The 129,985-nt window shown below is 41.6% G+C and overlaps 4 protein-coding genes across 12 annotated transcripts in view; 2 read left to right on the forward strand and 2 right to left on the reverse strand.

Moving 5' to 3' along the window:
• Positions 1-9,095, forward strand: part of marveld3 (MARVEL domain containing 3) — an 11,843-nt gene extending 2,748 nt beyond the window's left edge. Inside the window, exons 1-4 of one of the 4 annotated variants that reach the window (XM_017700691.1) lie at positions 3,763-3,869; positions 5,953-6,182; positions 6,342-6,418; positions 7,687-9,095. In XM_017700691.1, coding sequence (XP_017556180.1) covers positions 5,965-6,182; positions 6,342-6,418; positions 7,687-8,297 — 906 coding nt within the window. In that variant the 5' untranslated portion in view covers positions 3,763-3,869; positions 5,953-5,964 and the 3' untranslated portion in view covers positions 8,298-9,095. Of the gene's footprint in view, positions 1-3,762; positions 3,870-5,949; positions 6,183-6,341; positions 6,419-7,686 lie in introns of those variants that run through there. The other 3 variants (XM_037545332.1, XM_017700692.2, XM_037545333.1) reach the window with 3 other exon arrangements.
• Positions 9,096-15,711: 6,616 nt separating this feature from the next.
• Positions 15,712-67,960, reverse strand: phlpp2 (PH domain and leucine rich repeat protein phosphatase 2). Its single transcript, XM_017700690.2, has 19 exons — positions 67,639-67,960; positions 65,379-65,656; positions 60,958-61,091; positions 43,053-43,243; positions 41,834-41,959; positions 35,930-36,084; positions 33,503-33,649; positions 32,605-32,835; positions 26,889-27,091; positions 26,699-26,759; positions 26,470-26,565; positions 25,629-25,784; positions 24,502-24,702; positions 22,976-23,138; positions 22,154-22,284; positions 21,181-21,294; positions 19,635-19,829; positions 19,092-19,323; positions 15,712-18,881 (listed from the first exon to the last, which is right to left on the reverse strand). The coding sequence occupies exons 1-19, from the start codon at positions 67,822-67,824 to the stop codon at positions 17,619-17,621; spliced, it is 4,263 nt and encodes a 1,420-aa protein (XP_017556179.1). The 5' UTR covers positions 67,825-67,960; the 3' UTR covers positions 15,712-17,618.
• A 5,443-nt stretch (positions 67,961-73,403) lies between these two features.
• Positions 73,404-101,570, reverse strand: ap1g1 (adaptor related protein complex 1 subunit gamma 1). 5 transcript variants are annotated; one of them, XM_017700686.2, is made up of 24 exons: positions 101,034-101,570; positions 91,500-91,703; positions 91,275-91,399; positions 90,794-90,935; positions 90,594-90,690; positions 87,825-87,901; positions 87,442-87,450; positions 85,131-85,226; positions 84,843-84,923; positions 84,648-84,746; positions 84,474-84,529; positions 83,184-83,297; positions 82,959-83,099; positions 81,535-81,589; positions 81,088-81,210; positions 80,907-80,996; positions 80,690-80,814; positions 80,463-80,567; positions 80,026-80,167; positions 79,637-79,763; positions 79,333-79,434; positions 79,057-79,217; positions 78,790-78,888; positions 77,486-77,587 (listed from the first exon to the last, which is right to left on the reverse strand). In XM_017700686.2, the coding sequence occupies exons 2-24, from the start codon at positions 91,698-91,700 to the stop codon at positions 77,486-77,488; spliced, it is 2,469 nt and encodes an 822-aa protein (XP_017556175.1). In that variant the 5' UTR covers positions 91,701-91,703; positions 101,034-101,570. The 5 variants fall into 5 exon arrangements, with proteins under 5 accessions (XP_017556178.1, XP_017556177.1, XP_037401126.1 ...); XM_017700687.2 differs by lacking the exon at positions 101,034-101,570 and adding an exon at positions 95,446-96,323; XM_017700689.2 differs by lacking the exon at positions 79,333-79,434 and having other exon boundaries at positions 73,404-77,587.
• A 10,035-nt stretch (positions 101,571-111,605) lies between these two features.
• LOC108429140 (zinc finger protein 821) lies at positions 111,606-128,469 on the forward strand. Of its 2 annotated transcripts, none has more exons than XM_017700685.2 (6): positions 111,606-112,208; positions 121,361-121,492; positions 121,618-121,727; positions 122,943-123,041; positions 123,381-123,547; positions 124,698-128,469. In XM_017700685.2, exons 2-6 carry the CDS (start codon positions 121,372-121,374, stop codon positions 125,518-125,520), a joined length of 1,320 nt encoding a protein of 439 aa, XP_017556174.1. In that variant the 5' UTR covers positions 111,606-112,208; positions 121,361-121,371; the 3' UTR covers positions 125,521-128,469. The 2 variants fall into 2 exon arrangements, with proteins under 2 accessions (XP_017556174.1, XP_017556173.1); XM_017700684.2 differs by having other exon boundaries at positions 112,156-112,195.
• Positions 128,470-129,985: the final 1,516 nt, after the last annotated feature.

A 129,985-nucleotide genomic window follows, 5' to 3' on the forward strand; every position in this document is an offset into this window, starting at 1 on the left:
TCTCACTTAGAAAATCAACCAACAACACATGTAATCTGACAGGGTGTGTTCAAACTCATGCATATAACTATATATCCATCACAGTCATATTATTCTACATGCAAGGAAAAATGTCTAGATAGGTGAAAATAACAGCACTGCTAATACGGAGAAACCTTGACTGTAGACCCAGCACAAGAGGCACAAAAAGAAGAATAATGCCTAACGAACTATAGAGAACTACATCTGTAGAGATGATTTATTTGTAACTGATACTTCCTTATGTGGGCTGGAGGTTAGGGAACCAGCCCTGTGACCGGCAGGTTGTCGGTTCGATCCCCTTGACTAACAGTCTATGATTGAAGAGCAAAGCACCTAACCCCCAGCTGCTCCCTGGACGCCGTGGATAGGGCTGTCCACTGCTCCGGGCAAGTGCCCTCTAGTGTGTGTGTTCACTAGTGCTCAAATGCAGAGGACTAATTTCACAGTGTGCAAACACAGTGACAAATGATTCTAAATTCTATTCAAATAATTTTTTTGTAGCTGTTCATTCTTTTCCATGAATTTCCATGAAGTAACAGAAACAGAAATTAGTGTGGCATTCCAGGATGTTGCTTTAGCTTTTACCCACAATTTCTTAATCCTAGAAACTGAAATTAAAGTAACATTTTTAAACTTTATATTCAAACATGTATCGCCAAGGCAAAAACCTGTGTATGGGAGGAGTTTGGTGAGGCCTTGGAAAGTGACTTTAAGTTGGCTCCGAAAAGATTCTGGCAAACCGTCAGGCGACTCAGAAGGGGAAAGCAGTGTGCCACTAGCACTGTATATAGTGGAGATGGTGTGCTGCTGACTTCGACTGAAGACGTCATTGGGCGGTGGAAGGAATACTTTGAGGACCTTCTCAATCCCACCGACACGTTCTCCAGTGAGGAGGGACATGGGAATAGGCTTGTCCATTACTGAGGCCGAAGTCGCTAAGGTAGTTAAGAAGCTCCTTGGTGGCAAGGCTCCAGAGGTGGATGAGATCCGCCCTGAGTTCCTCAAGGCTTTGGATGTTGTGGGGCTGTCTTGGCTGACACGCCTTTTCAACATTGCGTGGACATCGGGGGCAGTGCCACAGGATTGGCAGACTGGGGTGCCTCTTTTTTAAAAAAGGGGACCGGAGGGTGTGTTCCAACTACAGGGGAATCACACTCCTCAGCCTCCCTGGTAAGGTCTATGCAGGGGTACTGGAGAAGAGAGTCCGGACCTCGGATCCAGGAGGAGCAGTGCGGGTTCCGCCCTGGTCGTGGAACACTGGACCAACTCTTCACCCTCTCCATGGGTGAAGGGTTCATGGGAGTTTGCCCAACCAGTCCACATGTGCTTTGTGGATCTGGAGAAGGCAATTGACTGTGTTCCCTGGGGTATATCGGTTTACAGCTGAGTGTGAAGTGGCCGGGATGAGAATCAGTACCTCTAAATCCGAGACTATGGTTCTCAGGCGGAAAAGGGTGGAGAGCCCTCTCTGGGTCGGGGATATGCTCTTGCCTCAAGTGGAGGAGTTCAATATCTCGGGGTCTTGTTCACGAGTGATGGTACAAGGGAGCAGCAGATTGACAGGCAGATTGGTGCTGGGTCAGCAGTGATGCGGTCTCTTTATTGGTCTGTTGTGGTAAAGAAAGAGCTGAGCCATAAGGCAAGGCTCTCGATTTACCAGTCGATCTATGTTCCCATCCTGACCTATGGTCATGAGCTTTGGGTAATGACCGAAAGAATAAGATCGCGAATACAAGCGGCTGAAATGAGTTTCCTCCGCAGGGTTTTTGGACTCTCCCTTAGAGATAGGGTGAGAAGTTCGGTCATCCGGGAGGTACTTGGAGTACAGGCGCTGCTTCATCACGTCGAGAGGAGCCAGCTGAGGTGGTTCGGGCATCTGGTTAGGATACCTCCTGGACGCCTCCCTTGGGAGGTGTCACAGGCAAGTCCACCTGGGAGGAGACCTCGGGGAAGAACCAGGTCATGCTTGCATGACTATATCGCCCAGCTGGCCTGGGAGCGCCTCGGAATCCCCCTTGGAGAGCTAGTGGAAGTGGCTGGGGAAAGGGAGGTCTGGGCCTCGTTGCTTAGGATGCTGCCCCCGAACTCCGAAGATGATGGATGGATGGATGGATGGATTGATTGATTGATTCAAACATGTAACAATTCTGTTTCAAACACAATTTTAATTTTGACATTAATTTAATGTCATGGTTCATTTTTTACTTACACTAGTTTCTACCATTAAATCAAACTGAATGAAAAAACTCAAATTGTTCCAAATGAGAACTGTAATCATACAAGCAAAATAGTAAACAATTTTGTTTTGACATGTTAGAATTACAACCACATTAGAATTACAAGTACTTTTTTTTTTTTACTATGTAACATTGAGTTGAATTTGAACAGCAGTTGTTCAAATTTTACTTTCTTCTATCTTGAAACTGAGGATTAAGGACAAATTCCATTGATGAGATCGGAGTGGTTTGATATGACGTGGTTGGTCTAGTGTACTGGGTAACACACCTGTATTCTGTGCTGTAGACTGGGGTTCAATCCCCCACTTGGGTAACCACCCTACACTATACCAATAAGAGTCCTTGGGCAAGACTCCCAACACGACCTTCGCCTACCTGTGTATTATGATCAAATTGTAAGTCGCTCTGGATAAGGGCATATGTCAAATACTGTAAATGTGAAATGGTTCCATTGCAGAGAAATGTACAGATTCAGATTTCTCTACAGTGGTGGTGATAGGAACCTGGAGTCCTGATGTCTACAACGCAAATATAGCAATTTTATGTAATATAAAAAAATACCAGCGAACCGATGTGTGTCTTCTGAGTTTTTATGTAACACTGATGATGGCAAAATAATGGTCAATCTGAAAATAGAAAGTTTTTTGGGGGGATTATTTTGCTTTGCAACAGTCTTCATGTATCCCTCCTCAATAAATTGATTAAAATACATTTCAGACCAAAACTTTATCATAGAACTATCATTAACCTTTTCAATCCCGTGGGACCACTGGTGGTTCCAAAACACACTGCATCATATTCTTCATAACTTTCATAGTTCATTAGCTACATTGAGAAGCTGGGCGTCGTATAAGGCTGTAACTGTCTTTTTTCCAGTCAAATAGATGGTGATGTCATTTTAGACCCTTAATAAATAATAATAATTATAATTAATTAATAATAAAAGAAGCTGAACTCACAGTTCAACAGATGGCATCTCTTCAGTGATCTGCTCTGTAAAAATAACTTTTATAAAATAATACAAAGAGCATCTCAGAGTTTTGGCTATCAGCAGTAAATTGTAAGCATAAAGCAATATGTGTAGATCATAAAACATATTTTCTGTCAAACTTTACAAAAAAATAGTTAAAATGTACATTTATTTCATGCAGTTACTGAATGATTTGCCTTATGATTCGACAATCAGATGGACAAACCAATATAGACCTTGGTGAATAAGGTCTTGGACATCAGGAACTGTGTTCATAAGCACTTAATGAGTAAAACTCTTCAGACGTCTGGTTCCCATCACCACTACAGTGAACAACTGTTTTTTTTTTTTAAGTTTATTTATTTATTTATAATAAAGCATTTAACATCATGTCATTCTGAATGGCTTCTGAAAGTTTACATCTAAAACATGTACTTCTGGAGAAATTTTGAAAAGTCTGTGGAGTTCCCCTTCAAAGCTAAAGCGGTTTACCGCGCCCACCTCTGTGAGGAACCTGTGGAATGGCTGATAGAGGCGGTCACAGGTGAGCAGGAGGAGCTACAACCACCAACTGTGGACTGGAGGAGGAAGCGTTTGACGAGAGTTGATCAACAGCACCTTTTTCGCAGATCTTTTCAGAGGTAGGTGTTGGCTGGTTGTGCTAAAGTATCTTAGCCGACGGTGAAGTGGTATTACCTCGTTTTATTTAGGACATTTTATCGTTCACCAAATCAGAAAGCGTGTCCCAGTTTACAGGCCTTTAGCCTAGAGAAAAGGCCCATCAGTTTAGGCACGACCAGAGAGAACCAGACACAATACACGATAAAACCAAACTGACCTGATGACTCAAAATCGTTTTTATTACATGAATTGATCTGTGAACAAATGTCAACAGCATTATTACAGAGTTGTTGTCAACCTTTGTGTTACAAACTATACAGACATTTAAAGGGGAGTTCCACTGACTTCAAAATGCCGTGCACAATAATGCCATTAAAGGGGAATTCTGCCGATTTTCCAAAACATTTGAAAATTCCAGTCCTTGAGATATGAACACAGGCATTCAGAGTGGTTTGATGAGGAAAGGTTCACTATAGAGAAACTGACAGACTCTGATTTCTTTACAGTGGTGGTGATAGGAACCAGGAGTCACAATGTCTACAACTCAAATATAGCCATTTTATTTACTATCCAAAACCACCAGTGAACCTACATGTGTCTTCTGAGTTTTATGAGGAATGGTGATGATGGTAAAACAGTCATAAACTTTTCTCTGGGGACTATTTTGCCTTACACCCTGCATGTATGCCTCCACTGAAATAAATGAAAATAAGATGAATAAAAATAAGATTAAAATGCATTACATCACACAAACACTGTTGTTCATAGTGGAGGTGATAGGAACCAGATGTCTGAAGAGTTTTACTCTGCTGAAAGCTCCCTCACTCAGAGTTACTTCAAAAAGTGTTTATGAATACACTTCCTGATGTCTAAGACCTTGTTTACACAATTTTAATTTTTAATATACTTAGAATGTTAATGCCATGGTTCATTTTTTACTTACACAAGTAAAATTTGTTCCTCCCATTAAAACAAACTGATTGAAAAATCTCATATTGTTCCAAATGAGAACTGTAATCATACAAGCAATTTAGTCAAATTTGAGTTGTGACACGTTTAGGATTCAATTTTTACAAGTAAAACAATGTCAGACATCAGGCAGCGTATATATCTAACCATTTTATGTCGTATGTTATAACTATCTTAGAGACTCTTAGAGACGCCTGGTTCCTATCACCACCGCTGGGAACAATTCTGACTCTGCAAGTTTTTCTAGAACTGAGTTTTTAACATCAAACCAATCTAATTGACTTTGTTTACATCTCAGCCATTTAAATATGTAGAATTTTTTTTAAATCTGAGGAGGTACCCTTTGATCACAGTCATGCAGTCATGCCATGATCACAGTCATGCAGAGTGGCTTAGTGTGAAATTTTTCATTCTATGGAGTTGTTCAGAATTGTTCACAATGGTGGTGATAGGAACCAGAAGTCTGAAGGGCTTTTAATGATCCTAAAAGCTACATGACTGAAGGTTATGATGTAAAATTGTTATGAATATGCTGCTTAATGCCTGAGGCATTGTTTCATAATAGATTTGAGACATGATTTTGGCATAAAATGTATTGTTTTAAATCCGCTCATGACAGAAGGGTACATGCAGGGCATTATTAGGCAAATATTCCCCCAAAAAGTTAAGAAATTTAAAAATTATGTTTATTATGCCATTATCAACAATACATATAAAACTCAGAAGTCATGTATGGGTTCATGGTTCATTTTGGATATTAAATAAAATGGCTATATTTGCACTGCAGACATTGCATCCCCTAGTTGTTTTCACCACCACTGTAAAAAAATTCTTTACAATGGTATATTTGACATAAACCGAACTTCTTATTATTGACATTTTTAATGTTGAAGGATTAAATTTTGGAGAACATTTTAATGTCCCTTTAAGACCAGCTAATATATTTTTGCTTCACCTGTACTATCTAGAACCAGGCTAATGTAACTGACTCAGTCTATAAGGACACTCAGGGTTCGTTATTGTCAGTCTTGCAGATGCGAGTGTGTGTGCATGCATTATTTTAATGCACTCCTTCAAAAAATAGAGATGTTTTTATCAGTGATTGTTTAATTATTGAGCTCTTACTATTAGCAGTTAAGTACAACAATGCCGAATCATCATCAGTCCAGGAACCAGAACCATCATAATCATGAAAGGAGAGACTGGAACAGAGGACGAGAGTACCGGAGTGATGAGAAATACAGGGAGGAAAGGAGCACTGGGTATGATGAAGAGAGACAGAGAAACCCCAGAGATAAACAACAGAGGATGCATCCGAAACCACCTGACAGTGAGGACTCCCATCACCATTGGCATCAGGAAATGTAAGAAAATACTCTTACCGTGCCTTTATAAATGATCATGACTCATATAATTACTCCAAATCATTTATCCAAAAGGCTTATTTACAGTCATCAAATCAACCGTCAATACTTTCATTGGCTTTTCTTTATAAAATCGACATAATTTGATGATTTGTGCAGGTATTCAGACTCATCGACCTACGAGACACCCCATAGAGAGGCTCTTTACAATCTAAGATATATTCCAACATCCAGAGGTAGGTAAATATGCATATTCTCATTCTGATTGATATTTGAGGATACATTAAAGAGCCCATAGCCTTTTTTTCTTGGAAATAACATTTTCTCTTCAACATTGTGTGTTTTTTGGTTACATTTCTCTGTTTTTTTTTATACCACAAACAGTCCAAATTATTTGTTACATGTCCATTTTGCAACCACACTTTATCCCTTACAATTAAGCTGTCTGTTTTTTGTAACAACTTAATCATCTGTTTATAAGTCTTAGAAAACAGATTACTTAATTAACAGAGTTTTTCAGGGTGGTTTGAGGGAAACCCGCCATTCTATGGAAACGTAACGAGTCAGAATTGTTCACAGTGGTAGTGATAGGAACCAGACATCTGAAGTGTTTAATGATCCTAAAAGCTACATCATGGAAAGTTATGATCTAAAATTGTAATGAATATATTGTTTTACAATAGTTTTAAGACATGATTTTGGCATAAAATGTATTGTTTAAATCCAATCATGGCAGAAGGGTTAATGCAGGGCACTGTTTGGCAAGTATCCCCCCAGAAAGTTACATTTTTAAAAATTATATTTTTTCTACCATTATCAACAATACATATAAAAACTCAGAAGTCATGTGTTGCTTCACTGTTCATTTTGGATAGTAAATAAAACAGCAGCAGCACCAGTCATAATGGAGCTCAATTAAATATATAATACAATATAGATATATGTAAATGAGCTCCATTATGACTGGTACTGCTGTTTTTGCCTCAGTACAAAAGCAGTCCAAGCTGAAACACGCTGTGTAATGTAAATGTGACTGGGCGTCACATTCATGGCCTCGCAAAAGCAATTAATTCAAAACAGGCTGTTTTTTGCAGCGTACTTATCATACACTGTATGTACCGATTAGTGAACATTAAGTTTTGAAACTTTAGTAGTGCTTACACATCACATCAAACGCCTTTCTTCCAAAAAAGCAAGATTTCCATGATATGGGACCTATAAAACTTCAATGTTAGTATGTGGCTAAATGTATCTGCTGGGTTTTTTTATGAATTCAAAAATAATTAATTAAAATTAGTCTGTTTTTACAGCTTAGTTTCCACTAGTTTTTAACACTACTTAAACTGTTCATTTCTGTATATGGACTGAGGAGTGAATGGCATATTGTTTAAATACTATTAATGGTTTGTTCTTAATTCATATAATCGTTATCTTTGTAACTTAATTCAAATAATCTAATTGAAATTTAAGGCATGTCCTGTTTCCTTGTCTTAAATCCATCCAGGCATTTGCCAGATAATGGAATTCTTCTTAAACTTGTTGATCGTCATCTGCGCTGGAGTACCTTACAGTAACAAGGGACAATATAAGGACATTGCCAGCCTGGGTGGGCTTTACTACTACTATTATGGAGGTGCGCAGGCCTTCACGACACAGGAGGCAGCGAAGGTAAAGGAGCTTGATGATCTTTTCTATCAGCTCAAGCTGCCCCCCTACGTCTACAGCATGGCATGTGGCGGGGCACTGATGGCTTATGCTTTGGCTATGCTGGCACTGGGGCTGTTCCGTGTGCCCTACCGCTGGCCCCCAGTGCTGCTGGCTGAGGCTGTGGTGGATGGACTGATAGGCCTGGGCTATGTCCCTGCGGTGGCCTTCTACTTCATCAAGCTCCAGGAGACATACAGCAGTGCGGTCTGTAAGGAGAGAGAGGACATGTACAAAAGCAAAGGCCTCAAGGGTTCTGAGTGCAGTCTCAATGGGACAGACATAGCCGGAGGAATCTTCGGGGTGCTTGGCGTCCCTCTTTTCTTGCTAAGTGCCGTGCTGGCTGTGAGAGCATTCCGGGCAGTCAGGAAGCTGAAGCAACAAAGGGAAGCAGATAATGACAACTTCTAAAAGGCAGATTATTTTAATATTTCGGGCGTTTAGTGGATGAACTGTGATATGGCCAGAACACACAACCATCAAACACCAACATACAAATTTTGGCACATTTCATTTAATTTATTTAGTCCATATTTGTACAAATTGAATGGCTATTCGTTCACCTACTATGTACACCTCCTTGTTTCGACACTCATTGTACTCTATGGGGGTCGTGACCCTTGATAAACAGGGTAAAAGGGGGTTGACAGAGTATGCAAGGGGAACAGATGGACTTCGGACTAATTGTAGAGCTGTAAAATGCACATATATGGTAAGTGAATCTGATAAAATGCACAAAGAGTGTAGTCACAATAAGTTATACTTATGTCTGCAGTGGGCAAACCAATGTGGCCCCTCAGCTTTGGCCAGACTGGCCCCACTGACCTGATCAGTAATCTATCCCAAGTCTTCTCAATTGTTTGAGTGTGGTTATGTGTTTGGGTGAGTCGGTGTGTTCTGGCCTTTATGGGCCCTCATCCTATATTTTTCTTTTATGTTTTCTTTTTTAGGTCCAATTCATCAGTCATAGACTATTTCTCAACCTCTCTTTATCCCTGGCTTTACATGGTTAAACTTTAATGCAACTACTTACATGTTGGGAATGGCCATCAACATAATTTCTGTGCAACTTTACAATTACATGAAGCAGTTCAAAAACAAAGTTGCATGCAACTCATTCAGTTACTCCACTTGCCAAATTGGCAGCTCGTGTTCTCTGATACATTTTGTACTTCTTGCTATATAAAGACATCCGTGAGTTGTAATTTACATATTCACAGCCTTTTTATTATCTTCATAATTTATACAGTTACATGATGCAATTCCAAAACAAAGTTGCACACAACTCATTTGGTTACTCCACAAGCCAAATTAGCAGCTTGTGTTCTTGGATGCACTGTATGCTTATTGCTATACAGACATCTTTGAGTTGTAATCTACATATTTTAAGCATTTTTCATCTTCATATTTTACCAGCGGTCAATTTTTTTTCTCATTTGCCACTGCCCAGTGAACCATTTTCTGTTTTATTTCTTGCCCATTGATGTGGTGAAACCAGTGCCAGTTACTGGGCCTTTAAGTGTGAAACACTGAAATGACCTCTCTTCCCTGACATTTATTATGCCTCATTCAAAAAGCAGTCCTTGTAGCTTTAACACGAATTGGCAGGTAGGCTAAACAGGTGGTTGTACTGTATGTAACATGTAATGCAACAAAAACAGTTCAAAAGAGACCATATTTGTAGCTTACTTTCAATGTATGGACGAGGATGCTTTGAAAATGTAAATGTTTACATACTACACTAGTGAAAAATGTGTTTTTCCATGATGTGGGCCCTTTAAAAGGTCACCAGACAGATTGCAACTTTTTAAACGTTACAAGAACAGTTCAGCGGATCAGTGTTAGCCTGGATAGCAACAAATGAAAGGGAATAGTACCATGATAACATGCCATCTGACATAATGCAATTTTTAATCACCTGTGCAGATTGACTATTTTTTTTATTGCGAATACTTAAAGCTATAATAGCACCAAAAAGGTACAAGTATAATATAAAAAGGTACGTTTTTTTCCAGGTCTTTTTATTATTTATTATCACCCCCTAATTCTTCAGTGATGTGAAGCCGAAGTCAGTTTGTAGCACGGCATGTGTTACTCAAGGAGGACTCAAGGAGGCTCAAGGAGGACGCTGGAGGCAGGATTCAACATTGCAGCAGCCGTTATTTTTATTTTCCCACAAAATAAACGAACCAAACAAAACCAACACTATGCTGGCCACTTTTCAGTGGCTTCAGCAAGCCAGCTAGACTTTTCAGTCCTTTCTTCAACAGAGTTTTGCAGCTCTTCACTCTGTCCTCGTCCCTCCCCTACTCTACTCTACTCTCAGCTCTTTTCAAAGGCGCTCACGCTGCCCGCCAGATGAGAGCACTAGAGCCGAGAGGGAACGAGAGCTCGCTGCTCCGCCCCTTACCGCCCTCAGCGTAACAGGGGGCGGGGCCCGGGCGGCAGACCGCTGGTCTCGCTCCTTCCTCTGGTGCCTCCCGTAGCTCCACTAGCGTCGTCCTCCTCCTCCCGCCGTCACTCCCGTGACTCGCGTTCGTCCACGGAGCTCGCTCCCTCCACACTCGCGGCTCTCTCCCCGGTTCGGGGGGCGGGCGTATGCCAAACAATTATTCCCCAGATTCTTGAGAATTTTCCCGTTCCACCTTAAATGGTGCAGCAGTTACATTCTGGCGCTTTAGGCGTCAGTACTGCTGGACTATTTAAGATGGAACGGGAAAGTTAGCTACGTAGCTTCCGATATGTTAGCCTAATATTAGCAATTTGTTAGGCTTGTTATGAAGAAAAACAACCAAAATACACTGAAACAACATTAAACTAAGACAAAGCAGTGGTTATTGTAATTTTTTAACAGAGAAAATGATCACATTTGTGGGTTTCTTTGGTCTCTTGTGCTCCATCTTACCAGTTTTTCTTCTTTTCTCATATCTCTGGAGTCTCTGAAAAACCTTCGTTTGGAGGGTCATGTAGCCCCAACACTTTGCCCTACCCCTCTATCTCAACGAGAATCGGGACACCCTACCCCTAGACGAGAATGAGCAAAACATAGGGCTAAGGGCTCAGTGATAGGGACAAGGGGTGAAATGGGACTGGGCCAAAGTGAAGACTTTTTAAGGGATTAAGGCACAACTGTTTTATATATTTTAATAAATATCCTTTTATATACACTTTTCTGGCTGTACGTGCTTTCACTACTGCACACAGGCAACGCATGAGGAAAGATAATGGGTGGGTCAAATTCCAAGCCAGGATCAAAACGAGTGCATACAAAGCTTGTCGGACGAATTTCAGTTAATGATTTCACCGCTGACTGATGATGACTGACTGACAATATTTCCTCGCTGACCAAAATACAATGAAACGGCATTAAACTAACATACAACAGTAGTTATCGTAATTTTTAACAGAGGAAATTCTCACATTTATGGGTTTCTTTGGTCTTTTGCTCAGCCATCTTGTTGATTTTTCTTTTTTTCCCTCATATCTGTTACGTGTCTGGCCTGGAAATTTTCTTTTCTTTTCTCTCTAGCTTGGTCGCTTGTATGTCTCCTCCCTCGTTTGCTCCCTATCTCCGCTACAGGTTGGCTGCAGTGTCAGTCATCATTAGAAGACGTGTACCACACTGCGGCCAATCACCAACCAGAGTTCTGGGGCGGCGCCAACCCGTGTATTGTTTGGAGGGTCATGTAGCCCTAAAACTTCACCCCACCCCTCTATTTCAACAAGAATCGGGACACCTTACCCCTAGACGTCAACACTCAAAACAGAGGGCTAAGGGCTCAGTGGTGGGGGCTAGGGGTGAACTTTTTGAATGCATCCATGAATTGACTTCAGCTCTGCCATCTAGTCACTTTTTAAAAACAGCACTTTTCTGTGATATGAGGTTCGTTTATGAATAGACTGGTTTGTGGCAGCATTGTCAAAGTCATATGTGAGCGACATGTCCCTCCATCCTTTCTGAAAGAAATGACCAGAAACATGTTTCACAGTATAAATTTTTATTGCTACTTGGCTGAAAAGTTAATTAAAAATACAGCTTTTCTGCTCAAAACTAGTCATAGCAGCATCTCAAAAGAAATAATGAGCTGTCACCCACCCTCAAAATCCAAAGGAACACAGGTATGGCTGACAAACAGCAAAAGTGCTCGCGTTTAGGCCTTTTCCCAAATCAACAAAACAAAAATTGTCTAAAACTAACTGCGTTAAATATAACATAATTAAAATAGTCAGCAGATTTCTGCATGCTAAAATAAAAACATAAAAATATCATATACAGTATGCTTTGGATATTGAAAACCTCCTTAGAAACATAAATGTCTGTCATTTTGTACAAAGTAATCACACTGTATATTTTTTATTACATGTAATCTTTATATAGGGCATGCTTTTGACATTAAATACATTAATAATTAGTATCCTAACCAAAACATTTAGATGGGGTGACAGTATGCTGTAGAACCGCAAATTCTAGATTCTGTACTGAAGGACCTATAAATCTGCACAAACCAATGAAGTACAAAAATAAACCTCAGCTTCTTGGCATCGAGAGAAAATACTCAAGCATCTCTAGAAAAAAGAATGTACAGAAATGATAGCGAGATCAAACTTTGGTCACATGTCAAACTAATCAGAACACCTTCCAAACCCGTGAGTCCAGAACAAACCTTGATCGTTCAGAAAATAGTCAAAGAACATAGTCAAAGAACTGATAATGAGTGGGGAAAAAAAATTCACATTCAAAGGAATAATTTGCTTTGAAATTCAAAGAATCAAAACAAAAGCAAATGCACATGATGCATCAGCAACCTCAGCAGTCTCTGTTTGAACACTTCCAGACAGTATAATTCCTTCCATTCAAGCAAACAGAAGAAAAAGAATTTTATGACAAGAAATTAGGCTTAATGAAACGCCTCGAGTTCTAAATGAAACCTAATGAGACAAACATGACTTATACAGCCCGTCTGCTATAAATATATAGCTCTCATCTCATGGCAGACATATGCTTTCAAACAGGGGGTTTTAAAGGGAATTTCTTTATCTTTTTTCTGTTTGTGCATACAACAATAATATCTAACAACAGGCACTCACTGAATCCATTCTCCCAAATAGCTCTTTTTATGATGTGAAAATGTGAAATCTAACTGATAAGAGTACTTGCAAATCAAACTTGGCTAGGACATATTCTGAAACACTGCTCAAAAACAGACCCAACACTAATTTTGGCTGAGGGAGCACACAGCGCACTTCGCTGGTCCCAGCTTGGCAAAACAAGGCTCTGAATTCCAAACATACCACAGGCAGGCAGTCTTGAAAAGTAACTATGGAACATACAGTGGGCAAAATCATACAGCAATGAGACAGCTGAGCCCTGCAAGTAGCAGCCATTCACTCCCAAACACATACACACAAACTGCTGCTCTGAGACACTTTCCATATTCCACTTTATCCCGTATGAATCCATACGGAGTCCTGCTGGAGACATCCTGTATAAATAAAAATCATGTGTGGCCACTGCATATTAAGGGTGTGGGAATGAGATGATTAAGTCTTGGCCATGACTTAGTAAGGCATGGGAATGACATCATGGCTTACTAAGTCATGGCCATGAATTAGGACCTTGTTCCCACGCTTTACTAAGCTGTGGCCCACAACTTCTTCATTCCCATAGCTTACTAAGTCATGGCCACGACTTAATCATCTTATTCCCACAGCTTATTAAGTCGTGGCCACACATTAGGATCTCGTTCCCACCCTTTAACAAGTCGTGGCCATGATTTAATCATCTCATTCCCACAGGTTACCAAGTCATTATTTTTATTTATAAAAGAATTTATGGGGCTCTGTAAATCCAGAATAAATCTTTAGACCACACAGACATATTTACAGGTGAATCTTCAAGGCTTTGCATATATCATGTTGGAGAACGTCATGGATGATGTCACCCTGACAGTTTAATGCTATCCAGTTGACGCCCAACTGTATCTTCTTTTTCAGTAATGAATATCTTGTGCCTAATTCACTTTGGAAGTGTTGGTTGAGTGCGCCTGCAGGTGCTGTGCCTAGGTGAGAGCGGGTGACAATTTATTAAATAGCGTGGAGTCAAATGCCCTCTGCTTGGTCTATGATCACAATCACCATGAATCAACATGCGGTGCCTCATCAGTCACTGTCAGCTGAAAAGAAAAGCGAACCTCTGCTTGACTGTACAACACGCCCGACAAAGAAAACACCTTTTTGTAAATGCTTTTATCTACCATACATATTTCCATCAAGTACGTTCTCTTAGAGAAGAATATTTGGCCACAAAAAGCCACAGCAATCACAACTCAAGGCAAACGAGTGTATGTGCATTTCAACAAATAGCTAATATACAGTGTTTCCCAAATATATTAATATCTCTATAGGTTCCTTGACCTATTTACAAAGTGCTTTCGTAGTACAAGATCCTTCCTGATTGAAACACAGAACAAGCAACTCAAGCATTAAATGATAATATGATCATAATACTTCATTATATACTCTGTAATGTACCTTGATGCTCACTCTAGGCAGGGAATGATTTCAGTTTGCATCACAAAATGCCAGACAGTTTGTGAGAGAATGAGTTCAGTGTTTGGTCTCAAGAAAGTACTGAATTCAAACAGCTCTGGAAGGGTCCTTCAACCTAAAGTGGGGAGATGTTGGCCTGAAATAGTGTTCAATTTCTTCGCTTTTAACAACAAGGCTAAGAAATGGGGGGAAAGTTGAAATGAATGAAAAGCACAGAGCTGGTTTGTAGCAGCCTCCTTTTAAGGCTATGGCAGAGCTGGAAAAATACAATTCATGCCGGATTGCTTCGACCAAACCTTCTCCCGACTCAAATGCCACAGCTGTTTAAATATGACCCCTTTTGGCACAAGAACAGCAGGATTTGGTCTGCAGCAATATGCGATACAAGTGCTGTGTGAATCCACAAGCATGAGTGACTTCAGCAAATTCATTTTAAGATTAGGAAACTAATGATCTGAGTAACACAGTAACTCTTGGAACAAGCACGCTGGCACAAAGGGCAATCAGTAGCAAACCATGAGAGAAATACAGGGAAAAGAGAAATATACCACACATTCACTGTCAAAAGAAAATGAACGGATACTTGAACAAAGTGCAGATACAGGCAGGGATTATCTGGCGTTCATGTGGAATGTCTCTGTGAGCTTTAGATTCCAATCCCACTCCACTCACCCTTCTGTAGTTAGCATTTTAATGAGATTGACCCAAGGTTGCCACATCCAAAGGCTAACGCCCTTGTAAAAGTGTCGTTGCTTGTTACATTTTAATTTTAAAACTGTTACTATCTAAAAAGAATATATTAGCGTGGATGAAAGCTTTGAAAACATTTTGCTGAGCCAGAGGCTTCATATATGCCTAGGGAGCCTTGACAACCAGACGACTTGGCTCCAGTGTCTAAACGTCTGATTCGATGGAAAATGGGACAATGTCCCTTTCAGATCCAAACATTTTGGTTAGGTTGTATGTAGCAATACAACATGCACAGATCAGGCATAACATCATGACCACCTCCTTGTTTCTACGCCCATTGTCCATTTTATCAGCTCCACTTACTATATAGGTGCACTTTGTAGTTCTACAGTTACAGACTGTAGTCCATCTGTTTCTCTGATACTTTGTTAGCCCCCTTTTACCTTGTTCTTCAGTAATCAGGACCCCCATGGACCCTGTGTGTGTTGGTATGTGATGCACTGGTCTGAGTGGATCAGACATAGCAGTGCTGCTGGAGTTTTTAATGACTATGTCCACTCACTGATCACTCTATTAGACACTCCTCCTAACCGTAGAACTACAAAGTGCACCTATATAGTAAGCGGAGCTGATAAAATGGACAATGAGCGTAGAAACAAGGAGGTGGTCATGATGTTATGCCTGATCAGTGTATATCCTTAGTTCACTCAAGACCAGGTAGAGATAGTGTGCACTCACTGGAAAATCTGGTGTCTTATATACACTTTAGTAGTACTGTCCTCATTTGACCCGAAACCTTAATTCTATACTGTCTTTTTGTTACCAATATAGAAAAGAAGTCCAATTAAAGTGAGCTAGAATCAGAATAACTTGAATACTTCCTCAAACCAATGCTGTAGTTTACAGTGATCACCACCAGATGGCACGTTAATCCATGAGCACATTGGCCTATTCCAGCCAAATCCACTATTCATCTATTCAACCAAGCTCCTCGAATGCACTCACTCTAGATACCAGATAACTAACAAGACAGCATCTTAGTATTATCTTGATTTGAAAGGTATTCATTGTGTCAGTTCATTTTAATGTCTTACTCTACAAAAAAAAAAATTAAAAAGGGGACAGTGCTGAAATGAGACACACACACACACACACACACACACACACACACACACACGTATACAAACAGAACACACTCTGCACAATATATGACATGGGTATTATGTGTGTTACTTCATACACTGTTTGGTAAAAAAAAGATTTTCCATTTTGTCACGTTTCATAAACAATTAGTTGTTTGTTCAGTTTACCGGTTCAGGTATAGGATGAAAAATAACCCAGGCATTCTCAATCAGTATATACAGTATTTTTCCCCAAAGCCTTAGGGATCGGTGCTCTGAGTCAGTCTCTCATGACACACTTCAAGTACTCCTAACAAATGAAGACCATTTTGTGACTTTCATCAGTTAAAGAGAAGAGTTAAAGAGGTCTTTTCTGGTCCCCGTCAAAATGGCATTGAGCCACTGAGCTGTTATGATAGCTCCCCAGTGAACTGGATATACCAGTGATATGACATGTAGATCTCACTGTTACCAACACTACTTTGCATGTCCACTGTGGCCCTTGCTTCAATAAGCCCAGAGGGATCTTTCACACTTTGAATGTGTTGTGAGGTGCGTTGTTCTCTTCCATTGTGCAAAACTGTTCCAGAAGTTGGTACAAGGGCTGTACGCAAGCCAAACAGGCTGCACCATGTTTCCATAACTCCATGGCTTCATTTGCTTGATCGGCAGTCCAACAAGGAAACCAGAGGAAGAAGAGAACACTTGTCTGACGATTTTCCATCCAATAAAGAAATGTTTTCCTGTTTCAGGGTGGAACTGACAATGATCCATCAGATTGTTTTAGTTATCTTCACAGACTACAATAAAGCAGTTAAATCAACCACAGCCACAACAGGAAAAGAGAAAATGTTGGCAATGCTGGGTAACAATGAAAGTACACCAACCCAGTGAGGGCCCCCTTGAGCCACAACCATCTACAAAAGGCACTTTTCTTACCTTTTGGTCATGGTTAGCCCCTATAATCTTTCCATGGACGAGAAACTGTGATGATAAAAGCCTGCTTAAGCTAATGTCTTCTGACATAAAGGGCAAGGTAGCGAGTCATTTATGAGGTATTCTAGCTCACGCTCTGGATTTTAGCCTGGGACAGCCCATTTTTTTCCTCCAAGACCTCGTGTCATTGGTCCTGAAATGTGTATGCTTTACGCTTTTCCAATTGTACATGTCTGCTCCTCCTCAGATTCACCACAGACCACAGACAGTCCTGGTTGGTGGGATGTTACCACATAAGCACATGCAGGGCTTCACACACTATGACAGCTGAACAGGAACTGGAATATTCCTCAAGTAGCAGGATGTCACACACCTGCTTGCACAATATGGCACTATGTCACACAAATGCTCAAAGGCTGCAGTGCTATAGCATCCATTATAGCGCAGTGTCATAGACCTCCTGTTGAAAAGTAGCGGGAGGGAGACCAGGCTGAGGGTGGTCCCAGTTTGGATCTCTGTTTGTGGGAGGTGTTGAGGGAGGTGGTGGTCCTGGAATCACAGGACTGTGGCCCCTCAGCTGCTCGCGAACATCTTGTTCCAGGCTTGGAGGGACAACTAACTGATCCTCAGGGTCCTGCTGAGCAGGTGCTGCAAAATAACCAGATTTCTTCTTGGGGGCTTCTAGTGCCACCTCAATGATGTTGTGACTGTCCTCTGGTGCCACTACAGAGCCATTTGAGAGCTTCTTTCCAAAGAGGCTGGAAGTAGAAGGAGACTTCTTTAGATCTGAGATCTCTCTTCCACATACAGCCAAAAGGCAGCCGTTAGTAGCCGACACCACCACGCTGTTCTGCCGACGCACCTTACTGTTGTTGTAATCGGAGCCTCGGGAGTCATGGCGGAGGTCTGCCTCCTTGGGGCTGTCAGGAGGCCCAGATCGGAGCTGGAAAGCACAGCAGTGGATGTCCACCTCCACCTCTAGCTTACTCCCGTTGGAAATAACACCCTCTAGTGGAGCCTCATCATCACTGTCTAGGCCATTGTCAGACTGATTGCTGGAGAAGGTGGCAGAGGACGGTTGGCGCTGAAACAGAGCTGGGTGAGCTCCAGGTCCTAGACTGCCAGCTGGACCCCCAGTATTGCAGAGAGTGGCTGCTGGGTGCAGGCTGCAGCGGCGCTCTGGTCGTGCATTCGACCCTGAAGAGGGGTGCTCATCAGATGCTGTTGACCCAGCCTCACTGCCTACCTCTGAGGCAGACGTCTCGCTGTTGAACTCTGAGGCAATTCCACTGCTCGAGGAAGGTGTAGCTGGATCGACAGGTGGCACAGATATGGGGACAGAGATAGGTGTAGGTGTTCCTCGGATCTCACTCGTGGTGAGCGGAGGCTCACAGGTGCAGCTGTCCTCGCCTATGTGTAGCGCCACCACCACTGCCCCAACATTGTCTCGGCACCCATAACTCTGGGCCAGGGTGCAGAGCTTTTTGGCAGCAGCTCGGGGATCTCTGACAGCCAGCACAGTCTTCACTGCTTCCTGGTAGGAGAGGCGCTGAAAGAGAGCCCTGTTCCCGAGAATCAGGAACTCATCCTGTGAACACAGCGGCTCAGTGCGCACCCACGGTTTGGGCAACACCCAGGGTGACAGGTAGGAGCAGCCCAGCAGGCGAGAGCAGCATGTAACACCACTGACCTTGTTATCCTATAGCATATAAGGGTCAAAGGACACATCAGTGGTTAGAAAGTCATGTGTGAACTTCACAGTATGATTGTCAATATAAGTCTAAAAATATGACCAGAAGCCCTTTTATGAAAATGTTAAACAGTAGTCATAGTTTAAAACTATCAATCATTGACCCCCGAAGTACATGCAACAGGATGGTTAAACAGTAGGCAGTGGGAGGCGTCCTACCTCAGTGATTATAGCCTTGGCGGTTTTGACCCGTTCCATTTCCTCGGCACTCCGCTCCAGGCTGAAGACCTTGGACAGGGCCAGCGGCTGGCCATCACGGCACAGCACCGCCTGACAGGTGCCCACGTTGGCGACAGTCAAGCCGAAGTAGCTGCCCGGCTCTGAGGACTCGTGATGAACGTAGCAGAGTAGAGCTGATGCCCCCAGTTTCTGTCCGGCCATCCCCAGCTTTCTGTGAAGCACAAGAGATAGAAAAAGACACAATTAACAATTACGTATTTATTTTTAATTAACCATTGCATATATTGCTTTGGCATGGGTGATACATACTGGCTACAAGGGCTTGAAACTAATATGCCCTTCTGCAATAACTGCACAGACTGAGAAATTAACTGTATAAGATGATTTTGATTATTATTTAACCCTAACAAAAGCTTAGTTAGGGCAACAAAAAACAGATCAATATTAAAGCTGAGATATTGAACATATTCTAAGTCTTTGAAGCTGTATGTGTGTGTAATCATATGTGGCTGTTTTACACACCTGTGTGAGGTGAGGAAAGTGTTGCACATGTACACACTGTCCACACAGCTGTGCTGAATCTCTTCAGAGAGCACATCCCCCATGGTGCACTGGAGCAGACGAGGAACCTCCTCATTACGGTCGCCATCAAAGATCCCATAAGCAGCCTCCATGCTGTCCCCAAAACGGTCCACTGCTAGCACAGATACACATAACCTACAAAGAAGAGAACTTCTCAGACCAAACTCATATGAAAGCAACTCTCATGTTACATCATCACCTTACAAAAACACCTAATGTGATTTAAGTATATGCAGACATCTCCTATCTCTCTCAAACAGTAAGCACAAAAGTTCCTCCCCACAAGTAAACAAATGAGAGATAAGAAGAGACATCCGACACTAATCGTGGAGACACAGCAGAAATCCTGCCCCTCTGAGGAAGAGCCCATCGTGTGCTTTACACCCATATGTAAATCAGATTTTATATAACAAAACTGCCAAACATTGCTGACTGCCCAGAGGGAAGACAAAGCATGTTAAAGCCACATTGCCAAGAATTTCACCTGACAAGGGATGATCCTTTGGATAATTTTTATAAGCCAAATGTTTTTTTTTTTTTTTAACAAGTGTAACCAAGACAGTAACATTTATTTGCTCTTTACTCAAATCTTGAACTTGTGGCTAAAATAAATGCACTTATATAAAACACACAGGCTGGTAGGTGTAACGCATAAACAGATGTGCAAGCACAGTATGGCAGTCGGCTGTCCAGCAGGCCCTGAAGATGGCTGCGAGAGCTGGCAGGAAGGCAAGGCTTGAACTCGGCGAGGAGAGGAACACTGTAAGTGAGTGGGGGACGTCACGCAAGTCCCGAGCCCCGCTTTCGTGCCTCTCGTGTCTGTCATCGTCGTCCTCCCTTCTCTGGCAGCTGACGTCCTCCTCCTGCCATCACCAGCATCTATTGGCAGTGTGTTTGGGAATTGCACACTTTCCCCCCCTACTTGCCAGACCTTGTCCCCATTTGGAGTTCAGGCTCCGCCGTCATCTAGGCCCAGGGTACAGGAACATGCCATATACAGCATTCAGACTTAGCTTGCTCAAATTATGTACATGTACATTATGTAAATTTATACACAGATCAGCCATAATAAAAAAACATCCATTTGCTGTTGTGAGTAAGGAAGAAATATTGGCTGATTCCAATCCTGCACCCTTACTTTGTGGAATGTATAATAAGACTCTACTAGAGAGAATAAAGAGATAACTAGCAATGGGTCTCTCATCAATATACAAACAAGTTTTTTCTTAAATTTGTTCTTAAGAAAGGCCCTAAGAAAAAGTCTACGTCAGAGTTATGACGTGTTTTTAAACTGAAGAACTGTTCACACCTTGGTGCTCTTGAGTGTGTGAAGATTCTGTTCTTCCCTAAGAACAAATTGCAAATAAGAAACATTAGTGAATGTCAGAATCTTTGTAAAAATGGCGTTAGTGGGTTTTAAGAAACTTCTTCTTATGAACGGTTGGTGAATGCGCCCCAATGGTCTTAAAGCAACTAGGTTTCTCACTTGTTTCTCTGGCCACACATCTCAGCATAGCCATGATCCCACAATGTTGATGTGCCCTGTGAGTCCCCTGCATTTAGGGATGGCTTCTGGTCCAATTTCAGAGTTGTTATGTGACTGAGAGAGAAAAAGAGAGAGAGATTTAAATAAAACAGTTTATTCTTAAAACTACAGATAATCTATATTTAAAAATCATATGATCAGTGTAGTGCCACTTAATATGACGTGGGCAAACAGATCAATTAATCTTGAGATGAATAATGAACTTAAAACCTTTTTTATTTGAACTTTAAAAAGGACATCATAAAAAGTCAAATTTGTTGTCTTTTCATATATTCTACATATTTTAGCTTTTTAAAACCACAGTAAAGCAATCACATTTCACCAGATCTTTTCATTTTTGACTTCATGAAATTCATGTGCTGACAACTGTCCAACCCACACAACCAGAGGAAAAATATACCATCTAAGTCAGTATTTTATGAACTGTACAAATCATTAGAAGTGATTTCCAGGTAGCCTTTAGGATCACAAAGTCAACTAGATGTTTAATGTCACATTTGCTTAATCCTCCTCCATAAAAAAATCCACTATATTTAACCAAAAATCAGGTGGTAGTTTTCTCCTATGGTGAATACATTTACCTGGCTCGGTCATGCGGTTTTCATGTCAGATGTAAACAGAAAACATGGAGGCTGTTAAATGACAGTGAGTTTATTTGCTAGCAATCACCTTGCATCTGTCGATTTTGGCTTATTTTGCAGATATTTTTGAGCATAGCAGAAAATTTCATTTACAATTATTTTCACAAGCTGTTACTTTCCTTTTATGATTCTTAATTCACGTGTGGTGGGAAACCACAAGACCACTTGAAAGCGGCATCCTATACAGCATAATGATTTTTAATCAATCTTTTTTATCAACATCTGATCCATGCTCACGGCAGAGCTGAAATGAAGGAAATGAAGGGGCTCACCTGAACAGATTGAGGGTTTTGTGTTCCAGCATGAGGCTACTGTTGCCTGTCAGATCCAGCTCTTGGAGAGTGGCAGGCAGAGAGTCTGGCAGCAGGATCTCTGTGAGTTCATTGCAACTCACATCCACAAGCTACAAACAGAGCACATATAATACAAAACAATACATGCATATAAAATACATGTACGCATGCATTACGTTTTATCTTTCAAATGCAACTTTATGAATTTTATTACCCACATGTTCAAACTGCACTATATAAGATTATTTTTGTTGTTTAAATTGAAAGAAGTAGCATTACTAAGTCAGGAGAAAAAAAAAAACACAAGCTAAAATGTGGTGTCTGTGTGCTGCTCTGAGTGACCCTGTAAAGAAATAATAATTTAAAAGTCAGAGGTGTCAGGTTGCATTTGGGGTTGAATCTGATTTTGCGGGTTTTTAGAACAATGGCATTCGTCTTTGTGTATTAACGTTACACACAGACTCAAAAAGAAGGTCTGGTTCAATGTTTAGGTTTCAATTTCCAAATGAATGTTATACTAATGAAGATAAAGACTACAGTCGATAACTCATGTACATTGTTGGAGGACACGTCTTTGATAGGGTTTTGTATTGGGTTCTCTTTGAATACTCTTTCAAGACACATGCAATCATTTCTCTTCACACTGTGTACAATTACACGATACCACCAAATCTCCAAAAACGTATATAGTGTAACTTTAAAAGCAAAACAGCAAAGCTCAATGAGGCACAAGTACAGGTACCTATCGATGTAAATCTATGTGATTTTAGCATGTCGTGTCCTTTCCTCACACAAACTAACCTTAATCTCAGGCAGGTTAAGGACCTCAGGGAAGACACTGATGTGATTGGAGTGTGCAATGAGGGTATGCAGCCTCTTGCAGCTGGACACTGTAGAGGGGATGGTCTTCAGCTTGTTGCCACTCAGATTCAGCTCCTCCAGTAACTCAAACTTACTCAGTTTACTAAGAACAGCAACACAATGCCAAGGACACGACTAAGTAAATAAAAGTACAACCCTAATTCCAAAAATGTGTGTAAAACGTAAATTAAAAAAAAATGCAATGATTTGCAAATCTCATAGAGCCATATTTTAATGAAAAAATTGGAACCTGATAGAAGCAATACATCTCAAAAAAAGTTTAGATAGGGGCACCAACACATGGTAGCAAAAAAAAAAAGAATACAGCTGGAGAAGCGATTTGCAACTAACTCACATGACTGGGTATAAAAAGAACATTTTAGAGAGGCAGAGTCTCTCAGAAGCAAGGATGGCCGAGGTTTACCAATCTTACCAAATTTTTTTGCACCTAAAAATTGTGGAACAGCTTCGGAAAATGTTCCTCAACTTCAAATTGTGAAAACTTTGGATATCCCACCATCTACAGTACATAATATCATCAAAAGATTCAGAGAATCTGGAGAATTCCCTGTATGCAAGGGACAAGGTCGACGGTCAGTACTGGAAGCTCGTGGTCTTCTGGCCCTCACGCGACACTGCGTTGAAAACAGGCATGATTCTGTACTGGAAATCATTGCATGAGCTCAGGAAGAATGGTAATCATTACCTGTGAACACAGTTCACCGTGCACATCCACAAATGCAAGTTAAAGCTGTATTATGCACAGAAGCGATATGTCAACAGGGTCCAGAAACGCCGCTGTCTTCTCTGGGCCAAAGCTCATTTAAAGGCACCATCAGTGCTGAACAGTATGTAGAGGTTTTAGAACAATGTATCTCTCAGGAAAGTCCCTGCATACTTTAGCAAGATAATGTTAAACTACATACTGCATCCATCACAACAGCATGGCTTCGCAGAAGAAGAGTCTGGGTGCTGAACTGACCGGCCTGCAGTCCAGACCTTTTACCAACAGAAAACATTTGGCACATCATGAAACGAAAAATCCAGCAAAGAAGACCCAAAGAAGACCCAGGACTGATGAGCAGCTAGAATCCTACATCAGACAGACAGGAAGGACACAACATTCCTCTCCCAAAACTCCAACAATTGGTCTGCTCACTTCCCAGATATTTACAGACTGCTGTTAAAAAAAGAGGAGATTCTACACAATGACAGACATGACCCTGTCCCAACTTTTTTGAGATGTGCTGCTGCCATACTACCATGGTAAAACATCTCACTTTCAACATTAGATATGTGTTCTATGTTCTATTGTAAATAAAATATGGGTCTATGAGATTTGCAATTTACACGGCATGCCAACTTTTTTAGAGTTGGTGTTAGATAGATGAGAGAATATGTTTACATGTACTGGTCCATAAACACGGTCTATGTGGACATGTATGCATATGTAGAGTGTGTGATACCTTGCAGGGAAGGACAGTAGCTGATTATAGGCCATGTGCAAGACCCGCAGGTTCTGGTGTCCCACCAACAGGGCAGCGCAGTTCTCATTCAGGTTGTTCTCTGTAAGGTACAGCTCCTGGAGGGTGCTAAGGCTCTCCTCTGATTGGCTACTTGGGGGGATTGTCTCCAGTGCATTGGCTGACACATTCAGGTATTTTAAGCTGGGAGGAGGGAAAAACACCCAGATGCATGTTTAATAATATCCTTCTGATATTCAGCATGACCAAATAAATGGATGGGCAATTCTAAAGTTCTAATGACTTCTGTGCAAAAACGGACGTAATATAATGTCTTCTCATCAAGCATGTTGTGCCGAAACAGATGAGATAGGAAATCGATAAGCTTGCATCACTTAATGGAAGCTATCTGAAAACACTTAGGGAAAGAAATGTCCTGGCTAAAGCACAGGGATGTTCTGAAACACCCAGAGCCCAAAACGACTGAGACATCATTTTCAGAGCTTTGGTTCCTTACTCGTTGACCAGGGATTTAGACCAGAAGGAAATGTAAGAGTTGCTTCTCGAGCTCCTATTACATCACCACACCCTCGGTTAATTTCTTCTCTATACAGCAAAGGGCACCTACAGTATTTTTAGAGATTTTTAAATATATAAAAAGTGCAATTTTACCAGGTTTACTAGTTTTATCAGATGGAAACCTAGTGGTGTTTGCTGAGCTACTACCTATGTGTTTGTGTGTTCTGTTAGTGCAGCAAAAGGGCAGTAGAGCACACTACAGAGTCACAGGCCCACAGGGCAGAGAGAGGCACAGCTGCAGTTCTCTTAGCACCTGCCACAGACTGTGTGAGAGATGGAGGCACAGTGACGGAGAGAGAGATGGAAGGAGGGGAGAAAGGAGGAAGAGATAAGGAAGGAAGGAGGGAAATAGAGAGGGTCGAAGGTAGGCATTAAATGAAGGCAGAAGGTAATGAGGGAGAGAGACGGACAATGAATGAATGATAAAGAGAGAGAGAGAGGAAAGTACAAGAGAGAGAGAGAAAGAAAGAAAGGAAAACAGGCCAGCTTACAACAAATCAAAGAGAGAGAAAGAGAGAGGGTGCACAGGACAGAAGGAGGGAATGACCTACTTTAAGGCCTTGTAGAAGAAACTCTCTGGGAGCTCGCCAAGCTTGTTGTGCTGCAGATCAAGGGCTTCCAGTGGGATGTGGTCAAGTAGGTCGGGCAGTTTCTGCAGTGCATTACTGCCAGCCAGTAGCTTCCGCAGACTCAGGCCACTGAGTAGCCTAGAGAGAGAGAGAGGGAGAGAGAGAGAGGGAGAGAGCGAGAGAGAGAGGGAGAGAGAGAGAGAGGGAGAGAGAGAGAGAGAGAGAGCGAGAGAGAGGGGGGGGGGGGGGGCCGACAAAGAGAGAGTGATATGTCCAAACTGACAGGAAGACTCCATTGTCTGAAGCAGTGCATTTGATCACTTCTGAAAATGAGGCACAAGAACTAAATATGACCAAATAAATTTGTCTCTCTCTTTCAAATTACTTCCCAGCCCGAAATGCCAAAACAGCACAATTCAAGCTTGGAGAAAAACGAAAAAAACAGAGCATCCCAAAGTCCCAAATGGAGCACCAACAACCAGCTGTGTGCTCTCTCATTTCATGGAGCCTTTCTGGCCCATTGACATGCAAATGACTGTGCTGTCAATGAGGAATTAGATGAAAATGCACATACTGTCGCATCTCTATCTTTTGACAGAGACATCTAGTGGAGTCACCAAATCATCTGTCCGACGACAGGCAGTGTCCTGACTTTCCTGTCTGGCCAGACTCTTATTCTAGGCAATGTAAATCATATTAATATGCTGTACTGTCAAATAAATGACCATGAAATGCTGAGACTGAGACGCAGAAAATGAAGTCTACTGGCCCTCGGGAGAGACAGCTGGACAGGACTTAAAGCATACAAAGCACACTCACTGACCTGGCCGGCAGCTCCAACAGCAGATTATGGGAAACGTCCAGCACCTCAATCTTTCTGCTGTCGCACACCCAGTCTGGTAGATATTCCAGAAGATTCCTATCAAACCACCCCAAAGTTAATCATGTCCACAAGCACAGGTTGAGGTTTGTTTGCTGTTTATTCATCATATGTCAAAAATGCCAACCATAAATCAAATAAGCGATTACCCGGAGCTGAGTATTAAACTCACCATGAAAGGTCCATGTGTGTTAGTTGGTTGGGAACTGGATAAACGTTTACAGTGGCCAGACCTGAGAATGAAAATAATGTACCAAAGCACACCTTTTCAGCAACTTAACACCGCTGACCGTGTATGGAGTGCATGGGAAAAGGTCAACAGTCAACTAAGATGTAAGCACATCTGTTACAGCTTTACTCACGATTGTTGCTGGCATGAAGAGTGCGCAGTGCAAAGCCGCTGAGTGTGAGTGTCTCTAGCTGGTTGCGCTGGCAGTGCAGCGTCTCAAGGTTGCAGGCAGCACTCAGGTCCATCGAAGTCAGCCGGTTGTCCCTCAGGTCCAGTTGAGTGAGCTGCTTTATGGGTTCCAGAGTCTCGCTCTTCACACAGTGGAGCCCATTTAGCCTGGAACACAAGACATCAACAGACTGAGGACTCTGTTTATGTGGTAGATGAAGACACATGTTCATTCAATATATTGATGTTTTTATGACAACACATTGTTTTAATAATACGTTTTTAAAGTTCCATGTACTTTCCATGAAATGGTATTTTTGTGCAGTCACTGTGATAAGAAAGCATGTTCAAGAAATGTTTGCAAGGCAGTTTTAGGTTATTTGTTGTTCAGCATTTATTCACTGGATTATTCTGCTAAGGACTTGAGTGAGTGTGCATGAGCTGAGCGAGCAAAACAGTGAACTTGAGCCAAGTAGCAAACAAGCTATACGGTGTAGCAGTGGCCAACAGCAGCTGGTGACTAAAGCACCGCAACTTATGCAAATATATATGCACTATATTGTGTAATAGCAGTAAACACTACAGTATGATGGAAATGCATGGCCATTTCAGTGAGTCATGGAATAATGTCGATAATTATAGTTATGATACTGCATGGCAGCAGTTAAACTCGATTACTGGCATCCATGTCATGGCATTTATGACACTGATAAACAACCAATTACAAATATGGCTATATAGTCCTAAATAGCTCCATTACCTAACTGTAATGAATTAAATAAAATGAAAAAAATAAAATAAAATGAAAAAAATGGAATGCATTACTGGGAAGAGAATTAAAGGTGCAGTATGTAAGATAAAGGAATTAGCAGAAATGGAATATGGTATATAAAACCATGTTTTCAATGGTGTATAATCACCTACAACTACAGGTGACTGCATTGTCTTTTTTGATAGCATAGCTTAGAATGAGCCCTTCATATCTACACAGGAAGCAGGTTGTCTTCCCACAGAAGCTGCCATGTTGTATTGCCCTGTTTCTACAGTAGCCCAGAGTGGAGAAATCAAACACTAGCTCTAGAATGTGCCTTTTTCGTGTTTTTACAGCTTCTATAGCACCAGATCACAAAGAAAGAAATAGAATCTGTGGCTGCTGCTGGCACTCTGTGTTGTGAGAAGATTGTAAACCCACATTTTGACAAATGTAAGATCACACTTTTTGTTTAGCAAGGAACGGTGAACCCTCATTGTCAAACAAGCAAAAACATAAAGAAGCAAATCAAAATCATGACAGGTGATGGCAGAAAACTAGATGGCCACCATATGTTTTACTACACACACACAATATTTCCTAAAGTATTCACTCACCCATCCAAATAACTGAATTCAGCTGTTCCAATCACTTCCATGGCCACAGCTGTATAAAACCAAGCAACTAAGCATACAGACTGCTTCTACAAACATTAGTGAAAGAACAGGTCGTTCTCAGGAGCTCAGTGAATTCCAGCGTGGTACCGTGATAGGACACCACCTGTGCAACAAGTCCAGTCATGAAATTTCCTCACTACTAAATATTCGACAGTCAACTGTCAGTGGTATTATAAATAGTGGAAAAAAGTGGAAGCGATTGGGAACGACAGCAACTCAGTCACAAAGTGGTTGGCCATGTAAAATGACAGAGCGGGGTCAGCGGATGCTGAGGCGCATAGTGCGCAGAGGTCACAGACTTTCTGCAGAGTCAATCACTGCAGACCTACAAACTTCATGTGGCCTTCAGATCAGCTCCAGAACAGCGTAGAGAGCTTCATGGAATGGGTTTCCACGGCCGAGCAGCTGCATCCAAGCCTGACAGTGGTGTAAAGCGCTCCCACTGGAGTCTAGAGCAGTGGAGATGTGTTCTCTGGAGTGACCAATCATGCTTTTCCATCTGGCAATCTGATGGACGAGTCTGGGCTTGGCAGTTGCCAGGAGAACGGGACTCTTCTGACTGCACTGTGCCAAGTGTAAAGTTTGGTGTAGGGGGGATTATGGTATGGAGTTGTTTTTTTAAGAGTTGGTCTCGACCCTTAGTTCCAGTGAAAGGAACTTGTAATGCTTCAGCACCAAGACATTTTGGACAATTTCATGCTCCCAACTTTGTGGGAACAGTTTGGGAACGGCCCCTTCCTGTTCCAACATGACTGCACACCAGTGCACAAAGCCTAAGGTCCATAAAGACATGGATGAGCGAGGTGTGGAAGAAATCTGTGTAAAAAAGCCAAATCTGCTCCACTTTAATACAAAAATCATATTAACCTAAATATGTAACCTGTCTCATATTTCAGGGTCACTGAGTATAACAGTGATATAAGGAAATGTGCAGAAGACTTCAAGAATGTCATTACTGAAGAATCATCAATGTTGTTTTTGGTTTCTGTTACAGTGGTTTCTGATTTTGTTTGATGTTTTGATTTATGGTTTAGTTCAAAACACCCAATTAACAATGTTAATTAAAAGGTAACTGCATATTTTACAGGTTAATTTTAAAAATATGGGGCGATGATCTACCTTAATATATAGTGCTACAGTGAACTGGGCTGAGCCCCAGATCTTCATACGCTCAGCCAATGTATCTTCCTATCTGTACTACTACAGAGTGAAAGGAAAAGTGTTCATCTGCTTCTAAGTTTCCACCAGGTACATGATGGGGAATCTCAAAAATCTAGTTGCAGTCTTGCAAATAGTGACACTGCAATGTTCCTAGACTTTACAAATCATACTCTGTGACTAAAAACTGTGACATTGTCTTTAGATGTGAGAGGGTGTATGGTTAGCACCTTTAAGTGCAGGCAGTCTACAGGAACATGCGCACCAGCACAGAATAGCATATCACTCTTCTGGAGGAAGAGGAATCCCATCCACACAACCTCATCCAGTTGCCATGATGTCTCAAAATTTTGAAGCATGCTTCCCCGCCCCACTCTTCTTGATGTCACTGACATGCTCTTTGTATTATGCAATAGCTGTCACATTTCAAGGTAAGCTTCAGCACAAGCTGTTCCTTGTCCCGTTCTGTCATCACTTCCAAGTCGAAAAAGTTTTCTGGTGGTTTCAAATATTTGCTCATGCTGTGCTCGGAGCTCAGATCCTCTGTTAGGAAGCGTTCTTGGTAAACTACCATGTTTAACTACTGTGCTTAGCACAGCGGTTTAAATATATAAGAAAAGAAAAATGATGGCTGAAAAGTAAGTTACAGGCACACCATCTTATTTATTCCGCTTCATTTCACCGTTCTGCACACAGCACACCTGGGTGTACCCAGACAAAAATGCATGTGTCCTTTTTCCTTTGTGTCATAAACCAATTAGGCATATTATTCTGACCATTTCCTTGTTTCTACGATCATTGTCCATTTTATCAGCTCCACTTACTATATAGGTACACTATATAGTACATATACACGAAAAACTACTTAAGTACAATAACACACTACATTTACTTAGTTACTGTGCATCACTGGTGTTGCACTGGTAAGAGTGGATTAGACACAGCAGTGCTGCTGGACTGAAAATAGTCCACCAACTGAAAAATATCAAGCCAACAGCATCCTGTGACCACTGATGAAGGATTAGAGCATAGGTCTTTAATTAAAATTCAATAAGGTCCAGTCAAAGCAAATTTCCTCAAGCAAAGGTCTGGAACCTCATGTCTAATTTAGTGCCATATACGGTTTACTGAAGTAACTGTTATACCAACATCTTATACAGTCAACCACTGAATATCAAATTAAATAAAGAACCATTCAGTCACATTTTGACAATATTTATTGCCAGTTTTCTCTTTTTAGAGCACGACATGTAAAATAATCTGTCTCACTTTCTTTTCTAACTGCTATGTCTCACCTCGTCCCTCCCATGTGTGTGCGCCACTCACTGGAGTCTTAGTACTGAATGTAATGCACAGATCTGATTGGCTGAGTAGCATCATGTGTGATATTTACTACGCATGCGATTGGTCTGTGAGTCTCCTGAGCGCTAAAGCCGTAACGTAAATGCTAGAAAAGTTGCACTGATTAAAATAGGACCACCCGGTCGAAATTAAATAATTCTCCTTAGTTTATCGGTTATAGACCCAGGTCCGCACAGGACAGTCTGGGTCCAGACTCGGACCGCTGTCTGCCTATTAGTGACCTCTGGACCAGAGGATGACCAACACAAACTGTACAGCAGCAGATGAGCTATCAACTCTGACATTACATCTACAAGGTGGACTGACAAGGTAGGAGTGGACAGTGAGTACTACTGTGCTGTGATCCACTCAGACCAGCGCAACACACACTAACGCACCACCAACACGTTAGTGTTACTGCAGTGCTGAGAATGATCCACAACCTAAATAATACCTGCTTTGTTAGGGTGCATGGGGTCCTGACCACTGAAGAACAAGGTGGTCTTAATGACTGGTGTATAATGCACATAGGCATGACTGACATGGGTCACTGCAAACTGTCTCAGGAAAACGGGACCAAAGCACTGAAGACACACTGCTGCCGGAAACCCAAAACAAAGGAAGAGGAGCATTCAGGATCACTGCCATGGACAGAACACTGAGAGATATGCAATGGAAACACTGCCCTCTGAGGCCTGTATTAAGAGCACTGATGATGTGTTTGCAGCTCAGAACGGAAAACTACGCTCCTTGATGTTCACACATATCTCCAGCTGGTTAAACAGCCCCTTAAGCACAGAGCATCCTGTTCAGAGGGAAGGCAGTAGCTAAGCTCTCCTGCTGCCTATTGATAATGAAGAGCATCAAAGTTTCTGCTCCTTTATACTTTGTGTGTGCTTCAACTCCTTACTCACCATATGATGCTCATCAAGGTTCCTCTGCTGAGAAACGTGAACATGTGTAGACTTACGACACTAAAAGAGGAGTACGTCTTTAAAAAAAAAAAAAAACGATCAGCAAAAGCTGGGGGTCAGAATCTAGATTTAGATCAATATTATCTACTCCGAGATGCTTCAGAAGTATAGTCAGAACCAGGTGAGAAAGGCTCTACCCCATCCTCTTTCTACTGCTCTCTCTGAAGTCTCTCTGTCTCTCTCTCCTTCTCTCAACACCAATCTTCTTTATGAGTTTGTCTGGAACTCTGATCCACCACAGGTGTGGTAAGGCCCTTGTAAATCCACAGTCCCACATGGAGAATAAGTCTTCTCTCAAGGTGAGAAGCAGAGGCTGAGCACAAAACCTGAACCACATGGTTATGATCTATAGTGGAAAAAATATGAGACTGAAAGCTCCAACATGGGGGGTGGGGGTTAAATACTGTTCATAAAAAAATATTTATGGGTCAGATGAGATGAGTATGTTTGAAAATGGACAGTCAGAAGTATGTAGGAGAGAGGAAACTGTGTAGACTCGATTTATCAAGTCTCTCCCTCTGTGATGTACCAAAGGGTGATCTTGTAACGTTACCATTGTATATTGATCCTGCATTATGCATGAACAGACTGACAAGAGTATTAACTCAGGGACAGGAAAGAGAAGCAGGGAGAAAGAGAATGGAGACAGAGACAGGCAGTGAGTGAAAGCTAAAGATTAAAGTGAAGCACAAAAGAGGAGAAAGTGAGAGAGAGAGAGAGAGAGAGAGAGAGAGAGAGAGAGAGAGAGAGAGAAACGGACAATAGATTCTGATGGCTCACCGTAAGTCGATGCTCTTGATGTGGCTCATCCGCAGCAGGCTGCTAAGCTCCAGGACCTCCACTCGGTTCCCGGCCATTGCCAGCTTGTCCATGGCACCAAGCCTCTCCAGCACAGCGGGGATGCCGGGGAAATTGTTAAAAGAGAGCCCCAGGCTGCAGAGCTGCATCAGGCCGCCCAGCTCCTCGGGCAGAGAGTTCAAGTGGTTCCCATCCAGACAGAGGGTCTGGAGGCTGGGCAACAGACAAACAAGTCAACTCCTGTTATTCTGGGTTATATTAATCTCTCTGGACAGACACACTCCGTGACCCCTCCATAAGAAGTGTGGAAGACAGCACTGGTTAATATAAAATTCCAGTCATGCTTTGTGTTAATCACCTCCCTGATTTAAGCCGGACTGAGAGCATTAAAACTGGTCTGATTTCTAAGCCTGATTTAATCTGGTTGCATAACGAGCACAGCTGAGTTTAATGCATTTCACTGGCTCAATTAGTAAAGGAAAAAAAAAATTAAGTTTATCTGACAGAGGATTGGCTCATGTGAGGAGAACATGGGTTCTGGACATTCTGGTGGCAGGATTGCTCTGCAAAGTCTAATGCCCTGCATAATTTATGCAAATTTCAAAGAATATTCATAAGTATAACCACTCTCATTATCATACACAAAGATTTCATATAACCACAAAGACAAATGTCCAATCCTCAAAGTCATATTCCTTTTATGAAGAGGGGAGTGGCCATTGCCGTTATCACTGCTGCACAGACTTTTATCAACATGGAAGGGACTGATTTGCATGTATTTTTTTAAATATATGCAATTTAGCACACTGCATGAATGGACAGCTTTTTAGGGACTGAGAAAATAGGAGAGGTATGGAGACTATGCATCTAACGTTCTGACCTCTGAAGGTTGCCAATGCAAGGTGGAATGGAACTGAGCCCATTGCAGGAGAGGTTGAGTTCAGACAGGGTCTGGATCTCAGACACGGACTCAGGGAACACACCTAGCCGATTGTGAGACAGATTCAGGCTCTTCAGCTGGGCAAACCTGCAAACACACAGAGCCCTCCCCCTTCAGTGAAGCTGGCACAGCAATAAGATACACAATCATTAACTCATACTGTTGGTGACATTTTGTAGGGGAGAAATACGGTCATTATGATAAACCTGCTCCATTGTTCCTTTCTCATGAAAATATACAGTCCTGCTTTGTTATGCTTGTTTTAGCAGCATGGGTTGGACATTTTTGGGTGCAGGTCTCTAAGGAAAGGCACTGGCTGTCTGACCTGGCCTCTTTTGCTTGCCTGCAGTAATGACCGAGACGGCTTTTGTGTCCTGGATACAAAAGCTGAGTGGCGGATAGGATGGATTCTGGATGAGTGATCGTCACAAACCTTCCTGGCCCAAAATGGCTCAAAGCTACATAATATGAAAATTCTGATATCTAGCTAATATTGGTTGACACAACTGGACATAGCAAAAAATATTTTATTTAACACCTTAAAATCCCAGGCTTATTACATCCTTAGGCTTATTATTCTGCCATTACATGGACTACAATGCAAACTGTCTGAAGTATTCTTAGGTTATTGAAATGTGCAATAGAATTTTGCTGATATCAGTTGTCAACTGTCAAATGTCAAATATGGGTTCTCAATTTTTAAGCAAGCACAGATATGGGAAATGTGGGTCATTGCCAACATTTGATATTTTACATGGGCACATCTGCCAATGCCAATACATAAATATTAATAAAATGCAGAAATCATAACATCTGATCTGACATTATCATGAATCTTTTATAATTATATTATAATTAACTACCTCAGTTGAATGATTTCTCTTTTGAGTATTTTCCTTTTTTTGGAGGGGGGGTTTTACCCAATTTAGTCATCTCCAATTCCACCCGCTAGTTAAGACTTCCCCCAACCACACAGCGCTTCTATTGCTAGGAGGGTGAAGGCGAGCACACGCTTCCTCCTTGAAGTGCTACTGCATCTTTTCAAACTGCCGCTCACATAATGTCATTGGACAGCTGAACGTGCTTGGAGGAAAGCAGCAAACGGCAAATTACGTCAGCTAAAAGACACCTGCACTAACTAGCATCGCGCTTAGTGATGGTGGAGAAGAGGGGGCCATCCTACCCACCCAGAGAGACTGAGGCCAGTTGTGCTCTCTTGGACTCCTGGCCACGGAAAGCTGTAGCATCACAGGGATCGAACTCGCGATCTCCTGATGATGGAGCCAACGCTTAGACGGTTGCACCATTTGAGAGCCCCCTCTTTTTAGTATTTTCACATGGGCACACTTTGCTGTAATATAGAATGAGGTACTAAGTATTTGCTCTTTATCAGCAAGACTTTCACCAATAAAGATCAATAAATGAGATTTCAATATCAGGTGATATTATCGGCCCACCTTTTTAGTCTGACCCCACATAGACATACCCACACACAGTGTAGGTCTGAATGAAGTATTTTGGAATGGGGGCTATGACGGTAGAGAATCGGCGGCTCTTTCATAGTCATAGATGGCCGAGTCATAACATATGCTGAAGCTGGCTACTTGGGAGAGCAGTCCTGCCTCACAGCACACACACACACACCCCTGTGCTGCCTGCCACAAACAGTTGCTAAATATACCATACTGCTGAGATGAGCAAAGAAAAAGGGATGGGGCGGGCAGAGAGAGAGAGAGAGAGAGAGAGAGAGAGAGAGAGAGAGAGAGAGAGAGAGAGAGAGAGAGAGAGAGATACAACCATGTGTGAAAGCTGCCACGAGCAGAGTGACTTCTCTAATGCACACCCATTCTCTTTTGTGCACACACACACACATACACATTAACACAGTCCATTTTCCACTCTGTCTTCAGTTCAGAGGATGGCAAAAACACTACAGAAAGTTGATGATTAACATGTAATAGCATCATCTCTTACATGAATTACCATTCACCACTCATTCTGTGTTTGTACTGAGCAAGCTAAGGGTCTCTAGCCAAGCATGGAACCATCCATTCTTACTCTTCTGCACCCAAAAACAGTAAAGTCAGCATCACAGCTATATCACTGTCAGCATACACTTAGTCATGATCGGCGTTACACAGATCACATCCACAGCCTTATCAGGCCATTGTGTAAAAGGGTATCTGAGCAACACTCAACTGTAATAACAGTCACAAGCAGAACCATGTTCTAATGGACTCCTTTAAGTTAATATAGAAATCAGTTTATGAGCTGTTTCTGCAAACCTATGACCTATGACCTAAAGGTCATGTTTAGAGGCTGAACGTGGGAAAGAACACACTTTATTTCTGGTGAGATAACTCCTACCGGTCGAAGTTACATAGTCCTCCAGGACCCTCGAGACTCATGAAGTTGTGCCGCAGGTTGAGATGTGTTACGTCTTGACTGTAGAAAAGGTATTCAGGCACCTCCTCCAGACTGTAGCAAGACAGGTCCACCAGGCTGATGGTCTGAGAGACAACCTACACACATACACACACAACAATGGGTTGAATTTCCTGTACTGTTGCTATGGTGCAGAAATAATACCATGGACACATAACATTAAGGTACATTTAGGAGATTGCTCTGCATGTTTTATCAACTCCTGCAGGATGTTTTCATACAGAAAGAGAAAAAAAATCATACAGTCCATGATTTGTTCAGGGCACAGATATAGAAGAGATGTAGCCCAGGACAGTGTACCAAGAAGATTTAAATATTGGGATGGACAACTCAGGTCATGAATAATATTGTGAAATATTAAAAAATAGAATACTGAAATACACAATATGTATCAAGATATTTATGGCACAATTCTTGAAATTCTAAAAATGTTTCTCCAAATAAATGAAAGGAGAAACTCATGAATTATCATGAGTAAAAATTTTTATATTAGTATTAGTAGAAATGTATTTTTGACTAGTAAGGAGGTAAAATTTTACTTAAATTTTACTTTACTTAAAATTTTTATTTTCTCATGTAGAAATAATATTTTTGATATCAAGAATGAAAAAAAAATTAATTCTTGATATCAAAAATTTAATTCCTACATGAGTAGAAATAGTAGTATTTCTACATGTGAAAAGTCAGTTTTAACTTGAATTAAATTTTGTGTAAAATGTGTAAACTGAATTTCTGATAATAAAAAAAAGGATTAAAAGCTAAAACAGCTTGTTGTAGACATTCAGTTTTTGTAAAGGACAAAACTGACCCGGAGTGGTACAGGTTTATGAGTGTTGACCATATACCGGGTCATCGTGAATTGAATTTCCTGGCAGTCATCTGTGGCGGGGAGTCCAAGTGTCAGACATACCAGTGTCTTGGAGTCTAGTATTTGTTTAATATGTTGGATATTTGTACTGTTCTAAGTGTATTGTTTGGATTGTTTGGTGTATTCCAGCGTCCATGGTGTTTCTAGTCTGTGTTTATTTTTCGTTATGTCTGGCCCTAGTTCAATCCGTGTTGGCTCAACGACCCTGGAGTGTTTTGACCCTGAGTTTGGATTTGCACTTAATAAATCTTGCTTTTCTGCACACATGCATTCCCCTCCTCATCGCTCCCCACCGTTACACCAAGACAGAATAATTGGCCTTGCTCTCCCTGGGTGGGTAGAGTGACCCTCCCTCTCTCCTCAGGCTGAAGTAACAATTAGATATTAGCATTCTCCTCCAAGACTGTATAGCTGTCCAATAACATCCACGGCTGATTAAGTTCGAGAAGATGTGATGGTGCTTCATGTGACTCGGATGAAGCATGTGTTAGCTTTCACTCTCCTAACTTGGGGCCACTGTGTGATGGTGGAGACCTACCAAGAAGGTAGAATTTGTAATCACTAAATTGGTGACATAATTATGATAATAATAATAATAATTTTCATTATTATTATTTCTGCAGTTATCCAATCATTCAAATGGTCATGTAAACACCATATTCTCCATCCATTCATCCATCCATTTTCTAATCCGCTTCTCCGTCAGGGTCGCGGAGGGTGCTGGAGCCTATCCCAGCAGTCTTCGGGCGGAAGGCAGGATACACCCCGCTGGGTCGCCAGCCCATTGCAGGGCAACACCATATTCTGATCTAGAAATTCAGAAATCTGATAAAGAGGCTGGATTTTAGCTCAGTAATCAGATTTCTCAGTGCATGTAACTCTTATTCTGATTTCTATTGGATTTCTTAGTCTCTGTATGTGTGAGAACAGACTGTTGATGCCACAAGACACAGCAAAAAGCTAAAACCAAACACAAAATTAAGGAGTTGAATATTCTTCGTCTTCTAAATGATCCAAGTTCATATTGTCAGCTAAAGTGGCGTGATGTTTAAAAAAAAAAAAGCCGCAGCATTAAATTTGAGTTTTACGTTACGTTTACGTCGCGTCTTCTTCTGTGAGTTTATTGGTTGGTTGCATAGTAGAAATCTGATTACTGTCTGACTCATGTAGACCCAGAGTTTCCCCATCTATTTGATTACTCAAGTGCATGTAAACGTGTTGCTTGGATTACTGACAAAATCTGATTTTCTGCAGTTATCAGATTATTAAATGTATGTAAACGTACTCACTCAAAAAAAGTGTTTTTAAACACTCCTTGAGTGTTCTACTGCTTTAATACAACAGTTAAATAAATAAATAAATAAAGTAAGAAATTAATAAACCAGGCCGTGAACTTGGCGTTTAATATGTTTTAATGTTCAGTTCCTTCCGCCAAATTATAGCTCCTTAACGAGCAGCTTGTTGCCATGTTAGAGCAACAAGCTCCGCCCACTCACTGCACACCTGGCAGTTCGTTCTCCAGCTCCACACAGACCGACTGACCGTTTGGGAATTTAGCATCGTCTCATCTTCAGAGTCTGACCAAAACGACTGTCAGTCAAATGTGATCTTTAAAGTGTCCATTTACTGTTTGTGGCAAAGTAAGAAGTAAAAACGTTCAAATGTGCTGAGCGTCTCCTACAGCTGTCAAAGGCATTGCTTAGCAACGGCGTGTCAGCGGAGTACTTTTGTGAGAAAACCGTGATGTTAATGGCGAAATTACAGCACAGTTAGAGCGCCTCTCAACCAATCAGTTTGCGTGGCCGGACTGTTGTATAAAATGATAATAAAAATTTTAGTTGTGTCCTAAAACTACGAATGATAACGTCATCGTCTTGTCCACCCAAAAGTCTGATCACATTTTTCACAGACTTTCGTGAACAACATTCTTGTTACAATATGATAACCAGTTCCATGAATAGTATCCGAACAAACTATTTTAATGAGTGAGAGAGAAAGGGAGAGAGTGGGTGAGAGCAAGAGAGTAGGAGAGAGAGAGAGTAAAGGAGAAAAATGAGAAACAAAGAGAGGGAGAGAAAGCTTGTGTGGTAGCGGCTCCACTGAAGACTGTTGATGCTATCTGGCAGTCAGGCAGTCTCGCCTCTCCGTTGCACTGAAAGAGTGCCTTTATAAACCAGCCTTTTGCTCCCCCCACATCACAAAGACTGCCACAACGCACATTAGTCACTAAGCCCACCAAGCAGAGCCTCCGCACACACACAAATGCACACTCAGAGACAACATACAGGCACGCATGGGCGAACACACATGCTCACACACACAGCACTAACTGAATTTAGTCTCGCCAGAAAAGATCTCAAAAATGCACTGAAACTGGAAGCCTTTCAACATCTCTCCTTTCCTCTCTCGCTCCCTCTCCCTCTCTTTCACTCACAACATGTCATCACGGTAATCAACTCTTCACCTCACACAGGCCTCCCTCCTAAGCCAATGCTGACTAATTGGATCTTCATTCTTCTGTGTTTTTTTTACCTACTCCCTCATTGTGTACAAGTGATTGCTGCCTGGATGGAGGTATTCACAGTCAGCTGGGGTCTACATAGGGGAAGCACGTTAATTAGATGATTAGAGGCCAGCAAGGAAGAAGCTGGCAGAGAGGTCAAGAGGAGAAAAAGAGACATTCATATGACTAAGGCTGGCTTTACAATGTGAAACTTGCAGGCGAATAAAATTCAGCTGCATAACATAAAGCGTTCTGCAACTCTCTTGAAACTCAGCCACAATAGCTGCAATTGACTGAACTTGGTTTAATGGAACAGCCAAACAAAATAGCAGTAACTCATCATGTGATTACGATGAACTGAAAAAAACATCCTCCTGATAAACTTAACGGCAGGTTGATAGTTTTTCATTTTGTCATTTACACACGGAACAACCAGAAAAAAACTACATTTTTCTGAAACTGGCTGGTTGAAATATATCCCCTCGTTTCAAATTCGAAGCCTGCAACACATTAAAAAAAAACAAGCATGTTTACCACTGTGTTATATAATCTCTCTTTAAACAACACTTCATAATTTGTTTTGGGGACTAGAGACACCAACTGATCCAGTTTTAGAAGTGAATTTTGTTGCCATTCTTCTGTTATTCAAGTCTTCAGCTGTACATCCGTACAAAGCCTTTGTTGTCAAACTTTAAGAGAGATAGGTTTAATCTCCATGTAGACAAGTCTAGCACCCTTACTGAGCCATGCTGTTGTAACACATGCAAAATATGGCTTGGTGTTGTCATGTTGAAGTAACTAAAGATGCCTCTAAAAAAAAAGCACAGAGAAGGCAGCATTTGTTGCTCTAAAATGTGTTCAGTGTTAATGGTGCCCTCACAGACGCCACTAATACCCTTTATGCTATTTAACAATCTGGATGGTCCTTTTCTTTTTTGGCCCAGAGAACATGACATCCATTATTTCCATAAACATGAAAGTTTGACTTGTCAGACCATAATACTCTTTTCCAGGGTGCGTCAGTCCATTTCAGATGAGCTTGAGCCCAGAGAAGTCGGCAGCGTTTCTGGACAGTGTTGAAATATGATATCCACTGTGCATAGTACCATCCTAACTGTGGATGCAGCAACGGACAGTGTTTACTGACAGGGTTTGCCAAAGTATACCTGAGCCCATGTAGTGATATCCTTCACAGAAACATGCTGGTTTTTAATGCAGTGCTGTCTGAGAGGTTGAAGATCACAGGCATTAATTTGTGATTTTCAACCCCTTACTTCATGCATGGAGATTTCTCCAGATTCCCTTGATCCTCTGATGATATTATGCACTCTAGGGAATGAAGTACATAAATTCATTGCAGCCTCTGGCTGAGAAATGCTATTTTTGAACTGCAGGTTTTGCTGGAAAGCCTCGACTGGTCTTGCTCATAAAGGAACAGACCTTTCCTGGATGCGTTTTCTATTATTTCCAAGCATAACTGGAAAATGAATAACTTAATAGGTTTTCTGAACATTTCACAGTGTTCCTAATCTCTTACTGAACCTGTCACAACTTTTATGGAAAGTTTTACAGGCATTTCAGAATAAGCATATATTTACAAAAAACAAAACAAAAAAAAACAGTGAAGTTAATGAAACATCTTGACAAAGACAAAATCTTGTCTTTGTTCTTTTTTTTCCAAATACAATTTAAAGCAGATTCATAAATCACTGTTTTCTCTTTTTATTAGCAAGTTGCCTGCTGTCCTAACTTTTGTGGAACTGAATTTTTACATTGCTAAATAATTGTTTACTCTTTGTTTGATGGCCCCTCATTTTACAGAGCATGTAGATTCTATACAAAGGGAGGCTGAAATGTGAACAGAACAGAAAAAATAAAATCACATACACATAGTTAGATAAATATAACACACATATAGATGTAGATGTAGATGTAGGAAAAAACAGAGACAGTTGTAAAAATGATACAAAGATGATAAAAATGCTGCAAATACGCAAACATAAAAACATCACAAATGATTTTATCAAATGAAATAATGTATTAAAGAAATACAAACTGTTAATTTGGTTGACTAGTGGACTAACTGGTATGCATATTGATTTGTGTGAAGTTTTACAGAAATCGCAGCTACCTTTAAGAAAGTTTCACGTGTAAAGCCAGCGTTACCAAAAACTAGACAAAAAAACAACAGGGAAAAGACTATGTGTACTTCCATCTTACGTAAACACAGGCAGCTGTTTCAGCAAAGCTGTGCTCTGCAGGTGGTTGGTAAAGGGTGCACCTCCATGGTGAACTGAGTACAACACACGCACACTCACTTCATGACAGTAGAATTAGGACTAAATACAATAGTTGAATGGGACTAAGGAAGAGTTAGTAATTTACCCAGCAAGCTTTGGACTCTCTACTGAAAGCTTAATGTGGTGCTTGGTTAGATAAAACCCCATTGACTCACTTTGGAAGCCTGCCGATGCCAGTGCTGGTATTCAGCCAGCGTATCGAAGTTTACGTAGTAAGTCTGGGCCTGGGGACCGGCAGAACTGAACATTAGACAGTGCTGCCTCCTCTTCACCTCTTCTACCTGGAGACAGAGAATTATGAGAAAAAAAGTTCTCAGAAATATTATATATATATATATATATATATATATATATATATATATATATATATATATATATATATGACACACACACACACACACACACACAATGATATTTAAGTTGTATTGACTCCACACACCCCGTCTCGCCTATTGTTCTGTTTTTAAACATTCAGTTATGAAAATGTTCAGATATGTACTTTTCACTTGGGAAAAACTTATTTACGGTTCATAATTGGACCTTAACAACCACTGCTGTACCTTTGAGGGAACATTTACAGCATTTGTACCTTGATAAACGAAAAATGCACCTGCACAGATGTTCACGTGGGAGAGAGAAAGTGAAAGGGTCCTACATCATGAGTAAAGATCCAAAAGCAATTTGTAAGGCGTTATAAAAATGAGGTGATGGAATGGTGTATTTCTTACCTCAGATGTAATTAGGGTCCCCTTTGTGCCCTGAAAATGATTTTAATCTACTTAAGCAGACTCACAGTAGTGTGTCTCTTACTATAGAAACAAGTGGGTGAGCATCTCAGGTTATCTTAATTATCCACCCACTAAAAACCATCAACAGTTCTGGTTCTTTTCCTTAGTAAACAGCAAGGCACAGCACTCTCAGCAGCAAGACATTAATTGTTGCCCATGGTGTTTGACTGCTAATGCTTCTATGTTAATCAATGAAGCATTTTGTACCAGCCATATGCATCTACAGTCACATGCAATTCGATTCTATTTTTACAGCTTTCAAGCACAAGTACACTAGAAGTTCCTCAGGGAAAAGTCGATATATTTCTGCTTGTAGCCCAAGGAGAGACACATAGGATAGGCTAGTGTTACACTCCTCACCCTCCCCACCCCCTACCACCACTGTCACACACTACTAAAAATTTCTAAGGAAAAAATTGCATAAGTAATGTAAATGTAGCCATGTGAGTCCCTCTGTGCCCTAGCATTTCTTCTCCAGCTCCCCTTTCTTGTCATCCACAGCTGTGTTTGTACGCTCTGCTGTCTCCTCAGGGAGACAGCAGGGCGACAGGGTTGAACACAGGCATCCAAGACCATCCCCACTTACCTTCCCTCCGACTAGGGGTAGGATGTGCATCTTGCCCGTCAGGCTGTCTTTGACGGACGCCACAATCAGGCACGTGCCACAAAGGATGACCTGCCGCTCCGCCCATTTGTGAAGTTGCGTCTTGCCCTTTCGCACACTGAACACACCCTTCAATAGAGTCCGCTCTTGCTGGTCTGCATTCACCGGACGCTCTGCAGACACAAACACACACGAGGGTACGCTCAAAAATAAAGGTACGAAACTGTCACTGGGGTGGGACCCTCAAGAATGCATCTCGGCACATTTAGTCAGGAAACATACCTGAACCATAATCCACTGAAATGATACTTTCTAAGCTGTGCTGACTCCACACATCCCGTCTCGTCTCCAGGCTTTAATTTTACTGTTCTGTTTAAAACATTCGGTTATGAAAAGGTACAAATACGAACTTTTCCCTTGGACAAACATATTTATGGTACACAGTTAGACCTTAAAACCACGGCTGTACCTTTCAGGGAACATTTATGCTGTTTGTACCTTGATGAACCAAAAATGTACCTGCACTGTATCTTCATTTCTAACAGTGTAGGCAGACAAACATAAATACAAAAATTTGCACTGGCCACTCAGACCACCAAGCCAATCCATTTGTGGCCAAAATTAAGCATCTGTGGCTAGAATTATTGACACATGTTGATCATATACACCAGAGGTCCAGTCAAGCAAAGGTCCGGAACCTCATAATGTCTAACTTACATTATGATTCAGTGCCATATACTGTTTACTGATGTAATAGTTATACCAACATTTTATATAGTCAACAACTAAATGTTGAATCAAATAAAGTACAATTCAGTCACAGTTCAACATTTGTTGTCAGTCTTCTTTTTTAGAGCCACATATATAATCATAAATAATAAATAAATAATAAATAATCTGGCTCACTTTCTTAGTGTCACGTGTGATTTTTTCAGTGCATCCGATTGGCCCATGAGTCTCCTGCCACTAAAGCCGTACTGTAAAGGCTAAAAAACTTTCGCAGACTAAAATAGGACCACCCCATCAAAATGAAATAATTCTCCACAGTTCATAGGTTATAGGGCCAGATCTGCACAGGACAGTGGCTGGGTCTGGACTTGGACCGCAGTCTGCCTATTAGTGATATAGCTCTGATATATACATTGTATTTTCAATTAACAAACATGCATCGTTACCAAAAAGTCAGGTTTTTGCTTTTCGTCTTCCACTCTTTTTTTAGTTATACCTGTCAAACCACAGAATTACCTCAAAGGATCCTCATATTTCATAATATGCACAGCCACTATTTTTTTAAACTTTTAAAAAAAATTATTATTATTTTTTACATACTCTGAATTCTAGAAAGACATTGTCGCTTAATCACTACTGTGGTAGCATTAAATGTTGTAGTAGGCACATTGTAACTAAAACTGGATGCAATTAGTCCCAGGTCTTAGCAAGTATAACCTTGTAGCCTGGAAACACTAAAATGCTATGAAGCCAATGATTCGTCACCATCTGTATTTTGGTTTTAGTTCATCACCTTTTAATATTCAGGCCTTATCTAACACGAACAAAAAGATTTCCTTTAGCTAATTTGTAATAAGAGATTTGTTTTCAAATGTAATATCTATAGCTAATACATTTTTCTTTGTGCTACAGATTTTTTAACTGGTTAGTACCAGTGCACTAGCTTAACACTGCATAAGATGAAAAAGATCCATAATACAATAATATCAGCAGAAGCCCTGTTTTCTACCTTATTTCCTGTGATTAAATGGGCCATCGAAGGGAAAACTGTATTTGCATTGGCACAGTTAAATAAGGAAAGTTCAGTACACAGAACTGACATACAGTGAACACTTATCACCTCCTTCAATACAAATCCTGCATGTGCAAGAAAGACAGCAGTAAAACATCCTAAACTGTTATATATATATATATATATATATATATATATATATATATGAATTTAATATTTACACCCCCCAAATTTACGTACAATGTCAACACAGCACAGAAAATGGCAAGCTATATGCAGAAATGTAACCTTACTCTTTCCAAAGAACCAAACTGTCAATGGGCATCGTTGATGTTCATCCTTAAACAAGGCTCAAGTTGGTTTCCTATTCACCAGCTTCTTAATCGAATGCTTCATTCCACATTAAATACTACAGCTTTTACAGGCACCATAATGTACAGCACCAGGATGTAACTATAGCACCATTTAAGGAGGACCGGCTGGTGAATAGGAAGCCAAGTTCAGCTCCCACATCTTTAACAGGATCCAGGGCAGCTTAAGTTGAAAGTTGTTGGTTTCTCAGCACATTTCACTCCAGACAGTTCCTCAAACCTTGGGCAATATCAAGGAGCCGAAGAACGAAGGTGAAGAGACTGAAGAGAGGGGTGGTACCAACTTTATTAGCATCACAATCCCAACAGCAACCTGTAAGTAGCTACCACTGCTGTGTAATGTTATCAATTTGTTGATGGTCTTAAATGAACAACTTTATAACTAACTTAACTTTAATTTACTCAACAATGTGATCAAAAGCAACTATCTATTATAGCTAACGTTAGGTGATAGCTATGCTAGTTACTAGGAGCCTGCTATCTAAATAGCTTATTTACATTGAGGTTTATGTTCCTGCCTGTGTCTATTTCAGCATGTTGCCTCTTTCTGAGCCACCTGCATGCCTCACTATAAACCAGCAAATCAGAGCAGAGCTCATCTAATTATTACTGAGCTCACCAAAAAAAGGGTAAAACAGCTTGTTTCATTCTAAGGCCAAAATCATATGGTTGTAAATGGGTGTGTAAAACCACATTTGGGCATTTTTCACCACCATAATGTCACATACCTTGTATGCAGACATCAGAGAAAGAAATTAAATATTGAATAAGTGCATTCTATAACACCTTTAACCGAATATCTGTTCATTTACACTTTAAGGTAAATTTTATGTTCTGTAAATAATGTGCCTTATAATGCTGTTTCAATTAGTTGATATGAAAAAGGGTGATCTAATGAAAAATTCTGGGATTCTTTTTATGTGAAAAAAAAAAAAAAAAACATGGTGTACCTAACAAAAGAAGGAAACCTCGTGAACAAGCACCTTTGTTCAAGAACAAGCACCTTTCTTTTCTTCCATCGTTTCGTATTTTTTAAAACAAATGTCGCATGTGCACACATACAAACACACAATAGGTGTAGGTGATCTTCCCAAGAGCCTCCCAAAAAGCAGCTGTCACAATATGATGCTCGCACAGCCACATGTGCTAATTAGGGCCATATGCAGAGTGCATTACAGGCGCTCTCTGTAGGAGGTGCAGAGCGAAGGACAATGGAGCTGCCAGCAAATGATGTCACATAGACTTTCGCTCCCAGTGAGACTCATGCAATCTATAGGGTCACTGAGGTTACACAGAAACAGATACAGCCATATCATACCCCTTTTTCATACTGTCAGACACACACACTCACATAAACATGCACCACTGAGCTGTCATAGGCCTTAAAACAATGCGATGTTGCTGCACCTCAACTGTTTGTAATAAATTCCTTATTATTGTAACAACAGAGTCATTCTCTATGGAATGAACGAATGAAAGAATGAATGAGCTGTTAGGAGCCATCCGTCTTTAAAGACTGAGAGAACGTCACACGAAGCAAACGTGAATATCAAGAACTCCACCGAAACTCTTCCTCCCACAGCCGCACACCCACACAGCTCAGAGGACTTGGCCGCTGCTCTGCTCCCTGAGCTCATCCTCCCCAGTTGCAGTCAGCTTGATGAATGAGTTGGGCTTTTGCTACATTAAACTCGCCTTTTTCAATCTGATTATGCAGCCAGCGTCGGCCGTGGCCTCCATACGGCACCTTTGAAGGACACGTCAGACACCCACAGCTCCAAACTCTGCCAGTGCTCAAACACACTCAGGTTAATGGCTGGTCAAACAAAACGCAAAGGACACAGAACTTTTACTTCCCTCACAGCTTCCTTTTATGTGTGTCAGTCTGATGGATCAGAACCAGCGTCTCTACAAAGATTTGGCACAGTTGCCTGCCCTCTTGTTCCTACAAACCTAAAGGAGTGGTGGTGTTGCAGCTCTGTGCCCAGTTGAGTGTCTTTTGTTTGGAAAACTGATAAGGAACAAGTGGCTGTGACCGTGAGCTGTGGTTAGTGGTGAGATCAATAAGAGTGTCTGATTGCTGGGCTTTCCCACTCAAGAGTTCAAGAGCTCCAGCTTAGGAGACGAATATGAAGAATACAGCTTCGGGGAGGGTCACTCGGTCACCCTGAAGGGCTTAGGGTCTGACCCGTCAAACTCAGATCTCAGATCAAAATGAAATTGAGTGACAGATAACAACAAGAGAATCATGATACACTTTTCTTTCAAAACAACTGTATTCACTTTATCAAAAAGATGGATTTAGACCATATAGATGGATTTAGACCATATAGTAACCCCATGAGTTTATGATAACTTGACCACTTTCAATTTATTCAATTTTAGCACTACTGTTCTGCTTGTGATTTTGTCCGTTAACAACTATCTTGTAAACCTCAGAGTTAGGAAACCGGCGTTGGGAACCTCCTTAAGAGCAAAAACATGCTTACGCACATACATACACACATCCATCATCAATCGATAACGTAAGAATACTATTCTCAGTTTAAGCAGAAACAGCCATATTAGCACATGTATATGGTCACACGTGCCTTGAACTTCTGCCGCCATTTGATTCTGAGTCAGTGAATCTACAACAGTTCACGCAACACCTTCAAATTGCTGATACCATAAACCTCACTACACACACACACACACACACACACACACACACACACACACACACACACACACACATACACACACACACACACACACACACACACAACCTTCTAAGGACCTTGGTTAAGAGTACACATCAGTCCAACCTTGTTTGCCCATTTTAATTGTAATGTGTGGGAGAGGGGGCTGGAGACACTCCAAGATTACCCAAAAGGAGTCAAACTCCAGCACAACCAAATAAAAAACACCTAACACAGACCATCAAAAATGGACTGAATCAATATTATTATATTCACAGTCACAAAAGTACAGTGCAAAGACAGTTGTTATAATAAATAATTGGACAGTGATATGATTATGGTTGTTTCAGCTCTACTTCAGCACATTAGGTCTGAAATAAAACTGTGGCAAAATATCAGAATCCCTACTATTCTTCCCTGGTGATGAGCAATTAAGATGCTTAAGTATCCCATGGAACAATGTAAAATTGCTTGATAAGAAAAGTATAGAAATTTGTAGAAAATGAACAGATACACGTATGAGGCGGCACGGTGGCATGGTGGGTAGCACTGCTGCTTCACAGCAAGAAGGGCCTGGGTTTGATTCCCCGGCCGGGTGACCAGAGTCCTTTCTGTGTGGAGTTTGCTTGTTCTCCATGTGTCTGCTTGGGTTTCCTCCTACAGTCCAAAGACATGCAGTTAGACCAATTGAACATGGTAATTTGTCCCTAGGTGTGAGCGAATGTGTCTGTCTGCCCTGCGACCTGTCCAGGGTGTATCCTACCTTCCTCCTGACGACTGCTGGGATAGGCTCCAGCACGCCTCGCAACCCAGAAGGAGAAGCGGCTTAGAAGGTGTGTGTGTATGACACACGTATAATAAAACCTGCTAAAAGGCCCATGGCACAATCCTATCTGGCCTGCAAAAGTATTTTAATCTTTTAAATATTAGCTCATTTCACAAGGCACTGCACTACAGTCCCAAATGCGCTCCAACTCTCCTAACCCAACAACAATCTATGGGATAGCAGTTACACTTTAGAATTGTATAGAACTGCAGTTCCACACCAGTCATATCACCAAACACACTAACTGCAGTTCAGAAATTGAACCCAAGTATTAATGAACTTGCAGCAAAGAAAAAAGGTCAGGTGTCCAGTTCAAGCAAATAGCTAGGTTTAAAAGACTCATACCTTTACATTTATATGTCACCCATGCCATGGATGTAGACAATTAAGTTGGCTGGTGAAAACACTTTATTTTCTTTGCATTTTTATCACTTAAATGGGGTTTGAATGGCATATACCCTGGAATTAATGCTTATTTTGCACAAAAAGTGCATCCTGTTCCAGTTACTCACATACTGTCCTGCTGGAAGATGTTCATAGATTTTTGCCCCATCTGTCAAACTTAGATATGACAATGAGAGTAATGAGATGAACAGTACAGCATGTTTGAAAACACAGCAGCAAGCACTCAAAGGCAAAAGGCAGCCTGTTCTTAGAACTAATGTCAAGTTCAAAAAGGCAGCCACATCCAAACCTGCACCATTCTATCCAGAAGAACATCAACATGCGTTTCTAAATTGGACATCCCACATACAATGCACTGCCATGGCTCTGGTGAACTGAGACAGATAACAGACATTCATCAGTGCCCTTGACAACATGATAGATAAAGTCATTGCCCAAGCTGTAGCAGGCAGATATTCCAAGAGACAAAGGAAGACCATTTTTATTGATTCTTGCCTTTTGCAAAAGGAAACTATACAATATAGTGGTGATTCAACAACATATGCAAAATAGAAATAAAGAATGTCACAGTGATTAAATAACAATAATAATAATAATAATTGAAAGAATGGAAATGTCCATTTTAATACAGTTACAGTAAGGCTGGCTTGTTAACATCTGCCTTAAAATGTTAGAGATACACAATAACATCAGAAATACATTAACAACTGCAGACATATCAGTACCATATTAGTGCTGATTTCGTGTTACCATAGGACTGATAATCCCTAATTTAAATATGCAGAGAAGGGGCCAACATAGTCGGGCATCCATGGGAAAAAATGTTGGGGCAGGAATAGGATGTAACAATACAAATACTGTAAATATGTAGTCAGAGTACAAAAATTAAGTATCTGTATTCAGTCCTAGTTACATTTTCGGGTAAATACTTTTAGAATACTTACCTACTAAAAGTAAAAAACAATATTCAAAAGAAAGACTGATAAATCAATGTGATCGGTTATTAACCTCAGTGTTACTGAGCTCTGCTAAAGCCTGAGTAGACTGATAAATCAATTTGATTGGTTATTAATCTCAGCGTTACTGAGCTCTGCAAAAGCCTGAGTAGACTGATAAATCAATGTTTAATTACTGAGCTCTTTTAAAGGAATGATCAAACAAATAATCTCCTCAGGAGTGGATTTATTTGCAAGTGATAACTAAGCGTAGCACTGGTGCTGTACTGGACTTCTGCTGATGGAACACAGGGAGCAGCAGTGGACTGAAGCAGGCAGAGAGAGGAAAAAAAGACATTATTAATTTTGTTTAAATGATAAAGAATTTTCATGAGAAATAACAACCAGTAACAGCATGAAACAGTATGAACTAAATTAAAAAAAAAAGCTGTTTTCCCCATCTCTTCCCGCCATCACTATTTTTGCAAGCTATTGTGCCCTACCCTTGCCTCAGACTGCAGGTGCAGGCCCTCATCAGCAGAATCTGTGACTGGACATGCCTAACTGCCTTTGCTTCAGCCATATGGAGCGTCCTTCCTCTAGGGTCTGCCACACCACCAGGACAGCAAGACAACTGACAGATCTCTAGATCTCCTAACTGAATCCCCCACCACCACCAGCTCCCTGCTCCACTCCTTTGGGCTCTGGCTCAAAACTCCTAGCCTCTTGCTGACAACAAGTTCCTCTCAGTCAGAGAGAGGGGTCTGTTAAGACCTAGCACCCTTTATTGAATCATATCAAATTAAATGTATGAAACTTTGACCCATTTAGAATAAAACAAAGGTTGCATCAAAGACCAAAAATCTGTACTCTCCCAAATCCTGCAGAGCTTAGTTAGAGAGGAATACCCCATGTGTTGTCTATAAATGCACAGTCAAGTTGGTTTAAGCTATTTAAGATCACATAGATTAAGCACGCTTGCAGGGAGCGCCAGAGGGGGGCAGAAATGCAGGCTCTGGCCTCTGGACTGGCTAAAAGTAACATCACTAATGTTTTCAGCTGTGAGAAACCCCACTAATGGAACTTTCAGGAAAAGTACAGCATTCTTGTAGGAAACGAAGAAAGAAGAAAATGAAAGTTTAAGTGCATTAGGCTTGTTTTTTTCCTGGGTTGCTTGAGCCTATCCCAGTGGTAATTGGACAGAAGGTAGAAAACACACTGGACAGGTCACAGTCCATCATAGGGCTGATGCACAGACATATATCATTTTATCAGCTCCACTTACTATACAGGTGCACTTTGTAGTTCTAGAGTTACAGACTGTAGTTCATCTGTTTCTCTGATACTTTGTTAGCCCCCCTTTTACTCCAGCAGCAACTGTCTGATCCACTCAGACCAGCACAACACACACTAACACACCACCACCACGTCTGTGTTACTGCAGTTATCCACCACCCAAATAGTACCTGCTCTGTGAGGCTCCATGGGGGTCCTGACCACTGAAGAACAGGGAAAAATTCACATACACACCTAGGGGCAATTTAGCTTGTCCAGTTGGCCTGACTGCATGTCTTTGGACTGTGGGAGGAAACCCACACAGACAGGGGGAGAACATGCAAACTCCACACAGAAAGGACCGTGGTCACCTGGCTGGGAATCGAACCCAGGTGACAGTGCTACACACTGCACCACCGTGACGTATGAGCCTTCAAACTTCAGATCTCACTGACATCAGAATATGTTTCATCATAAGGAATAAGAGTCATTTACATCCAGTAAACATTTGGCCTCCTATCAGACGGCTTGAACCACATAAATGACCCTTGCGCGATGAGGACTGACCTAATTTGAATTGCTTCACATTAGTCACTGTCCTCAGGACAGCATGACGACGAGCAAAAGCTGAAGCTAATCCAAATCGCTGTAATCAAATTACAGTGATAGAAAAAACATCACCAAGGATTGAGGCAAAGCTCCACACGACAAACTGAAAGCAAGCCATAGAACGGCATCATGCAGATTTTTATTTTTATAAGCCAAAAGCTATACATGGAGAGAACAGGTCAGCAATACGACTTATGTGGATCACATACGGTGGAGATCAGAGCTTCACAATATATTGTTTGTTAATTGTTAACGTGATATTGGACTTTGCAGCGCTGATAATGCAGAAGGCTGGATTACGCAGTCTCTAACCAATTATAATTTTTTTCACATTCTGACAAATCTCAATCTCAGAAAATGAGAGTTTCCTTGAATGTGGAAGTTTTGGTGTATTTATGGGTACGTTCACCTTATAAACCTTGTTGCTCAAATCCGTTTTTTTTGCTCAGATCCGATCTCTCTGACTCAATGGTTCACACTCCTTTACATAAGTGACTCAAATCGGTCATTAATGTGATGAACCAGCATCCTGAAATGACCCTCAAGAGCTCATCCTACTCAGTAATGTCACATGACTGACCGATCTGGTCGGAGTCACATTAGGGCAAAAAATCGGGTTTGTGCCACTTCAACCTGGTAATGTGAATCTAACCCAACAAACATAAATCACTTTAACCATGCCACACTATGATTCACCAAGACATACGTAGCATATTCTAAGGTGTAATATGTAACACAATAATTGCAATGCTATTTTGTCCATATCATGCAGCCCTTGTCGAGATTCTGATACATAAACAGAACCTGTGTTGGGGTCCCTACCCCTCTGATAATAAATGGTCACCTGTAATCTGCTCCAGACAGGGGAGCCTCAGCTGTGATCTCCCCTCTCTTACATATCAGTCTGGTCCCAGAGTAACCTTCCTGACAGCACAGTCACAGACACACACACACACACACACACACACACACACACACACTTTATTTAGTTTTCATTTTCTCCTCTAAGTTAAGGCTCCTGGCAGATCAATATCTCATTAACTGGCCAAAGCCAGCCCAAAAAATGATTTATTTCCTACGGGCCGCTGCAGCAGCCAGAGGCTCCAGCCGAATTTCATTGTGAGGGGGGGGGGGGTGGAGTGGGTTTGGGTCAGAGCTCCAGAGGAACACCCAGCCAGGCCGAATGGAGCCGGGCCAGAACTCACATCTCTCTCCCCCCTAGGAGCTGCAGCTGGACTTGCTGACCCTCCAACCTGACTCCCCTCTCCCCCAGAGCAGTGACCTAGGATCTCAAAGCTTGTGTTTTTCTAAAGCACAGACTTTATTAAGTCAGCATTTATTAACGTTTACTCCTTTCCTTCTCCTTTCATCTAATACTTTGTCCAAAGTCGACTCTCTTAATAGAATAGAGCAAGGGTGGAGATTTACAGGATTTGCTTTCTGTACAAATGGTTCTCTCAGCCAGTGGGAAATAAATGTACAGTATTCATCCAAACATTTGTAGGCATCTGGAGTTTGTCCTGCACTTTTCTGCACACTCTCAAAAAAAAAGGTACTAAACTAAAGGTACTAAAGGGAACATAACTGAACCATAATCCCCTGAAATGATATGTTCTAAGCTGTACTCCACACATCCTGTCTAATCTCCAGGATTTTATTTTATTGTTCTATTTTAAAACATTTGGTTATGAAAAGATACAAATATGAACTTTTCACCTGGAAAAACTTTTAAGGTTTAAGGTTTACAATCAGACCTTAAAACCACTGTTGGAGCTTTGACAGAACATTTACACTGTTTGTACCTTGATGAACCAAAAATGTACCTGAACAGAACCAACAGCCTGTTACCAATGTCTGAATACTGCTGTGAAGATTTCAGTGTATTTATCCACAAGAGCACTAGTGAATTAAGGTACTCATTTTGGATCACTAATGCTGCTCAAACTCATCAGTGGTGCCCCATCACAGCTCTACTGCTCCACAGCCCAACACTGAGGAACCCTTCTAGCTAACATTTTGCATTTGGCATGTCGAACTTCAGAGTGTCCCATTCTATTTGCAATGCATTTCTAGGGAGATTAAAGAAGCTGTGTGTACACGATTGAATGTCTGTCAACACAGAGTCACGTTAAAGTAACAAAATCTACTAATCTGGATACTTTTAGACAAAGTGAATGTGTATGTACAACCCCAATTGCAAAAAGGTTGAGATGGTGTGCAAACTATAAATAAAAACAAAATGCAATGATGTGCAAATCATTTAAACCCTATATGCAATTGAAAATAGTACAAAGACCACATATCAAATGTTAAAATTTTATTGTTTTGTTTTTGAAAAATACACTGCTCAAAAAAATAAAGGGAACACTCAAATAACACATCCAAGATCTGAATGAGTGAAATATTCTCATTGAATACTTTGTTCTGTACAAAGTTGAATGTGCTGACAACAAAATCACACAAAAATCATCAACGGAAATCAAATTTATTAACCAATGGAGGCCTGGATTTGGAGTCACACACAAAATTAAAGTGGAAAAACACACGACAGGCTGATCCAACTTTGATGTAATGTCCTTAAAAAAAGTCAAAATGAGGCTCAGTATTGTGTGTGGCCTCCACGTGCCTGTATGACCTCCCTACAACGCCTGGGCATGCTCCTGATGAGGTGGCGGGTGGTCTCCTGAGGGGTTCTCTTCCCAGACCTGGACTAAAGCATCTGCCAGCTCCTGGACAGTCTGTGGTGCAACGTGGCGTTGGTGGATGGAGCGAGACATGATGTCCCAGATCAATCAGATTCAGGTCTAGGGAACGGGCAGGCCAGTCCATAGCTTCAATGTCTTCATCTTGCAGGAACTGCTGACACACTCCAGCCACATGAGGTCTAGCATTGCCCTGCATTAAGAGGAACCCAGGGCCAACCACACCAGCATATGGTCTCACAAGGGGTCTGAGGATCTCATCTCGGTACGTAATGGCAGTCAGGCTATCTCTGGCGGGCACATGGAGGGCTGTGCGGCCCTCCAAAGAAATGCCACCCCACACCATTACTGACCCACTACCAAACCGGTCATGCTGATGGATGTTGCAGGCAGCAGATCCCTCTCCACGGCATCTCCAGACTCTGTCACGTCTGTCACGTGCTCAGTGTGAACCTGCTTTCATCTGTGAAGAGCACAGGGCACCAGTGGTGAATAAGCCAATCCTGGTGTTCTCTAGCAAATGCAGAGCGTCCTGCACGGTGTTGGGCTGTGAGCACAACCCCCATCTGTGGACGTCGGGCCCTCATACCATCCTCATGGAGTCGGTTTCTAACCGTTTGTGCAGACACATGCACATTTGTGGCCTGCTGGAGGTCATTTTGCAGGGCTCTGGCAGTGCTCCTCCTGTTCCTCCTTGCACAAAGGCAGAGGTAGCGGCCCTGCTGCTGGGTTGTTGCCCTCCTACGGCCTCCTCCATGTCTCCTGGTGTACTGGCCTGTCTCCTGGTAGCGCCTCCAGCCTCTGGACACTACGCTGACAGACACAGCAAACCTTCTTGCCACAGCTCGCATTGATGTGCCATCCTGGATGAGCTGCACTACCTGAGACACTTGTGTGGGTTGTAGAGTCCGTCTCATGCTACCACAAGTGTGAAAGCACCACCAACATTCAAAAGTGACCAAAACATCAGCCAGAAAGTAGAAAGGTACTGTGAAGTGGTCTGTGGTCCCCACCTGCAGAACCACTCCTTTATTGAGTGTGTCTTGCTAATTGCCAATAATCTCCACCTGTTGTCTGTTCCATTTGCACAACAGCATGTGAAATTGATTGTCAATCAGTGTTGCTTCCTAAGTGGACAGTTTGATTTCACAGAAGTTTGACTTACTTGGAGTTATATTGTGTTGTTTAAGTGTTCCCTTTATTTTTTTGAGCAGTGTATATGCCCATTTTGAACGAGATGTCAACAACATGCTCCAAAAAAGCTGGGACGGGGGGAACAAAAGGCTGGCAAAGTCATGTAATGCTAAAAAGACACCTGGTGGTTCATTGGCAACAGGTGAGTAACATGCTTGGTAATAAAAGAGCATCTCAGAGAGGCGGAACTTTTGAGAAGCAAAGATGAGGAGGGGTTCACCACTCTGTGAAAGACCGCACCATCAAATAGAGCAACAATTCAAGAACAACATTTCTCAACATAAAATAGCGAAGAACCTTTGCTTTTCATCGTCTAGAGTACATAATATCATTAAAAGATTCAGAGAATCTGGAGAAATCTCTGTACGCAAGAGACAAGACCAAAAACCAGTATTTGCTGCCTGTGATCTTTGGGCCCTCAGACAGCACTGCATTAAAAACATACATGATTCTGTAGTGGAAATCACTGCAAGGCCTCAGAAAAACAGTTCATCACCGCTTCCATAAATACAAGTTAAAACTCTAAAACACAAAGAAGAAACCAAATATAAACAGGATCCAGAAACGCCACCACCTTCTCTGGGCCTGAGCTCAATTACAATTGACTGAGGGGAAGTGGAAAAGTGTCCTGTGGTTCGATGAATCAACACTTTTGGAAATCATGGACAGTGTGTCCTCCAGGCTAAAGACCACTCAGCTTAATATCAGCGCACAGTTCAAAAGCCAGTATTCATGATGGTTTAGAGGAGCATTAGTGCACATGGCATGGGTGACATGCACATCTGCGAAGACACCATTAATGCTGAACGATATATACACGTTTTGGCAAAATATACTGCTGTGCAGATGACATCTTTTTCAGGGAAGGCCTTAATTATTTCAGCAACACAAAAAAAAACAACACATTCTGCATGAATTACAGCAGCATTGCTCCATATTAAAAGAATCTGAGTGCTAAACTGATCTGCCTGCAGTCCAGACCAGTCACCAATGACAACATTTGGCACATTATGAAATGAAAAATACGACAAAGGAGACCCCGAACTCTATGAGCAGCTGAAATCCTATGTTAAGCAAGAATGGGAAAACACATTATTTTTAAAACTACAGCAGTATCTCCTCAGTTCCCAAATGCTGATGGAGTGCTGTTAAAAGAAGAGGTGATGAAACAGTGGTAAACAGGCCCATCGTTCCAACTTTTTTCAAACATGTTGCTGGCATCAAATTCAAAATGGGCATATATTTTTCAAAAAAAAAATCTCAGTTTCAGCACTTCATATGTTGTCTTTAGTATCGTAATATTTTTATTAAAATATAGAGTTTACATGATTTTCATTTCATTGTATTCTATTTTTATTTACATTCTGCACAGCGTCAAAATTGGTCATTTCTGAAGACCGGCTTAGCTGCAACTTTTTTCAGTGTTTTCAGTGATCATATTCTGATTGCACTTGACCACATGAAAAGCCAGGCATAAACAGATCCTAGACGCACTGTGCATTGATCCCAGAGCCAGGCCCCTCCAGTGACAGATCACTCAGAGGTGCCAGTGCGAGCTTACTTGTCTTCCATGGCCCCCATATTTTTTCCATAATCCAAAAAAACCAGCCTAGAAAAATCCCCCAGGCCTGGCCAGCACACAGGGCACCAGCCCAGCCTCAACACAGCTAGCAGCCTCTCCCTTTCTGCCGTACACATGGAAACAAGCTCATTATATTCAAACATTCAGCCCTGCATTCACATTCTGCGTAGGAAGGAGGCATTGCTGAGATCTCAATACCGGATATCTTAATGACATTTTGGACACATATACATTTTTTTTAGAACACAGCGTTAAGAGTTCAGGCGGAAAAACTTTCAAGTCTCCGCTTCTCTTTGGTCACTTATGCTGCCATCACAGTCTTGGCAACTCGACACTGACTCAGCACCACACACGTACACAGACTCTCCCAGTCTGGTTATTAATAGGAGCAGCATTACAGAACATCAGGTCCCCTGTTTCCTCTCAAACCAAAGCCTATCAGCAGCTTAAAGAGGATCATTAGACCTGCCTAGAGCCGCACGCTGGCACTCTGCGAGTTTAAGAGAGTGTGTGTGTGTCTCTGAGGACTCAGTCCACATCACTCTAATGTGTTGTGCCCACCTTTCCCAGAAGGCTGCGGTGTACAAATGAAGACGGTGCAGGCCATCCATCCAGCATCTACAGTCATCCATCAGGCTGTCATGTGGGGCTATAGCTCACCACGGCAGCCTTGACAGGGCTAGGCCACCTGGGGATGAGGAATAGCATGCCCTCTCCACTGCTGCCCTGACAGATGGGCATTTGCTTAGCATCCTGGACCAAGTGAAGCTGTGTGTTACTCATGCCCACTCATCTGTCGCACAGCCACCGGCCCAACTCACCACATTTCCACTCACGTGCTGGACTGCTTGCTAGGGATAGACTTAGGGCCGACCCGAATAGCGTTTTACAGGCTTTGAATAGTTGTTGGTGTTTTCAATTGAGTACTCGATTACTCATTCTCAATACCACCTTTAGAAACAATAATATTTAAACTTAATTAAAACATGCTCATTCTTTAATTTGATAGTTACCATTTAGTCTTTGTTTTTACTTTTATTTCAAAATGTACAATTGAAGATCTCAGGACATGTTATTGAAGTAACAGAACATGAGAGGGAGTGCGTTATCGCGACATAACATCACGGCTGTGATTTGGTCGCCGTAGATGTTATTGGCGATAACATACTCCGAGTGTTCTACTGCTTTAATACAACAGTTAAATACACTGAACAAAAATATAAATGCAACACTTGTTTTTGCTCCCATTTTTCATTAGCTGAACTCAAAGATCTAAGACTTTTTCTATGTACACAAAAGGCCTTTTTCTCTCAAATATTGTTCACAAATGTGTCTAAATCTGTTAGTGAGCACTTCTCCTTTGCCACGATAATCCATCCACCTCACAGGTGTGGCATATCATGATGCTGATTAGACAGCATGATTATTGCACAGGTGTGCCTCAGGCTGGCCACAATAAAAGGCCACTCTAAAATATTCAGTTTTACTGTATTGGGGGGGGGGTCCAGGGGGGTTAGAAAACCAGTCAGTATCTGGTGTGACCACCGTTTGGTCGTGGAGGAATGGCACAACAATGGGCCTCAGGATCTCATCACGGTTACTCTGTGTATTCAAAATGCCATCAATAAACTGCACCTGTGTTTGTTGTCCATAACATATGCCTGCCCATACCATAACCTCACCGCCACCATGGGCCACTCGATTCCCAACGTTGACATCAGCAAACCGCTCACCCACACGACGCCACACACGCAGTCTGCCATCTGCCTTGTACAGTGAAAACCAGGATTTATCTGTGAAGAGAACACCTCTCCAACATGCCAGACGGCATCGAATGTGAGGACTTGCCCACTCAAGTCAGTTACGACGACAAACTGCAGTCAGGTGGAGACCCCGATGAGGATGATGAGCATGCAGATGAGCTTCCCTAGGATGGTTTCTGACAGTTTGTGCAGAAATTCTTTGGTTATGCAAACCAATTGTTGCAGTAGCTGTCCAGGTGGCTGGTCTCAGACGATCTTGGAGGTAAATATGCTGGATGTGGACGTCCTAGGCTGGTGTAGTTACATGTGGTCTGCGGTTGTGTGGCCGGTTGCCAAATTCTCTGAAACACCTTTGGAGATGGCTTATGGTAGAGAAATGAACATTCAATTCACAGGCAACAGCTCTGGTGAATTCCTGCAGTCAGCATGTCAATTGCATGCTCCCTCAAAACTTGCGACATCTGTGGCATTGTGCTGTGTGATAAAACTGCACACTTTAGAGTGGCCTTTTATTGTGGCCAGCCTGAGGCACACCTGTGCAATAATCATACTGTCTAATCAGCATCTTGATATGAGGTACATGGGTTATCTCGACAAAGAAGAAAGTGCTCACTAACACAGATTTAGACACATTTGTAAACACTATTTGAGAGAAATACATAGAAAAAGTCCTAGATCTTTGAGCTCAAAACAAAAGTGTTGCATTTATATTTTTGTTCAGTGTAAATAAAGTAAGAAATGAATAAACTGGGCAGTGAATGTGGCGTTTAATATGTTTTAATATTCAGTTCCTTCTATCAAATTATAGTTCCTTAACAAGCAGCTTGTTGCTACATCAGAGTACCAAGCTCCGCTACTCGCTGCACAGTCCACTGTAAGCCTCGCCTAATGAAGTATGGACTGAGCTATAAAACTGCTGCAATATCAAGTTCAGCTCAGTTTTGTCAGTTTTTGCAAGATCAATATTGATGTTGTTTTGTTCCAGCTAGTCTGTAAAGCATCTTACAGCCCAGTTTGCTCGGCGAATGGTATTGGGTTCATTTCTAATTTAACTATGTCGTGCCTATTTTAAAGAAATCAATTAAGGGTTAAATGTTTTTTTAAGGCTAGAACAATGTAAATGATCAGTTAATTGTATCCGTACCAGCCACAACAAGATGCTACACCCCTCCTCCCCAGCACGAAGGCCTCCATAAGCCAGCAAAAGGAAAAACTCTATACAATGAGGGGAAAAAAGCTATAAACGCGGCTTAGCACACTAATCACAAGCAGACAGACTGGTGCTCTTGCCGTGTGACGGCTGCAGGAATGAAAGCCACACTGTAATAAGCTCAGTCTTCTTCTAGTGACATAAAGAGGCAGCAGGAATTCTGAATCTGACGCACGAATCCTTTGACGCTAGGCAATAAGCATACCTATCAAAGCACGACATCCACAAAGAGTGCTGCTCAGCTGTGGGGTTTAAAGGAAAGCAAGAGGGGGATAGTGAGAAAGCTTTGACAACACTGCAGCGCCCAAGGGAGTTAAGAATTTTTTTTTTTTTTTTTTTTGGCTGTGTCAGACCAGGTAAGCACAATCAGCAGTGCAGGCCCCACAGTACAACAGAAATACGGGGACACCAGCACCTTTTTTCCTGATAAAAGCCCAAATGTTGCTAGCTAGCTGTTATTTGGAGCCATAGAGCCAGCAAACAGCTCCCAGAACCGCAAGCTGCCTATCCACCCACAGGCCCAGAACTCATTAGCATCCAGACCCAAAGAGTATGAGACGGGCATGGGGAGCACCTCCGGGATTGGTACTCACCACTGTAGAAGCGGATCATGCAGCTGAGGTCTGAGTTGGCGGCTTCTTGCTGCACTCGCAGAGGGTCATCGTAGCCCATGGTGGTCAGGTAGTCATACACCATCTGAAGAGGGCGCTCAGAGGAGTCCAGCCTCCTGCAAGTTCAGAGATACAGATACAGACAGAGACAGAGACAGAGACAGAGAGAGAGAGAATGAAGTAACTTAAACTGAGACTTTGTAATGCTAAATCTTTACAACGAAAATCACAGAACTGTATTGAGTACATACAGCATGGCAGCGCCAAAGTGTACATAGTTTTTACTTTAAAAATAATCTAGTCTGCACACACACAGCACTGTGCAAAAGTCTGAAACCATCACTCATTTGTTTAATTTCCAGTCAAAACGACCATTAAATACAGAGTAAATAAAGAGTTATTAAAAATATAAACTTGGGAGATGTACATAAATATCCCTGCAGATTTTTTCTAAAAAACTGGAGACAAATGTCCCGAAAAGAATAGAAGCTATGGTAAAAGCAAAGGGTAGATGAACAAATTAAATGGAAAAACTTGAAGTCATAATTTGGTGTTGAGGCAACACCCACACCCACCCACCCACACCCACCCACACCCACATCCACACACACCCACACATTAACAGCAGGCCATGCAGGAGGAAAACCGAGTGAAGACACAGCACCTCCACACTTTTACTGCCCGTGGGTTCAGACCAACACCACCTGTGTATATAAATGTGTGGGGGTGAACAGTGTGGAGGCACTGAAAATGGGTTATTTTATATGTTCTTCACTGAAAATGAGCAAAGGCCAAGAATCTGAGGCTGAAATAATAATAAGTCGCATTTTTTTTTTCTTTTGGTAAACATTGAAAATGGGTCCCACAGACCTGAACACCACACAAGGGTTAATTCCCACTGAAAAAAAAACATGAAATGCAAGTTAATCATTTGTAAGGAGATATTTCTGGAGATATAAGGAATAAGGAAAGTGGAAAGTCACAGAACAGTAAATGAAAAAACAGGGGTTCCTAAAACTGGAGTTATTAACAAGTTAAAATTTAGAGATATGGACAAATATCCCTGCAGATTTCTTGGAAAAACTGAACGTGTCCAAACAACAGGGACACCTCTATGGCTCTTCCATGTTCAGTGGGCCGAACCCATCTCTTTCAGTTTGACTGTATCTTCTGGTGCTCTATTTAGATCGTCTAGGCTCATGGTTGCTGCTCTTGTGTCAAGCTACTGCCTACACCCACCTGATTAAACGCTTGCCTCATTTAGTCATGCCGGGCCCCACAGCACTTACTTAGCTGCCCTTCTATCAGCCTGAGACAGCTCTGACTGATGCCCTGCAGCCTGTGACCAACAAGAAGCAGTTTATTTCCATGCGCTGCTCTTTCTTTAATAAAAATAAATGGCTGTAGCCACAGGCTAGACAGTGCAGGTTATCAAGAGGACACAATCAGAACCGCTAGGGCAGGACAAAGACACTTTCAAATACCACAGGGAAAATTTTACTTTCTAGTTTTAAAAATGTCATTATAAAATAATGCTAAAGTACTGCGCAAAAGTCAAAGACCACCATGCAGTCAAGATGGCCATTAAAGTACATTATATTTCAGGAGATATTTCTACGGAGATCAGATACAAGATGATCCGTTTACATAAGGGAACAGAATTGCAAAGAAAAATAAATAATTTTTAAAAATTAAGTTAAAAAAAAATTATTAGAAGATATAGAGAAAACGAGACTCCTACAGTACAAGAAACCAACAAAACTGAAAAATGTATAACTTGTTAACCATTTTAACTGGAAATGAAACATGTGAAGGGTGGTCTCAGACTTTCTCACAGCATTGTACTTCTGTAAAAATGTTTACTTAAAATGACAAAACAACAAAAAACATTTTTGAAACATACAAAGTATGAATAAAAAGAACACATGTTAAATATGCACAAACATTAAATATTAACTGACAGTCTCATAACTGAACAGCTCTGGTCTGGTCACCCTAAATGCTCCTAGAAAGAAAACAAAGGCCCGTTTACAGTGATAGAGCAGATGTGGATTGGTCATGATGAGAAGGGATTGTTGCGGTTGGCTCAGGTTCTCTCCTGGTTTTTAGAGTGAGAGGGTGTTTGACGAGGGAGTGGGAGAAGTAAGGGTTTATTACAGAATTGTGAAAGCTAGAACAGAGCTTACATGCAGGCAAAGAAATGGAGACCAAAAAACACAAGTACACACACACACACACACATACACACACACACACGCACACACAGGTACTTATACACAAACAGTCTCCCCAATGAACTGGGCCCCTCCTGATTAACTCAGCCAACCTCAGCTCAGGGCTTCTTCCTTAAGAACAATGTGATTTTAGCCATTTCAGTAGGCTAGTCATCCTCACAAGGACAGAAAAAGGGGAAAGCATGACTTGTCTGTCTCTGTCTCTCTCTCTCTCTCTCTCTCTCTGTCTCTCTCTCTCTCTCTCTCTCTCTCTCTCTCTCTCTCTGTCTCTGTGTGTCTCTCTCTCTCTCTCTCTCAGACACACCTTCCAAATCTCTGCAGACGCTGCAGAAAGTGGACACTGGGACACAACAGGCCTGTTTATGCGTGCATACAAGCATAGCATCACAAACACTAAGTCAGACACACACACACTCACACACACAAACACACACACACACAGGCCACGTCGCAACTGTTCTGGACCTTAGCAAATTTTGTTTTTTTTTAAGCTTGTCTTACAGCTTTCTGGTCATAAACGCTGCCTTTTTTCCTTCCAACACAAGTCATAAACCTGCTGTAGCTCACGGTCGTGCATGCGTGTTAACACGTGCAAACGCTAACGCAGTATCCTGTCCTGGTGCGTGCATGTGTGTGCCACTAAGAGTGCGCCTGTGGTTTGTGGCTTGATTGCCTTTCTGATAGGTCTGGCTGGGGACGCACACAGCCCTGTCGCTCTGCCGCTCCTCTCTCAAGACAGAAAACAGCTTATCACACTCATAGCCTTGCAATCGACACAGGCTGCCTCGGTCTAACATGACAAAGCATCCTATTCTCCCTACAACTCATACAAGGCAAAATGCACTGATATTAAAGATAACACCCTGCAAAAAATCCAACATTTTTGCACCACAATAAGTAAAACACTCTAGCATTTCCGAGGGTTTCGAACTGCACTAATCTTCACAGCTCAGTAAACTGAGCCATAAAGTTATGTAATTCTGCTCCACTTGGTTTCCGGGTACAACGTTGCCCCTGCATGATTTAAACTCATAAAATCATTTCATATTGCGATAATAGCAGATACAAAGCATCACAAAAACCAGTGATGAAATCAAAGCTGATTTGCTGAATAGAAATGACTATCAACACAGTAACAATGCATTATTAATCATTTACTAACGTCTTGTTCCAAAACACTGTATACAGCGTCTAAATATACTTCTTGTAATGTAAGAGATAGTATTCAAATCTATGAATATGATAAGCAACTCCAAATTTAACACTGTATATACAAAAGAAGCAATCACTGACAACCAGTTCAGCTGATAAATTAACCCTCTATTGCATGAACTATTACATAAACACGATAAAAATGTTTTAACATGTTTTTGTTATTTAAAAGTGCTTAAATAATGGAAAAACTTAAAAATATATACAGTTAGTGGGGTAAATTGTTGCCATGCCATAGCACCATAAAATCTTTTTTTTTGTCTAAAAAGATTATTTATTTAACAATTATTTTAGTTATTTTATTAACAAACAAGACCAAACAAATACAATTTATACTTAAAATCATACAACTAATATACACAAATATTGTAAATTAATAAATTCGACTGGTACTTGGAATATATGGTAATAACAACATCATGCTAAGAATTCCTGGTCATGTGTTGTCATAAATTATTTGTCCTTACAAAGTAAACAACACTTTTTCCAGAATTAAATAGGAAAACGCAGATTTTAGATCAGATAAAATAATCGTTGACATATGGCAACACCGTTAATAAAACAATCAGGAGTGAGGTAAAGTGCATTCACTGACTAAGCAGGATAAAGAAATGCGACAGTATCTTGTGTAGAGTGAGGTGGTGTATTTAGCACAAAAACAAGCAAGCGTTCAGCAAAAATACACTAAGAGGAAGTTTAAAAGCTCTTCCATGTCTCATCAGAAAAACGGGGGGGGGGGGGGGGGCAGACAGAGAAATAAAGAGAAAGGAGAAAGGGTGTAACCCGAATACTAGCCGAGTTAGTGGAGGCCTGCTTTATTCGAAAGCTGTCATCATGCATCATATGTCAGGAAGAGGAGGCGAACTGTGACATCGCAAAAAAGTCAGAGCAAAATCTGCATGTGTGGGTTCAGTTGGGCAACAAGTCAGTGACACTGGAAAATATCTGTGTTTTTACCTGATAAGATCTCCATGCAGCTGCAGGTACAGGCCCTTGTCGTCACGCTGAGCACACAGCTCTTCCACTGTGGTACTGGTTGAACACAGGACCAGTTTAAGGTCCGGCTGTGCTGTAGACGTGGACTGAGGCCCTGGGACTGGTGCCTGGGGCTCTGTGGGCCCATAAAGACATACACAGCCACGCTGGGCATCTCCCTTGAGCCAATCCCTCTCTCGTGAGCCGAACCGCGTCTTCCTGGTCACACAGCCACGGCTGCCGTTCCTCTTCATGTTACGCTTGGATACGAGAAAAGAGATCAGGGTGAGCTTAGACCACACAAGAAATCAATAACATCATTGGTGCAAACCATTGCGCACCCGGCTTTAACAAGGCACGTAAAACGCTGTTGCATTTACACCCATCAGGCAAAACATTATGACCACCTCCTTGTTTCTACGCTCATTGTCCATTTTACCAGCTCCACTTACTATATAGGTGCACTTTGTAGTTCTACAGTTACAGACTAGAGTCCATCTGTTTCTCTGATACATTGTTAGCCCCCCTTTACCCTGTTCTTCAGTGGTCAGTACCCCCATGGACCCTCACAGAGCAGGTACTATTTGGGTGGTGGGTCATTCTCAGCACTGCAGTAATACTGATGTGGTGGTGGTGTGTTACTATGTGTTGCGCTGGTCTGAGTGGGTCAGACACAGCAGTGCTGCTGGAGGTAACACCTTAGTGTCACTGCTGGACTGAGAAACGTCCACCAACCAAAAATATCCAGCCAACAGTGTCCTGTGGGCAGCATTCTGTGACCACTGATGAAGGACCAACACAGACTGTGCAGCAGCAGATGAGCTATTGCCTTGTCTTTGACTTTACATCTACAAGGTGGACCGACAAGGTAGGAGTGTCTAGAGTGAGTGGACCCAGTGTTTAAAAACTCCAGAAGCTCCACTGCTGTGTCTGATCCACTCGCACCACCACCACGTCAGTGTCACTGCAGTGCTGAGAATGACCCACCACCCAAATAGTACCTGCTCTGTGAGGTTCTCTGCAAAGTATGCAGAGAAACATATGGACTATCTGAAGTGCACCTATATAGTAATATGAGCGTAGGAACAAGGAGGTGGTAATAATGTTATGCCTGATGGGTGCAAGAACTGGCAAACCAGCGCAAAACAACAGCCTTCATTATACATCCTGACAGCTGAATTAGTGGCATGGAATGGTCCACCACTCCGCCCAGCAACCAGAGCCTGTGTCTGAACCAGCTGCTTTGCTTTCCCCAACTGGGGATTGCTGGGGCCCAAATATTTACACAGGGCACAAACGCCCTGGCGAGAGGTGCAAGCCAGGCCTGATTCAGACAGGCGGCCAGGCATCAGGTCATTAGTCAGTCTGATGAAATCATACTCCCACAGAGCTGGGCTCCCCGGCGTGGACAGAGAGAAGACCCAGGCCGCCTGTGGCTGCAGCTGCTGCCACAGTGCCCACCGCACAGAGAGGGCTGGGCTCAGACAGCAGCCCACCACCAACACTCAAGACCCTTCTGCAGGCCATGATGAGCAAGATGAGTGTGCCGCTGCCACTTATCAATACAGCCATCCATCCATCCAGCTGAATCACCATCAGTAATGATTAGATGCTCCCCTGCGTTCTTTAACATGTTCTCTGTGTGGCCCTACACACTGAGACCGAGATAACAGGCCTCTGTGACTGGACATTTTGGTCCGGCCTAAGATTTACATAAGACAGCAAACGATGAGGCATGATGCTCATAACATCCACCACACAGAGCTGTAAACACAAGACCGCCAGACCCTCGACCAGAACGCTGTTATAGATAGTTAGTATGGATGGTCATACATTTTATAACTGAATATTAATGATGATGTTTTACCCTTCTGGGAGTCAGATTTGTGTCACAGGTTTCCCCTCAGACAGATTTAGCGCCAATGCTAACAGGTTAGACCTGAGACTGTTACAGTAAGTTAGGTTAGCCAGGTTAGCATGTCGCGCGCCACACCGAGTGACCGTTAATGCCGTTAAATAACGTTACGCTACGTTAGCGATGCGAAGCGGTGGGTGTGCCGTTAAACGCGGTCTGAGCCGCCCGGACAGCCGGCTCCTGTCAAATACCACAGTCAATGGCGTGCCGAGGCGTTATCGATGCTGTTCACGCATCGACGCCGCCTCGGCCCTCGTTAACGGGAACGTCCCTCCGTCGCTAGCTAGGTGGTTAACTTACCGGTATACACGCTAGCCAGATAGTTACCTTTAAAACCCGTATCCCGGTGCCTCCTCGGGCTGCCAGAGCGCCGCGCTCTCCCGCCGCCTCGCTGAGCCCCTGTTTCGGACACGCAGCCCCGCAGCCCCGGCCGCCGTCCTGCACGGCAGCGCCGTCCTTTCCGCCAGCCTCAGCATTCTGCGCCGGCCTCTCCGCGTTCTCGCCGTCTTTCATCTCACCTACATTTATTTTCGGATTCACCCCGAACGTCCAGATGCACCGTCGCGATTGATAAACGGTAAATTCCAGCACAGGAGGCGGCGGAAGAAGCCCATCCTGATTTGGTGAGACGCCATAATGGGACCGAATCGCACGGCTGTCAGATCCGCGCTCAATAAACATAAGGAGGCGGGGCTAATTATTATTCATAAGGCACTGCCCATTCCAGTGCTTCGGATTTAACGAATTATTCATATATGGGATTGACACTTGGGCTACGTTCACATTTCCAGCAGCATAAATCCGATTTTTTTTTGCCCTGATGTGACTCAGATCTGATGTTTGCAGAGCAAATCTGATCTTTTCAAATCCGACCTGAGCCACTTTCATATGTGGTTACGTATCCGATTCGTGTGAACGCTCATATCGGAAGTCATGTGCTTTTTTTTCTCCCACTGCGCCTGCGCCATCGTTCAGCGTTACCCATGGCAACAGCGCCGAACAGAAGTTAAAGCCTGTAAACGGTGGAAAAGCAGCTCATCTCACCCTTTTCTCCTTGGCTCTAATAATGAAGCTGAGAGCTGATCAGAGTTAATGATCTTCTCAACGAAGCTCGTTCTGTTCGTTAGTTTGTGCCGATGATGCCGTGATTCAGTCACGTGACGTTACTGAGTAAGACGAGCTCAAGAGTGTCATTTCAGGATGCCGGTTCGTTCACATTAATGGCAGATTTGAGTGTCTTACCTAAAGGAGCGTGAACCATCGCGTCAGAGAGATCGGATCTGAGCAAAAAACTGGATTGGAGAAATTAGGCCTGTAATGTGAACGTAGCTTTGGTTCGCTGGGATGTTCTAACAATTCGTCCTACCCAACCAGTGGTCCTACTGAGTATGTGCATATCACAGTGTAGTAACTTAATGTTTGAAACATTTTATTTGGCTTCAAATGTTAATTCAGTATAGACTCAGCTTAATATTGTTAATCACTTCTGATAAGGAAATGTAGGGTATCAAATTATCCTATATATTCCAGTGCTGGTAGCATTTTCTGATGGGGTACTTTGGGTCATCAAAATATCCTACTTACAGATTTATGTAGAGCGCTATACCTGAAAATACGTGATTATGGTAGGACATTTAGACATGGTAGCTTGTCAGAACACTGGATTGGCATTATGTATATGTGTAATACTTATTTGTTTTGGGTTATGAGTTAGTTTGTAGACATAATATAGAGCTACGAGCTCCACTTACTATAAAGATGCATTTTGTAGTTCTACAGTTACAGACTGTCCATCTGTTTCTCTGATAATTTGTTAGCCCCCTTTTACACCGTTCTTCAATGGTCAAGACCCCCATGGACCCTCACAGAGCAGGTACTATTTGGGTGATGGGTCATTCTCAGCACCTGAGTGACAGTAACATGGTAGTGTGTTAGTCTGTGTTGCGCTGGTCTGAGTGGATCAGACACAGCAGTGCTGCTGGAGTTTTTAAACACCTCAGTGTCACTGCTGGACTGAGAATAGTCCACCAACCAAAAATATCCAGCCGACAGCGTCCTGTGACCACTGATGAGGGACTAGAGGATGACCAGGATGAGCTGTCGTCTCTGACTTCACACGACTAGGTGGACTGACAAGATAGGAGTGTCTAACAGAGTGGACAGTGAGTGGACACAGTGTGAAATTCCCCTTTAAGTCAACCTTGAATATAAAGGCTTAAAGCAGCTTGTTTATTGTTTTAAAGTTTAAATGTAAATAAAATCTTCTATATTTTCCCTGATTAGAACTAACCATGCTACTTTTTCACAACAGGCCCACTTGTGAACAGGCACTGAACCCTGAGTGATATGCACTTTATGTAAGTAGGAGTAAACCTGGACACAGGTTCATAAGGTAAACCCACAAACACAAGCACAGTAACAAAAGCTGGATGGCTTACTCACAGCAGTCATGACTCGTGTGACCCCACCTGTCACATGGACCGCAGAGTGTCATTGCTGCGTCATTTGCCCACGCTATGATCCCATCTTTCCAGAAGCATGTCGGAATGAAGGGTGTCACTGAAATGCCAAAAATCCCTAAAACACCCCATGATTGCGCAGTGTATAAAACCAAAATAGGAATGCAGAATTACACTCTTATAAAGCGATGGTTCTTCAGCAAAGAAAATGTTTCTGTATAGAACCACAATCATTCAATAACTCAAATAACCCTCTGCGTGACGAAAGGGTTCTTTGCATGGATAAAGTGTTCTTCAGATGAATGGAGAACGTGCTGTAGATGGGTCAAGCCTGTAACAATAGTGGTGTACCTTTTCAGAATGAACCTACATTAAACCATATAACACACTTTGGTCATGCAGAGTTCCTTGAATGTTCAGGGTTCTGTACAGAAACTTAAAAAAAAATTTTAAACTAATGAACCCAAGAAGAACCATCTTTTTTAAGCGTGCAGTTAAAATTCAGAATAAATCAATGCCTTAATTTCTAGCAGGATTGATCACTGTAATGGTCTGCTAACTGGACCACCAAAAAAGACAATCAACAAGCTTCAGATGATCCAAAATGCAGCTGCAAGAGTCCTTTTGGGAGTAAAAAAGGGGAACACATCCCACCCCAAGCCCATCCCCCATTCTTAAATCCTTACCCTGGCTACCAGTCTGTTCCAGTATACACAGTTACTGCTCTATAAATGTTTTAATGGTGCAGGAGCAGTGTATTTATCTGACCTGCTGCAGTGATATGAGCCAAGCAGATCTCTCAGATCATTAGGAACTGGTCAGTTAGGCCCTGGTCAGTTAGGCCCAATCCCATTTCCTATTTTTATCCCTCTCCCTTGAAACTGAGTTAGAAGGGCTAGTGGTTGAAATCTTCCTAAGTAATGGGACGACCCTTCAAGAACCGAATACGTCATCAGTTGTCGTCAGCGACTTTTACGTAAACAGACGAGACAAGTTTTTCCGGCCATATCCAACACGCCGCCTCCAGCTGTGGTGATCTCAGTTGTGTGTCACATGACAGAACAGGTTAATCATATTTAAAATAGCCTGGAAAAATAACCAGGATGTGTTTTCCTGCTTTGTCTCCAGACTATAGTAATAATGCTATATCACACTGACATACAGGAGACTGAAAAGCAGGGCGCACGATTCATTCACAACTTCAGTTTTACGCATCAATCAATCAAACGAGTCACCGAATAAAAAAGCACAAACAAAAACTACATCACTTCATTAACAGCCACTAGCGCTGCTCTGTAGGCGACCCTGCCAGCCTGCAGCAACAGCAGAGGAGGGGAAAGTTCAGGTCCTCACTGCTTAAATACATTGAGGGCATCATCCGCCTTCAAAGGGGGGGGGGGGGCAATTATTTATTATGCTTGGTTTTTTAATCGCCTGCTTCATGATCGATTTCCCGTTCCACGTTAAATGGTGAAGCAAACTCACGTACCAGAACATAACTGCTGCACCATTTAAGGTGGAACGGGAAAATTCGCCCGGTAGAGACCGAGACATCAGCGTATTACTAGCGACTTTTATCCGTGTTATGAAGGAAATGACCATAAAACGCTATTATAATGGTTCTAGACCCTTCTCCTCTGTAACTGCACTTTATTTTTTAACTGTCCCAATTTAATTTATAATTAGATTTTTAATAACGATTCTCATTGTTTTAATGTTTTCTTTTTTTAAAATACAACTCTGTATTTTCTCACCTGTAAAACGCGTTGAATGACAGCATTGTTTGAAAAGGTACTATATAAATAAACAAATAAACTTGCCTTGTTTCCTCAATCAGTGCAGTATCTTGCAGTTCTAATATTTCACCACAAGAGGGTAGAAGTGCCGCATTAAACTCCAATCACTCTCGTGGCTCACTGTTTGGTTCTGGTACTTTAAAGGGAGGATTCCAACCGTTTAAAAAACTGATAATGACATGCTTTACAGTGGTAGTGGTAGGAACCAGGGGTTCTGGAATGCACAACGCAAGTATGGGTGTTTTATTAAACTACCCAAAATGATCAGTCAACCTACAGCTGTCTTCTGGGTTTTATATGTAATGTTAAAACAAGTTTTATTAAAAAACTAAATCCCAAACTAAGTTCTCTTTGGATACTGTGTGGGCTTCCATGTCTCCATCCACCAGGAATGGGTTTAAAAAAAAACAAAAAAAAAAAAAAAAAAAAAACACAAAATCTTATATCAGAACTGTTGTAAAACAATGTCTCAGGCATCAGGCATTATATTCATACTCGCATTTATCCTTTTAATTAGCTTTCATGGGTATTAAACACTGGACGTTCCTATTACCACCACTGTAAACCATTCTGACTCAGCATGTTTGTCTACATCTTAACCATTAAATTATGAAGAAGAATCAAAGGGAAATTAAATTGAACTCCTGAAAATGTTTCCATAGAAAGATTCTTTGGTAGGCCAAGTACAGCAAACAGGGGAGATATTTCATTGTTCCTGACCATTTTTTATTTATTTGGCTTACATGGACCAGTTTATAGGAAAGCATTGGCACTCAGATGGTAATCAGCACTGGTTTAACAGTAACTACGTAAATGTAATTAGTTTCTGTACTTAAGTACTCTTTTACACGTATCTATACTGAAGTTTTTCCATTCTGGATGACTTTTTACTTTCACCCACTACTTTTCAAAGTCAAATATCTGACTTTTTCCTCCACTACATTTTGAGAAATCTGTCGTTCCTTTTGGTTTCTGTGTGTTTAAAAATGTAACATGTCAAAAAGAAAGAAGCGCAAAGCAAGAACACAAATCAGGGCACAGCGGTCACTTTGTTTCGAGCTTGTTTTGACCTGTTGGTCATACCGACCCAGTGCAGCACATGGTTCAACATCAGCGCAGCAGTGTAAAATTTTGGGAGAGTCTATTCAACATAAATGATGAACTAACATAACTTTGTGTAAATAGAGCACAATATAGAAATATGTCCACATATGCAGTCGTGACTGTATAAATTCTGAAAAATGACGCATCAAACACCATTTTATAGTAAATTAGTTTGGGCTGGTTTATGTTTATGAACAGAGACCTACTGATCAACATAGTAAAGGAAACGCATTTGTGATCCTGAGTTTAAAGCCAGTTTTTATTAAACAAACTTGGAACTAAGTTGTAAATAAGTCTTAAACTGAAACTTTGCTTGTTTGTAAAAAGTGATTTCAGAGCCACTCGGTTCTACCTGATGGAAACTGTTTGCCTTCAGTGTTTTGTGCTTGATCATTTTAATAAACATCAGCATCACTAATTAATGGCATTCTATTAAAAGCCTGGTTTACCAAGAGAGACACTGGAGGATTCTCACCTAAAATGAGTTCATGAAGCAAGTCTTGTTATAAAAATGATAACAGGACATTAGAGCCATAATTAATCTTTTAGTACTTTTACTCAAGTGGAGGTCTAAAGGGAGGAACTTCTACTTTTACTGGAGTAACATTTTACCTTGGGTGTGTCTACTTTAACTCAAGGATGTGGTTTGTGTACTTTGTCCACCACTAGTAATCACAGTACAGGCTTATACCTTCATAATAACCACACTGCATAATGCAATGCTAGTTTTGACTTTTTTTTTTTTTTTTTTTATTTCTTGTGGTCATTTTCTCCAACCCAAAAGACAATAATACACAGCATAAGTCTAAAATATCCCATGTAATAGATTACAAGTTATTTTCATTCATCATCATCATCAATTATTTTCAGTCCAGCACGCACTCCTTGAAGACACAGGACACTAATTCAGTTCAGCATGTCAAACTCATCAGGGAGGGAGGAAGCCAAGAGCATATCCACCTCTCCTATCCTGCACACGTTTGGATGTAGTCAGATAGCAAGTGTAAAATGGCTGGGGAGGAGGCACATGTATAGATACAAGTCCAAAAAGAACAACCGATAGCTTTTACAGTTTACAAAGAGGGGATCTGGATGGAGAGGGTCATCATCCAAGCATATGATACATGGAGCGTTTACCTGGCCAAAAAACTACATCCAAACAAACGGTGTTATATTCAGGCCCCTCAGACACAGACCTCCAGCCCAGGAAGGAGAGTCTGATTCTTAACCAACATTAACTCGAGTTAACAGAACATTAAATCACCCCCCCCCAAAAAAAAAAAAAAAGCTCGGCCTGTGTTCAGATGTCGGGATGAGTCATGTTCAAGAACCAGAACCTCTCTTGCATTTTGACAGGAATTTTACAGAAAAGAGTAAAAATGACAATATTTACAATCAGTTTTCACATGCAGCTCACAAGCCGAGTCGAAAAATCATTGCAGCCAAAAAATGATGCTCAACAGCGCAAAGGCGTGGCCAGACCAAGTCGGCGCACCTCAAGCTTCTCAGGTTCTCTCCAACACACGCACAGGTAGGTAACACGCCTTTATGAGCTGACAATAAAATAAGCCTAAAAAGCGTCAGGTTTCCCAAAGTTCCGTTCACATCCCCGCCTTTTCTTAGTATATGCAACTTGTAGTGCACTTTTAGACATTTATCTTTCATGTCCCCATCACGTTAGAATGAACACCATTTCTCATGAGTTAAATGAATCCGGTAGCTGGTTTGCACTGATAAACATTGATGACCTAAGGGTTCGTCCCTCATTTCATTCTGACCCTCTGCTTCATCAACACAGTACTGACAAAAGACTTGACACAGCATGTGTGCAGATACAATATGCCAGATTAGAAACAAGAGCAGCTTCAGTCTCTAAAAGGTCTCCAGCCAAATGATTGTTTATTACAATGTAATATAATGTGTAGCCACGACTGAGGGATTCTCAAAACTGTGGAGGCACAAAGAAAAATATTTGGAAAGAGCATCATTTTGGAAATATAGGCAATAAATGACATGATTCACTTGTGACTTGCTGGCATATAAATCCTGTGTGTTTTGATAAAGTGAGCAGCTTGAGAGAGTGACGGTGGTGGCTGGCGGAGGGAGCAGGGGGTGCACAGTAGGTAGAACTAAGCACAGTAGGTAGAGCTAAAGAACGTCCCTACATAGCATTGCAAGACCTCCTTTCAGTAGTGCATCACAAACCACCAGCAATCAGAACAGCTACCTACTAAATTAGCAATAGGAAAAAAGAGAAGGGGGGGGGGGTTGGGGGTGAAACGAAAAGTCGATTCTTTACAGTTGTGTACAAGTACAGGCCCTAACTAATCTCCACAGGTCTTCAAATGGGAGTTTATTTGATTTGATCTTTTTCGTCGTCTTTTACAATTATATACAATGTACAGGCAGCAGATAATACATTTTCATCTAAATAAACAATCAGACAGGGAACATGTTAAATTAGACTATGATTGAGTATGATTACTGTGCAGTACTGGAAGGAAGTTTTAGAAAATGGTCAATATCGTTTAAAAAAAAAAAAAAAAAAGAAAGAAAAATAGATGACAAGAACAGTTGCATCTTAAAAGCCCTCAATATGTACAGAACAAACCAGAAGTCCAAAAAAAGAAAGACAAAGAAAATTAAGTAACAGAATGCAGTCTTTTTCTCCATATACACATAACATTGCTCAAAAATATTTCCAAAGCCCAAAAGGAACACATCTCTGATTTGGTCACCAACTCATAATGAGGCATAGTGAATCTTGAATTTGTAAAATCTGGCCGCTGGGTGTATATGAAGACTAAAGAAGAGCAGCAGGAGAGCTGGGTTAAGTTGGTTAGTGATGAGGTGCATTTAACGCCAAGGTTGTCCAAGATGGTTTGAAACCATGCGAACGACCTGATGAAAACGGCCACGGTTCTGTCACCAGCTTCAAAAATTAAAAAATAACAGATGTGAGGTATTTAGGTTACCGTTTCCAGCCATCTTCCGAGGAAAAGACGGCCTGGGATCCGTATCTTACAAAAAGACCTTCTACACACCTACAGCGCACGCTCGATATCTGACGTCTTGAAGCCCACTCTGAATAATTAGAACTCAAAATGTGAAATGAAAAAGGTCAAATGTCCTACATTTTCCAGAACAAAGCCTCCTCTCGCTCTCCCACTCCTGTGGCATCGCCCACTAGACAAACTCAAGACATCCGAGGGCTTCAGTTCTACCAGTTTCGGCAAAAGGCACATCGCTTTAAAATCAGGCAAGAAAATTTTTACTTCAAAATTGCTGCTGAAAAGAAAAAAAGTCTTTAGAAATCAGAAACAAGACAAACAAACTCAGAGATCCATTCAGTGCATATAACTACATTCATGATGGGTCTCACATACAGTGTATGTTGACATCCGTGACCACACTTGGTTCGATGCGGTGCCAGAGGGCCACGGCTAGTCAATTCAAATCAGGTTCATTTATTGTTGATACTGTTGCATTGTTCTGAATTTAATCATTTGAAAACTGCACCGATATACTCGCCTGTTCCTTAAACTAGTTCAAATCTCTATCAGCGTTTAACAGCTATACAAATTACAAAAGCAGGTGTCTTCTGACAAGCTTACCAGCTAACAGAGGTACAATGCCAGGTAAGGGAAGAAGAACGCATCCAACGCAAATGCTTTGAAATGACATACATCATTTGAGCTGAATTAGTAATAAGACAACTCAATAAACTAGAACCCACAAAGGGGTTTCAGTTCAACCTCGACTGCCATCTTTTTCTGACAACCACTGGATGATCTTAACATGTAATCGAGATGCTCAACAGTCAAGCATCTATGGACCAAAAAAAAAAAAAAAAAAGTGCAGTCAAACGATGAATGCACTAGAATGTATGTTGGTGCAGCGAAGGATTCTGAACGAACACGGCGTAGCCACCACATAGGTTCTTGTTTGGAGCATTGATCTGATATTCTTTATTACAGGACATAAGATCAGTAAAGAGACAAGCCGACTCTCCAGAGGTAATGAAATGCCACACAAATTATTAATTTTCAAGCCCTAGCACAAACCGTGTTCTGCTTACACTCCGAAATGCCAGTGGGTTGGACAAGGTGCAAACATTCATAGACTATGCAATTCAGAGTTCATACAGTTGAAAGCAACCCCCCACACCCACCCCATTAAAATAACCCCAACCCATCAACAGGAAAGATTAAAAACACGAAAGAAAAATCAAACAAAAACAGACAAATCAAACAAGTGCTCATACCAACAAGCTCCTCTCTAGAGTGACCATGAGTGTGGTATATTCCATCTACAGACAGCGAGTGGGCCAGCTTGGGGTGCATGTAAATGCAAGTGTGTTCGTGTGCGCACTGACGTGAGCATCTGGATGCAGGTGAGGAAAGGAGGAACTCCAGAGGAGACGGACAGAGAAAGACAGACAGAGAGAGGAGCATAAACTATGGTGAGACCAAATCAGAGAGGATGGGAAGCCGTTAGTAAAATGGATATGTACTGAGATGTTTCATCATTGTCATCGTAATCGCCATTATGGTCTTCATACCATCAACTCGTGTGTGTGTGTGTGTGTGTGTGTGTGTGTGTGTGTGTGTGTGTGTGTGTGTGTGTGTGTGTGTGTGTGTGTGCGCGCGCACGCACGCACATGCGCACGTTTCAGGAAGATTCCACTGCTTCCCATGCAACCCCAGGGCAGAGATGTGCGGTGATGTCACAGGGGGATCAGTCAGGGATGGGCAAGGGCAATCTTTCCCATAGTTCCCTTGGTGGGGGTCTTTAAGATCAGGAGCAATAGCAAAATCACTGCCAGGACTGGGGAGGGAAGTTGTTGACCTCAGCCAGGTCTTGAACAGGAGCGCCTTTGTAGGTGTATGTCAGCTTGATCCGCATTCGCAGCTGTTGCTGTAATTTTGAAAAAGGGATCTGAAGTCAGGCGTTTTCAAAAACTACTGCAGAAACAGTTTTAAGTTTTAAGAAAACCACACTATCTGTAGTCATGAAGAGGTTACAGAACTTCATCTAAACTAAGTCACTAAAGCCCTTTTCTTTCAAGTCTTGAGCACCTCTTACAGCTAATGGCAAAAAATAAATCGACAAAGAAAGCATCAACTGCAAGCAGCAAAGCACAGCCTTTATACACAGGAGGCCGCAGACGCTAAAACCACATGAAAATTGAGTGTCTGTTCACTGGATATACACAGAGTATATACACATGTATGCACCAATCAGGAATAGCATTATGACCACCTAGCTGTTTCTACGCTCATTGCCCATTTTATCAGTGTGTGTTGCACTGGTCTGAGTGGATCAGACACAGCAGTGCTGCTGGAGTTTTTAAACACCTAGGTGTCACTGCTGGACTAAGAATAGCCCACCAACCATAAATATCCAACCAACAGCATCCTGTGACCACTGATGAAGGACCAGAGGATGAACAACAGCAGATGAGCTATCATCTCTGACTTTACATCTACGAGGTGGACTGATAAGGTAGGAGTGTCTAATAGAGTGGACAGTGAGTGGACCGGAGTTTAAAAACTCCATTAGCACTGCTGTGTCTGATCCACCGTGTTACTGCAGTGCTGAGAATGATCCACCACCCAAATATAGTACCTGCTCTGTGAGGGTCCATGGGGGTCCTGACCACTGAAGAACAGGATAAAAGGGGGCTAACAAAGTATACAGAGAAACAGACGGACTACAGTCTGCAACTGTAGAACTACAAAGTGCACCTATAGTAAGTGGAGCTGATCAAATGGACAATATGCATAGAAACAAGGAGGTGCTCATAATGTCATGCCTGATCGGTGCATATAGTCATGCTTCACAGAATGGAAAGGTTTTCTTTTTTGCCCCTCAGCTAAATTCAAGTTGGTAATATCGAACAGTTGCCTGGACTAGACATTGTGACAAAACATGAGCTTTTGAGAGCAAGCTGTATATCTAAGTGAAATTTCATAATCGCCTCACCCTACAATGGGCTATGTTTGGTCATTTGGCTTGACAGTCAAACAGCACGTTCCTGACCATGTTATGGAGTGAAAAGTACTAGACTTTCTGCTGACAGGCAGAAGTCTAGCTTGTGAGACTACTGAAAGCCTCACCTTCTGTGGGTTGAGGACCCTGATGACCTGCGTGACGTTTCCCTGGTTGAGTGCTGGGACAATATTACTGCTTGGGGAGAGGAGCTGCAGCTGGAATGTCTGCAAAAACAAAAAGACGCCATACGAAAAACAAGGGCACCCGTGAGAAAAGGGAATAGTGCAGCATGTGAACAACAAAAGATAAATGAACGTTTGCTAACCTTAAGATAGTATAAGATAGTAAAATAGGGCTATAAGAGAACAAAAGAGTCTGCTGAGGAGTCAAACCTTTGGTACTGCAGCCTGGAATACAAAGTCAGTCATGTCTGCCTCAGTAGAGTTAGATGCATGGATGGTGATCACTGAAATGTTCGGGTTGGGGTTGGAGCGCTCAAACGTGAACTCAATCTTCAGGCCATTCTTGTTGTATGCAGTCATCGGAGGGATACCTGCAAAAGGAAGAGCAGGATATTTGTAGCATGATGGCTGCTTCTGTCAGGTTTTGCTGAGTCAGTGTCTAAAGGCACTACCACTGGGGCAAATGGGACATTGCGGTGAGCTCACCTGCTGCAGTGTCATTGAAGAGGGGTTGTGAGGAGAGGCCATCCAAGAGGAAAGGGGGCTGGGAGATGGGCACAGAGGGAGCAGGGGCAGGGGTTGGACCACCTATGGAGTGTGGAGGAACAGACTGGTGTGGGTGGGAATTAGAGGAGCAATGAAGACATCAAGCGCCATGTACTACATATCTACTCTACGAGTAGATCAAACGAAAGCGACATGGAAGAGGCAGAAAGATGGGGTCTACATGGATGTGGACATTTAACTATAGCATGACAGGAGCAAGGTCAGGGAAGGAGTGCTGGCCTACCAGACAGAGAGAGGTCCCCTAGCAGGTCGAGCAACTCTCCCCCAGCTGAGGCAGGTTTGGTGGGCAAAGTCGTCTGGATCACGGGCACTACGTCATTACCTCCAAGCAGGTCTAGCAAATCATTTGCCTGCAGGACAGAACACAAGTACTGCTAAGAAATTCCAGTGTTTTACCATTACTAAATAAATTATCTAGAACACCAGATATGTACTATGCAGTTTATTTTTCCTCTAAATATATGATTTTTTTTTCGTGTGAAGAACACCTTTCTGCATCTAAAGTATGCATTGGAAAAGTTGAACACACAGACAAGTGACAATCACAAAAATCTCACAAAAATCACAAATTCTCTATGTAAGTAGCTGACCTAAGGGTATATGATGCCTCACCTGATTCGGTGGCTGAGTAATGCTAGGTGGGTGTTTTGAGTCCAGTGCAGAAGATTCTGTCTCTCCATTGGTTTGTACAATCTCTGTAGGCCCATTCGTGGCTGTTTTCTCCATAATAGGCATTCGCTCTAGTAAGGCAGGCCTTGGAGGTGAGGAGATTAAGGTGTAAACCATAAATCCACAAAAAAGCTAGTTAGGAATGAGTTTAGGTAGTAAGTAAACATCAGTGGGATGCAAAAGCCCCAAATCAATTGTCTTAATTTACTGACCATAACATTTATGCCAGACATTTGTTCAACATGTCAAGGACAAAAAAAAAAAAAAAAAAAAAAATATCGAATCTATAGCTATAATAAAAAGAAGCCAAGTGTTGTGTACCAAGGTTTGCAAGCAAACTTGTTTTATCAAACATGATCAGCTGAACACTGAGCTTTTACCTCATGTGATCATATTTCTTGAAAAGTGCATTGTACTCCACAGCTCTCTGCTGCAACTCCACATCTATGCTGCTGCCATATATCGACACCACTTTCTTTATTCGGCTGAGGAAAAAAAAAAAAAAAAAAAAAAAAGAATTAACAAGGCCCTAAACATGGGGACGTCACAAAATAATTCAGCAAAGAGTAAACGATGTACATTCATTATGCTTAACAGGATCACTTACTTCACACTGCTGAAACGTGTGGACAGCTTCATTATGGCGGTCAGTGCATAACCTCGGGTTACAGGAGTGGACAAGTTGGAGACGAGGAGACCTTCCAAAACATCCAAGACTTCATCCTCTGTAACCTACGATTATAGAGAGTGAACTAAGTCAGCATGTACACAAGGCAAAACAGAAGTGTGTGAGAATGAGTGAAACTCAAAGTGAGTAGGACTACCTGGATGGGCTCCTCCTCCTCACACTGGCCTGAGACCAGCAGGTCTCCATACTCCCCTATGCACCAAGATGCCACCTGCACCAGCGGTTGCTGTAGGACAATCAAAAATATATTTATTTGTCTCACGGCAGCAGAAACGTCTTCCTCAATCTTATACAGTCTAGTCTTGTGGTGATATTACCTGAGAGATGTCATCCAGAAGGGCTTTGTAGAGCCTCTGTACAGTGTAAGCATGCATCTCCACACTGTTTGTGATGAGCTGGATAAGGTTCGGTACAGAGTCATCTCTGACATAACTCCCTGCCTACAAGGACCAAGAGGTATTCTTACATATCACAATGAAATAGTGCCATTTCAAACAGTGAGGGTTAATACATTTAAATGAGCTGTTGTCAGAATTAATGAACTCATCTGTTCTTGATTCAGTCGATGGATCACTCATTTTAAATCATCATTCAACAGCAAGCAATGCAAACATGCTAACGGATGTTTCGGAATGGTTTATTAATTAAACCTTGCACTGGTATGGCCCTAGCCATGTATAATCATCACGAAAAACAAAATTGGCTTTCACTGTAGCCTGCATGTTACGATTTACTATGAAGGCATTTGATCATTCTATATTTACCGTTGTTAACACCCTCATTATGGTGTCTATGTGCCATCTTTTGGAGGGTGCATACCTGGAAAAGGAAAAAAAAAAAAAAAAAAGCAAGTAAGTAATGTAACAGCAAGGCATCACTTAGGCTACATTCACATTCCAAGCCTTATTGCTCAAATACGATTTTTGCTCAGATCCGATCTCTCTGACAAGATGGTTCACTCATTTAGGTAAGTGATTCAAATCTCTCATTAATGTGAATGAACCGGTGTCCCGAAATGACCCGTATGTGCACATCCTACTCAGTAAAGTCACGTGAATGAATCATGTGCATCATCAGCACAAACTAACGGCCACTAACGGCTAACTAAATGCTTATTGCTCTTCACACTGTGTGTAAATTTCATGATGAACAGATCAAAATAAGCAGCCCAAAATGTCTGGTTCCACTGACTTAGAATAAAAGTAAAAGTAAATTAAAACAAAGAAAAGTAAAAGTTACCATTTTGGAGGTACAAGGTTTTCTTCCGACAGCAGCGATATACATACACCGTACACAGGTGAGTACACCCCTCACACTTCTGCAAATATTTTATGAAACTTGGATATAACTTAAGTGTACAGCTTGTATAGCAGTATAGATTTACTGTCCTCTGAAAAGAACTCAACACAGCCATTAATGTCTAAATAGCTGGTACCTCCACCTCACAGTGAACATATCCAAATTGTGGTGAAAGTCTCAATATTTTGTATGACCACCATTATTATCTAGCACTGCCTTAACCCTCTTGGGCATGGAATTCACCAGAGCTGCACAGGTTGATACTGGAATCCTCCATCACTACTCCATGATGACATCACAAAGCATCTGGATATGACGCTGAAACACATGGACACAACTTCTTTGCTCGACCCTGTTCAGAGTAGAACCTGTCCTGGAAAACCGCTGTATGACCTTGGCCACCGTGCTATAGCTCAGTTTCAGGGTGTTCGCATTCTTCATATAGCCTAGGCACTACAGACTCTGTCAAAACAGATCAAACCATAGCCTGATAATTTGTCTGTTTCTATCCAATTTCCTTTTTTGTAGGTCATGCTGTCAGAAATGAATGTGTCAACAGCGCCATGGTCTGACGATGGATCACTCATTGTATCATCACCCAGCAGCTTAATAACTCACTCATTATAACAAGACCTCTGGTCTAAACAGCTTTAAAAATAACCAGGTAAATGGGTTACTCATGCTGTTTCTGGTCCCCAAGGCATCTCAAACTCAGTGCTATTCAGTGCAATAAAAAAAACTTCCTGCTAGCCTCAGCTATGGCTGTGAAGGGCTGCTACAAACAACCTCGAAAGTACAGTCACTTATTACAACGCCAACTGATCTAACACACAAACAGCCTCAAAACCCTCCAATGCACAGCAGGGGGACTAAACAAACCCAGACATACTTCTCAGCAGCCAGGAAGACCCCTGATGCACAGTCGGCTTTGAACTCTGGGTCACAGGAGTCCAAAAAATACAGCAGCTCCTTCATCATGCCTCGGATGTTGTTGCCGTTGACCAGGGCGAAGCTCAGTTCCATTGCACGTCTGTGAAGAAGGCGAGACCATAGGTTGGTCATTCACAACAGTGTCAGAAAAAGGACTAAAAATAAGCAAGCGCCCATGAACTACCTTTTGATGGAGACATCCAGGTCTTTCAAACAGTCCACAATGGTGCTCCGATGCCTCTGAACCGCATTGTGGTCTGTCTGCACTGTTTTTAGTAAAGATGTCAGTGCCACGTATCTGAAGAGAGAACGGCAAATTAATAAAATTTGAGACCATAATCAGCTCAAGACTCAAGACTACTTCAAACTGTTTCAAAGTGGCTTTGTTACTAAAAGCATCAACAGAAGCTGTCATTAGATCATGATGTGGATATCTTCAGTTAATGAATTATCATTTAACAAAATGAAAGTAATTATTGCTGGGCGATATGATCAAGTCAATACCATGCTTTATTGAATGTTTAACCTTGATTGCAATTAATGATCTTGTTTTCCCTTTCCTCTCATACTTCACTGAAAAGGTTTGTACTATAAATATGTTCTGGATATCTTAACGCAAATCATATCAAGCCAGATCAGAATTCATGGGGCTTTTAAGATAATCCAACTCGATACGCCATAATTTCACGCTGCTGAGACTCAAACATTTGGGATGATACTTCTGTACAAACATGAGAAGAGACTCATCCAATACCCTCTGTGTCTGAAGAGATTTTGAAAGAAATGTCTGAACGCATCCATAGGAGAACGAGGCTGCAGCGCCAAAGAACAAAGTCAAAGCAAAAGTTAAAAGAATCCAAGGATGTGAACCAAAAAAAGTGACCACACCCTTTTACAGTTCGAACACATTCTGGGTGATGAGCCCAGGGGTCAGTAGGTGAAGATTCATGATGGCTCCCGTGATGCTAGTAAAGATAAAGCTGATCCTCTGGGAGCGACTGGCGTCAGGGGTCGTAGTTGTTTACCTCTGGATGAGCCAGGTGAAGCTGTTCTTTTGTACATGCAGATCACTTTAGGAGCTGATCTGTTCAGACTTATGTTGCATACAGATCACATTTAAAAGATTATGTGAACAGCCAAACAAAAAATCTGATTTGTTGAGAAAAAACGATTTGGGCCACTTTTACCTGCTATGTGAACACGGCCTTAGTTTCCATGCTGCAGACTGGACGTGGCGGAGTGACTTGACTACACATGCGGTAGGAAGTTTTTAAGGGGACAGTATTAACAGATTAATAATGTCCCCTTGAAAAGGATTAATAGAATTTAAAATAAAATCTTGATTGTCAGTCAGAGGTTCTAAATGTAAATTTTGATTACTTTTCAATTAATCGCCCAACCCTACAAGCAATCAAAAATGTGGTTTTAGATTAAATAACCTGTTGACATCTCCTAGTGAGGAGAAAACAGCTACCTGATGTTTTTGTCATTGTTAAGAAGAAAACGTCCCAGGATGTTGATCGCCAATACCTGCAATAAGAAGAAAAACATCCAGGTGTTATTATTGTTTTTTTTTTTAAACATAAAAAAGGGTGATCCCCTTAACAAAACAGCATAAACAGCAGTGCTGTAAGTGTATCCCACTCACCCTCAAGCCACTCTCTGATTTGATGTCCATAATTGTAAGTACAGTTTCATACAGGATTGCATTGCCTACATTTTTACTTGTTTCAGTGTTTGTCGCAACCTACAAAGGGGGAAAAAAGAAAAAAAAAAAAAAAAATTGATGGTTTGATTGCAGGCAACCTTGAGTTGTAAACTCAGATCTACTCAAAGGTTTTACCTGCGCAAGAATGTCATTCATAGCTTCACTAGAATCGTCATCACTCTTTCCCAGAATTCTTAGCAGCCTCAATATCCGCACCTGAAATAAATCCAGAGGACAATGAGCGAGTGAGTAAACTGAACTTAGGGAAGAAGAAATGCTGTCTGGAGTCTCTGTGTCGACAGGATACAAATGATTGATCAGTACACAATGTGTGTCTATAAAAACTGGTCAAAAATGTCTCATTCTGTTGATTACGCTGTAAATATCAAAGAGCAGCATGGAAGAGGGGAGGAAAGGGGATACCTGAAGAAATGGATCACTGATGCCAGACACATCATGCTCAGGAGAGTAACCAGACATGATAAGGTTCTTCAGGATTCGCACCAGTTGTGGAACCAGCTAGAAAAAAACGAGTTTAAAAAAAAAAAAAAAAGGGGGGGGGGGGGCAATCAGCAAGACTTTCAAGAGAGCATCATACACATTAAGACTTTGCAATAAAAAAAAAATTTAAAAAGATACACATAGCAAATTAAAACAAGTAAAAGAGGGGAGCAACGGTAAACACAATGGGGTGAAAGTAATCTTATAATAGTCTGATTCTCTCAGCACATTTGGTTTAGACAGCATGTCCGAGTCCTGGAGCTGGAGCACTCCACACACTGCACATATTACTGTTTTCCCTATTCCCAAAACACCTGAACCAACCCAACAAGTAATAATAAGATAAGACTTATCAGGTTAAAAGAGGTTTAATATTATGGCCATAATACAAGAATGTGCAATGCAAGGGTGCAATGCAATACTCAAGGTCCAGGACTGGCAACGAGTTGGTTAGGATGTTTAAGGTAAATGAATCAAATGGATGCATCAGCCCTGATTATATAATTCTATGGGATTTGGGGTGCCTACACACTACACAACGCAAAAAGACGGAGCAGTAGATTGATACATATACAGATCCGTCTAGGAAGGCATGTACACGGAGCGGGACAGGGTTCGTACAGTTCAAAATCCAGAGGGTGAAACATTCGGATCAGAAACAAAGCAATATGGGCGACCGAAAGAAAATGACGATGGCCGTACACCAATCAGGCATAACATTCTGACCCCCTCCTTGTTTCTACACTCATTGTCCATTTTATCAGCTCCACTTATAACACAGGTGCACTTTGTAGTTCTGCAGTTACAGACTGTAGTCCATCTGTTTCTCTGATACTTTGTCAGCCCCCTTTTACCCTGTTCTTCAGTGGTCAGAACCCCCACGGACCCTCATATAGCAGTTACTATTTGATGGATCATTATCAGCACTGCAGTAACAACGTGGTGGTGGTGGTGGTGGTGTGTTAGCGTGTGTTGCGCTGGTGCAAGTGGATGAGACACAGCAGTGCTGCTGGAGTTTTAAACACTGTGTCCACTCACTGTCCATTCTATTAGACACTCCTACCTTGTCAGTCCACCTTGTAGATGTAAAGTCAGACGATAGCACATCTGGTCACAGAACACTGCCCCACAGGAAGCTGTTGGCTGGATATTTTTGGTTGGTGGACTTCTCAGCCCAGCAGTGACACAGACATTTAAAAACTCCAGCAGCACTGCTGTGTCTGATACACTCAGACCAGCACAACACACACTAACACACCACCACATCGGTGTCACTACAGTGCTGAAAATGATCCACCACCCAAATACTACCTGCTCTGTGGGGGTCCAGGCCACTGAAGAACAGGGTAAAAGGGGGCTAACAAAGCACGCAGAGAAACAGATGGAATACAGTCTGTAACTGTAGAACTACAAAGTGCACCTATATAGTAAGTGAAGCTGATAAAATGGACAAGGAGCGAAAAAACAAGGAGGTGCTCGTAAGCTTATGCCTGATGGGTGTTTACAGAGCCAAGCAGAAAACAGCCATGAAGGTAAAGAACTCATATAGAACCGGAAAAGAGTACACAGTGCTGCTACTGTCTTCCATCATAGATTTTCATTCGTCTTCTGCCTCTAAGTCAGAATGCGTTGCAGCAAAAGTTGAAATGGTTTGAACTTTTCTGATGCTCAATGACATGTCTTTTCACTGTATACACACACGTTTTGAGTCCGATAGAGCTGATGCCGCGTCCTCTCCGACATACATTGAAGGGCTGTATTTCTGATGCTGCATCAGCTCTGTCGGCCTCTAGTGTGTAGGACCCCTTATCTGTAACCCAATGAATTACATAATTAACATTAATGACCATTGTTCCATTGACATTAATGACCATTGTTCCATTGACATTTATGCCCATGTTAGTTTTAGTCAAAGACCTAACTTGATCTGTGCCCGTGAGGTAACCAACATACCAAAATAACAGGGCTAACAAATGAATGGCATTTAAAATTAGTCTAATGGTGAATGCTGGACTACAGAAACATGTATGCAAATTATACATATTTTTGTGATGACATTCAGAACCCCAAAAAAAAAAAAAAAAAAAAAAAAGCCACACACCTCAAAACATTTAGAAAGACAAAGAAAAGAAAATACTTCAAAACCAAGAAGTGAACTACATCTACAGTGACCACGGTGAGGTGAGTTTCTTTAAGAGCATGCACCAGCTATGAAACCAGAATGTCCTCTTACCTTTTCATTCTAACACAATGCAGGAATTGTAACAAAGACAAATGACAGAAAAAATATGAAGTAGATGTTAGGGGGGGGAACTGGAAGATAGAGAGTTCACTTTCAGAGAAGAGCTTAAAATAAATGTTACGATCATGAGTATGAGAGGTGGGCGTGCTGGCACAGCAGTTCAGGCTGAGGGACAGCATAGTCATAGGTACACACAGTGAGAAGAGGAGAAGAGGAGGAGAGCCCACATTCACCTCCACTGAAAAGTACGTCTACATCTACTATTCAAAAGTCAAACTGCTAAAAAACACCATTACACTCAGTAACAGCACTACAGTTAGCACCCCAAAACACCATGACTGCGGAGGTATGGAGCAAAGACCATGGCTACATACCTTTCTAAAGTGAGTAAGCATGTCAGGACTTCGTTCACACATCTCAGTGAGCAGGACAACAGATGTGTGGAGAACACCTATATTATAAAACAGCAATTAAAGAAAAATTCAGCTTTGTAAAACAAGAAACTGATGTTAACAGATAAAGATAGAAATGTTTCCTTTGATTAAGAAAAGCAAACAAAAAATAAAACCCTGAAATCCAAAGGCTAAAACGACAAAACAACTTACAGTAAGACTTTAGCCCAGTCCCATTTCACCCCTTGTCCCTACCACTGAGCCCTTAGCCCTCTGTCTTGCTCATTCATGTCTAGGGGATAGGGTGTGCCGATTTTTGTTGAAATACAAGGGTGAGGTGAAGTCTTAGAGCTACATGACCCTCCACACTGAGGTTTTTCAGTGACTCCAAACAGAGATGAGGGAAAAAAAAGAAAACCGTCAAGACTGCTGCGTGAATGACCAAACCCATAAATGTGAGATTTTGTAACTTAAGAAGTTATGATAACCACTGTATTGTCTTAGCTTCATGTCACTTCTATGTATTATAGTCGTTTTCTTCATAACAAGAACTCATTTATATTTATATATATATATATATATATATATATACATACATATACACATATATATACACACACATATATATATATATATATATATATATATATATATATATATATATATATATATATACACACACACACACACATATATATATATATATATATATATATATATATATATATATACACACATACATACACACACACACATATATACATATATACACACACACACAGCTCAAAAAAAATAAATGGGAACACTCAAATAACATCCTAGATCTGAATGAATGAAATATTCTTAATGAATACTTTGTTCTGTACAAAGTTGAATGTGCTGACAACAAAAATCATCAATGGAAATCAAATTTATTAACCAATAGACGCCTGGGTTTGGAGTCCCACACAAAATTAAAGTGGAAAAACACACTACAGGCTGATCCAACTTTGATGTGATGTCCTTAAAACAAGTCAAAATGAGGCTCAGTATTGTGTGTGGCCTCCACGTGCCTGTATGACCTCCCTACAACACCTGGGCATGCTCCTGACGAGGTGGTGGATGGTCTCCTGAGGGATCTCCTCCCAGACCTGGACTAAAGCATCTGCCAACTCCTGGACAGTCTGTGGTGCAATAGACTGTTGGTGGATGGAGCGAGACATGATGTCCCAGATGTACTCAATCGGATTCAGGTCTGGGGAATGGACGGGCCAGTCCATAGCTTCAATGCCTTCATCTTGCAGGAACTGCTGACACACTCCAGCCACATGAGGTCTAGCATTGTCCTGCATTAGGAGGAACCCAGGGCCAACCACACCAGCATATGGTCTCACAAGGGGTCTGAGGATCTCATCTCGGTACCTAATGGCAGTCAGGCTACCTCTGGCAAGCACATGGAGGGCTGTGCGGCTCTCCAAAGAGATGCCACCCCACACCATTACTGCTCCACTGCCAAACCGGTCATGCTGAAGGATGTTGCAGGCAGCAGATCGCTCTCCACGGTGTCTCCAGACTCTGTCACGTGCTCAGTGTGAACCTGCTTTCATCTGTGAAGAGCACAGGGCGCCAGTGGCGAATTTGCCAATCCTGGTGCTCTCTGGCAAATGCCAAGCGTCATGCACGGTGTTGAGCTGTGAGCACATCTGTGGACGTCGGGCCCTCATACCATCCTCATGGAGTCGGTTTCTAACTGTTTGTGCAGACACATGCACATTTGTGGCCTGCTGGAGGTCATTTTGCAGGGCTCTGGCAGTGCTCCTCCTGTTCCTCCTTGCACAAAGGCGGAGGTAGCGGTCCTGCTGCTGGGTTCGTGCCCTCCTACGGCCCCCTCCACGTCTCTTGGTGTACTGGCCTGTCTCCTGGTAGCGCCTCCAGCCTCTGGACACTATGCTGACAGACACAGCAAACCTTCTTGCCACAGCTCGCATTGATGTGCCATCCTGGATGAGCTGCACTACCTGAGCCACTTGTGTGGGTTGTATCGTCTCATAGTCCGTCTCATGCTACCACGAGTGTGAAAACACCACCAACATTCAAAAGTGACCAAAACATCAGCCAGAAAGCATAGGTACTGAGAAGTGGTCTGTGGTCACCACCTGCAGAACCACTCCTTTATTGAGTGAGTCTTGCTAATTGCCAATAATTTCCACCTGTTGTCTATTCCATTTGCACAACAGCATGTGAAATTGATTGTCAATATATATATATAAAAAACACACAATTTCTTTTTGGTGCTTATAGCATGCTAACGTCTCGGTAGCTGGCTAACTAACTTTCCCATTACACCTTAAATAATCCAGCAGTTCTGACGCCTGAACGACAGATTGTAACTGCTGCACCATTTAAGGTGGAACGGGAAAATTTCGAACAAAAATCTGGTGAATATTTGACTTCAGCTTCATTTCACTGAAGAATTAGTGGTGGGTGATATTAATTGCCCCCCCTCTTTGAAAGCTTATGATACCCTAAATGTAACTAAAGCCCAGCAGTGAGGAGCTGAACTTTACCCTCCTCTGCTGTCAGTGAAGTCGGGCCAGGTCGCCTACAGAGCAGCGCTAGCAGCTGATAATAAAACAATGTTTTTTTTGTTTTTCAAGTTGAGGGTCCCATTTCATAGGGCCCTTGTAACTCTTCCCCCCATGGGTTAGGGTGACACTCAAAAACAAGGGGTTGGGGTATAAGAAGAAATGGGATTGGGCTTTTGTCTCTCACCATGATTCTTCTCGCTTAACAGGTTTTTTGTTGCAGGCAGAAACATCTCCATCAACTCTGGGACCTTGCGAATGACATGAACTGCACACAGCGCTGCCTGTGGGGACAGAGTCTCATTTTCTTCAACGTTCACATATCCAGAGGTTCAAACAGACAACATTAGCTACATTTGAGCATAGGAAGTGGAGGCAGAGAACTACCTTTTTTCTCAAGTAGGAGTTTGATGTTTTGAGGAGCTTCTCCACTTCCCCTGCCAGGTCACGACACATTTCTGATGAACCCATGCAGCCCAGGGTGCACAAGGCCAGTCCCTGGACATACTGTGTACTGTGATTTAGGTCACTGCAAAGGATACAAAAAGGCAAAGAGAGAAAATCAGAAAGATGAGTCAGAAACAAAAGGGTAACACAATGTGAGGGACCACTAAATCCATGTTTCAGAAGTGCAGACATGAAGCAAGAAGTAGGTAAAACAAAGCTACTGACACAGATATTAGGCCCACGTCTGTGCCTAGCAGTGCAGAATATCAGAGGAGTGATAACTACTTTTTAAAGCAGCACATACTGCACTTCACACCCTCAACCCATTCCTCACATCTTATCTGAAGCTTCAGCAACCAGACAGCTGGCTGCGTCTGACAGACGAACAGTAAAATGAGCCTAGTTGTTGCCAACTGCTTACTTCTTGATGCAGTTTGTCATAAGTAGATGGACATCCTGCCTTTCATCCAACAGCAACATGGCCCCCAAGTACCCTATTCGCTTGTCTGTGAACTTCTGTGATGCGATCAGCTTCAGGCACTCAAGCTGAGAAAAAAAAAAAAAAAAAAAAAAGGATGAGACACGACATTAGACACCCTCTAGCAGTCCCACTAGAAATCAGTGTTCAGCAGACCATTTGATTTACCTGCCCGAAATGTGCTGGGTACCCCAACATGTGCATGTACAGCAGCTTTGCCACATTTCTACAGCGATACGTGTTGTCTTCTTCTCTGAAAGATGACCTGATGGCAGCACACTCTTTCTGGATCATCTCTCGCTCCTCAGCCTGGGTCCGAGCCGTCCGGATTGTCCGGATCAGCTCCCGCAGTCTGATCGGAGCTGGCATCCTCTGCAATGAAGACACAATGTGATCCAATGAGCCACTGAAGTAGTAACATTAGGCACATTTACAAAGACAAATGAGACCTCGTTCCAAAACATCAGCAGTCACAGGCTACAGCCATCAAGCAAGCAGCTATCAATCAACTCTGTCAATGGGCAACTGTGGTACTGGAAGCATCAAAAGTACTTAAGTTTCATTTGACGTTATATTTCAGCTTAAACTATACCTTGACCCGGGGCTGTGCCATACTATGATCATATCGCTGCTGCTGGAACAAAACCTTGTAGCTCCAAAATGGTAATTTTACAGGAGAAGGAAAAAACAAGCTTTACTTTTAATGTAAGTCAATGGAACCAGACTTTTTTCTGAGTAATTTTGGCCCATTTCTTTTGGTGCATTCATCACAAAATCTACACACAATGTAAAGAGCAACAGGCATTATCGAATGATGTCAAAAACTGTGGGGGGACATACAAGTTGACATGTTATGACAGAAGCAATATGTTTCTTCATTATATTGTAGATGTCACCAGTACTTAAAAATAAATATATATGCACGCACACACACACACACACACACACCCCAAAAAACAAAATCATAATTAGTGCTGCTTAACTAGAATTATAGCAGTACAGGATAAGAAATGCTGAAAAGTCACTATTCGATTTCATTTTACTTTTCAAATGTGGCGGAAATTTGCTAGGGAGCCAAGTTGCGTGTGAATGTTAGGCAGGCTTTACACAGTGAAGGCAAATAGTTGCACATTGCGAGTTGCATACGACATAACTTCCATGCAACCTAACAGCTAATATCATCTATGACCTGTGATTTACATTTGCATATTCGAAGCATTTTTATCGTCCGTGTATAATTTTTCCAAATGTCGCAGCCATTTTTTTAAAAGGGTACGCACATCTACTAATATCTATATCTACAATATATCCACCCAACTAAGAACCATCACTAATATTTTATATATATAGTAGCCTTGATTGTGTTGTATGTCTCGCTCATCTTGAAGTTTATCGAGGAGCAAAACTTGGTCTCCCCTTCTGTACACAGCAGTGCTACTGGAGTTTTAAACACTGTGCCCACTCATTATCCACTCTATTAGACACTCCTACCTTGTCGGTCCACCTTGTAGATGTAAACATAGTTTGTGTTGGTCATCTTCTAGTTCATCATCAGTGGGCACAGGACACTGCCCACAGGATGCTGTTAGCTAGATATTTTTGGTTGGTGGACTATTATCAGTCCAGCAATGACACCGAGATGTTGCTGGAGTTTTTAAACACTGTTGTGTCTGATCCACTCAGACCAGCGCAACACACTAACACACCACCGCCATGTCAGTGTCAGTGCCGTGCTGAGAATGATCCACCACCCAAATAGTACCTACTCTGTGAGGGTCTATGGGTGTCCTGACCACTGAAGAACAGGGTAAAAGGGGGCTAACAAAGTATCAGAGAAACAGATGGACTAGTCCAATCTCTACTGGCTGATAAAATGGACAAGCATAGAAACAAGGAGGTGGTCATAATGTTATTAAATTTAAAAAAGGTTTGTTATTAAATTTAAAAAAGGGATCATCGATCATCCGTCACAATCAAACAGTGTGATGGATAACAGTGAAACCACGTGTGAAATTCCATTCCTTCATGGGCCTTCAGAGGTGAGCACTAAGGTTTCAGTGTGCTGGAGCCTGATTAAAAATTAAAGAAGCACATGCGTAGTGGTAAGATTACATTCTCATCTATTTACACTCAACTGGGTAGGCTGGGAAATATCAGCAACCTGCTTCTACAACATTTGATATGAAGTGAGTCTGGAGTCTGAAAACCAGGGGACTTCCTGCTGCACAAGGATATAGAAACTGACAAGGCATTTGGTCACAGGTGGTCATTAACAAAGGTTTCAATAGCGCCGATTTGTGACAATGTGTTAAGCCAAATGTTTCCAAGATACACGTGCAAATAAGAGCAGACTGCAGACTCTATATCTGGCTACAAATGGCAGCTGATCCAAACAACTATCTACTTGTCCTTGTTGAACACAAAGAGTGTGCACACTGCCAACAGCTCATTTACCGGCCTCCTATTTGCAAGGTGAGCAGCACAGCAAATGGAGGCTGTGCTGTCTGGAGCCACATCAGGCACACCAAAACTCAGATTTGGGTCCATCTCAACCCCTTAAAATCCTAGGCTTATTAGACTTATTATTCAGTAACTAAGGGACTTCAAGACAAACTGACTGTGCTACGCTCTTAAAAAAGATGGCTGTTTAAAAGGTCTTTGGATAAAGAAAATGGTTCTACGTGCTCCATGTAACCATGAACTCTCAAAAAATCCTTCACATGATTAAAAAGGTTCTTTGCAGTGTGAAAGAACTTTTCAGATTGATGGTAAACATGTTGTGTATGGATCTATATAGCACCAAAAAGGTTTCTTCTATTTTTACAACATCAAGCTTGTAACAATAGGAGAACCCTTTTTGGTGCCACTTCTTAAAAAGGATCTATGAGGAACCATCTACAGCACTTTCTCCATCAACCTGAAGAACCCTTTCAGACTGCAAGGAACCCTTTAGTCATACAAAAAGGTTTCGCTAAGAGTTCAAGGTTCTATACAGAATCCTTTTCACTAATAAAGAACCTTTGGAGAAGTAGCTTGTTAAAGAGTGTATTCTTAGATTATAAAAGGTGTGTAGGTAAACTTTGGACCCACCGGTGGGCCATAACTATTTAAGGGGCTAAGCTCAAACTGTGAATGTAGGCTACATGCTGCTGGAGTACTGAAGGCACGGTATAGGAGTGGGAGAGTTGGCTCATTTAACCAAGCCCTCAGGAATACAGTTGGAATCAGCATTGAGAGTCAATCGTCTACAACTGCTACGTGGCAGAGACAGCAAAGATGTGTTTTTATACACACACACACACACACACACACGTATACGCAACACAGAGATGGCGTAAAGGAAATGACTCTGAACGAATGACATTTTTCTCCCAACGTGACAGCTCAAACTTCGATTGAGAAAACACAATGACTGTCACTAAAGCTTTGTTCACACAGCAGGTAAAAGTGGCCTAAATACGACCTTAAAAGGTTCTTTGCAGTGTGAAAGAGCTTTTCAGATTCATGGTAAACGTGTTATGTATGGATCTATATAGCACCAAAAAGGTTTCTTCTATTTTTACGACATCAAGCTTGTAACAATAGGAAAACCCTTTTTGGTGCCACAGGCCCGAAACCTACTTGACACATTGACGCAAATGCAAATAACGGTGGTCGCTCAACGCACTGCAAACTCACAGTACTTTTTTTTTTTTTTTTTTTTTTTACAAACTCACCGTGCCTTATTATGTTGCTATGGTGGATAAAACACTCCGTACTGAAGGGGGCAATAGAGGGCAAATTGGAAAGGGATCTACTATTGTTCTAACAGCCTCAACAGCTAAACGTGGACAGGAGAGGTGAGCGACTTGCTTTACACCTCTTCTCTTAAAATGGAAATGTGATAAACGTATATCTTTATGCTCATGTAAGCCGTCTTTAGGTGAGACTCAACTGCTCGACTGCTATGGCAGTTAAGACAGCACCCCCTGCTGCAGCACTCAGATTGCAGCTTTTTCAAAGAAATGTCCAAACGCGGCTGCAGGAGAACGAACCTGCAGCGCCACAGAACAATTAAAAGTCTGAAAACAAAGTTTAAAGAATCCGAGGACACAAAACAAAGAAGTGACCGCACCTTTTTTATGGTGAACTCGAACACACTCTAGGTGATGAGCCCAGCTGTCAACCACTGGAACTTCACGACAGCTCCTGTGATGCTGGCGAAGATGAAACAAACCTCCCGGAGCAACTGGCGATCATCGACCGTCTCGACTCTTTACCTCTGGACGAGCCGTGTGAAGCTGTTCTTTTGCGTGTGTGGGTCAGTTTAGAAACTGATCTGTTCAGACTGATGTTGCATACATATTTAAAAGATGCCAACGAAGCCTAAATTACCCCTATAACATGTGTGTGCAAAAATACGACATGATCAGATGGAGGACGCCAAGACATGAGACAAAAATATGTAGAACCAAGTCCAAACACTTAAGCCTTGAGAGCTTCAAGAGGCTTAAGAGATCTTTGTTTATCACACCAGGTGATACGATGGCAAACACAAGCCCAGAAAGTTTATTCCTTGAGGTGAGGAGATAGGCTTCATGGCTTGCTGTCACAGATAAACACCGCTCTTTTACCCGTTAGCATGCAGCACATAATTAAGCTGCTACAGCAAGAGAGAAAGTACAGTGATTACTTGCTGAACAAAGACATTTTCAGCATCTCGCATCCTCTTAGTGAAACAGTTGATGCTGCAAGGAAAAGGTCTCGCTAAATGGACAGTGTAAATGCAAACAAATACACAGCCCTCTTCAACAGCACAACTAAAACTAGATGTGCATTTCCTATGTGTGTTTCTGTGTAGGTGAACACCTCCTTAGATACGTGTCTGTGTGGTATGTGAGAGAAGGAGAGATGTAGGTGTTTGAGGAGGGGGAGTCATTCAAATTAAATGTCACTCTTTATCACTCTTAGTGGAGAAGCCTTGTTTGAGTTCTGATTTGCACCCTCTGAACAGTCATAACATAAATGTTTACTCTATCGCTTAACTGGATAGATGGTGTGAGATAATTGATGATTATTTTGGTGTCATGTGTATTGAGAAGAAAATGTCTGAATTATGACAAGTTAAACACAGAGAATATCTTGAAATAAGCAGATTCTGATTGAGAAATTTACATGGGAACAAATGGGGTAGTTTTCTGTGCCTAGTGCCAAACAGTCATAACTAAAGCTATTATATAAAGATATTTTGAGGTTTCAGAAAGGAAAAGTTTCTCTACTGTTTGAAACTGAAATGTTTCTAGGTGAAAGTTTAAAAATTTTAAAGCAGATTCCCTGCGTGATCAGCTGTGTCTGTGAGCCTGAGTGGCCTGCTGTGACATCAATGTCAGTTAGAATTTGAAGTTCTAGAACATTCCGCCATACATTCTTATGGGAGATTTTTAATTTTATTAAAAACTACCAACCCGGTCGACTCCAAAAATACATAGCACAAGTCACAGCACAGAGACCTTCGAAACACAGTTTGAACGGAGACTGTGCGTTAAGCAGTTTGAGCTGTATTAATCACAGAAATGTGTGGAAGAATAATAAGAAGTATGAGAGATAACAATAGAGCTCCTTTTCAAGCACTCTAATTATCCATTATATAAAGAGATCCTGTGACCACTGATGAAGGACTAGAGAATGACCAACACAAACTGTGCAGCAGCAGATCAACTAGGCTATCGTCTCTGACTTTACATCTACGAGGTGGGCCGAGATGGTAGGAGTGTCCAAGAGTGGAGACTTTAAAAACTAGAGCAGCACTGCTGTGTCTGATCCACTCAGACCAGCACAACACACTAACACCACCAGTCAGTGTCACTGTAGTGCTGAGAATGACCCACCACCCAAATAGTAGCTGCTCTGTGAGGGTCCATGGGGGTCCTGACCACTGAAGAACAGGGTAAAAGGGGGCTAACAAAGTATCAGAGAAACAGATGAACTACAGTCTCTAACTGTAGAACTACAAAGTGCACCAATATAGTAAGTGGAGCCGATAAAAATGGACAATGAGCGTAGAAACAAGGAGGTGGTCATAATGTTATGCCTGACTGGTGTACTGTATGTACAATCATTGTCCACGGATTGTCCACAACTCATTCAAAAACCTAAACTGCTTCCAAATAGACACCCTACCCTGTTCACACTGCAACAACCGTAAAGCCTTTTTTTTTGCTGCACACGTTTATCAGTCGCTGACAAAAAACAGACACGAAGGACGGACATGCAAATGAAGCAAACAAGCAGGCCAAAGTTCCATACTGCCGACTGTGCTGACAGGCTGCTATTCAGCTATTCCCCATTCCAAGTTGCCTTATAAAGCAGACACGAGGGCAAATAACACTTTGGAAGAGTCTGACACACAGGTTGGTTTACAAGCAGTGGAAACAAGAAAGGGAAGCCTGGTGAAGCAAGCAGTCAATAAGGCTTGGCCGCACTGATAAAGTAAGAATTCAGTGAACAAAGCAAAATGGGAGGTCATAACCCTCTGCATTCCTGAAAACTCCGACATTAATTTTTCTCCCCTCGTCCACCGCAGCAGCCTGCGTTCAGACGAATACCTGTAAATGACCTGAAGGCAAAGATAGAAACGTCTTGATCAGACAACATACCACAAATGTGTGACTCATTATTGGGCGCAAATAAGCAGAGACCTGACTCAAACACACCCCACCAAAAGAGTGTATATTAATCATATGAATATTAATCATTAACCCTGCATTATCTAAACCATGACTACCATGAAGCGTGGACCCATCCATGAGAATGTTTGGTACCCCAGTCCCTCACTCAACGAAACACATTTTTACATAATTTATTGTATTTTCAGTCTGCTCTTAATATTTAAGAATTTATTTATTTAACATTCAAACTATGGGTAAAATTAATTTTTCCTAGCAAAATAAGTGTTTATGAAACTATGTTAATGAATGGAATATTTTTGGAAAGAGCTTTCAAATCTGTTCTTTTTTTTTTAAAACATTCCTTATCAAATCATGTTTTCAACCACTAAATTTAATTTGAATTACAATTTTTAAAAAAAGTGTAGTGGAAAGGCAGAGGGCCTCCAGATCAACTCAGAAAACATGCAAAACACATAGTAGATAAACTGAAAAACTACAGGTGCAGATGGTTTATGCTCAACAGCAGCAAGAAAAGCAACAGCTCAAGGGCCAATTGCACCAAAGTCAGCTTTACATGGCCTTACCTCCGCAATCGGGACAAAACGAGTACTATGCCACCATGTTTCTGACCCTCCATCATTTCTTTCTGCAGGCTTTGGGTCATTTGGTCAAAGTGTCCATGGAAAGCAAGCTGTGCCAAGCTGTAAGCCTACACACTTAGCTCGTACACTTAACACTTAAACTCTACACACAAACTCAACTTGTACTCGGAAGGGAGATTAATTGATAAAAGTGGCAGCACATCATTGCTTTTAGCTGGATTCTTTAGTTTTTCAATCGTTCACCTAAGCAGTCTACCTTTGCCTCTGGAGAATTAGGGGTTGGTCAGATGGAGGATGAGCCTGGCAACCAGAAGAGGAACATAAACAACCGAAACCCTCAAGGGAACCAACCAAGTGACACGGTCCCATTCAGTACTGATGTAGGCCAATTGGGGACACCATCACAAAACCAGGGTTTAATGGGAGACAGTCCACGCTCATCACACACAGCTGACATCCTTGGCATCAATATCGATGGGATTCTAGTAACACCACCACGTCCACAACCTCGGAGTTATCTTTGACCCTATGCTCTCTTTCGACATCCACACCAATTCTGTTGTTAAGACAGCATTTTTCCATCTTCACAATATTTTTCGCCTCCGACCCTTTCTCAGCCCAGCCAACGTAGAAGCACCTGTGCGTGCATTAGTGATGTCACAGCTGGACTACTGCAATGTTCTCTTTCCTGGCCTCCCTGTCAGAATCCTCACTTGGTTACAGTATGTACAAGTTTGACCATATCACCCCTGTCCATTCTGTGTCCAGTACAAAGTTCTCCTCATAACACAAAGCTCTGCAGTCTGGCTCCTCAATACTTGGCAGAGCTTCTGAGATCACAAAGTCTAGGCCTTCTTCATGTTTCTAGTTATGGAATACTAGAATGGAATACCCAGTCTATTCAGGATGCAACCTCTCTGTCTTCATTCAAATCTCTGTTAAAGACGTACTTGTTTTCACTGTGCTGTCGTTGTTCCATTTATACTTGAATGTTTACCTGTACTGCTCTTTTGTTTAACGTGTTGATGTTCTTTGATTGTAAAATGTCCTTGAGAAGGGAAATGCGCTACTAAATGAATAAAAGTAATGATGATGATGATGGAGAAAATCAAGCTACACAAAAAACTAAACATTTTCCTGCCTGCATCCTGAAAACTGTAATTATATGCTTGCTCCTTTTTAAACTCAAAATTATTTTTTGGGTTTTATACCAAAGCAACAACCCTCATCCATTCACTGCTTGATGTACATGGTTACAAATAAAACTCCTGGCTTTTATTCCATGACAGGACATGCAAAAGTGCAATTCCCTGTAATCAAACAACATTGCAGGCTGACTTTACCATACAGGGCTTGACCTGCAGCTACCCATTCATCCGTGTGGGTTAACACCCCCCCCCCCCCTTTCTCGTATATAAAAGATCCACCTCCGTTGATTTAGCACTGGGTTACATACAAACAGTGGTCTTCCACTTCCTTTCGAGACCTGTTCCCTGGTTAACGTGAACACACCGACGCGGCCAGCGATGCGACGCTTTTATGAGCATACTTGGAATATTTCTTTGGAAACCGCAGCCCGAATCGAGCATGAAAACGTAGTGTTTGTATAATTAAAGCCAACTTACACGAAAACACTCGCATTTCAGCAGCTTAGTCTACACACCTAACCCAGGGTAGCGTAACAAGGCCGCAGCACAGACTCAAATCAACTCCCGACAGCTCCAAAATACGCCCGATAGGTTGCCCCAACAAGCCAACTCCGCTTTGAAAAAGCGGTTTATGAACGTATCTGCCTGTTTTCACGATCTGGTCGAGTAGTGGATCGATTGGCTGCATTTTTTCCTACTAGGAAGCGATTCGCTAGGTTAGCTACTTGGCTAACGTTAGCCAGGCCTCCGACCAGTGCTGCTTTGGCTGGGGATTAAGGTTGACTGTGCTACGCTACGTTAGCCAACCTGGCTGTCTTATCCGGTGAAAATAGCCACATTACTGTGAGGAAACGTGTGGGACCGGCTGACTAACGTTAACACGGACATGTAGCGCTTTCTGGGGCAAAGCACGGCTAAGGTTAGTCACTGTGGACACGCCTGGTGTCCTATCAGTAGCGACCGCTAGCCAGCCAGCTAACGAACCAGTACGTGCAGCGTTAGGCAGCCTGGCTGAGGTGTAGCTGCGACTGAGCTTAGAAAGAGAGCTCAACAACTATGTAGTGAATGACAGCACCGCTGTGTCCCTGGCCAGCCCAGCAGCGGCTGAGTCTGTAACGCTCGCTGGCTGGCTGGCTGGCTGGCTGGCTGGCTAACCTCAGAGCTCCTTCAGCTTGTTCCACTTCCCGACCCCCTTCTTCTTATCCAGCCTTTACAGCTCCGGACAGGACAGCCGGACGAGTCCCGACCTCACGAACCGTCAAACAAGCTGCTTATCTCTCAAGTCGGAACAGACACTGTACTCACCAGCCGTAATGACACCAGAAAACAACTGGAATCTTCTCTGCGGGCGAAGGAGGGAGGAACAGACCAGACATTCAAAATGGCGGTGGCGCTAGCCTCAGCACCTCTACTGCAGGCGGAAGGTTACTGTGAACAGTCTCCCAAACTTCAAGGCGCAGGAAGGACGGCAGGGAATTACACTCACAAACACATACACACACACACACACACACACACACACACACACACACTGTTTAGCCTAAACGCTCTGAACTGAAATACAAATATAAGTAGTTTTTTTGTTTTTAATGCTTGTCTGATGTGTCAGGACCTAGCGACGCATTCATTCAGGTCAGTGACGTGACCGCAATAAAGTGACGAGCCAGGAAGCTACAGCTTAGCTAACCTAGCCGCTTGTCCATGGTGTTTTTCCCGTTTATTGAGACTCTGTCCGCTCTAAACTGCATACATGTTTTAATTCCTGGCTTCGCTTTGTTATATTTATGTCGTCTGAATAACGTGGCGACGGCGGGAAGCGGTGCATGTACGACATTCCTGCTACGTGTCAGTCCGGCGGAGGAGGACTAACACACGGCTGTAAGAGCGGTGCTGCGGCCTGCGCCTAACCTCGTGGCAGTCGCTGATGACGTCAACCTGCACTGTTGTGTCCCCTCTTTAGAGAGTCACCGCTAAACGGGGATTTATTCAGACGTTTTCCGCCTGGTGATCCTGAGCGAGACGGAGAAATCCACGTTATTTTGCAGGCAGAAATGTACTTAAGTACTCTTTTTGTGTATCTGAAGTTTTTCCATTCTGGGTGACTTTTTACTTTCACTCCACTACATTTCAAAGTCAAATATCTGACTTTTTCCTCCACTACATTTTGAGAAATCTGTCGTTCCTTTTGGTTTCTGTGTGTTTAAAAACGTAACATGTCAAAACGAAAGAAGCGCAAAGCAAGAACACCAATCAGGGCACAGCGGTCACTTTGTTTTGGGCTTGTTTTGACCTGTTGGTCATACCGACCCAGTGCAGCACAATAGAGTACAATATAGAAATATGTCCACATATGCAGTCGTGACTGACGCGTCTTTTTTCTGAATTTCTACAAACACCATTTCATTTTATAGTAAATTAGTTTGGGCTAGTTTATGTTTATGAACAGAGCCCTACAGATCAACATAGTAAAGGAAACTCATTTGTGATCCTGAGTTTAAAGCCAGTTTTTATTAAACTTAAACTTGTAACTAAGTTGTAAATAAATCTTAAACTGAAACTTTGCTTGTTTGTAAAAAGTGATTTCAGAGCCACTCGGTTCTACCTGATGGAAACTGTTTGCTTTCAGTGTTTTGTGCTTATGATCATTTTAATAAACATCAGCGTCACTAATTAATGACATTCTATTAAAAGACTGGTTTACCAAGAGAGACACTGGAGGATTTTCACCTAAAATGAGTTCATGAAGCAAGTCTTGTTATAAAAATGATAACAAGACATCAGAGCCATAATTAATCTTATAGTACTTTTACTTTTGATACTTAAGTACATTTGAAGGCAAATACTTTAGTACTTTTACTCAAGTGGAAGTCTAAAGGGAGGAACTTCTATGTTTACTGGAGTAATATTTTACCATGGGTGTCTCTACTTTAACTCAAGTACGTGGTTTGTGTGCTTCGTCCAGTGCTGCAGAAATGCTTAAGGAATCATAGCTCTGCTGCGAAGTAGATTAGTCGTGCTTAAATCATTCTAAATATCATTATTATATACAGTAATACACATGTTTCATCAAGTGGAGCAATATTGGTTGAGCATTTAATCAAAAATTGGGTTCCTGAGTGATCTGTGTTGTGCTGGGTTAAAGGGAAATTCCACCTACTTTCAAAATATATGCATAATTCTATCTTTAACAAGTAAACAAAGTCATTCAGAGTGGTTTTATATAAAACAACCTATTGTAGAGAAATCTCCAGACTCAGATGTCTTCACAGTGAGGGTGATAGGAATCAGGGGTCACAATATATACAACCCAAATACAGCCACTTAATTGACTATCTAAAACCACCAGTGAACGTACACAAGTCTTCTGATTTCTTTATATGTAATGTCGATGATAAAATAGTGAATGATATGAAAAAAAAAATGTTTTTTTTTGCAATCTATTTCACCTTACAGCACCTTCCATGTACCCCTCCACCATGAACGGATTAAAATAATTGGATTAACAAGACGTTTTAGGCCAAAACTTGGTCTTGCAGGCATCTGGCAGCATATTCATAGCCATTTTGTGCCATAATGTTCTGTGAGGAAGCTTTTAGAGGCATTAAATTCAGATGTTTGGATACTATCACGACCACTGTGAGCAATTCTAACGCAGTAAATTTCTCTAGAACAGAACATTTCACATCAAACCACTCTGAATGGCCTCATTTACATCTTAACTGTTTAATTATGTCAACATTTTGAAAAAGTGATGGAGTTACCCTTCATAACCATAACAGCTCCTATTCAATCCAACTAGCTGCATTCCCATAAAAGTGCCCCCTCCCACCCTGAGCAGTGATGAATATACAAGTTGAATGTTCATGTAGCCACACAATAGTCCAAATGCCCTGCTGAGAAACAACATAGAAACCATGTAGTGTTTTTGTTGATCCCTAGTGGTTTTGCAATGTGTTTTGGCATTTCTTGATGGATTGAAGTCACAATGGAACAGTTTATATGTTGGTCTGTGATGGATTCCAGATGGATTTGTTGATTTTCTTATAGCATCTAAAGGTGTTTTACAGGATACCAGTGGTCACTAATTGTAACCATTAAGTCAGTGACCTCTGCTTTGGTGATTGATCATTGAGTAATCAAACTGAGAGAAATATGAAACATTTTTCAGTCAGGTTTGAATGGATAGTTTAGCTTTTAAGAGCCGTTTTACAACAAGTTTAATTGAGGTACAGCCTGAGTTCACCCCACTAATCACTAAACTGAATTTGTTTGGCCTGTTAGAAAACCAGCTGGGGGAAAAATCATATCCAAGGATCAATAGGTCAAACAAACAGTGATACTGTACGCCCTCTAGTGATTTAAACTGGAACAGCACTCCTCTAAAAACACTCATTTGCTCAAAATTTGAACATTTGTGAGTGTAGAATATCATGTTTAGCTCACAAGAAGCAAATGCTTTAGAAATGTCTTTACTTACTGTATTTTCCATCAGTGTTAGTCTAGATCAGTGGTGGATGAAGCACACAAACAATGTACTTGAGTTAAAGTAGAGACACCCAAGGTAAAATATTACTCCAGTAAAAGTAGAAGTTCCTCTCTTTAGACCTCCACTTGAGTAAAAGTACTAAAGTATTTATCTTCAAATGTACTTAAGTATTGAAAATAAAAGTACTAAAATATTAATCATGGCTCTAATGTCCTGTTATCATTTTTATAACAAGACTCGCATCATGAATTCATTTTAGGTGAAAATCCTCCAGTGTCTCTCTTGGTAAACCAGTCTTTTAATAGAATGTCATTAATTAGTGACGCTGATGTTTATTAAAATGATCATAAGCACACAACACTGAAGGCAAACAGTTTCCATCAGGTAGAACCGAGTGGCCCTGACATCACTTTTTACAAACAAGCAAAGTTTCAGTTTAAGATTTATTTACAACTTAGTTACAAGTTTAAGTTTAATAAAAACTGGCTTTAAACTCAGGATCACAAATGAGTTTCCTTTACTATGTTGATCTGTAGGTCTCTGTTCATAAACATAAACCAGCCCAAACTAATTTACTATAAAATGAAATGGTGTTTGTAGAAATTCAGAAAAAAGACGCGTCAGTCACGACTGCATATGTGGACGTATTTCTATATTGTGCTCTATTTACACAAAGTTAGGTTAGTTCATCATTTATGTTGAATAGACTCTCCCAAAATTTTACACTGCTGCGCTGATGTTGAACCGTGTGCTGCACTGGGTCGGTATGACCAACAGGTCAAAACAAGCTCAAAACAAAGTGACCGCTGTGCCCTGATTTGTGTCCTTGCTTTGCTCTTCTTTCATTTTGACATGTTACATATTTATACACACAGAAACCAAAAGGAACGACAGATTTCTCAAAATGTAGTGGAGGAAAAAGTCAGATATTTGACTTTGAAATGTAGTGGAGTGAAAGTAAAGAGTCGCCCAAAATGAAAAAACCTCATTATAGATACACGAAAAGAGTATTTAAGTACAGAAACTAATTGCATTTACTTAGTTACTGCCCACCACTGATCTTGATATGGTGTATTTTTAATGTTGTGAAACTCCACGAGACCAGATTTATGGTCAGTAGTCAGTAATGCAAGCAATACAACAAGATTCTGTTACTTGATGCTGTCTGAAGCCTTACTCAGATAGCATTTTCATTATTGTGTGTTCTCTATACAAAGCAATATACAGTTATTTAGGTTGATCTGTTCTTCATATTCCTTCCTTACTCTAAGCCTTAGTGTTGTGTTGTGAGACAAAATCACCTAGAAATCTTTTATATTTTCAGCCATGCAATGAAAATGGTTGAGGAATCTTAGCTTTACTGCAAAACAGATTAGTCAAAAATTGGGTTCCTGAGTGGTCTGTATTGTGCTGAGTAAAAAGTGAATTCCACAGATTTTCAACATTTCTGCTTAATTCCATCATTAACAAGTAAATAAAGTCATTCAGAAGGGTTTTATTTAAAATGGCTTAAATATATATATATATATATATATATATATATATATATATATGTGTGTGTGTGTGTGTGTGTGTGTGTGTGTGTGTGTGTGTGTGTGTAAATATATATGGGGACTGGCAATGCACACTGCACTCAACCACCTGGAAGGAACTAACACCTATGTGAGAATGCTGTTCATCAACTTCAGCTCCGCCTTTAACACCATCATCCCCTCCAGACTTGTCTCCAAGCTCAACACACTTGGAATAAGTCACACCCTGTGCAGCTGGATTATGGACTTCCTCACCTGCACACCCCAGTGTGTTAGGATGGGTGAACAGACCTCCCCCTCCCTCACACTCAGCACAGATTGTCTACAAGGCTATGTCCTCTCACCACTGCTCTACACACTGTACACCTATGACTGCACTCCAAAACACAGCTCCAATACTTTCATTAAATTTGCGTATGACACCACATCATAGGCAATATCACCAACAATGATGAAGGACTGTACAGAGAGGAAGTCGAGCTCCTCACAGAGTGGTGTGCTGCCAACCTCTCCCTCAACATCAGCAAAACCAAAGAACTGGTTGTTGACTTCAGGAGGGGAAGTAGAGAGCATGCACCACTGAGCATCTAGGGGGCGATGGCGGAGTGAACAGCTTCAAATGTCTTGGTGTCTACATATCCAAGTATCTCACCTGGTCGCTCAACACATCCCACATCATCAGGAAAAGCCAACAACGCCTTCACTTCCTCAGAAGGTTAAAAAAAGTCAACATGCCACAACAGCTCCTCTGCATCTTCTACAGAGCCACAGTGGAGAGCATCTTGACCAGCTGTATCACCGTCTGGTACGGCAGCGCCACTGCTGCTGAACACAAGGCCCTGCAGAGGATGGTCAGAACTGCTCAGCACATCACCGCAGCTGTCCTCCCACCCATAGAGGACATATATGACGAGCAATGTGAGAGGAAAGCCACCAACATATCCTTAGACCCCACACATCCCAGCCACCCATTGTTCCATCCTCTGCCATCCGGAAAGATGATACCGGAACATCCGAGCCAGAACCACCAGGTTCAAGAACAGTTTCTATCCCCGAGCTGTAAAACTAGTCACACCGGCAGCATCGACCTGAGCTTAATCCAGCCACCCATTGTTCCATCCTCTGCCATCCAGAAAGATGATACCGGAACATCCGAGCCAGAACCGCCAGGTTCAAGAACAGTTTCTATCCCCGAGCTGTAAAACTAGTCACACCGGCAACATCGACCTGAGCTTAACAACAACACTACAGTCTGTTAATGATCAGCCTGATCACCCGGCACACTACACACTGAGCTCCACTAGTTTAGAGGACTGTATGCTATGCATTTCATCTCTGACTAAGCCTTATTTCTAGTATATTTATATATTTATACTGTTACTGTTTATTTAAGATGTTACCTGAACATTATGCTGCTATACTATTAACCAATAGTACTTCTGCATTTACTGTACTGCATGGATGGAGGATGGTTGCAGGCAGTTCAGGGAAAAATTGCAACAGGCCCTTGGGGGCAGTGAGGAGCTACCTGAGGACTGGGAAACTACAGCTAAGCTGGTGAGAGAAACTGGCAAAAATGTGTTGGGTGTTTCGTCTGGTCAGAGGAAAGAAGACAAGGAAAGTTGGTGGTGGAATGAGGAAGTCCAGGAGAGTATTCAGAAGAAGAAGGCAGCTAAAAGGCATAGCGAAAAGAATGGTGGCAAAGGCAAAGGCTCAGGCCTATGATGAGCTGTATGAGAGGCTGGACAGTAAAGAAGGAGTAAAGGACTTGTATTGTTTGGCTAAACAGAGAGATAGAGCTGGAAAGGATGTACAGCAGGTTAGGCTGATAAAGGATAGAGAGGGAAATGTACTAGTGAGTGAACAGAGAGTGTTGAGTAGATGGAAGGAGTACTTTGAAGAATTAATGAATGAGGAAAACGAGAGAGAGAGGAGGACAACGAGGGGGAGAGATAGTGGATCAGGAAGTGCAGAGAATTAGTAAGGTGGAAGTGAGGGCAGCTTTAAAAAGGATGAAGAATGGAAAGGGAGTTGGTCCAGATGACATACCTGTGGAGGTATGGAGATGTTTAGGAGAGAAGGCAGTGGACCTTTTAACCAGGTTGTTTAACAAAACCCTGGAGAGTGAGAGGATGCCTGATGAGTGGAGAAGCAGTGTACTGGTCCCCATTTTTAAGAACAAGGGTCATGTGCAGAGCTGCAGTAACTACAGAGGTATAAAGTTGATGAGCCACACCATGAAGGTATGGGAAGGAGTTGTTGAAGCAAGGCTAAGCGAGAGGTTCAGATCAGTGAGCAGCAGTTTGGTTTCATGCCCAGAAAGAGTACCACAGATGCAATTTACCGCGGTTTACTGCGGAAGAGAAGGGAGAACATGGTGGAATGTAGTGATAGAGATGCAGAGATATTTCAGCCCTCTAAGAAGACCAATTCTGACGTTTGGTCATGTTTTGGGTTTTATAAGAATGCAGAAGGAGAGTTAATTGAAGATGACCACCCTGTCAGCACAACATGCCGAAAGAAAATAGCGGTGAAAGGGGGCAACACATCAATCCTTACGAGTCACCTTCGCGACCACCACCTGCTACCTTTTAGAGAATGCAAGTAAAGTTAGCTTTAACCCAGAAGTCTGTGGGGACTTCGAAAAAGAAGAAATGTCATGGGTTGTGTGGTTTAACTTATGCTTATGGTTCGTTAATAATATATATGTACTGTGGAGCAGTGTCTCCAAAATGAGCTCTGAGTTAACAGTCACACAAGCTGTGAAACGAGACGCTGCGAAAGTTCAATCTGCCCTTTATCATCTCGCCTGCAATGTTTACATTGTGAAAAGAGAATAACAGTGTCTCAAATCACTCAATGCCCCCTACATAGTGCGCTACTTTTCAAACAAGCACAATCATTATTAACAAGCAGTTGAGTTTTAAATTGGGAATTTATAACCTATTGTTGATGTTGATTATAGATGACTTAGTTGAACTCTTTGGGTTAAGGATTTGCTATTTCAAGTGCACTACATAGGGAAGATAGTGTGCTTTGAGACAGGACCTTGAACGAATAATCGCTGTGTGCTGCTTTTAGGTAAAGCAGAGTTTCGTGGATGAAAGTGTTTCAGCTCAGATGCATGTTAATTTAAAGTTATGTTTTAGTTTTAAAATGCTTTTAGTTTCTCCTCAGAGATCATTACTCAAACCAGACGAAGTTAATATGCTGTTTTTTTTGCATTTCAATCTCAAGTGAGGAAAGATGCATACATGCAGGATGTGTTAGGCCAGCAGCATTTTATTTCTTCATGAAGAAGAGAATGGACATACAGTCACTGGTGTCAGTTTGGTCCAGTGTTGTGGCGAATTGTTGTTACATGTACTTTCTTGTGTTTAGAATGGTTGTGTTGCATTTATATGCACATTTGATTTATTTAAGGTTTTGTTCATTTAAGCCTCCAGTAAGGAAAATTTTCTGCACAGAAAGTGTTACCTTAAAGTTATTGCACTATTGCAGAGTTTTTTTGTTTACAGAGTATTACAAGTATTGTAAGTAATACAAAAGTAATACTACAAATGTATTGACTCTATATATATTTTTTTATGTTTATGCAAACAAAAAGTTCACATTGCTGCCAATTCTATTTGTATTAATATAAAAGTTGATGAGATGAGTTTCAGTTTGTGTATCAGCATTTATTTATTTATTTCACTTTTCAACACATTTGAACAATATCGTTATAGTACCATAATCGTGATAATTTTGGTCATGGTAATCGTGATATGAAATTTTAATATCGTTTCATCTCTAATGGCAAATTGTTCAGTAACTGCATGAAATAAATGTAATTTTTATTTAATTTTTTTTTGTCAGATTTCCCCTCAAATGAACAGAAAATGTGTTGTATGATCTACACATGTTGCTACATGCTTAAAATGTACTGCTGAAAGCCAAAAATCTCAGATGCTCTTTGTGTTATTTTATAAAAGTATTTTTTACAGAGCAGATCACTGAAGAGACGCCATCTGTTTATAGTTTATAGCCCAGATTTGTGGAAAAATGGGTCAACTTTCAGTAGAAAAACAAACTGTGAGTTCAGCTTCTTTTATTATAAGGGTTTAAAATGACATCACCATCTATATGGCTGAAAGAAGAGTTACAGCCTCACACGACGCCCACCTTCTGAATGTAGCTCATGAAATATGAAAGTTATGAAGAACATGACAAAGTGCATTTTGGAACCACCAGTGGGTTCAAGGAGTTTAAGAGCTCAAAGCTGTTGTAAAACAATATCTCCAACATCAGGCAACATATTTATAACTATGTCACTAAATAACGTTCTGTGGGGGAGCTTTTAGTGTTAATAAAAGCTTTATAGATATCTGGTTCCTATCACCACTACTGTAAACAACGGGTCATTTCACATCAAATCACTCTGAGTGACCTTGCTTACATCTTAAAGATTTAATTATGCAGAAATTATGAAAATTCCGTGGAATTCTCATTTAAATGGTTCAGATGTAAACAAAGTGATCCAGAGTGGTTTGAAGTGAACTGCTCTGTAAACTTACAGAGGCATCATTGTTGACAATGGTAGTGATAGGAACCAGACGTTTGAATTGTCCGGGGCCTCTAAAAGCTACAACAGAGAACATCATCCATCCATCCATCCATCCATCCACCCATTTTCTAAGCCACTTCTCCGTCAGGGTCGCGGGTGGGGTGAGGGGGCGGTGCTGGGACAGAGAACACTATTACACGAAATGGCCATAAATGCCCTGCCGATGCCTGGAACATTTCATTGTAATTTTGAGATATGGTTTTGGCCTAAAATATATTTTAAAAATATATTTATGGTATAGCGGCAGGCGGCACGGTGGCGTGGTGGGTAGCGCTGTCGCCTCACAGCAAGGAGGGCCTGGGTTCGATTTCCCGGCCGGGCGACCAGGGTCCTCTCTGTGTGGAGTTTGCATGTTCTCCCCGTGTCTGCGTGGGTTTCCTTTGGGTTCTCCAGTTTCCTCCCACAGTCCAAAGACATGCAGTCAGGCCAATTGGACATGCTACATTGCCCCTAGGTGTGAGTGACTGTCTGTCTGTGTCTGTGTGTGTCTGTCTGTCTGTCTGCCCTGCGATGGACTGGCGACCTGTCCAGGGTGTATCCTGCCTTCCGCCCGAAGACTGCTGGGATAGGCTCCAGCACCCTGAAGGTGAAGCGGCTTAGAAAATGGATGGATGGGTATAGCGGCAACGGGGTGTTGTCAGTCAGTCAAAAATAAAAGTCCCCAAAGAGAAAGCCAATGACTGTTCACTAGTCAATTTAGTTAATAAATAAATAAATGGCTAAAATTAGAGTTTCTCTGCAATATCACACCAAACCATAGTGACATTGTTAATATCTTCACAATCAATCAGAATTTAATTTTTACTAGTAAAAATAGAATTTTCACATGTTCAAGAAAAAAGGATTAAAAGCTAAAAAGGCTTGCCATATATTTGATATCAGGAATTCTATTCTTACTAGTAAAATTTAATTCTTGATTTCCAAAATTAAATTTTTACTAGTAAGAATTAAATTCCAGATATCAAAAATGACATTTTCACTTGTAGAAATTAAATTTTTACTAATAAGTATTAAATTTTCACATTTTTAAATCGAATTCCTGATATCAAGGAAAGGGATAAAAAGCTGAAACGGCTTGTCATATAAAACAAAAAATAAAGAGTCATAAAGAGAGAGGACAGCAGGAGTGATCATAGGTACAACCATCACAGACCAAATTTAAAAATTGATGAGAATTTTCTAAAATGGGTGGAATTCCCATTTAAGTCAATTCGCTTGTAATTTCATTTAAGTGGGTTTATTTGTTGGTTTTATTGGGTAAAATCGGCCAGTCACGACAAATTTACTTTAAACTGCCCTCCACTGCCATGGTACGCATCCCACAATGCGTTTCGACTCTCCCTTCAGAAAGCTCGCGGCTCTTATTGAGTGGCTGCGCACGGTCTGCGCAGTGAGTGCTTCGGCAGAGGCTGCGGCGCAGACAGCGCGGGCAGCAGCACCTCCATCCGCGCTGCCGGTCGGGCTGCTTTCTCTCCGCGAGGCAAGGCGACGCGGCTCCGGGATCACCGTCTCAGAATGAGGGACTTAGTCGGTCACGGCGAGAACGCGGCTCTGCACGGGAAAGCGGCCCTGTTTCATCGTTCTGAATGAAACCAGCTGGACTGCGTTGGCCGATGTAGCGGAGCTCCGACTCGGTTCTGCCCGGCTGGACCGTAAACATCACCGGGCTCGCAGATCTCGCGCTTTCTTTTTTCTGCGAGAAAAAAAGACGGATTGTTTGAATTCTTGGCCAAGAAATAAGCAAACCTGTCGGATCGAGGAGGGGATTCGACTTTTTCCCGTCTGGGAGTGGGGAGGAATAATATGTCAAGGCGCAAACAAACCAACCCTTTCAAAGTGAATTGTAGGTATCGCAGGTATTGTACACGCTATTTTAATCGATCTATAGCGAAGCGCTGAGTCGCCGGGCTGTCGTCCGGACCGGATAGCCGTGTGTGCAGGTTAGCCAGGTTCGGCTGTTGGGCTCGGTCGGGTTTGTGAAATGTTCTTATCAGTCCCTACATCCGCATTGCTTTATGGAGGCGGCCGCTACTGTGTACGTGCAGGATGCTTTACACCGTCTGTCGGTTCTGGAAGTCTCGGGCCGCCCGAATAAACGCGCCCGTTCTGCTGCTGCTGTTGTTGTTGGTGCTGTAGTTGGTGTTGTAGTTGGTGGTGGTGGTGTTGTAGTTGGTGTTAGTGTTGGTATTGGTGCTGTAGTTGGTGTTGTAGTTGTTGGTGTTGTAGTTGGTGCTGTAGTTAGCTTAGCTAGCTAGGTTAGCTTTTTGCCTCGGTCTAGAAGCGCGCTTGGACACGAAGCCGATGTCAGGCTCTTATTTGCCATCTAACTGTTCTAATTTTCCCATTCCACCTTAAGTGGTGCAGCAGTTACGTTGCATGCCGGTGTCTCCGGTGTGTATCTGAATTCAACTGCTGTACTATTTAAGGTGGAACGGGAAAATTCAGAGGAAGTTCAGCCTCGTTACTTGGAAGGAGTCTGAGATGGTGACCTGTGTTTTTCTTTGGCCTTCAGTTACAGTTAGTAGTGTTTTTTAATGTGACAGATAGATAGAAACGAAAGTAGATAGGAAGGTAGATGAATGGATGGATAGACAGACAGATAGAAAGGAAAGGACATAGATAGAGAGGTAGATGAAGGGATGGATAGACAGACAGACAGATAGGTAGATAGGGAGGTAGATGAATGGATGGATAGACAGACAGACAGAGAGGTAGATGGATAGACAGACAGATGTTTAGATAGACAGATAGAAAGGAAAGTACATATAGATAGAGAGGTAGATGAATGGATGGAAAGACAGACAGATAGAAAGGAAAGTACATAGAGAGATAGAAAGACAGATATATAGATAGATAGACAGACAGACAGGTCACTTTATTAATCCTGGAGGGAAACCCTTCCAGTGCAGAAGTACAAAGCACAGTAAAGAGCAAAACAAGGGCAAAATGAACAGAAGCAATGTATTATGTTTCACTATTTACAGCTGCATAAATAGAAGGTAAAGATAAATAATAGAACACAATAATAAAGGAAAATTATGAAATGAGTAGTGAGTTTGAAGCTATATGAAATGAAGCTGTAAACATTGTATGTTTTTATCTTTTGGGAACACTGAATAGATCTAATTGAAGTATGCAAGTAAGAAGTGGATCGCTTGGGCGAATATCTCCTTATTAATTGCTCATCTTTCCTGAAATGCATCAATGTTCAGCTACATAACCTTCCACTACAGCTTAAATGTGTTAAAAACACAAATACATGACAGACAATGTGATGAGCCTTCCTGTCTTACTAGGGGTAGATGGTGTGAATCAGGCAGGGTATCTGAATGCTCACCTTTGAGAGGCTTGTGTTTATCTCCATGTGTGGTTCACTTCCTACACCATTAGTTACATTCCTGGAATTTTCTTCATACACAAACGCATTAACTGGACTTTTTCAGAATTATTAGACATTGACTTCTTAAATACAGACATTTGCATTAATGTCACCAGAGAAAGTATACACTTTAGTAGAAAGGTAAGTGGAAATGTGCCTGATTTTATTGAGTGAAGGTACTGTTTAATAGTATTTAAGCTCAGCTAAGTAATTACCATGATATAATTACAGTGTTCTGTTCAACAATCTGATGGAAAATCTCACTACAAGTAATCCAATGCAAAATGATGCACATGTGTGGAGTATCACTTAGAGTAAACATTACCAGCAAACATCACATGAGTCCAGTCAGAGTGAGATGAGCAGCAGTGAGCAGTGCTTGAGTTTTTAATGGCTTGAAAATGAAGTCAGACTCAGAAAAATGTCCTTCACATGTCCTTATTAAAGAAGGCTGAGGGGAAGACGTTGTGTTCTGAGACACATAAGCTGGACGTCCGTCCCACTGCCATCTTTTAAAAATCAGAGCATAAACTTTGTTTTTCTCTGCAGACCAGTTTCTGCTCAGCCGTGTTGAACAGTATAAACTCTCACTATGATGCGACGGACATGCAGAACGGACTTTGACTTTCCGATAGGGAATGTAATCAGATACAGGCATTTATACAGATATTATTCTTCTATTTAACTAATTATTTAGAGGATTACCCACCTAGTTCAAACGGATAGAAATCTTACTCCGAATGGCCCCAATCAGACTAGACTATTCCGATTGAGGTGTTTACATGGATGTATTACTAACGGATTATTAGGCTGCATGTAAGCATGGCTAGTGTATTCTCTCTTTATGGTGTTAGGAGGCTTAGAGAACAGACAAGTCTACTCAAGGGGATGGCCAACAGTAACCTCTAGCAGTTATAAAATAGCCTTTAGGCCTCTTTTCTAAATATAGTTTATAGGATGGTTTTGAAACTGTCCTACTTTCTCGGTTCATGTCCCGTAAGTTCAGGTGGTCTAATGAACAATATTTAGGTTTGTTTGGACGATGTACATTTTGCAAATCATTGGTTAGGCTGTCTTATTTGTTAGCTTGTTCATGGTATTTGGGAAGGAGATCGTAAAGTGCTAGTAAAAGCTGGGTTTCTGTGATTACAACCAAAATACCGTGATGTTTGAACTAAATTTAGTTTAGCTGCTGATTAGATTTCAATCAGTTATCATATATGGCTTATTTAAACTCAGGATAATAGCAGTTCCAGTGAACATCACCATATTTTAGGGTACAGAGTTTTGTGCCCTTCACATCCCCCAACTGGTCATCCACTTGGAAAAATGACGGTGCCATATACATACTTTTGAATGTGTGCGGGCTGTTTTGGAGGTGGAGAGCTACTAGGACGTCATCCCTAGCAGAAAAGGAAGAAGACCAGCAGCAAACCATGGAGCCTGGAGTTCTTAGGGGAGAAAGTATGAGCTGCTTTTTGACTGGAATACCACTTTATCAATTAGGCGAAGTGAGAATCGAGTCGGATGACTGGGATTATCCCATGTCTGCCTTGCATTACTGCTCTACCATGAGAAAGTGGAGCGCTCACCCACAGACATGGGGCCCCAGCCAACATCATCAACCCCCCACCCAATGTTTCCTGTCCGTCTGTTTTTTTTTAACCCCTCCCGCTTTGTGTAGTTGTGAGGGGGAGTGGAGGTGAGTGGCTCGTATCTGAGTGCACCCCCATTGCTTGCCATTTCAGATAAGTTTTGCCATTCTTTTCCTCTTTTGTTGTGTTTTGTTTTGTCTCCTCCCTCCGCCAGCCTTAGCCGTCTTTCTCCTGTGTGTGTGTGTGTGTGTTGGCTGATGAGTTTGTCTCTTTGTCTGGATTCAGGCAGACACTGCGTCACCTCCTGCCTACAGTCACACAGACTGAGAGATAACATCAGAGTGGCAGAGGGAGAGAAGGAGGAGGGAGCGAGTGCAGAGACAGAGAGAGAGACAGATGTACAGACAGAGCCTAGCAGTTGGGGGATGGGCATCTCTCACATCAATCACTGGCTTGGTGCCGGAGAGCCAGCCTGTTGTGGCAGTTAGCAGAACTGTTCTCAGAGTTCATCTCTCCCCATGCAAGTGTAACTCCCCCGTTTGATGGGCTCAGACACTTCATGAATAGAGTGAGAGTTTGGGGGAGGAAGGAAAAGTTGTTTTTTTTAAACTATAATAACTGTGTAGTTACATGTGAACAACGTATACAACAACAGTGTAACTACTAATGATTTAGTCACTTACAGATGGATAGCAGAAGGACACTGTAATTACACAAGTGTAGCTGAATAGTAATAATAGCCTATTCACTTCTGTAATTTCACATTGTAATAACAATGTAATTACATTTGTAATCATACTTTTTACAGCAGTAAAAGGAAGTGTGTAATAACTTACATTAAGACATTACTTACTAACATTTAGCTGGCATTTCTGTTGCCAGTGCTGTGACACTGTAACCAGTTTCAGCTTTAAACCAGTCTGTAATGAGACAGAACAGCAGATGTCCCCTCATCTTAACATGTAACTTTAATAACATTGCAGCATCTATATTACAACTCCCTTATTACACAGTACCTACATAATAACTACATAGGAACTGCCCAATTATAATAAAGTGTAACTTTAACACTAAACTGCAGAAAAGTTCCTGTAGTTGTTATAAAGGTACAGCATAATTAAAGAATGGTATCAATGTGATGTGATTAGGTTACCATGTTAAAACAGTTATTCCACAATAATTATGTAAAACAAATGTAATGTTATGTAAATTGTATATTTACTTAAACTGCTGGAAAAGGCTTCTGATCTGCAGCGTATCAAAAAGATACACTTGTGTACAATCAGTAGTTACAGTGTTATTGCATATGTTATTCATGTGTAACTACATAGTTATTAGAGACACTTAATATAAAGTGGGACCAAAAGTCTGCTTCCTCTGATCACTGAGATTAGGCCTGTCACATCACATTTTAGCTGACGATTAGTTGTCATATAAATGAGTACAATTATTTTTTTTATCTAAATCTTTTTTTGTTAATCATATGCAAATATTAAATTACAAGCCTAAAGTGGCCAAATTGGCTGATTAGCAGTCGATACTCAGTGGCTAAACAACAACAGACAGAGCTCAAATAAACAAACATTCTTACCGCTGCCCTCTGAAGCTGACATGGCACCAGTCATGTTTTAATTAAGACTTGTTGTTTTCCTTTATATGCATCCAACTCAACCCAACAGACGAAGGTGTACCCAGTTCAAAGTGTTTGTTACAATATAAACAACAACTGTGGAAAATATCTGTGGTCAGTTCAGACAAACTATTGCTGACCAGTTGATTATGTAATAATTGTCACTGGCATAATTGTGATGGAAACTAGGGCTGTCGCTGCTGATTATATCAGCACTCTGCTGATTATTTGGATGATTAATCAGAGTTTTAAATGGCCAAACCATTGAAATGAACTTATATTAATGAAATGAACAATATCAAGCCAAGCATACCAAACCTAGTTTGTTATAACATAATATTGGAAGATTCTAAAATACTTAAAAGGGAAAAAAGATTAAAAAAAAAACATATTGATGTGTCTGTCAGTCTTTGTTTACTACAATGTAGTGATCCACAGTAATATTGGGATCATATTGGTATTGGCATTTTAAAAAACAATGTCAGCATTACACATATGTTTAGATATGACTTAATTCAAACCATCTACATTTTATAAATATATGTATACAGATATGTGTATGAAAAATAGATATTGGCGTTCTAGTATTGTTGATTTTCTGCTGTAAGAGGGACCATTAGAATTTAAAATATGCAATTTTATCATACAAACTCCTAGACAGTCCCTGCTGATACATCAGAAAGGTAAATGGGTCATTCTGCAGAAAGGTCCACCTTTCTAACTCTCCATAGGAGTCACTGGTTTTACCGATCCTTATTGATGTTACACATAATAAAGGAAACAACAACTTTCATTATATATTTTATAATATTTATTTGGCTTTTGTTTTCTTTGTCATTTAATTCATATATTCCATAGTCGTGTATAGAGTATTGCAGTTAAAATTGCAGAAAATGTGTTTTTTTTCTTCAAAATATGGCCTTCACATATGACTGTGGGGATGAGCTGTTCTGTAGTGCTTGGAATTCTAGATGATTGACTTAAAAACCAATATTACTAAATTGAGGCTCAAGAAGTTGTTAAAATAACTTATTATATTTTAATATAGAAATAAATTGTAACCCCAACATGTTTTTTTAAGTGTGATATCTGTAAATGCTAAGGACATAAAAATGTATGTTTCTGTAGAATGACCCAAATAGTCATTCATTATCACGTCTGCTCCTCTGCTTCACAGTGTGTTACAGCGCTCAGTCAAATTTTGTATTAGTGCATTCCCAACCAACGAAAGTGAAAGAAAGAAGTGGGTTTATGTGAATCACAGGGCTACCTTTAAGACTACCTTTATAAAGCATTTATAAATGGTTTAAAATCAGTTCATTAATGGTTATTAATTAGCCATAAAAACCTTAAGAAGCATTAATAAGCAGTTATAACACACAGATTAAAAGGGCAACCGTGATCTGTTGTGAAACCGCATTCATTAATATACATACTAAAAAAATGATGGTTCTTCAAGGGTTCTTTAGTAAAGAAAATATTTCTATACAGAACCATGAACACTCAAAGTACCCTTTCCATGAATTAAGGGTTATTTGCATCGTGAAAGGGTTCTTCAGATGAATGAATGATCCAGTATTCAGAAAAAGGCACAAACACAATCCAGTCTGTTTCCCGAGCTTGGGTTGGGTTGGTGTCTCCCAAGCGTAAAGAGGATGTAACGTACGTTCCGTGTGAAAGCACTCGGTTTCCTCTAAGAGCCTTATTAAAAGAAAGTCATGGTAATTGAGCCTAATTCGGCTTCAAAGTGAAGCTGGGCCTTTTGAAGGCTGAATGGCAGGGATGCAGTAATGAGATGCGCGCTAGTACGGAGGACAGAGGGAGAAGCAGGCCTGTGTGGGTGGACAAGTGTTTCTGGAGCAGCTGATTTCTTGCTGTGGAAGCGTTCTGACTCGCAGGCTGAGGAGCTCGGCTGTTTCCCCCAGTGTTAGGTGTGAATTAAGTCGCTGTAAAATGGTGCACGCATGTGTGCAAACATCTGCATATGTGTTAATGCACGTAATCGATACGTGCTGCTGCACTGTGGGACACGATTAACGCTGTGCATGTGTTGACACATTTTTCTGCAGTTTCAGTGCAGGACTGTATGGAATATTTTTGAGCCTAATATATGCGGCGCCTAGAGCAATGATGCAGGCAGTTTGTATAGCGCGGCAGAAGCCATAGTGTTAGGAAATTATGCCTGCGTCCCGATTTTGTTTCATGATTAGGTCAGCAATGGTGTGATGGACAGATGAAACCAATGTTTCAGCATAATTTAGCCTTTGATGCCATCGTGGCTTCACTTTAACTGGTAATACTTTAGAATTTAATTGAATTCAGAATTATCAGACAACTGTGTTTGCACACTGTGCAATTAAACACCCACATACATGCACACTAGTGAACACACACATTAGGGGCAGTGAGCACACTTGCCCGGAGTGGTGGGCAGCCCTATCCATGGCGCCTGGGAAGCAATTGGGGGTTCGGTGTCCTTGCTCAAGGGCACTTCAGTCATAGACTGTCAGCCGAGGCTTGGCAAGAAAATGAAAACGATAATTTATCACAATATAACGTTTTCTCAATAAAGTGATAAGAAAGGTTTGATAAATGTTCAATATAATACACCACTCTCCACCTTCTAGTGAAAGCCCTGGTGACGTTTTTGTACTCTGCTGTCGCCAGGAGAAGGCGTACTTCCGACTTTTTGACATAATTAGTAGGCATCCTAGCAAGCTTTAGCAGTGTTAAATCACATCTGTTCCTCTCAGCTACAGCACTGTTACAGTCATATTTTAGTATTAGTGCATTCCCAGGCAATGAAGTGAAAGAAAGAAGTGGGTTCATGCGAATCACAGCCCTACCATTAAGACTACCTTTATAAAGCATTTATAAATGGTTTAAAATCAGTTTATTAATGGTTATTCATTAGCCATAAACACCTTAAGAAGCATTAATAAGCAGTTATAACACACAAATTAAAACGGCAACCATGATCTGTTGTTTGCCTAACAGTGAAACTGCATTCATTAATATACACAGCTAAATATGATGGTTCTTCAAGGGTTCTTTAGTAAAGAAAATGTTTCAATATAGTGATAAAGTACCCTTTGATTGAATTAAGGGTTCTTTGCATCGTGGAAGAGTTCTTCAGATTAATGGAGAATGTGCTGTAGATGGCTCAGTATAGAACCTTTCTTGAAAAGGGTTCTATATAGCACCAAAAATGGCTCTTCTCTTGTTACAATATCAGGCTTGTCACAGTAGAAGAATGCTTTTTGGTGCTATGGAGAACCCTTTTCAAAAAGGTATCTAAAGAACCTTTTCACAATGTAATAAACCATGCAAGTCATGCAAAGGGTCCTTTGAGTGTTCATGGTTCTATATAGAACCATTTTCTTTACTAAAGAACCCTTAAAGAATCATCATTTTATGTGTGTAGTTAAACCGTAATTCTTGTTGGTTGCTCATCTCACTTTGTGTTTATTAGTCAGCATTAAAACCGTCAGCTTCAACTGTAACAGCTCACATTTCCCCCTTTAATAATGTGTTATAACTGTTTACTAATGATTTTTTAAAGGTGTTTATGACCTAATTATTAACCATTAATAAACTCAATTTAAACCATTAATAAACAGCTTATAAGAATAGTCTTATTTTGAAGTGGTACTCTTTAACCTATATATCATCTGAGGTGATTCACAGACAGGGAAATTATCATCATCGTCATATCAAAACCTTTTTTTGGTGTCAGTGTTTCTTGATGAATGGAAAATAGAAATGGTCCACAATTACGTAGAATAAAAACTCACTACATGAATATTCATTAAAGTTAAGAATATTTTTTGACTTCTGTAAAGTTTAAACTACTTCAGATGACCCGTTCACACCTGGTATTAAAGAGTAACTCCACCCTAAGACTTTTTGTTTGTATCCTTGTGATCTACTGAGCTTATTTTATTGCCCGTTTACCGTGTCCTGACTGCTGCTTTGTATTTTTTGACTTTGCTTTTTTGCTTGGTCCCTTTTGTACCTTAGCCTGTATTAACTGACCTGTGTTTTGAACTTCCTTGCCTGTTTTTGTGACTGCTTTTGTGCTCTGCCCTTTTGTTTTGTTGGCCTGACTCTATTAAAACATGTTGTTTTATACATCTGCAAACGTCTGTATTCAGCTGCCTCATCACAGTGTGATCAGGTCGGGATGGGTGTTTATACCAGGTATTAATAGGGCCATTAAATCACGATTTTGTGATTTGACTCACTTTAATGGCTCAGTTTGAAAGTTTGGACGAGTCAGCATGTCATCACTGTCAGAACAAAACCTCATATCTCTGTGGTCCATTCCTCATGAAATTTTGGTCACTTTCACTTTGGGTCTCCCTCACTCATTTGCCCAGTCATTGTGTTCTGTTTCATCCATAGGGCCGTTTCACATGACCGGGTTCTCTGGCCCGCAGCACACTTCCGAGATGGAGGCTAGAGCCAGCTTTACACAAAACCCTGAATGCCACAGCAACAACTCTGAAGATCTCGAGGAACAAGACAACATTACTGGTGAGCCTCATGGTTAGAAAAGGAGCTTTTGCACCAGCTTGTTTTGTGGAGTGTTGAAGCTTAACGAACGTCATTTATGGGGCCTGTGATCCGTGTCGTGTTAATGGGTTCTTTTGTGTCTCCAGATGACAGTGACAGTGACTTGGACAAAGAGAACTCCTCCAGCTCCTCAGCCGATGAAAACATGACGAGTAAGGGCAGCCAGTGTTCAGTTCACAGCGGAGATGTGAAGGAGGTGAGTATGCCTGTTATGAAATGAACCTCATAACCTCTGTGAATAAGCCTAGAATTGATGCCCATAGAAAGTCATTAAGTTAGGCTGGCTAATGTAACCTGCTTTGAGCAAAAGCATCAGCTTAACCTCTTAAACTCCTTGAAACCACCAGGGGTTCCAAAATGCACTTTGTCATATTCTTCATAACTTTCATATTTCATAAGCTACATTCAGAAGCTGGGTGTCGTATGAGGCTGTAACTGTCTTCTTTCCAGTCAAATAGATGGTGATGTCATTTTAAACCCTTATAATAAAAGAAGCTGAACTCACAGTTTGTTTTCTGCTGAAAGTTGACCCATTGTTCCACAAATCTGGGCTATAAACTATAAACAGATAGCGTCTCTTCTGTGATCTGCTCTGTAAAAATGATTTTTATAAAATGATACAAGGATACAAAAATACAAAGATTTTTGGCTTGTGAGCATATAGAGATATATGTGATCATAAAACACATGTTCTCATAATTTGTACATTTATTTCATGCAGTTACTGAATAATTTGCCTTATGATTTGGTCACGAAAATTCAGATGGACAAACCAAACATACCCTGGAGGATAAGAGGTCAATCACTAAATGTAAATGAAAAGTCTAGACAGCTGATTCATCTCACATCCTTCCTCCCACACTGAAATACCTTTTGAATGCTGCTTTTTTTTCCTGCTTCAATTTAACGTGCAGCTTATTAACCATTTCAAAAGAGACAATAAAATAAGACCAACTGCTTAAACACAGCACATATCAAAGTTTATATAATGTATCAAGTCAGTGCGTTCTATGTCTTCATTGCAGAGCTCTTGTGCGTAGCAGGAAATGTGTCTCTGTGGTTATTTCTGAAGAGTGATTCATGCCTCTATAGCAACGCAGCACAAAGTGTCACCATGACAGTTGGGGTGATTAATGCAGACTTGTGGGATTCGCTCATATGCCACGCTAATGCCTCCTCATAGCCATTGGCAGCTACAGTGGCCAAGAGCGCAGATAGTGTGTAGAGTCATACACTGGGAACATGTTACTACTGAAGCATCTTTAACTGACATATCCCACACATGCCTCCTTCAGCACGGCACCCACTCCATGCAGCTAATCTCGCTGCTCTTATTGTCAGGCTGAGTCTTTACTGTAACTCTGGGACATGTCCCTAATGCCCTCCCTGTGTGGTACGTTGTGTCCATTAGGAGAGCGAGGGGGGAACAGACCTGGGGGGCAATTATGTATGTCCCCTCTGCACCCTGGAGTTCAGCAGCCCAGAGCAGCTCATTACGCACGTCTACCAGGTGAGGACACCACCACCAAAGCCTATTTGAGTCCGGTTAGGGGCTCTAATAAGCCAGCAGAGGCTAATTACCTCTTAAACCCACCTGAAGCAGCTCGCTTATACACATGTGTTAAGTGCAAAGCAGAGGGTGCTATTTTGATCCAATAAAGGGCTTATGGTTTATGTATTGGTTGAACCTTTTATTTTATAATCAGTATTGTAAGACATGATATTCCTCCACATTTTGTGGAAGTACTACACCCTGAGACTTCTCTGAAACCCTGAATCATCTTCTCCTGTTCCTAGTTTGAATCGGACTGAATGAACTCCTGTCTTTTCTTTCACTTTATCTGAACAGCACACGTCCACAGTGGGCAGCAGTAAGAGTTATGTGTGTCCAGTGTGTGGACGTGCTCTCAGCTCGCCAGGCTCCCTCGGACGCCACCTCCTCATTCATTCAGACGACCGACTGTCCAACTGTGCGGTGTGTGGAGCTCGTTTCACTGACACCAGCAACTTCAACAGGTCTGTAAACCACGCTTACATGTGGGGACATGAGTCATCATTTCACAAGAGTGAATCGGCATCGGAATCGTTTTTAGGAAATCTACAGGGTTGGAGAAAAAGAGATGTAGCCTGGATCACACATCCATAATGCATGTATGTCCAGTCATGCAGTCTAACTATAAACACTTTCACTAGATATTTATGTCCAGCAAATGTTCGGAGGGGACAGAAAACGGACAAAGGATGTAGAAAAGTACACCATCGAGAAATGGAATGGGTTCTGAGAGATTAGATGACAACAAAAATAATCAATCTGGAATTTAGAAGATAAATAGATATAGAAATTGAGCAAGAAGATTTTTTTTGCCGTTTAGACCGTGAGCAGCGGAGTGCAGAAATGATGAGGCTTAAAGGCTGATAAAGGCTTAAAGATTTAGGAACATGGATATAAATGTTCCTAGAGCTATATAATTCATAACACCAACCGACTCACCTTTGTGTGCTTTAGTCCCTGAAGATGGAGGGCTGAACCTAGTGATATTATATCGCTTGGAATCCAAGGATAACAAGTAAAACAAAAGAAAAATCAAATCAAATTATAATACAGATTCAAATGGATTCATCTGATTTCAAAATGATTTATTTCACTTGTAAATCGCTACAGATCAATGCAGTGAACTGTAAATGGTTTAAATGAGCATAATGTTTATTATGTAATTTTACAAGGTCACAGTCTGAACCTCCTCCAGCTGTACAGACAACATCAACACCACAGTCAAATTCATACTGGACTGAGCATGTCAGGTGTCGCTGCACTCACAGGTCTTTCAGTGCGATTTCGGAGATCATCCAGTGTTGTGGAACCAATGACGAACGCTCTGAGCTGTTGGAGCTTCACTGATCATGGAAATCACGGCGGAGTTATGACGGATTCACTCTTTTACTGCTCATGGGTCGCATCTCCTCTCAGAATGAAGGGAGCCAGTGGAGGTCAGAAACTCTGACGCCCTGTTTCAACTGGATTAAGTTTGGTTCCTCAGCACCTCACGGTTGTAGAAATATGGTGCTTTGAAAGCGGATGAATCTTTTTGAATCAACCTGTATTAAAATTTAAAGACCCCTAGAGACCTCTTACATTATCTTGACTTATCTTGTTTGTATATTGCAGGGAAAAGCTGAAAGAATTCCTCAGTCCCAGTGGCATGGAAAGCAGCAGTGGAGACGAGGCCTGCTCCATATCCCAGCCTCTATCTGCTGGCCCCATTCCCAACCACGCCCCCAACCATGGTCCCACTCATGGCCCCAACCAAGGCTCCAGTCTCGGCCCCAACACTGGCCCTGCGTTGCCCTCGCTCCAAGACAGCCTCCTCTCGTCAGGCCCCTCTCTTCCCTCACTTCCTGATGCCCTCAGCCCCTCCCCCAGCCTCCCACCTTTACCCGACCTCCTCAGCCCAATGCCTGTGTACCCAGCTGGGGTGCTGCTGGTTTGCAACAGCTGTGTGGCCTACCAGCAGCTGGTGGGCAGCCAGTCGCCCTCCATGAGGAAGTGGGCGGCACGGCGGAGGAATGAGCCCACCGAGGCCCGGCTGCAGCGATTGGAGCGTGAGCGTATGGCCAAGAAGACAAAGCGAGCATGTGAGACACCCGAGGAGCGCGAGCTGCGGCGGCTGCGGGACCGTGAGGCTAAACGCATGCAGCGCATGCAGGAGACAGAGGAGCAGCGGGCACGAAGGCTGCAGAGAGACCGCGAGGCCATGCGACTCAAACGGGCCAATGAGACACCTGAGAAGAGGCAGGCGCGGCTGGTGCGCGAGAGGGAGGCGAAGCGGATCAAACGGAGGCTGGAGAAGATTGACCCCTCGCTGCGCACGCAGATAGAGCACGACCCGGCCGCCATGGCTGCCCTCACTGCTGACATGAACCTGTTCCAGTTCCCCTTCCCCATGCCCGTTTCCTCCATGGACAATGGGCTGTTTATGAAGCTACCCTAGCTGGACAAATGTTTTTTGCAAAAGGCTTTTCTGTTTGGAAGCTCCGTTTTCACATTCTCCTTGAACCAAGCGAAACCTTTCCAAATGTTGGACTGCTTCGGAAGCGTTATAGTCCAAGGTTTCCAAGATGGACTGTACACTTATTTATATAAGACAAGTCTAACGTTAACAGCAGGGTAAAGAATGTTTAATTTTCCTGCAGTATGAACAAGCATGTTATATGGAGATTTTTCCTTGTTCCATTTTCAGGGCCTACATCCTACAGATCTAACCCTCAGAGCAGTAAAACACTTCCGCAAAGGAGGGTCTCTACTATTTGCACATGGAACTATAGTGAAGGGAGGGAGGCTTGTAGCCACACCCCGATTCAGCCCACTGATGCAGTGTGCCAGTCCAATGACTGGAGTTTACCTGTAGTTACATCTCCCTCCCCCTACCGGAGCATGTCACTGGCTAGCTCAAATCCACGGATACAACTACCTCACCTCAGGCCTTCTCAGTGCCCAGCCAGACCACTGGCCTCTGCAGGGCCCATACTTGGACTTCATGTTCATTATGCCAACTCACACTTGAACACACTCTATTACACTTTATCTGCCCATAGTCAAACACCACTGTTTCTTAAATACTGTGAGCGATCAAAGACAAGAAGAAGGGTTGACTGTTATCATATAGCGCTTCTATATGCTGAAAATGATGGAGCAGAAATGAATTAGTTCATACTGAAGTCCTCTGGCTCGTGCTACACTCTAATCACTCCAGACTTCCTAAAGCCGCTGAGCTAATCTACATCACAACACGGGTTCACTCTCATCCAGGCACTCAGGGATGTCGAGGGCCACCAGTCGTCCTCCCGGCCTGAGAGCGAAACAGTGCGACCCACTCGCTCACTGTTCTATCTTACCGGTCACATTGACCTCCTTTTTTCCTTCAATTTTTGCACATCATTCACACTGCAAACTCCTCAGCTGAGCCAGGATATCAGTAAGGGTGTTTTTTTTGAGCGCTTGACCAGTCGCGACCAACTCAGTCTCTTCCTCTGCTGTTGTCACTGTACTGTATAATATGTTCATTACCTCTCTTATAGCAGTGAGGCCCGGCACCTCACGGTGCCAGCTGTTACAGTTGAGGCGTGTACAAATGAATGATAATGTTGCCTTTGTCACTGGAAAGTTGTTTTGTGTTATGGTTTTATATCAAGGCAGGTATGATATTTTTTAGTTTCAGTACGAGTTCTGTTTATAAGATGTACTATTGTGTAAAAAAAAAAAAAAAGGGAAAACAAAAATAGGCTGCATGAAAGACGAAACAATCTGACTGAATGCATATATCACAGGACAGGATGAGCAGTGAATATTTCCAATCTGAGGCATTGAGCACATATGTATTTGACAGGCAGTTGGAAACTGTCAATGCTGTAGAAGGTAAATAATCTTAATAATTGAGCGTTCATATTTATTAAATGCTGTTTACACTAGTTTTACACAAGTTTAGACCCCAATTCTCAGCGCTTCACTTAGCACAGAATAGTCTTGTGGCATCCTTTCAGTGATGTGCATTGCACATCAGAGTACCTCTCGAAAACAGGGTAAGCTATTAGATTGTACCTTACTGTATGATTTGTTTTATTCCATTCCAGTTCATTCCAGTTATTTATTGTTGATATGACCGACTTGCCACTCAACACAGAGGTTTACAAAGAACTTTATTTTGTTCCACGTTATCTTTACCTCTTCGGCATTAAACAGATTAGCTCTGCGGGACTTAAATGGCAATGTGATGTGGATACGGACACAGGTTTCATGTTTCGAGCCATTCCTGTGTGCTTTCGAAGGGGAAAGCACGTATGTAGTGTGAAATACAGCTCTCATGAGTGGCTTGAATCACTATGCAAAGATCTCACCAACTGTATTTGACACTTTCTATTATTACTATGCAGATGATTTGAAAGGAAATGGACTCTAATGCAGCAGGCCACACAACTCAGGCAATTGTACAGAGCCAGGGCTGGTATTTGTTGCAAAGCATCTCACTATATGAGTGCTGATCTAGAAAGTATTTTTTGGGATTAAGACCTCTGCAAACAGAAGAGCAGCTGGTCCTAGATCAGCCCTCTTACTTTTCAGATGAATGCTGGTCCTGGATTATAGCTTTCTGGCATTTGGCTCCCCAGAGTATGACTGAAAAAGAATCTGATAATATCGACGCTTCAGGGAATACAGTCCATATTTAATGCATGGTCTCCATCGTACAGTATGGTTGCATTTAAGGCGTCTGCGATTCAGAGCAGGATCTCATGGGGCTTAGCTGTTTAGAAACATATTACACTCAGGACGGATCTTCACAAAAATGATTTAGAGCAGAAGGTGGATGTAGGATCAGATTCCTCGCCATCTAGGCCACAGAACGAGCCAAAATCATAACTCCTGCTCTACTCTGGTGTGAGCTTTGCAAATACAAGCCCAAATGTATTTTTAAAAGGAAGTTTAGAATTTAGTCATGAAGCAAGCGGGGTGTGCGTTGCCATGTTGACATTTTACGCATTAAGAAAGCAAATTTTATTCACATTTGACGTCCACTTCAGAAGAGCTTTGTGAAGCTTGACGGGGACCGCTTTAGCCGAATCCTGCATGTTGTATGCTACACGTTTTAGATGTTTTATGAGCTTGTGTTCTTTTATCGTATGCTTGCTTGGTTCAGTTCCGATTGATCTATGAGAGAGGGACCTAATGACGAATTGCCTTTTTTTGTTAGTCTATCAGGACACTCTCTTTTACTATGTTTACAGAAGTCTACAAAGGCCAAAACGAATGAGACAGAACAGGAGAACACTGTCGTCACACTTCCGAACGCTCCTTTCAGAAAGCCATTCTCTGTTACTGGAATAACAGATCAAAAGTACGTGATGAAACCTGGAGTAGAATGTGGAATAAATGTTAACCTAACTAAGAGGGCGTATGTCTCTGTTTTGGTCCCGCTGGTTTGGTAAACACGTTGCTTTGCTCCTAAATGAACTGCTGCTGGTTCCTTACAAAGGGCCCTCTATTCTTCCACACAGCCAGACAGAACCATGGAGCACTCCATAGCCTACACAATGCTGACTTGTCCCTGATCCAGCTCAAGGGTGTGAGAAGGGTGGACCCAAGAATACACCATTCTACATCCCATTGTGAACTTTTGATGGTGCAAATGTTTCCCATTTATCCTTTAAAATAACTAGAAATATGAATTATTACATTCACAATTGTCAAATAAATAAGAAAATGGGACAAGACACTTTGGTAATATTATATATATTATATTGTGTTTACTTAACAAACATGATAAATGCAATGTTTCCAAGAAGTTAGCTGTAACAATAAAAATACAATATCTTTGTGTCCTTACATAGAATTAAAACAGCAAAACAAAAAGAAAAGAAAATTAAACAAAAAACAAAACAGCCCTAAGTAGTTCACAGAGAGGTACAAATATACAGTACAAATCTATTTTATTCAAAAAGGGTACAAATAAAAACGCAACAAAATATAGTTATTAATGCTTTGTAAAGTTCAGGTAGGTGTAGGGTAGTCTAAGGGAGCACTTTGGGTAGACAACTCTAAGGCTTCTGATAAGAATTAATACATATTGGTACGGCCATACAATATTAAAACTCACTATACAAAGTTCATACAACCTGGATTATACTTGAGGATTGAATATTACATACACATCATTGCATATATTTTGCAGAACTTTTTATGCATTTAAAGAAAGATGCCGTTTCTTTTTAAAACTGGTCACACGTCACATGAAAAGCAGTGTCACTTAGTGCCAAAAAAGTACAATGTCAAACTTGAAAAAGTACATAATTACTCCTTTGAAAACTTTAAACCGTTACAACCTCATGGTCAATCTCTATTACCTACTCTGGCCTGCGATGATGCCACGTTCGGTTCCCGGGTTCCACATAAAAAGAACAAGATGTATCATGACCTGCAGACTGAGGAAGGATCATAAAGCCTCTTGTAAAGAGTCACACAAAAAAAAAAAAAAAAATCTTACAAGTGATAGTACTGTTAATAAGAGAAATGTCGCAGATTCAGAATGTGAACATTCATCCTTCCCTAGCATACGGTCGGCACTGGACACAATCCACTGCCTCCAGTGACCTGCTCCACGCATGGATGGACCTCTCCTCCGTCTCAACAGAACTACCCAACGGGACATTTTCCGTCAAGCAATTTCTATGATTCATACCCAATGTTGAGGTTAAATCAGGGCAAATGCTGGTCTGAAAGGCCCTGCCGAAATCCTCCTTCACACAGCAGAGCAAAGCAGGTTCTTTACTTTGCCTTTGGATGAGATCAAAAACGAATCAACTACAACATTCAAAAAAAATGTACACTTCATACAAGAGCTCACATTGCGTACATTACAGATACACACTGTGAGCCAGCCAAAAAGGTCATGGTACAATCAGTGA

This window comes from Pygocentrus nattereri, chromosome 15 (genome assembly GCF_015220715.1).
Source record: "Pygocentrus nattereri isolate fPygNat1 chromosome 15, fPygNat1.pri, whole genome shotgun sequence".
NCBI lineage: Eukaryota > Metazoa > Chordata > Actinopteri > Characiformes > Serrasalmidae > Pygocentrus > Pygocentrus nattereri.

Bases quoted from the DNA above. Each gene is read 5' to 3' on its own strand.
- phlpp2 (XM_017700690.2), bottom strand. From the start codon at position 67,824: ATGAAAGACGGCGAGAACGCGGAGAGGCCGGCGCAGAATGCTGAGGCT. The intron at 61,092-65,378 runs GTAAAAACACAG...CTGAACTTGCAG, and splicing joins CTGCATGGAGATCTTATCAG to GAGGCTGGACTCCTCTGAGC. The intron at 33,650-35,929 runs GTAGGAGTTATC...GTGTGTTTGCAG, and splicing joins GGACTATGTAACTTCGACCG to GTTTGCCCAGCTGAAGAGCC.
- ap1g1 (XM_037545229.1), bottom strand. From the start codon at position 91,700: ATGCCAGCTCCGATCAGACTGCGGGAGCTGATCCGGACAATCCGGACG. The intron at 80,568-80,689 runs GTAAGTGATCCT...TTTTTTCCTCAG, and splicing joins ACACGTTTCAGCAGTGTGAA to CCGAATAAAGAAAGTGGTGT. The intron at 79,764-80,025 runs GTGAGGCATCAT...TCTGTCCTGCAG, and splicing joins TTACTCAGCCACCGAATCAG to GCAAATGATTTGCTAGACCT.
- LOC108429140 (XM_017700684.2), top strand. From the start codon at position 112,156: ATGTCAAGGCGCAAACAAACCAACCCTTTCAAAGTGAATT. The intron at 121,728-122,942 runs GTGAGTATGCCT...TGTGTCCATTAG, and splicing joins ACAGCGGAGATGTGAAGGAG to GAGAGCGAGGGGGGAACAGA. The intron at 123,042-123,380 runs GTGAGGACACCA...TTATCTGAACAG, and splicing joins TCATTACGCACGTCTACCAG to CACACGTCCACAGTGGGCAG.